Genomic DNA, 144179 nt, shown 5'->3' on the forward strand with positions numbered 1-144179 from the left:
CTTTACTGTTTTCTTCTAATAGCTGGGAGAGAGAGGGAGAGAGAGAGAGAGAGAGAGAGAGAGAGAGAGAGAGAGAGAGAGAGAGAGAGAGAGAGAGAGAGAGAGAGAGAGAGTATGTGTGTGCGCACTTGAACTCAGGGTCTGGGAACAGTCCCTTCAGTTTTTCACTCAAGGCGGGTGCTCTACCAAGTGAGTAGTACTTCCAGCTTTTTGGTGGCTAGTCTTTTGGATCTGTCCACCCAGGCTGACTTCAAACCTTGATCCTCAGACCTCACTATCCTGAGGATCTGGAATTACAGGTATGGTACTGGGGCCTGGCATGTATCTTTCTCCCCCCTTCTGGTTGACAAGGTACATGACACAGCCAGGTTTTCCAAGGAAATACTTGTAAGGTTGGCAAGCATCTTGTGTAGTGCAAGGCGGGCAGCTGGGTAAAGGGGGGAGGGGGGAGGCCCTTGGGAGAAGAGCTGAGCACCTTGTTTTTTTGCACCTTGGTCCTTTTGGGCCATGCCACTAATTGGAATTTGCTGCCCCATTAATGAGTTTTCTCTCTAGAGATTCCTATGACCACATTACCTCTAAATCCCTGCCTAATGGACTACTGAACAACAGAGAGCCCACATTGCTTTGTCTCAGAGGCGCCCCAATTAACCCAAGGTTTCAAAACAGAGTGGCACCTGACTCTCAGGCTTGCCCTGGAGAGAGGGCTAAATTGGTCTGAGGTCACTGCTCACTCCTCCCTGGAAAAGGCCAGCATGGCCACCATCTGAGCAGTGGACGCCAGGCCTTCCGGTGGCCAAGAATCAATTTCCACCCTTACAATGTCACAGCGCCACTGAAAGGAGCTTGTGAGCCCCGTGGGCAAGACCCATGCAACCAAGTCTTCCAAGGACTTCTAGGCTGCCTGAAGAATGGGTCTGTGGTAAGTTAAATCCGTTTAAAACAAACAAACAAACAAACGAACAAACCAACGAGAAGGCCCGTCTCTGGGGATGGGTAAGGGGGAAGACAGTAATAGAGCTCTTCCTGGGGAAGTGCAGCCTGCTAGGCTTCACACCACCACTCAGTCTAACTAAAAAGCAACTCTCATGGCGGCCCTTCCCCGTTCCCTCTGGCCCCTTGTGGGTAAATGAAGCGCTCGGGGCCTGAGCCCGCATCTCCAACCTCCCTCGCCATGTGACTTCCCAGACATGGGCTCGGGGAAGGCAGGTCACCAGCAGCACCCATGCGCGGGGGCCCATTCGCGCCATTGGCCAGCCAGGCCCTGCTGTGTCCTCCGGCTCGCTCCCGTCCTCCTCCACAGTCCTCCCTGTCCCTTCCCGGACTCTCCACCCTCAGGCTCGGGTCGGAGCACCGGCTGCATTTCCCGTCGCCTGTGCTGACCACGAACGCCACACTGACTCTCCAATGTGGAGTCTTCCCAGCCACCCTCCGGCGCCGATCGGCAGCCCTGTGCGGGAAGGTAGGCTCAGAAAATGGCCACCGGACCGAGGTCAGCACGGCAGAAACAACAACCACCCGCGCAGCACTGAACAGCTCTCGTCCCCCATCAAGTTCCAAAACTCCCACACCAGCGCTCTAGGAAGGTGGAGACAGAAGGCGGAAGTGGGCGGGCACTTCCACCCACACTCAGGCAGGGATCCAATCAGAATCCCCTCTGCAGTTGGGCTCCCTGGTGAGAGGATCCAATGAGAAAATGTTGTGAGAAAGCAAACCCGCCCACTTCCCCCCATAGGGCGACCCAATCAGAAAGGCTTCTCATGACACGTGACCACCGCGTAACCAATCAAACGCAAGGTGCCCTCCCTCCAGAAGAAGGGACTGGTATATCTGGTAGGCCCAGACTAAGGGACTGCTGATACCCAAGGCTGGGCCTCCGGTCTCCTTGGAGCATCCTCCCACCACTCTTCACTCTTCCCTTTTGCTTTTAAACCAACTACCTCTCTTTGTTCTAAACACTTGCCTGCCCCTTTAACACCATAATTGGCAGAGACCTCTGGGCTGAATGGATGCACCGTGCGGGCAGCAAGCAGGAAGGCAGGGCCAAGGCCAGCTGCCCCTCCGGGCCGCAGTGTCCTCGCCTGTCGCGTGGGCAGCCGTCAGGCTGCAGGGGTGGGCTGCAGGGGTGGACTGCAGGTTGATGTTGGCAGTGGTCCCGGTCCTGCTTTAATAGAAAGTCGAGTGTGAGGTTGAGCGTCCCTGATCGTTATTGGACCAGGCTCCTTCTCATGTGCCATCCACTCTGTTCCTGTCGCTGCTGTCCACCGTTTACAGGCAAGATTCTGAGGCCCGCACACCAGCAGACTCTAAGCCCAAAGTCGTGGACCGGCTCCAGAACCCGGAGAGGGCTCCCCTCACACTGCCTTATTGCTGACCGCTGACCCTACCCAGCAGACTGCAGCCTGATGCCAGTTCCTGCCCCCCAACACCTGCTCCCATGAGAACCCACCCATCCACAAGCAGGAACACCTGCCTGGATACTGGCTGGGCAATGTCCCTCACACTGTAGTTAGGGAGCAGATGAGCAGGCAGATGGATGGATGGAGAGATAGTTGGATGAATGGATGGATGGTTGGACGGATGACAAAGAATCAGAGAAGGCAGGTCAGACTGGCCACTAACCAGGAACATGGCAGCCTGTGGGCCACAGACAGGCTCCTTAGCTCCCAGGTGGATATTGTCCTCTTCTGAGGACCATGCCTCTTTATAACAAAGCAAGTGCACTATCTCAGGGGATAAACACTGCATTTTGGGGGTGTGGCCCTTGTCCATGGATGTACAGGAGAGCAGAAACTGAGGCCCACAGGAGCTGCTGGTGATCAGGTGATCAGCCACCAAGGAGTATGTCAGATTTGTGGAAGTGCAGCTTTGCCTGAGCACGTGGGCCTCTGGATATCTCCAGTTCCTCTAGTCTCGTGGATTCTGAGCACCTAGCCTCACCTCCTGCTGTTCCAACTCCCCAAACTCACCAGACCACTGCTATCAGGTTGGCCTGGCTTGAAGCCTTCCCCCTAGGTGTGGTTCTTGGAACACGGTCTGACCAGGTGCCCACCATGTCTGTATGCCTCTGGCATCTATCACCTGTGAATGCACTACCTGCAGTGACCAGCAATTCTAACCTCTGTCCCTGCAATGTCTCCACGGTGTCCAGAGTCCAGCACACAGCAGGTGCTAGCTCAGTAAAGGTGTTCACATTTGGGCTGTGGTATCCTGATGCCACTAAATACTGAATTTCTGTATCTGCTTGCTTGGGTCCCCAGTGATACCAAGGCACATCTCTGTCTCTCAGATGACCTACCCAGGGGTGAGAGATCTCGGCCAGTCTGAGAAATTCAGAATAACCCACCTCTTCCTAACCTTCCTACAAAGGAACACATTGGGTTTGGGCTCCATGAAAGGAAAGCCAAGTCCTCCTGGCTCCCTTGCAGAAACTGTCTACATAGATTTGCCCAAATCTATCCTCTCTCTCAGGACAAACATGGAATTGTGGGGTTTTTTTTCCTTTGTCTCCTCTCTTCCCCCAAGAAAGGCAATGGAAAGAGATGAGAGAAAAAGTACAGGAACCTTGCTCTTCAGTCTCATCCCTTCACAAAAAAAAAGCAATGTTTACTGAAAAATATTGTACCAAAGAATCTCTTCCCATAGGGGATAAAAATATAATCATCTCTTTAGTGGAGAAAAAAATGAAGTTCCTTGAAAATACAGCCATACCCTGCATATGGTCTGTTTAAATGCATTTTATTAAGATTTATACCACTTAATGATGGCTTAAAGAATCGCTACATAAACAATACCATTTTCACGCAAGAGGGCTGGAACATTCCTCTCTGGAGCCAGTAAAAACTCACTCCTCCGTGGTTTATGAAACTTGGGTACACTGATGTAGCAGTGTTCAATTAATGTCAGGCCTTATGGATTTCAATCTGGCTTGAAATATATTTAAACAAATGAAGTAGATACAAATGTTGGCTCTTTGGCCAGCCAGAGCTAAAAAACCCATTTTCTATCCCATTTATAATAAGAAGTAATTTAAATGTAATTTATCTAAAGCACAATGTTTCCTAATTTTTTACATTCAACCATTACTTATAGTTTAAGTAATAGTTCTATCCATGGATTTTAGTGCACTTAATTGAAAATGCATGTTATTAAAATGCAAAACTTAATCTTTCAAAAATAAAAGCATTATCCTAAAGAATAATTGAATACTTAGGCTCGGAAGAAGAGAGAATATTGGGGGGGGGGGTTGCGGGGGAGTGAGGAGCCATTTTTTTTTTTAGGGAAAAAATTTTCCTTTAAATACTGCACTTCTCTCTCTTTACGTGATATTAGAATTATGTCAGAGTGAAATTAGCCACTCTCAACCCGCTATTTCAATTCAGATTACGGCTGCCTCTCATCCGAGTGTCAGACTTGGCACAGGAGTCAAATCCGTCTGCCTAGGAGTGACATGTCAAGGGTGACAGTGACAAATTGTCACTAAGTGAGAATAACACATGACAGGGCATGTGTCCGTAATGAGGCATATGCATGCCAGCCAGCCTGGGGACGCGCGGGGCTGAGGGCGAATGCTGGAAGCACTTCGGAGCCCCGCTCTCATTAGAGCTACGTGCTTCCTCGGATGGAGCGCCATCACCGAGATAAATAAATAATAAAGAAGCTCCTAAATGAACAACACACGGACAAAGACCTGTTCTGAATTTACAAAAAAGAAAAAAAACAGAAAAGGAAAATTCAAATGTTTCTGATTTTTGGTGTTGCTGTGGTTGAGGGTTTAAAAATAAACTAAAAGCTTTCTTTGTGGTCTCTTCTAGCCTCATGATTGGTTTCTACGTTTATTCCATAAATTTTACCACAATGGAGAAAATGCCACCCCAGAATGAAATGGTTGTCCCTGTGATGTTTGCACAAATATTTCCACGAGCCGTTTGAGAGAAATGGAAGCTGCAAGAGACATTCCACAAAGGCTCAGAGAGTGGACTTCCCCTAGTCCCTTGGGAAAATAACTGGAATTTCTACCTCAAGCAGAAAGCAAATCTGTGTGTGTGTGTGTGTGTGTGTGTGTGTGTGAGTGCGTGCGCACACGCGCGTGCATGCATGGGAGGGTGGAGGGGGGGTTGTAGGCAGAAAAGAGATAAATTAGAAAAATTAACTCAAGAGACCAAATAGGAAACATTAGAAATGGGAGATCAAGTCTTTATTGTTTTGTTTTGTTTTCTTTCATTCTGCTTGTCATTAATGTCCCAGATGAGGAATCTGGAATTACAAACCATCTCCATAAAAACAGTAATGATTTATGCCCAAGCCACATGGATGCATGAAAATGTATGGTTGGATTTTACTAAATGAATGGGAGATGGATGAGTGGATGGACAGATGATGGGAACAGAGATGGATGGGGGATGGAAAGACTGACAGATTGAATATGGACAGGTGGACAGATGGGGGATGAAAAGGTGGACAGATTGAATGTGGGCCGGTGGACAGATGGAGGATGGAGAGGTGGGTAGATGGCAATGGGTAGGTATTTGGGAAAATAGTTAAGCAGAGGTGAGTCATGGGTTGATGGCTCCCAGGTCTGGCGGGGGTAGATCTGAGGAAGTCAGGGGTCCCACTGGGAGCTGAGGGTGTGACGCGGGAGTGTCAAGGCCTGAGTTGCGTGGTCACCTGTCTTCAGTCACTGGCTTCACCACATACAGTGTACGAGGCAGACAGATGGGAGCAGCGCACCCAGGAAGGAGTGCAGTGCGAACGTCAGATGACATAATGATCCCGAGACAAAGTGCTGACAGACAGGGAGAGATGTAGGCAGACTGCATGGGTGTCAGACAGAAGCAGCGACAGGGCTGGCTGGTCAGTTAGTGCACTGGATTCATCAAGTAGAAAGAAGTTCTGGATGACTACAGGTTTGTCAGCCACAGGCTGAGACAACAAAGCAGAGGAGCCAGGAGCTTGGAAGGGGGTGATGCACTAATCACGTGAACATGAGGAAGTCTTAGAAAGAAATCCAAGTTGGGAGCCCTCAGCCCACAGGCAGGAAATGAAACTGAAAGAGGAGAAGACAGAACTCTAACTGTAGACTCTGTGTGTGTGTGTGCGTGTGCGTGTGTACGTGCACGCGCGTGCGCGTGTGCACGCATGAACTGGGGCTTGAATTCAAGACCTGGTGCTCTCCCTCCACTTTCTCACTCAAGACTGGCACTCCATCACTTGAAACACGCTTCCTATTCTGACTTTTTACCAGCTAACTGGAGATAAGAATCTCTCCAATTTGTTTGCCTGGCTGGCTTCAAACTATGACTCTCAGATCTCAGCCTCTGAGCAGCCAGGATTAAGAGGTAAGAGCAAGCCTATGGATCTATCTGTTCTCATGGGATCATACTTTTAACATTAGTTTGTAATCACCTTTACTTTCTTCCTAAACATGAACATTTTCTTTGATCTTTGATATCACTTTATAGGCATCCTTTATGAATGACTCATAGATTATTGAATCCCTTATTGTTGAACATCAAGATTATGTCTGAGTTTCTGTCACTTCCCTGTGACTCTGATTGTAGGACTGGATTTTCAGGGCGTTCCTTCAGGACTGAGAGAGAGAGGGTGAAGAGAGATGCCAAGCCTAGCTGCTCCAGCCAGCATGTGGGGACAGCAAGTCTGGGGGAACTCTGGGCCACACACCATCTGGACCCAGCAGTGGCTCTGCTAAGAATTCCTGTCTGTATCACAATGCCACAGCCTGTAGATGCTCCCAATCCATCCATTTAGAAGTCACATATTAAACTCAGTGCCACAAACATCCCATGGTGATTCTTGCCGTGTTTGGGGTAGGTCTCTTAAGGAAGCATTCCCAATTCCTAGTGGCTGAGCAAAGCCAGTTTGCTTTTTTGCACATGTCCACTGTGGGTCTGCCTGGGACTCAGCTCTACACAGGCCCTCGGGGACCCAGGCTGACAGAGGCACACCAGCTGGCACTTTCACCACCTAGAACGTTCTATCTCTTCAGCTGGCATGGTAGAAGATAAGAGACTGGAGAATCCCACAGCCCTCCTCTTGATCTTTCTCCTGTTTAAACTAGTCACGTGACCCTGTTCGACTGCCAGGAAGTGTGGGGAGACAGTGAAGGAGTAAGGAACTCCCTGTGTCTGCCACAATGTCAAGAGCAGACCCAAGCTGCCCCAAACTGGATGACAAAAAGCAAGGTGAGCCTTCCAGGAAATGTAGCATCAAGACATCAGGAAAAACCTAAATGCCCATCAATGGGGATGTAGTTAATTAACTCTGTTACACCCATCAATAGTTAATTAACTCTGTTATACCCATCAATAGTTAACTATGTTACAGCCATCAATAGCATACATTGCAGTCATAAAGCAAATGTACTTTTGTGTCAGTGTGACATAACTTCAAAACACTCTAAAGAGAGGAAAGCATAGCACAAAACAAAGGTACAGAATATTGGGGGTGAGGTGCAGGACATATACACATTGTGTGTTTGTAAAAATGGGTCAAACACACAGGACAATGAAAGCTGCACCACTGGGTATTTCAGGAAGGGAATGAATGGCTGAGACACAGGGTGGGGCAGGGAAATTTTCACTGCTACTCTTTCCTGTCTTTGGATCGTCGAACTACAATCTATTCAAAAGATAATGCATGATCTATTTAAAAATAAATTTGGCTCAGTGGTGCATGCCTATAATCCAAGCATTCAGGCATGTGGAGGTAGAAGAGTTGAAAGTTTAAGATAAACCAGGGTTACGTATGGGGACCCTGTTTCAAAAGCATTTGAATGTCACAGAGATCTTTGCATACTCGTGTGGGAAATCACACACACACACACACACACACACACATGCAGGCACATACACACACACACACACACATACCCCACACATCATACCATGCACCCCACCATGAGCATGCCCCACCAAGTCAGAGAGGCTTGGGGCTACTTCCACATGCAGAACCACCACCTGCAGAGGGGCAGGCCTCTCCACCAGGTATCTGATGGTGGCACTAGCCACTCCGTGTGTGTGGCCCTGCCCTCTCCACTCTGTGGGACCAGAGCTCCATGGTCCAGCCTCGGCACACTTGGAAGGTGTGCAAAGATGACACACAGGCTTGTGTGGGCGTGCTGTCCACCAGCACAGGCAGGAGCCGGCCGATGTACCCAGCAGGCCAGGGCGGGTGAGAGATGCCCGTGCCAAACCTAGCTCTGGCAGGGGCGAGACTCCAGCTAAGAACAAGACCCACAGAGGCTCCAGTCCACCTAATTAATTTCAAGTGTTTGGGGAAATCATGGCAAATGTGCTGAAAACAAACCCCAGACCTCCAGTTGGACAACTGCTCCCCGCGCTCATGTCCCCCTCAAGTGCAGTTCTCACGCAAACGTGTCCCCAGCCAGCCCCTCTCCTCCTGTCAGCCCCGCCCTGACACCAGCCCGCCCCAGAGAAGGGAGGCTGCCAGATCCAGGGAGGCCTCTGACTTCAGAAGCCTCGAGCTCCCCCTCGCTCTCCTAGGCAACAAGGGAGGCCCTGGGGCTTACAGAGCTCCATGCGTGCCTGGTCACTGCTCCGGCCACTGAGACACGGGAGGGGCAAGTGTGAACTGCATCCCCTAAAAAGGTTTCTCTGGACATGGTCTTCCTGTCCTGGAGCTCCCAGAGATCCGCCTCATAAAACCAGCCAACAGCCAGGATGAAAATGATGACAAACCACAGTGGGTACAACCCTCGCGTGGCCATGGGCGCGGGTGGCGGCCGTGTGGTCGCTGCTGAGAGGCAGTGTCGAGAGTCCAGGGAGAAGAGGAAGAGGAAAAGATGGAGAAGACCGTGGGCACCCAGGCAAAGGAGTGCTGAGTTTTATGAGCCAGAGAGGAAAATGCACTGGATGCCTGCCCTACCCTAGAAAAAGAAAGACACGAAACCCCAAATTCAAAGTGAGCCGGCAGGAGGCCGGAGCCTGTGCAGGGCAAAGCAAAAAGCTGGGATGTCGGGGAGGCCGGGTGGCCTCCCCCAAACCCACCCAACCCCCTCACCCCCCCACCTCCAGGCAGAAGGAAGCCGCCCCAGGAGGGCTGGCACAAAGACAACTCTGCCATGGGGCAAGGGCACGAAGCAAAGCCCCAACCTGCATCCAAATCTGAAACTGCCATTTGTCAGTGAAAACACGGTTACCCCTCCACATCTGTGGGCCCCACCAACCAGGGGTCAAAAATACTCCGGTGGGGGGACAGGGTGCTGGCTACAGTGGCTTACACCTGCAGTCCTAGCTACTGGAGAGGCAGAAACTGGGGAATTAGGATACAAGCCCAGCCCAGGCCAAAACAGCTCACAAGACTCCATCTCAAGCAATAGCTGGATGTGCTGGCAGCCATCTGCCACGCCCCGCGTCCAGGGGAAGCACAAGGAGGGAGATCACAGTCCCGGCTGGCCTGGGCATGAAGCGAGACCCTAAAACAAAACTAACCTACCCAGATTGGGGGGGGGGCGGTCGGGGAAGTGGCTCAAATGCTAGCACACCTGCCTAGAAAGTCAGAGGCCCTGAATCCAAACCACCTCCCCAAACGCCTCTCTACTGAACATGCAGACTTTCCCCTGTAATTATACACCAAGGAATACAGAATAGCAACTATTTGCACCAAATTGACATTATCTTAGGCATTACAAGTCATATTTTAAAGTGTGTGGAAGGATGTGTGAGGTTTACACACCACCACCACTGTGTGCTCTGTATGGGACAGAAGCATCAGAGGATTTGGTGGCTGTATAACTAGCAAAAGAAGAGGATATTCGTAAATAGCATCTAGGAATCAATAAGAAAGATACAAAAACAACTCAAGAAGAAAGACTTGGAATGTCCATAGCCCACAAACATTTTTTTTAAGGTCAACCTCAAAGGTAAATTGAGAAGCTGGGGTGTGGCTCAGCGGTAGAGTGCATGTTTAGCTCATTCAAGGCCTTGGGTCTCAGCACTGCCTGTGCAGTCAGTCCTCAAAAAGCAGTAACTTGTCACAGCCTCTCCGTCCCCAGATCCTGACACACTGGGCTTTCAACTCATGGGTGGCGGGTCAGCGCGAGAAGGGGGAGGGGCGTCAGGCGGCAAGCCCAGGAGGCGGCCTTCGTTCTGCAGGTCACGGTAAAGCTCACACGCTTGCCTCTGGATAGCAACCATTCCCAGCCTCTTGCCAAGATGGCGGGTGCCTTTCCCAACAGCGACTCCTCTGTGGGAGAAGGTGGGTTTCCGGTGCTCCCATAGTCGACTGGCAAATGTTTTATACTTATTTATAAGGCAGAGCAATTATGTATAATTATTCCATAATGCAAACACATTACAAACACGTATAGCACCGTGTCTCCTCCTCCTAAGGAATCTGGCTGAACTCGGTGTTAAAGATATTTTGTGTAATTGAAAAGTGGAGGGGAACAGGTGTAGGAAGAGAAAAAGGAGCCTTTCTGACCCAGGTGAAGGAAACTGCTAGAAGCTTTCTTGTTAAACAGGAAAGCGATTCAGGAATAGAACTGGATTCTTCAAGGACCCCACAGGAGAGGTCCCCATGTCTAGCTCTCACTCCTGTTCTTTTTTTTATATACTAGCTACCATTTTTCTTTCCAGGCATGGGCGCAGTCCCTGAGCTCTTCAGCTCAAGGCGAGCACTCTACTACTGCTTGAGCCACAGCACCATTTCTGGTTTTCTGGTGGTTTATTGGAGATTAGAGTCTCATGGACTTTCCCGACCTGACTGGCTTTGAATCTCGATCCTCAGATCTCCTGAGTAGCTAGGATACAGGCATGAGCCACCAGTGCCTAGTTTAGCTACCATTTTTCTTTGCCTCTCCCACTCAAGGAGATAATTGTCAGTCCCCTTCATCTGTGTGTTCTAAAAGACACAGCACCCAGAAGAAAGCTTGAGTATATAGTAGGCACTCAATAAGTGCCCTGTTGAATGGGGGAAGAAATGGGGTAAGGGAGAGAGTTGGTACAAAATGAGCACTTGCTGTTGGCACGTAAACCATCCAGGTACAAAACTGTGTGGATGAGATTCTGGCCCAGTCCTCTGGCGTCCCTCCCTGTAGGAAGTGGAACAGAGGTAGCACTTTGTACCGGCAGCCAGCTCAACACCTCTCCCCCACCACCCTCACCATCATCAAAAAGAAGCCATCAGATACAAAAGCTGTTTGCAAAATGGGCAAGGAGCATGAGTGACAGGGGAGCCCATTTGTCGAGGGGCTCATTTTCCTGACAGCTGGCTGGAAACTTGAACTGCAGCCTCGAAACCTGAACTTGGCCTTGGCCTAATTCCGGATCAAGTGACGGCAGTCTGCCATCTGTCCTGGGCCAGGCCCTCTGAGGACCTTAAGGGCAGATGTAATCTCCCCTCCGGGGCCTCACACACATGCCAGGTCTGTTCTTATTTAAGACACAATAGCAGCCAGTGTTCTGCCACTCTACCTAGAGTCACAGCAAGGCCGTCCTCTCCCCGAGGACGAAGCTGATGAGCCCTGGTGGGCAGGCGTGGGCTGTGATGCGTGAGGCTCATCTTCCTTTGCCCTGTTGACCCTCAGGAAACAGGTCTGGAAGCAAGCTACATGGGCTATGGCGTGAAGCCCAGCCATCCTACAACACCAGCTGTCACCTTGGGCAAGTCATTTTCCTTCTCTGTTCAAACGTCTCAGCTATAAAATTCACTCCTACAGACCCGACACACCTGTGGTTCACTCCTGTAACCCTAGCTACATGGGAAACTGAGATCAGGAGTGTCCTGGTTCCAAGCCAGCCCTGGCAGAAAAGTTTACAAGAGCCCCAGCTCAGGCAGTAGCTGGTCACAGTGTGTACGCCTGCCACCCCAGCTTCCCAGGAGGCTCGTCCTTCAGGCCAGTTCAGACAAAGTAAGTTCATGAGACCCCAACCCAACTGGAAAAACTGGGCATGGTAGCACATGCCTCTCACCTAATTAATGCAAGAAGCATTAATTAGGAGGATGGCCATCTAGGTCAGTCCCAGCAAAAAGTGAGACCCTGTCTCACAATCAGAACCAAAAGATTCAGGGGCGGGGGGTGGCGAAAGTCCGGCTCAAGAAGTGGCAAGACTAGAAGTACAACCCTAAACTTCCTAGTGCTAGACAATCTGTATCAGTAGTTCATGCCGCATAACAAGCATTTCTACAATAGAATGGCTCCAGACAATCTGGTGATGATCTGTGCTAGCTTGCTAGGGCTGCTGTACAGAAAAACACAAACCCAGTGGCTTTAAGGATGGAGACGCATTTATTCCTGGTTCTGGAGCTGTAAGGCCAAGGCACCGGCAGGGCTGCTTCTCCCACCCCTCCCTCAGGACGATGGCACCCGGCCTCAGCCTCCCGAGGCTGTGTTCTTTAATAAGGACACCATCCTATCACCTTAGGATCACCCGGTGATCAGGGCTTCCAGCCCAGGATTCCCAACCCTGCTCCAGGAAGTCCTGCTGTAGAAGTGAAAGTTCTAGAAGCCACCGCTGAAGCGAACATCACAGGGTCACAGCCACTCCACACTGTTCCTTAGGAGAAGGGCCAGGCCAGAGATGCGGTACTTGGTGGTGTGTGGTCACCGCACCTGCTCTGTGGTTCCCTCAAAGTGACAGCCAGGAGCGTGGAGGCAGAGGCCCGAGCGCAGTCCAGCCTCGGCTGTACCCGCTCCTGCCATTTTCCTTCCGAATTCTCCACCCCGGCCCGCACTGCCATTGATAAAACAGCACAATCCTCATTCCTAGAAAGGACAGCTATCTTAGCGGTCTTACAAGCACCCTCTATTTGCACTCAACTCAGAACCATAGCTGAAGACTATTTTGCTTTAAGTCACTATTATGTGGATGCTATTCCTGATTTTCTTTTTCTACGCCCATGTTTTCTATCCATGTGTATCTTTGATAACTCTTTTCCTTTCTGAAATGTGAATGAATTTCTCTGTAGAACACTACCCAAGCAGACAGCAGGTACGCCAGACTCTAGCAAAACACTGGCTTCTTGGGGAAGCAAAATGGAAATGAATGGATGCTTTCTCCTGGGCCTGTGTCCCCCCCCCACCCCCACCCCATGCCCCATCCCCCAGGACCTGCAGACACTGGACTTCCTCCTCCTGGCCCCATCCCTTGCCTGCCTAGCGGGAAGGAGACCTCACAGGGCCCACAGGTTGGGTCTCAAGGGCATTCCCAGCTTGGGGCTCTGGGGTCTGAGATGGAGGGGGTTGATGATGCTGGCACGGCACCGCAATGAGCCCTGGTGAGGCTCTGACATGACCTTGTGTTCACCAGGGTTCACCAGTGAGAAGCCAGTCCTCAAGGCAATGGTGGTCCCTTTAAGGGGTGGAGCCTGGAGCAAAGTGATGGGAGGGATTGCTATGGTCCTTGTAGGACCCTGTGTTAGCTCTTTTTAGTTATCTGCTAATTTTTTAAAATTACATGTAAGTAGTCGTACAAAGGGGTTTCGATTCAACCTATAGATTTGAGTCGAATGCGTACCGATCAATGTCACCACTTCCAGTGTTTCCAGATCTCCCACACATACACTAATCCCCTGCAGCTACCGGCTTCCTTTCTCACGCAGGTACACCGAATATGCCAACTGCATCCGCCCACCCTTCCTCCCCCCATTCGCCTGCCCCGCCCCCTCCCCTGACCTTCCACTCCACGGTTCTGCTTCCTGGTATTTGGCTGTTTGAAGGGTTCATTCCTGCCACAGTGAGTTGCTGCAAGTCACTGCATCTGTCTACCTCACCCTGCGGCGTCCTGTCTTACCCACCGGTCCCTGCTCCTCCCCCCCTCCCCCGCCAGCACCGTGACACTCTCTGCCATGCGCTCTGAGGTCCTCACTAGAGATGAGATCAACAGGGCCATCGATCTTGGACTTACAGGTCCTGAAGCTGTAAGTGAAATCCCCTTCTTTTCTTTCTGAGTTACCCAGCCTCACGTCCTTTATGATAGTCACAGAGAACGGACAGGTGTACCGGTTCTGAGGGGAAGGCCTGCTCGTGCCAAAGAGGCAGCTACCGCAGCCTGGAGTCCGGTGGGGTGTCCATCTCCACATCCTATCAGTGGCCTCAGAGAAGCTGCTTCCTCCTCAGCAAGCCTGCAGGGTTCTGGAGCGCCCAAGGCCCATCTCTGCAGTGGGGACAGGCCTGCAAGGTCTGGTGAGGGCTGTGGTTTCCTAAGCATCCCCTCGATGCTTAGGAAACACAAGCTATGACTGAGACACCAGGGCACAGAAAGGACCACTCCTAAAACACAGCAGGCAGTTCACCAACATCTGCCTCGTGTATGGCGACTGTGCGGCAGAAACAAGGTCCCGGGACCCAGTGTGACACACAGCTCTGTGAAGGACTGCTGGACTGCCAGTGAGCAGGCCAGGCCCCACCCACCCAGCCTTCCTTCTGACCACCCAGGAATGGAGCCCTGCTGCGATGCTCAGAGGGCCGTGTGGCTGGTGTCTACTTATGTGCAAGCTGGAAGTCGGGGTGGCACTGCAGAAGCACCGATCTTCTACACAAGCACCAGTGTGGCACGGTGGAAGGACGCTTGTGGCAAACACAGAAATCAGGTTCCTCGTCATTCCGATCAGTACAGGACTGAAGTCCTAGGCAGAGCACTTAAGCAAGAGAAAGAACGAGAGGCAATTGGACAGGAAGAAGTTAAACTGTCCATTGCTGACAACACAAACCTATCTAGAGAGAACCCCCTAAAGCCCTCAGCACAAAGCTGTTAGAACTGATGAATGAATCCAGTAAAGCTGTGAGATGCAAAATCAATGCACATAAGTAAGTAGTATTTCTATATACTAACAATGAACTACCTGAAAAAGAAATCAAGAAAACAATCCCATTTACAGTAGCTACAAGAAAATTAAACACAGGAATAAATTCAACTGAGGGGGTGAAAGAGCCTATGTACCGAGAACTATAAACTGTGGATGAAAGAAGACACAAATAAATGAGCAGGCATCCCAAGTTCATGGACCAGAAGAAGTAACACGCCTGTAATCCCAGCTACTCCACGGGCCAAGACCCAGAGGATGGAGGTTTGAAGTCAGGCTGGGCAGAAAAGTCAAGGGGCCTCTTATTTCCAGGTATCCAGTAAAATGCCAGATTGGAGGTATGGCCCAAGTGGTAGAGCACCAGATACGAGCAAGAAAGCTGAGAGCACAAGGCTCTGAGTACTGGCATGGATTAATTAATTTAACATATATTTTTAAAAATGTGAACCAAAAAAAAAAGGAATGAAATTGTGTCATTTGCAACATGGATAGAATTGGAGAACATGTTAAATGACATGGGTGAGACAAAGAAAGACAAATTCCTCATGGTCTTGCTTACACGGGGCTTGGAGCTAGTCGAGCTCAGAGCAGAGGTTAGAAGGGAGAACAAGGAGGTGCCAGCTTCAGATAGATACCCCAGGACCCCAGTAGTGCATACGGTTAAGAGTGGAGTATTTGCACATTTCAAAATGGCTGGGAGAATAAATTCACAATATTCAACCTAACAAAGAAATGTTAACAATTTCAAGTAGTGGACATACTGACTAGTTTTCATTATTCCAGGTTGTACTCATAAATCATAGCATCATGCCAGGTTCTAATGGCTGGTGTGTGGAATCCTAGCTACTCAGAAGGTGATCAAGAGACTGAAGGCCAGCCAGGCAGGTTGGGATAGGTCAGGACACCTAGGCATAATGGCAGGCACTTGCCATTGCAGCTACCTGAGAGGAGGCTGCCAGTGGGAGAGGATCATGATTTCAGGCCAGCCCCAGACCAAAAAAAAAGTTTGCAAGACCCCATCTTAAGAAGGCTGGGTATAGTGGGCTGGGAAGGTGGCTCAGTGGTAGAGCGCTTGCCTTGCATGCTTGAGGCCCTGGGTTCGATTCCTCAGCACCACATAAGCAGAAAAAAAAAGCCGGAAGTGGCATTGTTGCTCAAGTGGTAGAGTGCTAGCTAGCCTTGAGCTGAAGAGCTGAGGGACAGCGCCCAGGCCCAGAGTTCAGGCCCCACGACCTGACCCCCCCCCCCAAAAAAAGAAGGCTGGGTTTGGTGGGACATGCCTGTCACCTGTCATCACAACTACAGAAGGAAGAACAGGAGGACTGTGATCCAGACCTGCCTGGGCAAAAAGAAAGCAAGAACCAATGTCAAAACTAACCCGAGCAAAACCAAGTTCAAACATCAACACTGAAAAATAAAATAACCGTCACCTCAATTAAATATATACAACTTTAAGTCACTGTTTTATAACTTTAAAAAATGTAAATCTAGCATGAATCAGCCAACCAGATTGGACAACTACTACTCTTAATAGGAGATCTAGGAGATTTGTGTGGGCATGTACGTACACACACACACACACACACACACACACACACACACACACACACACACACACACACACACACACACACACACACACACACACACACACACACACACACACACACACACACACGAGGGGGGGGAGTTATCTTTACTGTCCCTATTATTTAAGAAATTCTTAAGGCATCTAAAGAGAACACAGAAAGTCTCTGCCAGTGGCCAGTATGATGGAAGCTTGGGATTCCAGTGGGTGTGAAAAAATCCCATTTCTTACCCTCTAGGGTAAGTATTTTACATGGGAAGAAGACCAATGCTAGGAAGAGGTTTCTGTCTCAAATGGCCCTGAAAGTTTTTTGTTGTTGTCATTTGTTTTTGTTTTGCCAGGCCTAAGGCTTGAACTCAGGGCCTGGGCACCATCCCTGAGCTCCACAACTCCACCTCCAGCTTTTTGGTAGTTAACTGGAAGTAAGAATCTCACAGCCATCTCCTGCCCAGGCTGGCTTTGAACTGTGATGCTCAGATCCCGGCCTTCTGAGTAGATTACAGGCATGAGGCACCCGTGCTTAGCTTGGCCCTGCAAGTTCTGAGGATCCAGGATAGAGCACAGACTAGAAGTGGGCCTTCCTATAGAGGATGGTCAGAGGCCCCTGCACGAGGCTCCCACCAGGGTGCCTACCAGCACCCCAAGCCAGGGAAGCCCGGATTCACTTAGCCCCTTCTCAGACACTCACCGAGAATCAACGCGTCCCACTCTGCCAGCCCTTCCTCCTCCCTCCTTATTACAGAGGAAAAGGCAGCTCTCCAAGCCCTCCAAGAGCAGTTACGATTATTGCATAATTGTGGCCATCAGAAGCAACAGTGCTGCAGGCTGCCAGGCCACGCTCCCCTCCGATGACGCCGGGTTCCGCTGCTAGAAGATGAGGAAGTGCAGCTAATTGAGACGAAAGACTGTTCAACACAGCTTTCTAATTTTCCACACTTAGTTCCCTTTTATTCTGCAGTGGTCTCCTTTTGGTAATTGACTTTCAAATACTGCTTGTTACACATCACACTTAAGCAGGAGTTATTCCTGGCAGAACTGAGCTACACCAAGGATCCAGAAGGAAACCTGGCCTGCAGGCCTGAGGCTCCCTCACAGGCCCAGCCCCACACAGATGTACAAGGAACACAAGCCCACGTAATGCGGTCCCGCAGGTACCACTGGACAGGATTCGCGGTGCTGTCTGTGTGGACATTGTACAGCTGTGTGACTGCTCGGTCTCCACCCGTTCTCCCATTTTACACAACCTTGTGGGTTTAGGACAAGTGATCAGTGGGAAACTGAAGGTCATCAAATGTTGGATCTATTATTCCCAGAATTCATACCTCAGCGTACTTCCACAGCTCTCACACATTGGGAAATAGACATAAATAAGGTGCCCCTGCCTTCAAGATCTCAGGATATGGTGGGGATGATTGAGGGGAGATAAAGAGCAAATTATGACAATTCAGTGGGGAAATCCACGTAATAGAGATTTACTCACACACAAAAATGGGGCAGAGAGGATGGCAACTCTCCTCTCCATAGGGACAGAGGAGATGAAAGTCAATTTGGGGTTCTTGAAGGATGCCTAGAAGTCCACCCATGGTTGGGGCATGCAGCCAAGCTGGTCCCATTAGAGCAATGAGCAAGAGTGCCCCCCACAGGTTTTCAGGCCTCACATGCCAAGGGCATGGCTGAATTGGAACTGACCCCCATCCACGTGACCTTCACATGACATCCATGGCTCTGTGCTGTGGTTGTCCAACTCAGTAACACACATTATGTCCTTCTGGGAAACCACACAGCCATTTCACTGGGGCTGTCAGTGCTCCAACCTCGTTTGGATTCTTGTTAGAATTGCCACTGGAGTCCATTTGAAAGCTATATAATGGCTTTGCTTTTATAGCAATACATTGCTTTTGATCCCAAGTGCTACATTCCTCAGCACGACTATCCATTTGGTGGCTAGATTTGGCTCCAAAGAATTGGAACTATTTCCAAGCATTAGCTACCCTTGAAGGTTGATGATGGCCACTGTACTGTGTATGCGCAAGCAATGTGCTCTTGCGGGAAGAGAGTATACCTCACCCCTGCCTCCCTCACTCCTGTCTACCCCTCCCCTGCCTTCCACTATCTTTGTGTCCCCAGCCCTGATTGGGGAAGGAATTCACAACTCACGAAGGCAGCTGCTGGTGCCAACGGGGTCACTCTGGGCAGGTGTCAGGTGCCACCATGAAGGTGGGATTTGAAGCTGGCCCTGTCTCCACCCCTGCATCTAAACATGCTTAATTCAGTATCAAGTTCCCACAGTACTAGGCCAGAGAGAGGAGCCCAAAATTTGGCTTAGGGACAAGGAAGAGTAGGAGAAGCTTTGGTTACTTTGGCAGACAAATACACTGTTAAGATAGGAAGCAGAACATGTCTTCGAAAGTCTGATTATCAGTTAAAAGCCATACTACATACATAATCACAGAGCATTTCCCATTTTAAAGGTTCACAAAATGCTTTTTAAGAAGGAGCATGATTCTGATTCTGGACAGGTAACAAGAACAAAGGGCAGCTGCAAGGCCGGCGCGTGAGTCACAAGCCACCCCCCCTTCCACGCAGGCAGGGGCCTTGTCCACCCACCATCCCCTCCTGAGACTGCATGCACCCCCAGCCCAGCAGCATCACCCCAAGAAGGAAATGGCAGCTCTCTCCGATGCCCACCTCAGCTCCCACAATTACATGCTGTGAACTATTGAAAGCGAAACCCCAGAGCCGCCAGGGCATCGGAGGGAAGGACTGGCATTTCTAGGCTGGGAATTATAGACAGAGGTACCACAGCGAGGTCTGGGGTCCTGCTCCCAGGGCCCACCAGGGCACCATGCTTTCCATGGGAACTGTCACTCACCAAGAAAAGTCACTTCCCAAAATACCACATGCTGCAGGTAAGTGAAGGAAAGGTCAGAATGACGGAGGTGTGGTGTTATAAAGCACTTCGTACATAAAAATTGCCTAATTACCGAGATGCTATGGAAGGGCGTGTGCTACTCCTCTGGGCAGCAAAAACTCGGGCTGGATATGAGGACACATCTCAGAGCAGCTCAGGCCCATCAAACTGCAGGCTGACTCCAACCATAGAGAAAACACCTCAATTCCATACGCCCTCCCCGCCCCTCCACTGCCCCCTTACTTCATATCAAGCAGTCTCTAAAAAGAGCATGAAAACATCAAGATTTGAATCTCTGTATTCATTTCATACTTAAGTAATGTGACAAACCACTGTTTCTTATCCTTTGTCATTGAATTTCCATTATGAAGACTCAAAAAGTATAAATTAGGTTTGAAGCATACATAGTGCGTTATTTGAATGAATTAAATTCTATTGACTTCCGTCTATTCAGTCAGATTTTGAAATAAGATAGGCAACGACCACGTTCTCTACCATCTCTCTTCATTTTGCTTGGGATCTAATCTCTATGGCCCCAACTCTGCAAATATGGGTTCCTTATCATTTCAAGATCAAATCTCTTTTGAAGTAATATAAGTCTTCTTTAAAAATCATTTCATAGGGCTGGGAAGGTAGCTCAGTCATAGAGCGCTTGCCTTGCATGCATGAGGCCCTGGGTTCCATTCTCAGCACCACATAAGCAGGGGGGGAAAAAAAGCCAGAAGTGGCGCTGTGGCTCAGGTGGTAGAGCGCTAGCCTTGAGCTGAAGAGCTGAGGGACAGCACCCAGGCCCAGAGTTCAGGCCCCATGACCAACCAAAAAAACAACAACAACAAAAATCATTTCATAACTGTAGATGTAGCTCAGTGAGAGAGCACAGGTTAGGATGTCTAGGGCCTGGGTTTGATCTACAGCACCACAAAAGAAAAATAAATAAATACTCTAGAAAAATAAGACTCACTTCATAATTCATTTATTCCATTGTCCTCAGAAAATCATTTGTGAGCCGGGTATTGGTGTCTCACGCCTATAATCCTGGGTACTCAGGGGGCCGAGATCTGAGGATCACAGCTCAAAGCCAGCCCGGGCAGGAAAGTCCATGAGATTCTTATCTCCAATAAACCACCAGAAAACTGGAAGTGGCACTGTAGTTCAAGTGGTAGAGTGCTGGCTTTGAGATGAAGAGCTGAGGGACAGCGCCCAGGCCCAGAGTTCAAGACCCATGACTGACAAAAAAAAAAAAAAAATCATTTATGAAGTGACCCTTATAGGCTGGTCTAGGCACTGAGCATCAAGAACCAAGATGGAAGACTATAACTATCCCAGGGTTTCTATGTGCTTGGGGGGAAAACCACAACACACACACAGTTCTAAAAGCAGTAGCTTGTACACAGGAAGCAGGAAGCAAATGGAAGGGTTATTCTAAGTCAGACTGAGGAGGTCAGGACTGGCTTCCAAGAAGTGATGCCTGGTCCTGGTTCTTGAGTGGTCGATTCAGTTCAGTACTGGTAGTGCCATGTGCAAAGACATGGGCAGCCAGACAGAGCAGTTCATCTGAAGAGCAGCCAGCAGCTCAGGATATAGTGTGTCATGGGCAGACCAGAGAGAACTTCCTTGAATCTCTTTCCACAGTCCCAGGGTGCACTGGGAATCAGTCACTGAGCCTATGCCTTTGTTCTAGAAGTTAGGTGACGTTAGAGAGATCCCTCAAGCCAAGGTAATAAGCTTCCAAGGAGGCAGAGGGAGTCAATAGGCGTTCTGAATAGCAAAATGAGGGTCTTGGGGTCACAGGAAGGAACGCTTACAGAAGACACAAAATCAACCACTTGAAGAGACTGTAGAAATTCCATCTCTGCACTCCAATGCACACACACACACTAGAAGATATCTAGGGTCACTTATTCAGGTAGACAGGGTTTATTAAACCAGTACCAATTATTTTCTGATCTGGGAAGAAGTCCCCAAATAAGAGCTGCATCACCAAAAGGGCAGCAGAGCAGAGCAGACAGCTACTCAACAACTGGACGCCGGTCACCGGAGCAAGGGCCTCTGCCAGGCGCACTCCCTTACCTGCTCAGGAAGGAGCCATCTGTGACTACGGAGGAGCAAAACGTTTTGACTCTTGAGGCCTTGCAAGAAGGTTGCTTACTTCAGCTCGCTCATCCACGGGTAAGGCAAATCTCATCCAGTATTTTGCATTCATTGGAATTTCTTAGCCTTGTGGTAACTTGATACTGTTTTCCTAATTTCTAATACTCCCATTTCCCCAGAGAGGGAAATCTAACAGCCAGAACTCTTCCCAAAAAAGCACATTATCCAAGAGAAGTTTCTTATGAGAGCCATCGGGTAAGCTATGACACTGGTTTCCATTTGACTAATCTCCTAAGACAATAAACTTCTGGCCCCAGAAAGGAAAAGATTTCACAAAGGGAATAATGTTAGACAACATAAAGCAGCCAAGGGCCTAAGACAGACACAGGTGTGGAAATAAAGATCTATTCACTGGACCTTTGCTAAACTTTCATCCTTCTCTTTGCTATCCACTTACCAGGCCTCTTTGAGGTGCTGGTAACCTTAGTGTTTCCCAGGGTGAAATGGAAGCAAGGAAGAGCAAGCCATAGGGACCAGACGGCAGGGTAGGTCTGGAGTTGAAAGGGCTATGGAGCGTGTAAGAGGAAGGGCATGACCCACGTTCACTGTCAAGGCACCACTGGTAGGATTCAGGGAGTGAGCCTCCCACCCAGACTGTACGGGAAGGGAGGAGAGGCACACACCTCTGATTCTCAGGATGAGTCTGGGAATCTCACCTATCCCCACTCTAGACACGTGATCGTAACTCACCTTCACACTGGGAACTTGCAGGACAGATCCAGCATACCTGGGCATCTGTGGCCATCCTTGAGGTGAGAAGAGCCTCAGACTTGCTGAGATGGAGCTCAGAGGGATTTCTAATGTCACTGGTAAGCTGCCCAGTCACTGCAGGACTGGGCACCAACCATACACAGTTACCCTCCAAGACCTGCTCTCAGCAAGAGAATGGCCTTGTCCAGCAGCCCAACAATGACAGGCCCACAAGGTGCTCAGCATGCACTCAGGACTGGGCCAGAAGGTCATACTAGCTCCAGCACTTCAGAAATTGGCTGAGGCCTTTTTTTTTTTCTTACAACTTCAGCGGACTTGAACTTGGCCCATGGTCCTGCTTCCTGGATAGTTGGTTCTGTGGGCCCTTTCCTGGACACAAGGCTCCTTTCCACTGCAAGCCCCAGGGACCCAACCTAAGACCAGGTGGCTTCCGGTGAGGCACACTTGCAAGCTAGCCTAGGACGACTTCACTAACTCTCTGCCTTATACCTAGTCACTTGGCCTGTTTCCTCATCTCAAAATGAGAGCTTGGCCCAGATCTACCAGTTTTGGCTATTACTTCATTGCCACCATATACAGAAGCCAACTGGAGAATTCCAGGAGAGGTCTGTAATGATCAAGCCATTCTTTATTTTTAAAAATTTTTTTGGGGGGGGTTCCGTCGTGGGGCCTGAACTCTGGGCCTGGGCGCTGTCCCTCAGCTCTTCAGCTCAAGGCTAGTGCTCTACCACTTTAGCCACAGCACCACTTCCGGCTTTTTTTTCTTTTTGCTTATGTGGTGCTGAGGAATTGAACCCAGGTCCTCAGGCATGCAAAGCAAGTGCTCTACCATTGAGCCACCTTCCCAGCCCCCAAAATTAGGTTTATGTTTTTTTGTTTTTTCCTTTTTGTCAGTCCTGGGGCTTGAATTCAGGGCCTGGGCACTGTCCTGAGCTTTTGCTCAAGGATACCACTCCTACCCCTTGAGTCACAGCACCACCTCTGGCCTTTTCTGTTTATGTGGTAGAAAGGAATTGAACCCAGGGCTTCATGCATGCTAGGCAAGCACTCTACCACTAAGCCACATTCCCAGCCTGGTCAAACCATTCTTTACAAGTACATATTTAGCCTTTCACCGTTAGGCTGTGGCCAGTGCCAGGAAAAGGTAATGCCTGGGTTCTGACACTGCTGTCTTGCTTCTGATCCCATCATCCTTCATCCAGCAATACTTGAGGCAACATGCTAAGTGGGTAGAGGGGGGAAGAGAGAGGGAGGGGGTAGGGAGGGAGAGAGGGAGAGAAGGTGTGTGTGTGTGTGTGTGTGTGTGTGTGTGTGTGTGTGTGTGTGTGTGTGTGTGTGTGTGTGTGTGTGTGTGTGTGTGTGTGTGTGTGTGTTCTCCACTCTCCTCAGTGTGTGTGTGTGTGTGTGTGTGTGTGTGTGTGTGTGTGTGTGTGTGTGTGTGTGTGTGTGTGTGTGTGTGTGTGTGTGTGTGTGTGTGTGTGTGTGTGTGTGTTCTCCACTCTCCTCATAGAAGCCTGCAAAGAGGATTTCTGGTAACACAGGACAGAAATGCCCCTCCTTGCAAGCAGATGAAAACTACTTGTCCCTAGCATTGTGCTGTGTGTCCTACTGACATATAATACATAACATTGTATTTTAGTATAATAAATATATCAACCCTTGTGAGTTCTTGGCATTGTTTTACTTCTGGAGCAGTTTTAGGGTCACAGCAAAATTGAAAGGCTGATACAGAAATTTCCCATCTACTCCCAGGAGCCTCAACCTTACAAGGCTCTAGCCTTCTTGCCATCAATACCCTAACAATGTTACAATTACTAATGCTCCGTTGACATTATTATCACCCAAAGTCTATGGTTAACGTTAGGGTTCACCCTTGGTGTTATGTTCACTATGTATGACATATATCTACCATGACAGCATCATCTTTGTGATTTTCAAGCCCCTGAGGAATGGGGGCTCACTTGTCACAGTATGACTTAGCCCATGCTGACAGAATCGAGGTTGAAGATATTTGGGATATGCAAGAGCTGAGCATGGTATCAAGCTGCCCAGTGACTGTGGCTGCCGGGTAAGAGTAAGGAGGGTTAGCTTGGATGCTGCTGTACAGGAGCTCATTAACTGGGCGGCCTGGGAAAATCACATGATCTCTTTCGGCCCAAGATTCCAGGAAAATCACAGTACCTTATTTTGCCTGGGTTGTTATGAAGATAAAATGAAACAACACACAAAAACACCACAGCAGCTAGAATACAGAAAGATGTTGTTCTAATATAAGAATTTCACCCCCATGAATTTAGCACTCTCCACTCGAAGTTCCCAGGAGCCTCGCGGGTCTGCTGGATCCGTTTGGAATGAAAGTGCTATCAGTCACTTCTCCATGTTGGGCCATCTGCTTTTACCTTCTACACCTCACTGGGCCTTCTACCCTACTTCTGCCTTCTCTAGCGACTCAGAAACGTCGTGTTCTCCTTTCACATGACAGACTTCCAGACACATACACTGATCTCCCTGCTCTGGGGATCACCTCCTCCCCTCTAGACTACACCATCCGCTTGTTATTTCCTCTGTAATGGTTTCTCCTCCTCCTCCACGCTGACCTCATTCCCAAGCATGTCCATCCTGCCAGATTTGTGCAAATGAGGGCACCGGGATGTGGGGGGCCATGGGTGCTGAGCACAATGAGCAAGCCGGCCAGCCTCCACCTGGCCATCACCCCCAGGCAGGCTGAGCTCCAGCCTGCTGCGCTTCTCGAAGCCATCTGCTGCCAGGCCAATGTCTCCTGCCGATTCTCAGGTAATTGATGGTTCTCCCTTCACATGGATGCCTAGCAGATTCATTTCATTTCCTGTTTTCCTCATCTTGACACGGTGCCTGGTTCAAGACTACAAAGAACAGGATGAAAGATTCCTTGCCAGATTGCTAAGGGACACTGACTGGCCAACAGAAAAACCATCGACTCCGCTGCCTCGACAACCTGACTGCAAAAGCACGCAAAGCCTGCCTCACATGCCTCCTCATACACCAAAGGGCGGAGGGGACAGAGAGGCACAGAGGGCAGTCGGTGACCCTCTGAGGCCCACTTGGCATGGCGTGCAGTGTCTATACTTGCCCCAGGGCCAAGGCCTTGTTTAAACAGAGGTGCCCTGTGTTTATTCTCCAAAGAACTAGCAAAGTAAATGTGCAAGAGAGGGAGGGAAAAGAAACACATGGCTTGAAGAAAAGGCAAGACTGGGCTTGGCGTCATCTCGTTAAATGATTCCACGACCTGGAAGGGCAATGACACTTGAAGACATGCATCATCTTGTCCGTTTCAGGTCTCTGGCGCTTCTCATTTGTTCAATGGCCATTCACAAGTCCTGGCAATGTGTCTGCTGCCAACACCAGTAGTTCTAGCAGTCCCTGGTGTGTGGAGGTCAGTGCCTGGACACTTGCAGCTTGTGGAGCATCTGACTAATCCTCCCCATACTACACGTCTCATGAGCGTCGAACTTGCCTACAGGAAGTCTCTGTTGTTAGGAAAACTAAAATAAACAGGTAAACATTTCTGGAATCCTCCCATCTGCCAACATATCTAATAAGCGTGGCGCATTTTTCTTGTTTGTTTTTAAAGATCGAAGGATGGACGAGCTAAACCTACCTACATAGCAAAGGAGATGGTGAGGACAGCCCCCTGCCCCTCCCCTCAGCAGCTCAGGACTCCTTTCCTCTAGAAAGGCAGGAGAGGAACACTGGACCCAGCATGACTCAACTGCCTCAGAGTTGTTTTTTTTTTTTGTTTTTTTTTTTTTGTATTTTTGCTTTTAAATGCCTATGAAAAATTTGAAGGGTAGAATGAATAAAAACACCCTCTAAAAATAAAGCTCAGTGGTAGAGCGCTTGTCTCTCATGTGTAGGAGGAGAAGGGTCAGAGGTCCAACACGTAACTGCTAAGAGCTCTAGGAACACACAGCAGAGCCTCTGGAGGGAGGAAGTAACTCAGCCTCCCAGAACTGAAAGCACAGGGTTCTGGTCCACACACTACGAAGAACCCCTCCTGGGTGGCCCCTGCCACCTGGCAGCCCATCCTGCAGAGTAGCTAGGGGATCTCTGAAAAGTGCACAATGGGGCCTATCACTCTGAGGACTGTATTCCAAGGGCCTCTGGTCCCTTTCTGTAGCCCCAGTAACACAGCTTCTAGGCTCTCTCACACCCCCTTTCTAGCCACTCCATCCTCAGTCACCACACTCAACTATGGTTCTCTCCAGTCCTCCTGCAGGCTGAGCTCAGACTTCCCATTTGCCCCTGACTGTCTGGCGCTGTCATTCTCTGCCCACCCACCCCTGCCCCAGTGGCTATGTCTCCCCACACCTGCCTTTCAGCCTCGGCTCTCCTGATCTTCCCTGGGTATCTAAATATAGCACCAATAGCCCAAGAACTCCTCATTTTTTTAAATTTTCTATTCATGTGTTTGTCACAGCCAGAAATTACTGTAATCATACATTTCTAGTCCTTGCTCCTCTACTGGATCCTAAGCCCTCTAAATAAAAATCTGTTCTTTATTTTTCGAGAAAGGGTCTTACTATGAATACCTATCTTTTATGATTTAACAAATAATTTGGTTTCTGAAACTACAAATGATAGGCCTCACCAAAGGACACCGATAGGAAATACTACGGTATCAGAATACAAAGCAGTGCCTACAAGCTTCAGAACAAGAGGAAACTAGAATGCATTAGACTTTCCCTTGGCAACATTAAATGCCAGAAAACAGGGAGTGGCACCATACCTTAAAAAAACCTGAAAAGTAATTTCCGTCCTTGGTTTCTATACCCAGCCAAGCTATCTAATAAACATAAAACAATAAATCAAAGATGGTTTTTCAAACAATAAGATTTACAAAAAACAATTTCAGGGCTGGGAAGGTGGCTCAGAGGTAGAGTGCTTGCCTTGCATGCATGAGGCCCTGGGTTCAATTCCTCAGTACCACATAAGCAAAAAAAAAAAAAAAAAAAAAAAAAAGCTGGAAGTGGCGCTGTGGCTCAAGTGGTAGAGCGCTAGCCTTGAGCTGAAGAGCTGAGGAACAGTGCCCAGGCCCAGAGTTCAGACCCCACAACTGGACCCAAAAAAAAAAAAAAAAAAAAAAACAATTTCAACTCATACCTATAATCTTAGGTACTTGGAAGGTTGAGATGGTAACTCAAAAATCTAGACTAGAGGTATGGCTCAAAGGGTAGAGCACCAGCCAAGCAAGTAACTCAAACAAAGTTAAGGCCCTCAGCTTAAACCCTAGTACCACCAAAATCACAATGACCACAACAACAACAACAACAACAAAACCCACAATTGTACTACCCACAATTGTACTGAATGGTGGAGGAGGGACAGTGTTTACAGAGCTAAGATCTCATCTACCCAACAAGGATTCAACTCATGAGCTTACAATTTGATAATGAATGAATGCATGAGTATCATGGAATGCAAGATCGACACACATACAACTCAGCTGCCTTTCTTCTTACTGACAACAAATCTAAGGAAACAAAAATAAAACCCACAAAACAACAATTAACAGTTGCTATGAGGAAAATTACTTAAGCATATAGCGGAAAAGTAAATACAGGCTTGCATACTGAAACTTACAAAATCCAAGTGAAAGAAATCCAAGCTCCAAATAAAGGCACAGGTATATTTTGTGTTCATAGGTCAGAAGACTCGACCTGGTAAAGATGTCAACTCTCTCTAAAGCTTTAATGTCATTTCTACCAAAATTCTTACATGGTTTTTATAGACACAAACAAGCTTATTCTAAACTTTATGTCAAATGCAAAGGCTTTCAAGCGGCTAAAATAATCTTTAAAAAAAAAAAAAAGGAATTAAAAAAAATTTGTTAACAAGAAAAAAAAAGGAATAAAGTGGGAGTACTCAGTGTAATCTTAAGGCTTAATATTTAGAAAACTTAAAAAATTGTGATTTTGGCACAAGGATGGCTGCACAGAATGGAAATCCCAGAAAGATTCATTTATAAGTATGTCCAAGTAATTTTTGACAAAACCAATGCAATGGGAGAAGGGTCTCTAAAAAAAAAAAACAACCAAAAACACCCTGCTGGGGCTGGGAAGATGGTTCAGTGGTAGAGTGCTTGCCTTGCAAGCATGAGGCCCTGAGCTCGATTCATCAGCACCACATAAGCAGAAAAAAAGCCAGAAGCGGTGCTATGGCTCAAATGGGAGAGCACTAACCTTGAGCTAAAAAGCTGAGGGACAGCGCCCAAGCCCAGAATTCAGGCCCCACAACTGAACAAAAAAAAACAAAAAAAACACTCTGCTTTACCAGTATATTCCTGCACAAACTGAACCTCCACTGGGCAGCAAGAGACAGGAAGAATGAGCTGACCATGCAAGAGGAAAGATAACTAAGGAAGTGCATGCATGGAAGAGCTCCTGTCCCTCACTTCAAATCTTCACAACAGCTCAGTGGCACAGACTTCCTCTGCCTTTCTGAGCTCAGAATAAAAACCCACTCTGTCTTCTCCAGGGGGATGCATACAATGCCTGCCAGGAACAGTGGGCACTCCACAGATGTAACTTCAAGTGTAGGGGTGCCAATACCCAAACACAGGTTGTATGTTTCACAGGCTCAGCAGAGGCCCCACAGTTTTCAAGTGCCAGGAGCTCCTGTGGCTAGTTTCATGACTGTCCTTTCCTGTTCTCAAACCCTGTCCTTTCTTCTGAGACTACACTCACAAGTCATTGGCACTTGTCACAGATTAGCTTGATTCTTCTAACAATGGCCCACCCATCAAGTGGAAGACAATGACAGCCCCAAACACAAGCCCTACCCGTCACCTGCCTAAACACTCAGTCTTACATGCTAACAGCCAGGCACCAAACCCTAGATGCTGAGAAAACCATTTACAATTAAATACAAAGCCAAAATAAATGGCATAATTTCTATGGAGGAACAAGGGCACTTTGACATATTACAATTAAAATCCTTAAAGCTATAAGAAGAATCTGTATCCGTGAACCAAGACCAGGATGATTTAAGGAAAAAAAAAATTATACACATGACTTTCAAACAGTCCATTATGTAAATCTCATTGTTGTTTGGAAATTCAGGAAAAAACAGAGAAAGGGTGCATAATGGGTCTGAGAGAGAAAGAAAAGGAAAGGGGAAAACAAAGGGAAAAACAGGAAGGGGAGAGATAGTCAAGACTTTCACAAAATCCCCAGGTCCTGTTTTCTGATTAATAAGAGACATAGAAAATAGAAACCCAGAGCTGGGTAGTTGGCTCAGTGGTAGAGCGCTTGCCTTGCATGCATGAGGCCCTGGGTTTGATTCCTCAGCACCACATAAGCAGAAAAAAAAAAAAGCTGGAAGTGGCGCTGTGGCTCAAGTGGTAGAGCGCTAGCCTTGAGCTGAAGAGCTGAGGGATAGCACCCAGGCCCAGAGTTCAGGCCCCATGACCGGACCCCCCAAAAAAGAAAATAGAAACCCAGCAGCCTATCTTTATGAGATTGAGGACATTAGAGGAAAAAAAATACAGCCCATGTGCAGAAAGCCCAGAAATTATGATTTCAAGTTGGCTCAGCAGCAATGATAGAACCAGAAGACAGTAATACAATGCCTTCAAAACTCTTAAGGAAACCCACTTTCAAGCTATACATACATAACTCTACTTCAGTTAATCAGACAAGTAGACAAGGTAGAAGGTAGAACAAAGACATTTTCATTACTTTCTTTCCCTTAGGATGTGTCACCAGATAGGCAAACTCGGAAAGATCCGGAAGTGAGGGAATCTAACAATAGTAGAACAAGCTGGAGGGGGGGGGGGGGGGGGGGAGGTTTACTGGCTGGAACCCTGCATATGCCCAGGCCCGTGTGGGCTGCAGTCTATCCCGTCCCAAGCCCCTCCTACCGACCCTAGTGATTCAGAGGACTTCATGGTGAAGATGAGCAAGCAAGCAAGCCTGCAGATGGGACAGGAGGCCTCACACTGAGGGAAGAAACGTCTGCTGTTTTCAGCCTGTTTCCCTGGAAGTTAAATAGGACAATAGGAACTTACTCCTATCGGAAACTGACACATACATAAAATGTTCATTTGTCTTTTTCAATTACTTTTTGAGCTGGGTGCAGGAGGCTCACACCTATAATCCTAGCTACTCAAGAGTCTGACATCTAACATCACAGTTCAAAGCCAGCCTGGGCAGGAAAGTCCGTGAGACTCTTCTCTCCAGTCAACCACCAGAAAACTGGAAGTGGTGCTGTGGCTCAAGTGGTAGAGTGCTCACCTAGAGGTAAGGAGCTCAAGGACAGCACCCAGGCCCAGAGGTCAAGACCCATAACTGACCCCCCCAAAAAAAAAAATTACTTCTTGAGGTTGGGGGATTGTCAAGGTTGGGGGATAGTTATTTTTCCCTTTTTAAAAAAAATGTTGCTAGGGAATTAAATCCATGCTAGGCAAGTACACCACCACTGAACTACATCCCCAGCTCCTTTTGGCTCTTAATGCACAAAATATAGTGTTATTTTCTATCCAGACTCCTTGAGGGAGTTATGGTCTTCAGTTTTAAGACATTTCAACACTTACCTTAATGCCACACATACAATTATCACCTGAGAGAACAAGTTTCCTTAAACAAATGGATGAAATGGAGGCGAGGATTGACTACCGCACTCTACATCCATCACCAGCTGTAGGAGCTTCGGAAGAAGTCAAGAAAGGGCCTTTCCTGCCTTCAGTCTTGTACCAAAGCTATCAAGCTGACCTCTTAAAAGAGTTTATGACCTGATTTTGAAAGCCAATTCTACTTTAATCAAAGGCCAATTAGTTATACATACATTTTTAATGTGTACTAATTTTACTGCACAGAATCTAAATGGGTAAAATAACCTCTTTTGCACTTTTCCCTCAGCTTCCAGTACCAAACAAAGAGCCTCTCCAGCACATCTGGTCCTCTACCTTTTCACCCCCTCACCACTGCATGGCCCTCAGGAGAGGCCAGTGAAGGAAATGAGGTGAATGATGGCATAGAACTGTGAGGCCACTAAATCTGTTTACCATGGAATATAATGATCCAGACACCACAGAAAGACGTAAATACAGCAATGCACCAGTGGGCTTCTCTACGTGGACCTCAATAGATAACACAGAGCCATCAGAGGCAGCTCTAGAGCAAGAAAGAAGCTACCTATAAGGGGCTAAGTGCAGAGGAGCAGGAAGCACCCAAACGCACTCTCACGCCTCACATTACATGACGATAGATCTAGTATCTTCTGAATGGAGAAACAAAAGGTCATTATTGAGATGGGATTTTTTTTTCTATTTCTGAAAAACTATTCATTTCAAAATGGCCCTGGCAACGTAGGGAGTGGGAACTGCTTCGCAACACTCCCAAGAGTGAAGATGGCCTTCTAGATTCTCGGCACATTTTCATTTTCAGGGTTCTAACAACTGAGATGAAATGAGCCTGAACTTATCCAGTACCACTCTAAATTTCTTTTGACAACCTGTATCACCAATTCTTTATTTAAAAAAAAAAAAAAAAGGTGAAACTGAGTTTCTCTGAAAATGGGAAAAACAACTTCATATCCCCTTTGGAGGATGGAGGTCTCCGCGACAGGGGCTAGGCCAACCAACCTGCCAAGGGTGGGGAATGCCAGTAAAGGTCTAAGTTGAACCATAGTTCTAATGGAGCCATCCAGTGGGCAAGAGGTGCTCTGAGCCTATCTATGTGCTGGCTCAGCTACAATTTTTCTTTTCTTTAATGTCTGGCAGAATGTGTTACAGACTGAACCCACAAGACTACAATCCTACCAGAAGGTGCCTCAGATGGTTTTGCTAATAATTTTGATCAACTAAAATGAAAAAAAAAATCATTTCAATTATTCACTTTTCAAAAAACTGTCCATTTTAATCTAGAATATTAAATGCCTATTTCTTCCTCCCTCCATTACCATGAATCAAAGAAATGGGGGAGGGTAGGCTAGGGTGTTAATGTTGGCATCCACAATGCTTTGTGAGCCTCCGCTCCTTGACACAGGGAAGTTGGATCCAACCCTGCCGACTTCACTGGAGACAAAGTTCTTTTAGGAACTCGGGGTGGCTGCCACGGCTACTATGGTGAAGATGCATGTGTGAGCCACCATATATTGGCTTTCGTTTTAATAGCCTTTTAACCAACTTTGTTAATGGACTGAATGCAATTTAGATATGGAACTTGGCTAAAACGTAGCTTCAATTGGCTATTAAAATTTAAGAGCCAACTAAGATAGCTAATTACAAAAAAAAAAAAAGCTCCAGTGATAATGGTAAGCAGAATTAGTAATAGCAAATGGCAGTCTGTCTAGTCTTATTCCCATAGGGAAAGAAACTCTTAAGTGAGAAGTCAACCAGACAATGTGCAGCAAACCTAATTGCATTACCAATATTACGGCATACAAATCTGGCAGCTCACTGGCATAAAATAGGGAAGCAAGTCTGTCCAACTGGAGTCAGGAAGCAACCGACCCTCTTTCACACAGCAGATTAGGGCAGATTCCAGAGAAATTCATATCTTTATTCCAAGTTGATAGGTAAATGCTCTTTTACTGAGAAACATTCCTGCAAGATCCAAATGGGGACTAAGGAACAAGAATAGTGGGAGAAAGAGCCTCCAAAAAGCACATCGCCTCAGGAAAATCCTTCGCTTTAGTCGCATTCTTCTTTAGAGAGGTCTGAATAATACCTGACTGCTAAAAAGCTGAGCTTCGAGGGACAATGTTCTGCTCCTTTGCTTCATTACAGATGCCCTCATTACAGCATCAGCTGAGGGCAGCCCAGCCCTCGGCTCTCCTGTGAAGATTTATCGCGTGTGGTGGCCACTTTGAATCGGAGGGACTGGAGTCTTTAACATTCCCTAGTCAAGTGTATCCCTGCTGTGCCTGTAAATGTCAGTCCAGTTTTTTCACGGCTGTGCGCACAGATTAGAAACAGCAGGAGAGCTGGGTAGTATGACTACAGTACCAGTAAGGACACTTGTCTTCGTGGCACTGCTCAAGTGATTCTTGGAATGCAGGACCCCGCTGTTTTCTAATATTTACACACAACTGGAGTCATCGCAAGCAGTAAATGCAGTCTAAAGGCGGCATGCTTCTTTTGTGTAAGGGACTTTACATTCAAATAGGGATATCAACAATAACACCCAAAAAAAAAAAAAGAAAAAGAAAAAAAAACACCCATTTTAAAGTTTGCTATTTCCCCTCAATTTTGTCACTAAAAGACCAACCAGAGATGATCAGGGCTGGATTCCCAACATTTTCCATGTGCATCATACAGTGCACTGGGAACAGCAGGTGTCTGGGATCCCTGACCTCCCAGTTGTGTTTTTGCAGGCTGTGGTTCTCTGACCTCTACCACAACAGACCAGCCTGGGAAACCATTCTGATCTCTCGTTAGGAACACTTTGCATGCCACAGCAGTGAAGACATACCTTCAGAACAGCAGCACCTGGAATACAACTGCTTTTCAAATGCTTAGTTAAACCTTTGGAAAAGGAAAAAAGGAAAAACAGTAACGTTTGCAGTGGCTGTAAGCACATCTTAAGAAACATCTTAACAATCCTTTCTCAATTGCAACAGTAGGGTAAATTACAATTGTATTTATTTAGTCATGGGGCTTGGACTCAGGGCCTGGGCACTGCCCCTAGCAATATTTGCTCAAGGCTAGTGCCCTATCACTTTGAACAACTCCTCCCATTTCTGACTTTCTGGTAGTTAACTGGAGATGAGTCTCACTGGACTTTCCTGCCCGGTCTGGCTTTAACCACAATCCTCAGCTCTCAGTCTCCTGAGTAGCTGTAGGTGTGGTCTACCAGTGCTCAGCTTACTGGCCCCCTCCCACACCAGAAAACTTTGCTATAAGCTTTTACATATCTGTGAGGGATGACTGTATTTGAAACTTGGGGGCAGGCACAATTTGCAACCACATTATGTTAAGCATATTATGATGAGCATGCTTCTCTGGCTGAACTGACTCATGTTAGCAACACAACCTGGAAGTTAAATAAAAGATGCCAGGAGAATAAAGTCGAGGTGTTTCACAGCTGTTACAGAGGATGAGGAGGCATGTAAATTGTCTAGAACATGGAGTCTTAAGATTCCTGAATACACCTGTCTGCATGCCAACCGTCCTAGGTATCTCTGCCACTTCTCAAACACTGCCTAGGGACATAGCTCCACAGCCAGCTCCAAAATGCAAAGGAGGCTCTAGTCAGCTCTCTGGTATCTGTGCCAGTGCCAGAGGCCAGTAGCCCCTACACAAGTCCAACTAGTAAACTACCACTCTCCTCTCATCATGGGCACCTAAGAGAATTCCCTGTGACATTTTTGTCCCAGGACCTCCCTCAGGATGTCTGCATGATCTGCGCTTTTCAGTCCTAACTCATGTTGGTCCCTTACAGGAAAAGCCTGAGAATTTTCTTAAAAAAAAAAAAAAAAACACACACACACACACACACACAAAAAAAAAACAGTAGCCCAGTTTTACCAAATACTCACTTGACCTGATAGGATCACTCTGAAACAGATTTCAGAATATAGAGGTACCTCCTCCCATCCCTGCATTCTGGATGTACTCCTCCAACTTCCTGCCCCTGTACCTCTAGATTTCCTTAAGCATCACCTCTACTCATACTCCCCACAAATATAGAACTACCAAACTTAAGAAGGTCTTGATAGAAGTTATACATAGTGCTTCATGACAAAAGAGAAGGAAGTTCAGTGAAGAAGTTTAACTTCCCAGTGAGCCAAATTCAGGAATGTGATCCAAAAGTTGCAAAGTAGTAGTAATAATAACAATAACATACCATTATGTGGACAGTAACTTCCTTAGTATAGTGGAGGTAGTGAGCATTTTATTTGTGTAACTTTGCGCAAGTGATAAAGCTGTCAATACCATCTAGCCAAGGGCAGACTTTCAAGATTATGCACACAGTTTAGAGGTGTACTCATATAATGATCCCTTTTCCATCAAGGATCCTCCAGTCTGTCTTGTTCCTCCCATGGCACTGAGAACAATGAATGAAGAACTCACAGAATAACCAGTGGACTTGGTACTGTCATGACTGTGGGAGTGTAGCATGGAGTAACATTGCCAAAGGACAGTCTGACTTTGGTAGTGGTGGTGGTGAGATAGGTGAGTTTTTCCTTGCCTTGATTTCTTTTAATGTTAATTGGAAAATAAATTTTAAAAATAAGTAAATGACATTAGTTAAATCAGTGCTGATAGCTTTAAGGACAGATCAATGAAATCAAACAGCAAGAAACAGACCTGGTACAAGAACTCTAGGAATAAAGAAACAGCACAAACCAGGGTGGAGGAAGATTGAGGAGATCAATTTATTTTAACAAATGGTACTAGAATACTGTCAACTGTGTGAAGGGGGAAAAAAAGTGATCCTCTCCTCAACATATACATTCATCTAAGCTAATTGCCAGTTCAGAAGCATTGAAACGATAGCCTAAAAATAGTCACGGTAAATATTTCTGATTTCTGGTTAGAAAATATTTTAAAACAGTGGCAGAAATCACAATGAAAAGACTAAACAGACTAAAGACACAAAAACTAAACTTTTTACGAAAATTAAAAAGTATTCAACAACATATAATCAGGAAAAAGTCAGCCAAACACAATACAGGATTTCAGTCATTAGTCCATAAACAGAACCAATACACCAAAAAGAAAAGAGAATGCTTAGTTTACAAACAAAGAGTTGACCAAGTTTACTAGAATTTTTTTTTAATTACCCTAGTACCAAATAACAAAATTAACAATGTTTTATTTGGGCTTTGTAACAAAAATACAGCAACCAGACTCATTTAAATGCTCCCAGTTCTCAAGTCCAAGGTCACAGCAGGGCAGGTGCCACTCCTGTGAGGGCCTTTGCCTGAATTGCCAAGGGCTATGCATTAGAGCTCTGACAAAATCCCATTCACCAGGACTCCACCCTCAAGTCCTAATACCTCCCCCCTTCCTAGGTCCATCTTCTAATCCATCACATAGACCTGGGTAAGAAAGCATAGAGGATGATAGGAGGCAAGCAAGGGACTTCCACTGATTGGGCAAGGTGTGAATCGGTAAAGCTTCAGCAAAATAATCTCATAATATGAATCTATCTGGCAACTTTCCACTTCACAGTCTTGGACCCAGGGATTTCCTTTTTGTTTTAGAATAGTATTAAAATTATGCTATGACTGAAAACAAGGAAACAGGAAAATACCCTAAATCCATAAGAAAAAAAAACATGAAAACAAAATTATATTCAACATTATTTGTAATAATATGAGAAATACTGTTAGCTTTAAAATGCAGAATATAAAGTTTTACTAAATAATAAAAAGACTAAATCTATAGAGAAAAAAAGAAGAAAATATGAAAAGGTTAGCAGTGGCTGCCTGTGGCTTGTATGACTTATGCATTCTAAATTTTCCATAATGACCATACATTATCAAATTTGTTAATCAGAATACGGTAAAGCCTGCTTTGTTGATTTATTCTTAGCTTGGACCAAGCTTGGGGGGGTGGGGGGGGGCGCGGGAGGGAGATATCAGGGAGATGAAATAGTGTGTGTGTGTGTGTGTGTGCGTGTGTGTGTGCGTGCGTGCGTGCGCGCGCACGCGCGCGCTTCTCACTGATCCTGGGGCTTAAACTCAGGGCCTAAACACTGTCCCTCACCTTTTTCTGCTCAAGACTAATGCTCTACCACTGGAGCCACAACTCCATTTACAGTTTTTTTGCTGGTTAACTGGAGAGCAGAGTCTCACAGTCTTTCCTGGCCAGGTTGGGTTCAAATTGCGATGCTCAGATCTCAGCTTCCTTCCTGAGTAGTTAAGATTATAGGCCTGAGCCACTGGCACCTGGCTTGAATGAATTTTTAGAACAAAAATTTTAACTCCCAAGACACATTACACAGCTTGGTTGATGAGAGATTCTGTGAGGTCCTGCAAAGTCATCAGTTGTGTTAAAATCATTTTGTGTTCTGCTGAATTCCCTACCTTTAATTTTGTGGAAATCTGCCTGCCAAAGAGCAAACAGTGCCTTCAAAGCAAGGTAGAAGTGAATGCGATTAATTACAGAGATAAAGTGAAAATCTGAGATTTGCTGTCAAGGGCAGAAGTGTTAACGGGAAATTCACAGAGCTCCGACAATACGGTGAGCAGTTCCAGGGACTGGAACTGTATGCCTGTGGACACCAAGGGTCTACTACAATAATAATGGAACTCTAAAGACTAAACATCAAAATGCTCAGTAATACATAGGCAGACAGAAATTACTTCTATTTTCCCCACTAATTTCTTGCTATGTAATTTGGATCTTTATGTGCACCTTTAATTTAGTAATTGAAAGTCAGTTTTAAAATAGTAAAACTCAGGGTTTTATCTCAACAAGCCACCGTTAAAAGAACACTGAGAAGCTATTTTACTTTGGGGCTTGGTGGGGACCAAAGATTTATCAGCTGCTTTGCAGAAAATGGAGAACACACTGGAATGTTCTTGAGGGAAGGACAAAAGGGCACTATGGGTGCTGACCCTCAACAGACAATAAAGCCCCCACAAAATCCTCAACAGAATGGCAACAAAGGACAGGACTAATGGCACCTAAGACACCACAGAGCCAGGAAGCTGGACTCAAGGGGAAATGAAGATGGCAAATCCACTCCACTCAAGACTGGAAAGAAAATAAAAAATAAGGCAAGATAAAAATAAGAAATATGAAACTAAAAGGGCAAAACATCTCGAATGACAAGGAGGCTGCTTAACCATGTCTTAAAAATAAAGGCTGTTGCCGCAGGAAGGAAAGCACACAGAATGAGGGGCAGAGCTGGTAAATCAAATGGGCTACTTCTGGCTAGTAGTTTTTCATTAATTTCTGTAGCCTTGCCAATATAGTAACATTTGAGAAAATGTCAGCACTTGTTTAAAACAATATGTGAGGAAATATTTGTTTCCTTAATATTTAACCAACAGGTTTTGCTATATTTTGTGTTTTGAAAACTAAAAAAAGCTAAGGCATATATACAAAACACACCACACACATTGTATCCTATTTTAAGCACCAATGTATTTAAAACAGAACTCCAGAGTTGATTTAGGTGTGAAAAATAAACTTAGGACACAACACTGATGAGTATGAAAATCCAAATCTTCAAGAATCAGGGGTCTCTGGCCCAAACCTAATTCTCTGTTCTGTAAATGCAAAGCTCGCAGGTCTTCAGGAGGCCTGCAGATCTGAGTCTGCAGATCTGAGTTGCGTTTTTACTGTATGACCATTACAGTGCTAAAATATTTCACATGACAACTAAATATTCCCACCAGAGAGCCAAAAATTCATTACTGGTGCTATCTTCACCATTTCTCAAAACCTTGGACATGTCTATGTCCATGGCCCACTTACATGATTATTTACTCGGTATGTTCTCCAATCAATTTGTCTTATAAAACTGAAATACTTTGGGAGGGTCGGGTGAGAATGTTGAAAGGGGTACCACTGATCAAGGCACACTGCATTCATAAATTGCTTTGTTGAATGGCAGCTCCTTTCTACAACTACTTAAGGACAACAAAAATTAAAAAAAAAAAAACACTGAAATACCTACTTCAGGTTTGCCCTAAGCACCACACACATACACACATACACACACACACTCTCTCTCTCTCTTTCTCTCTCACTCTCTTTCTTACACACACACACACACACACACACACACACACACACACACACACACACACACACACACACACACACACACACACACACACACACACACACACACACACACACACACACACACAAATTTCTCCCCCCAGGTCGTGGGACCTAAACTCTGGGCCTGAGCACTGTCCCTCAGCTCTTCAGCTCAAGGCTAGCACTCTACTGCTTGAGCCACAGCGCCACTTCCGGCTTTTTTCTGCTATGTGGTGCTGAGGAATCGAACCCAGGGCCTTATGCATACAAGGCTACCACTCTACCACTTCCCAGCCCCACATAATTATTTTTTAATAGTGTTAAGGACTGAACTCAAGGCCTCACATACTAGGAAAGCACTCTACCTCTAAGCTACATCCCCAACTCTGTTGGGGATCTTAAAATTCCTAAACATCTAAATACCACTCCAAGTGAAAAGGTGTCCAATGCCAACTTGTTTGTTGGTGGTGGTGGTGGTTGTAGGACCTGAACTCTGGGCCTTGGCACTGTCCCTCAATTCTTCTGCTCAAGGGTAGCACTCTACCACTTGAGCCACAGTGCCACTTCTGGCTTTTCCTGCTTATGTGGTACTGAGGAATCGAACCCAGGTCCTCATGCATGCAAGGCAAACACTCTACCACTAAGACACCTTCCCAGCCCTCAATGACAAGTTTTTTAACAAAGTAAACTTTGAGAAATATACCTTGCCCATAAATGTTAAAATTTTCTAATCACTAAAACTCAACAGTGTTTGTTTTGCTATACAAATACCATTTGCTACAACAACAAAACTTGTAAGCAAATAATCGGTGAACAAGAGCTGTACAAATCTAGCTCATGGACACAACTTCCTTAACAGAAGCCAGGCTTGGCACAGTCTGTGACTGCACTTGACAATTTCTCACCCATCTTGTTGTAGAACTGGTACACTTTCTTGATCCCGTGTCCTCTAACTTTTCTCCACACAGATGTGTATTCTGGCCCTTTTTTGAAGCTTCTGTCTCATCAGTGAATGTTCAACAAATGCTGTGGTGAAGAACAAAATCAATACAAACCAAACTTCATTGCCACAACAAATTATGTATTTGTATTGAGCCAAGGAGACCTTAAAGTGTTGCATATCCTTAACAGTGAAGACTTGTCAAACATTTCTACCCACTCTGAGAAACGCACAATGATTAGGAAAATCTTGTACATACTTCAAATCTCAGCCATGTACATACTGGGATAAGGTAAAGAATAGCAATCTAAGACTTTGCAATTTCATAAATTAGTCCTCAATAAATTGTACAAAATATCCATTTTAATAAAAGAATTTGTTTTCAAAAAAACAGGTATTTAATTATTACTCCCACCCCACAAGAACTCACATGAAATAAAACAAAATAGAAAAAGAGAAAAAGTCAAACAAGCAGAAAAGTCGATTTCCAGCATTTGAGTTACTTCTGGACTCTCTTTCTGGTTCTTGAACCTTGAAAAATCAAAGAAATTTAAATAACCAATCATTTAATTGATAAAAGCAAGATAACAGCAATACAAACACTGTTAGACAGTTATTAATATTTTAAGACACTAATTGACTGATGGGAACATGTTACAATCCTAAAACTGTTAGCAAACTGTGTCTATTATTCTAATACACAAAAGTATAAACTAACAAACTCTACTCCTAACCTTAACTGCTAGCTCTTCCACTGGTAAAAACACCAATATACACTGCTACTGAACTACTTCCCTCAATTTCATTACTACAAAAATTTCAATCATTAGCGCCAAATATCAACTGTGGCTACAAGCATTTATTCTTTGGGAGATACTGAGGTCACACTTGGTATGAAAAGCAAGTACTTTTATTCTAAAATGAGCTGCTTTTTAAAAGCCTATTTCTTTTTTTTCTAGAATTTTTTTTTATTGTGAAAATACCATACAGAGGGGTTATATGGGCAAGATAATGAGTACATTTCTTATCAAGCATTGTTGCCTCCTCCTTTGCTTCCCCTTCCCATCCCTTCCCATCTCCCCCCACCCTGCCCACCACCCCGCCCCCGCTAAAGTTGTGAAGTTCATTTTTCAACATAACGACTTGTACATCTCATTGTTGCAATGGGTCCTAGGCATCAGAGCACCGAGGTATGTTAAAAAGGAAGTCTCTTTCACTAGAAAATCACAGCTGGTCCTGGTCTAAGGCTACTATAAATAGCTCCTATCCAACTTTTCCAGGGTTGGAATTATTAAGGGATTCTCAGTGTGGGGGTGGGGAGATGTTTCTTCCTCACCAAAGAGGCTACTCAACTCCCCCCCCCCCAACCTATACATCTCCGCCTGACCACACTGCCTAGTGCAGGCCCACCAATGTGGCCATTTTGCTCCCTTGAGCTGTGGCTGTGAGCTGGGTTCTCTCTCCAGGAAGGAGCTGGGCACCACAGCAATGGGCATCCTGGCCGGCTGTTAAGTGACAAACACAAGAACAACAAAGAGCCAGCATTTCTCCTGTGAAAGTCACATACCACGTCACACAACTGACATATGTATAATACTAAATACTTTTTAGTTGCTTTCTGATAGTGGGTTTAAATTGTTACTTAATTGGATGATCAGTTTTAAAATGAACATTTCTTTTTATTTTTCCAAGTTATAGTTTCAATTTAATTGTGAAACAGTTCAAATTTTAAATTCCTGCCATTCAAAACATATGCTATGGATGACGTAACAATCAGGTTTCTCTTTAATTTCTGTGATACAGCTATTAAAAATAAGCATAGTGGATTTTTAGCATTTTATCTGGAGAATTTTGAAGTTAATTCTGCACAGAAAATTTTGTAAATGGTGTTTTAGATTGGTGTCATGGGATATCACAAACCAAGGTCAAGAAGAGATCTTCTTACTGTATCAGCCTTTCAAATACCGAGGCTATCCACACATGACACAGAGCACTAATTCAAATAGCACCATAATCCCCTCACTTGGCATTTTGCTCTTAAATACTGCTGTTTATTCCCAAATCTAGACTGAATGTTTCCCACTGTAATTCCAAGTGCTGAAAACACGTGGACCTAGGACATACTCAGGGATAAGTACCCTAAAAACTGCACTGCCTGCATCAATCCAACATTCTCCCAATATCAATGCCAGTTGCTTCCAGAAAAACTACTGTCTTGTCTCTTTAGATTAAAATAGCCATGTTCATAAAATACTACGACTGCTGATGAGTCCAATCATAAAACTAGTGCAGAAGATTTGATGGCTGAAAAATAAGCTACACAAGGCTGTGACATTCCTCTCTGATTTTTAAAATGCGAGAAGTGGGAGTGGGAGATTTCCTGGTGCAGTGCCTTAATGTGTGTGTCACACAGAATGCAGAAGATGTCCAAACCCACAGGACTTCAAAATGAACTCCAACAAGAAGTCTCCATTTCAGGAACCAGAGTATACCAGCCATAAATATCATGACTACACTAACTAATTTTTAGTACAATTCTGAAATATTGGGATGGTTTCAAGTGCCAGAATATGCATGATTTTTTTTAAGACTAATCATTTTCTGAGGGAGAAAAATTACTTGCAGCAAATAACCAAATTTTCTCAATTGGTAAAAATTATGCCTTGCATAAAAATAAAAGGATTAGAGGCCTCTGTTCTTCCCGAACACCCCCCCATCACCCCTCTCTTTCTCTGAGAAAACCTACACAATACACATGGGGAAAGCTTTCAGAATATGTTCCCACACAATAGACCCCCAGCTATTCAAAATGAGTTTAGGTGTATCAAGAAAATTATACACGTTTTTACAATGGTCTAAATAGATATTAAAGGAAAGTTGCTCCATCTTGCTAGGCACAGCATTCTGAAAGATCACACAGTGAGAAAAATCTCTCACCATATTGTAAACCATAAACTGTGTTTGAAAATAAAATTGTTAATGAAGAAACTGACATTTCTAAAGCTGTTGTTAGAGGTAACCATTCTTGAAATACATTTATGACATGAAATCTTAGAGCTCTCAACCACAAAATGCACTAAATTGCATTACATATGTCGTAAAAATTAAAAACTCCAAATGTAGTACCAAGCCTGCTCCTTCAAATTACTTTAAGCTGCTGAATCTATAAAATATATATGGATTTGTATTTTAAAATATATATAATTATATACTTTTTCATGCAAATCCTTTTTTCCCTTTTTTTTTGCTAGAAACAATAACATTTTACCATTTGGGGAAATATTTCCCTTTTATGAATGTTTTGATGTCAGATATCTTAACTGGCTTGTACTTTAGGGGGACCAAAAGAACTACAACGGAAATTTTTGTTTTTTTTTCTGTCATGGGGCTTGAACTCGGGGCCTGGGTGCTGTCCCTAAGCTCTTTTGCTCAAGGCTAGTGCTCTACCACCTTGAACCACAGCGTCACTTCCAGTTTTCTGGTGGTTAACTGAAGACGAGTGTCACAGGGAACTTTCCTGTCCAGGCTGGCTTTGAACCACGATCTGAGGATCTCAGCCTCCTGAGAAGCTAGGATTACAGGTGTGAGCCACCAGGGCCTGGCTAGGGAAATATTTTTTTAATCTAAACAAAGAAACTCAGATTCTATATGAATAACGAGAAATTGATTTACTTATCTTAAAAATGCAGTATCAAAAATCTGAATTGTTCTCCTTCAGTTATGTCTAGTCTCTTTCCTCATTAATAAAATAACAAAAATCCTATTCTGACATGAGGAACTATTAGCAAGAAGAATTCATGTTAAAATTTTAGGCACTAGAAACATTTCCCATAGTTAAAACTAGATTTAAGCTCACTCATCGATCTGAAGCTCTGGTGCTCATTAAGCAAAGTTCAGATAGCACGTGACCTGCAGTCACTGAAGAGAGCATAAGACTTCCCGGTTCAAAGCTTGAGACCTGTCTTTAAGAGCTAGGGCCCAACATCAGCCTAACAATTCAGGGCCTTTCCTAAACTGAAACTGCTACTTGTAAAATTCAAGGGACTTCTTTTAAAGCAAGATATCACTCTAATAGATGCTCCTGCATTTTTCCCCCTTTTTGGTGCTGGTACCAGTGACTGCACTCAGGGCCATGAGCTCTAACTCAGCCTTCTTGCACAGGCTGGTACTCTACTACTTGAACCATACCCTGCAGTCTGACACGGCTGGTTAATTGGAGATGGGAGTCTCAGATTGTTCTGACCAGCTGGCTTTGAACCATGATCTTCCAAATCTCAGCCTCCTAAAGTGACTAGGATTACAGGAGTGAGCTCCTTAATTTGTCCCCACTCACTGTCATAGCTGCTGCTGCTAGCCTCTGGCTGAGACATGCTTCCATGTATTGCTCCTCGGGAGTCCTCACTTCCTAGTAACAAAATGAACAAGACAGGGGAGGAGGAAATAAAAAACCAAAACAGTAGCAAATGGATTGACAGCAGCAGAAAAAAACGGGGGGACGACTTCAAAACTTTGGACCTCCAGAGGAAAGGCCTCTGCGGGCATCCTAAGGATTCTAAGCAAATGAACATAAACATAATGATGTCCTATCCATAATAGATAATGTAGAAAATGTTCTTCAGCTCAGGACAAAGATCACTCCTTTGAAATTCCAGTACTTCGCTTTCCTCACACACACATCAGGCCACTGTCAAAAAGGAAGGGCATGCAGCGTTGGCCTGGCTCACAAAGGCATTCACGCTATACTAAAATTTTTACCAAAACTTAAGTCTCCTCACTGAAAATCAAAAACTGTATCAGGACCAACAAAAGACATGGAGGTATGGAGGAGAGGTCTTAAAAAAAGGGAAAACAAAGGAAGGGGTGACATTGTCCAAAAACAGAAATGTATCTGACTTGGTAACTCCCTCTGTACAACACCTTAATAATAATAAAAAATTATATTAAAAAAAAAGATGATGTGGGCAGAACTACATCTCTCCATGGAGTGGAGTGAAGGAAAACATCTCATTGGACTGGTACACACTGACTAATTGTGCCACTTGCTGACATGTGTGGTCTTTGCTACATCCATTTCTACAACTACTACTCCATAGGAAGTACCTTCTGCACCTGCTGATAAGCCACCTAAGAAACAACTTCACTTCAAGAGTTTTGAGAAGTGTCCAAGCTTTACCCCCTTTCCTCCTGACTTGTGAAGAGAAGAGCTGTTAGATAGACTTTACGGGGAAATATCAGGCAATTCAGGCAAGCGGAAGCTCACAGGTACTAACTTCACTACATCCTTCAAGTTAGGTGGACAAATGTGAGGGAGTGCAGAGCTACTGCCTAACAGTGAAGAATTCTCTACCTCTCTCCCTGTCACAATGGCACTGACATTTAAGTAGTCACAGTGAGGGCAGCTCCCCATCCCCAACTTCATGACTGCTGTGAAAAGGAAACCATAGAGTATTTACAGAAGATATCCCAGCACATACTATGCAGATATAAGCTCTATTTGTGATATTTATAGTAAACTCAAAGTACTATGAACCCAAAGGTTACCTCCTCATCTAGTGGGAGAAAATGCAAATCTGTACCAACATGCGGAAGAAGTTAGGCAAAAGTGCTCAACTTACGGGTCTGGATGGCCTCCTCTGTCTGTGTGCTTGAGCATTCCATATCTTCAACACTGGAAGCTGTGCTTTCATCTTTCTTTCGCTTCTTATGGATAAAAATTTAAAAGACAGAGAGAGAGAGAGAGAGAGAGAGAGGAGATATGGTCTGATAGTCAAAGAAATAAATACACAAACAACATACACTGGTATACATATGTCTAAATAGGGCTGTGACAAAACATAGGAAGAATATTCCCAACTTCAATATCATGATTTGTGAGGAAGAAATGGGAGTGGAACAAAACAGAAGAGAACTTCTAGCTACATACGTAGTCAGTCTGAATTCTGAGTGTTTTACTGATGATCAAGTCTAACTTCATCACTAAAAGCTATGTCAGCTGTTGCTGATCACATTGCTGATCAGAGCAACTATCCACAATTGGGGAGGGGGTGGGGGAAAGGAGAGGGGACAGGAGAACTACCTGAGAAATAACACATGCTCTGCCTCACATACACAACCTAACAGTGGTTGGTAAAGTCCTCCTCAATAATAAGCAAGGACACATTTCTAACCAATGTTTCTCTTCTACATTACATTTTACTAAATGTTTAAGTAAGAGGGCCACAAACTTTACAGTAAATGAATAACCATCAAAGTATAACACGCTCCTAAAACCTTAAAAAGCATGTGGATTTCCCACCATCTCTTCGGCCACTCCTCTTCCTATTTATCTTCCCAGCTAGGTATTTTGGGAGACAGTGATGATATCCTGTCACTTTTCCTTCTTCCCAAAGGTGCATGAATCTGTTTTTTATTAAATCCTGTCGCTATAACATACACTACCGAATCCAGTCCAAAGTCAAATTATGTAATGTTTGTCTAAGCACAGAAGGACACTCATAACAAACGTAAAACTTCTGTATTTGTCATAACTTTATCCCATGTTGTTTCAAATTTCAATGTGCAAAAATCCAAAGTTTAATTTATAACTTATCTCATTTTGCTAAAGTAAGTAGAGATCATTTAGGAAACAATCTGTCTCAAATTTCACAGGATCACAATGCAGCAAGGATGTCCCATTTGTATTTCCTAACAATGGACACATTAGACTTCATATGAGAATACTGCTTGCTGTGACCATTCTGTGATAGCTCTGAAGGAAGATGAACGTGCTGACAACTGCTATGGTCCCTGACGGCGGACATGGGCCCTGTGCCTCAGAGAACTGTACAAGAAGGCTGTAAAGTCTGTGCAAGCGCCATTATCTTAAAGCCTTCAAATGGTCAGAACTATTATTATCTATACATCACAATCCTAAATGCCTGAGGTGACTGTGGAAAGATCAGGACTCAGAGAAACCCACCATGCTCCGAAAGAAAAGGTTTCACATATTCAAAACTTAATAACCCTAAGTAACTTTAAAAGGGATTCATTTAACGGATTTGTGTATGAAGGTATTGTTTCTCAATCATAGCTATAAGAGTCACTACAACTTCACATAACTGATAGGAGAGGGGAAAGTGCCTTCCATCTTTCTTTTCCAAAGTGTTGCTTCATGATTACCATCTAAACCCTGCTGGGCTGAACAGATTGGTTCGATAATTACATACAATAACTGCAGTGGGCAGGTAACCCTCAGCTGGCACAGGGCAGCTCCCCTGTGAGAACTTCCATATGCAAACTGCACTGATGGAGTGCATTAGGTACATCTTTCCTGCCGGTGCGCAGGCCTGATTAACGCCAGCCAAGACTCCAAGGTTAGCATGTCAGCAGATTTGTGATGCATTAGGCAGGAATAAACACAGACACTTTTGTTCGTTCAGACCAAAATTAAGGAGGAATATTTCAGTCCTGTATCGCTTTCCATACAGGAGAGAATGCATTTTCTAGGTTTTGGAGGGCAAGTTTTTAAATGCTCATTATAAAAGGAGCTATCCAATATTTTGTACCAAGGAACCTAGTGCATTCATCTTGTTTTCAAGCTTATTTAATAAGAAGGAGCTTTCTTAATCTTCATGCAGGTAAATTACACGGTAATGAAAATCAGACAGTATTCAGCCAACAAAGAAACACCTGTGCTTTAAACAGCATGTATTAGAGAAAAGCAGCGATTACATTAATCCACACTACAACCAGGTAGCTCAGGCCCAACTTTTCTGACAACATATGTAGTTTGGATAGAAAGGGCCAATATTTCTAAAGATCGCCAATTAAAAAACAAAGCAAAACCCTTGAAGTTTAATAGAATCTAAGTATGGCATTCATTTTGTAAGGTAATGAGGAAAATTCCAAACAGTGTGTTACAAGCTTCCATCCAGCATCTCCAAATGCTTCCTTTTAATTAGCAGTGTCCTTAGGTTTCAGATAGTTCATGTGTCCTTCCCTTTTAACTGAAAATGGCTTCACAAAGTGACTATGCCAATCTCTGATTTTGTCACATTCTCTCCTAGTGCGCACAGGAGCCTTTATCTGCACTTATAAACAAAAGCAAAATATTGCATGACAAAAAAATAACATAAAATACACTTAGAATCGGCTCTCCTTTCAACTGAGAACAACTAAATTACCTTCCAAAATTAGGTTTATTTCAAAGGGCATTAGTATACATTTTACACTTTGTACTTTTAAAGTGTGCAGATCTGCTAGATTAAAATTTAATTAGCAGCTTCTCACTTCCAATTTAGGAACAGGAAGACATATCAGCTAGATGAATATGGACTGATAATTTACTTATATTGTCAACACTGACTGGAGACCAGTAAAGCCGTTTCAATGCAGAAAACGAGTAAAAATATTCAGAGGTAAAACCGAAGACTGATTTTCAGTTTCCCAAGTCCAGCCTCCAAATATTACCTTTAAGAAACACCAGTCCGATGCATGGTCTCCAAATTGAGCACTCGTAGGGTTTCCTCCCCCTTATTACAAAAGGCATTCATAGAATATCCAACCTAACTTTCAAATGTATGGTGTCACATATGTGCCAAAGAACCTTGAGTAGAAATGCCTGACTGCCCCATCAGTGACCTTAGTTACCTGATTAGACATCACCATACAAATAAATGTATATTATTTTCAAAGTAATTGTACTCTAACTAAAAACAATGCATTGTTACATGAATCACATGGGACAAAAGAAAAGACCAACACATCTTCTTTGAAGGGAAAATACAATATTTAAAAATTTTGGCGGGAACGCAGAAGGCCAGTGAGAATGAGCTCAGCATTTCTCACTTAGCTATGAAGGCAAAGCTCCTTGTTCTCCACAGCCTTCCTTCCCCACACACTTGTGCTGCCTCCCCTTTAGTAGGACCATCATTTCCCAGGTGTATTTCTATTCTGACGTGCTCTCTAAGTGGTGTGTAGTGCACAGGTGTGTATAGTACACTCAGAGGTGTGTACTTCCTAGAGACTAGTTTCATTCCCTCCTTACTGTGCATGTTCTTCAGGGCAAGGACAAGTGGTTGTCCTTTTTCTAACCTCTGAGGAACATAACAGAATAACATGAAATTATCTGTGGATCTGCACCCACAGAGCAATTATCCCAGTACAGTTATAATAGTGCAGAGCGGTTTTGATATCTTTCCTTCAAGTGACTCAAAAACTGTGTAGTATTTGAATGGGTACTAAATAATTACAGATATATTTAAGAAAATGTAGGAACAGTGAGAGGAAGGAGAAAAGGATGGAAATGGGCAAGGAGATGAGTGATATGTTCTGCTACAATGCACTAAAGCACTTGCATTCTTTCAAATGAGCTCAGTGATGAAGACTGCAATGAGAATAAGGGATGCTGGAAAGAACGTCCTTCCACCGTGGGGCAGCTCTGGCCTCTGCCCAAACAGGCACAGGAAGACTGCCACATGCTTTACTAAGCATGTACTATGTGCCCAGCACTGAGACAGACTTCATCCCCAACCATGACACACACAGTGAAGCTTCTATAAAAATTAAACATATATGCTCGATTTCTACACCTGTTTGTCCTTTTGTAAAAGCTGTGAAAGAAATTCTTTCAGTGCCCTTAAGAACTCTTAGGTAAATACAATATATACATGGCTTTAATCAATACTTAATTTTATTATTTGTTTTAATTTAATTTAGATCTTTCACTTGTCAATATTTTTAAGTTATCTACTCTGGAGATAGGAAGATGAAGAGAAAGTATTACTAAAGTAATTCTGCTAAGTATTAACAATTCTGGGGGGAAAGTTTAGCAAAATGTTTAAATACCAAGTCTGGAATGCCAATTCTTTACTAGATTAATTTGTTCCAGTATTACAATATCTTGAAGAATTACTAATTCACTCTAAGAATCTCATCTATGTGTACCAAAAATTAACATTAATCCATACAAGTATGCCAAGAATTATGAAGGCACTTGTCATGTCACAATATACAAACAGAAGAGCCCTGGTTGAGTGGCTATCAGAATAAAAGCACTGTTTTCATAAAAGTAGCAGAATGTGTGGACACACTTGTTTAAGAACGCATCCGTGTCCTCCAGTTTGGCCCTGCTAAGGAATCAGAAGAAGAGCTACACAGGAGCCTTCCTGTCACTCATCCTCTTCCTAAGAAAACAGCTAATGGGCAGATGACCTGAGAAACAAGGTAGGCCCTGGTCACACATCTACAGGAAGACTACTCCCATGGGAACTTAATCTCATCAACCTTTCAGAGACTAATAACTATTGCACTTCTGAAACAACACATCCAATTTCTTGTCATCCATAGCCTGTTGTGATTCTATCATTCACATCACACAAGTGAACTAGCAGTCATTTACCAAGCTGAAAGACTTCCAGAGATCCAATGCATTAATATCTAGAAGACTAGTATGTCAGGGTATTCTCTACGATGTCAGAATAAGTATGACATCTCTCATTCATGCTTTCCTCAGAGGGCTTTAGTACTGGCACCATTAGTGTCAAAAACTTTTAGCAACGCTAACATGTTTTAAGGACAATTGGTGGGGAGATGCAAACGGGTAGCTAGCTATGCCTTAATTGCCATTAAATTTATCCCTAAAATCACTAGATTTTTTTTTAAGTATCTTTAATTTCTCTGAGAAAAACCATTATTTGAATGTGTATTGAGCTGCATGATCCTGGAACATTTCCACCTTGTATCATGTATGAATGACTCAAAGCATGCACAAAGTCATCTTAAAGTCCTCACAAAATTCCAAGTACTACATACATGTTTAATAATAACCTAAAGTTGGGCTGGGAAGGTGGCTCAGTGGTAGAGTGCTTGCCTTGCATGCCTGAGGCCCTGGGTTCGATTCCTCAGCACCACATAAGCAAAAAGAAAAAAGCCGGAAGTGTTGCTGTGGCTCAAGAGGTAGAGCACTAGCCTTGAGCTGAAGAGCTGAGGGACAGTGCCCAGGCCCAGAGTTCAGGCCCCACAACTGGACCAAAAAAATAATAATAATAATAATAATAATAACCTAAAGTTAGCCGGGCACTAGTGACTCACGTCTGTAATCCTAGCTACTCAGGAGACTGAGATCTGAGGATCATGGTTCAAAGCCAGCCCAGGCAGAAAAGTCCGTAAGATCTTATCGCCAATAAACCACTAGAAAACTGGAAGTGGCACTGTGGCTCAAGCAGTAGAGCGCTTGCCTTGAGCTGAAGAATGCAGGGACAGCGCCCAAGCCCAGAGTTCAAGCCCAACAACAGACCAAATAATAATAATAATAACAACAACAACAACCACCACCACCTAAAGTGTAAAATGCCGGTATCTTACCACCAGAACAAAAGTCTTCTAAAGAACTTTCAAAGAAAAATGAGAAATATAGACTTTTTGAAAGCTGTAACACTGGAAACTAAGGCAGATAAACAGGTCAATGAAAACAAACCCTTCTAGTCTTGCAGGTTTGGACTCAAGCCACACATGAGCAAGTTTCTTATAAAACATAGCAGACTATGTTAGAATTACTGCTAACAACAGAGGGACAGATTTTCATTCAGAATATCTATATCCACAAAACACCTTATTAGTTAGCACAAAGGCAAAAAAGAGCAGCCACAAATTTAGTGGTCAGGGGCCTTCTGCTTTATGTTACGTGTTATACTTTATCAATGGGCAGTTTCCGAGGTAAAAGTACAAATTCATGATGCTACATCTGGAGCTTTTATTCCACAGGAGTCGCTATCCTGACATCCATTAGGAAATTAGCTTCCAATTATTCACAATCCTTTACTACTAAAAACATATATGTTCACCAAGCAGAACACAAGCCAGGCAGTATTCACATCTGCCTGGCTGGATTTAAAGAATATACTATCTTACTTCTAAAGAAAGTAGTAAGAGATTCAAATAAAAACATTGTATATCTTATTTTCTTGTATCAAACCCCAGGAAGATGAGAAAACCTAAGTCATGGCTGAAATAATAGCACCAGTAATAATGCTGTAGTTGCCATTTATTTACTACTCACATGCTATACGTCTGCCACTGCTTCAAGCACCTTGTACTTCCCTTTTAGCCCGCCAAGCAATCTTAAAAGCAAGGTAGGTTACATTATTATTTCCATACAAAGTCTTTATATTCGTGTCCTATTAAAAATAAAGGTACAGAAATATTTAACCTTCTCTAAGTCAGAACTGTGATAGCACAGAAAGCTGTACTCATCTAATTGTGAGTACCTTATAAACATGGCCTTTCATTACTTTACCAAATCAATTTCTCTAGGTATCATTCAAGGCATTTATACCATACCATATCTCCTCCTCCTACAGGCAAGGTACTTACAAAGATCCAAATAGGATATGTGTGCACCACTGCCCACACACAAAAATTGGTCTTAGGTTGCTAAATGTTACCATTCAAAGTCTAAAATGCCCAGTATCTTCTATGCCTCTTTGAAAAGACTATTTTCTACTTACAAGTTAGAATTCAGATGCTCATATTTTGATTGGCTCTGTTTGCCAACTATGTCTGCATGATGGCCTTAGCTAGGAAATTTTAAAACCTCCTGGGGCCTGCCCACTCCCCCACACCTCCTCCACATGGCCTTTTATTGTCCATAGTTGGAAATCAACTGGGGTCTGCTAGCATGTACCTCTGAGCTTTCTCTCCAGCTTGTGCTTTATTTCTATGAGTAGTGCAGTACAGGTGGTGGGAGGTCGGAAAGCTCCTAGAGGGCCCTCATACGCAGGCCTTGTCACAGGATACTGACAGGCTCCCAAGTGCAGTTTTGCTTTACCAACCAGCCTGCTTTCAGTTACACAGATGGTAAAAAAACTTCCCTTTCCCCTTGTTCTATCTCCCTCCTGACCCCCCCCCCCCATTCCTCTATGTGAAGGAACTCAAGAATGTCTTCACTGCTCCAGGCAAGGTCATCCCGCTCTCTCCTATTCTCTCAGACCCTGAAAGTAAAGGAACATTTAGGACAGCAAGGAAGGCAACCCTGGAGCCTGACACCTCCACATCAGGGAAAGAGAGGGGACAGGAGATCACCATCCTCCCGAAGACTGGAAGCCCAGGCTCCTGGGAGCCACGACTGCAGCTTTTCAGATAGTAGTTCATGTTTTTCAAAGCGATGGTCTTCATTTTGCCTGGCAAGAGTCATAAACTCTTCCTTTTTTCTCCAAATCCTTATTCTTATTATTTGTGAACTGTCATTGAGTTCAACAGATGGAACTTCCCCACATCAGGATGACATCTAGTCTTATAAAAATCTGCATTAGAATGACCTGACGGATTGTGTTAAAAGCACCTCACAGACTAGACAAAAGAACAGAAGAATCAGGGAGTCCTGACATCCAGAAAAGAAATCCAGCCATCTGGCCACAAGTCTCTCTCATCCACTAAAATCACTGGCAGGAGGCATCTGTAGTGCAAACATCAACCAATGGTAACAGGCGTTCCATCTTGGGCTAAAGTACAAAGACTGGCAAATTCTAAAGGAAGTTACAGAATCAAAAAACAAAAAACAACCCCAATACACACCAAAATAGTCATTCTTTAAAAAAAATCATAATTATCATTCTCTGGGCTGGGATGTAGCTCAGTGGCAAAGTGCCTGCCTAACAAGTGCAACGTCCTGGGTTCGATCCCCAGTACCAAAAAAAAGAAAAGACAAAAAAAAATACAGTTAAAAAAAATCATAATTATCATTCTCAAAGAAAATTAAGAGGCTGTCATACCAGTGAAACAAGAAAAAGCTAATGTATCAAGAAAATAATCAATCCCTTAAACTATGACTGAAAAGTAGAATATAGTGATCCCTCACCTATCACAGGAATTACCTTCCAGAGACTCCTACAAGAGGAGAAAGTCCATCAAGTAGCAGCATTAATCATCCCTCGCTATACTGTGGTTCACTTATTGCTACTTCACAGATTTTCACCTGTCATAGAGGTCTCTGGAATATAAATCCTATGATTGGTGAGGAATCGCTATTTTCATTGTTTTTTTGTTTTTTTAAACTACCATGCGGTGAGGCCGCAGTAAGTGAACCATGGTATAATGAGGGACAACTGTAGATGAAAGCCGATGAACCAGAATCCACGTTATAACCAGAACCATGCTAAGGTTGGAAAACTCAAGTTCACAGAAAACCTAGAAGCTGTGAGGAAGAGAAGTCGGCTTTCAGAGTTCAGAGAGCATTGCAGGAGTTCCAGAGGAAGAGAATGTAGATGGGGGGGGGGGGGGGGGAGGGGGGAGAAGGACTCACGAATAGGAAGATGAAGTTTTCAAGGGTTGAAGACAGGCATTAAATGTTTACACATGGAGTGACCATTGAGTACCAGGAAGGATGAATGAGGGTCACGAGCAAAGTAAAATAAATCACTGTGAAATGGGAATACCAGGATAAAGGGGAAAGCAAGAAGCTTCAAGAATGGAAAAGACACAAATCTAGTTGTTTTTTTTAAAAAAAAGGACACCCTGTTGATTTTGACTGGATATTCATATAAACTTTTTAAAGAGATGAGTGATAGAGCTAACCCTTATCTGTAAGTTTTGAATTTATATTGTTTCATCCCATGTACAAAACCATTTTTTTCCTACCAAAAAAAAAAAAAAAAAAAAGAACAAAACACAATAGGGCTGGGGACATGGGTCAAGTAGTAAAGCACTTGTCTAAAAAAGCACAAGGTCCTAGGTTCAATCCCCAGCACCAGAAATGGAAATACAATAAAGGTGGATGCTAGAAGATGACTTGGCTGTTAAGAACAGGAACTGTTACAGTTAATAACCCTATATTTCTCTTTAGTAGAACAAAAGATAGCCTACTTCAAATTTCCAGGACTCAGAAAGTTTACCATTCCCAGTTCTCTTTAAAAAAAAAAAAAAAAAAGTTACTTGAACTTATACTCTTAAAATTTAATCCAGTAAAAAGGAAAGATAACAAGAATAGTAACAAAATATCAGTTTCTCATTAAGTATAAGTAATTGATATAGTACATAAAACAAAAACAAAAACAACTAGAATTGAAGTCTTACTGACTGTAACATGAGATGCTCTGGGTGTTGCTGAGCTGTTGTCTCTTGTGGGAAAAGATACAAGGGCCTAATTAGCTCAAAATGTTCACACACAAACAAGTTAAAATAAAAAAAATAAAAAAGAGGAGCACTTAGGGTATAAGATTTCACCATTTCACACTCTACTCCCCCAGCCCACCAAAACCTTTAGAAACGAGTGGCAAATAAGCATGAAAAGCCAGCTTGGTGTGGCTCCACACCACCAGCCTCCATGGTGTTGGCCAATAAGGCTGGAAGCCATTTCCAGGAAAGACCATGGCTGCCATTTGCCACCAAACCACAATGGGAAGAAGGCTGTAAGGAAACACTGCTCAGAAATTTTTTACAGTTATCCCAATTAGAAGGTATAAACAAGGTAGCTTGGAAAATTAAGGTCTGAAAAGTCCTTGGAACAGGAGGCCCCTCAAGATCCCCACAGAAATCCACCAAGAGCAAGACCTGACATTTTGTCTCTTCCTGCAGAGAATAAGCCTAAACAGAGGGGGCAGAATAATGGAACCCATTCAGGATTAGGTATTTTCAACAATCAGAAGGGAATTACCAGAACAGATGACAAAAAAGAAAATAAATAAGAAACACATAAAAGAGCTAAAACTATGTGAAAGAAAACAATGAAGCCTTTCTTTCGCTGTGGATTAACTAACAATACCTCAAATCAATCACTCAAATTTCTGACTCTTCTAGTTTGGAAGAGAAGGGAAATGAGAAAAAACATCTTCTGCCCTATTGCTCACCAGATCCTCTGCTAATACTCACACCTTTAGGCAACTACAATCAACAGACAGTATCAAGCCCACAAGTCCAAATTATGAGGAAATCAGAACAGTTCATAGGATGTGGAAGCCCAATATTCACGTGTAGATAAAGCTCAGCATGAATGAGAATAAGAGGAAAAGTATGTCAACAAGTTAAAATACAAAAAGACAAAAAGAGAAAACAAAAGGAATATTAATAGCATAAAAAGCTGGGTGTGGTGATACATATTTATAACGACAGCAATTGGCAACAGCCTGGGCCAAAAAGCCAGTTCAAGACCAGCCTAGACAAGGCTTGTCTCAAAACAAAAAAAAAGTGTGTACATACATATATACATCTAAAAGAAAGAAAATATGGTTCTTCAGAAAGAAAGGTGAGGGGGAGAAGGTGAAGTAAGGAGGTCAAGTCTGGCCAGCGCCATATTGGCCACGTGGTGGATGGCAGGGTCTGGCATCTTGTCTTCATGCGGGGGGGGGGGGGGGGGGGTAGAAAGGAGGGGAGGGGAGGAACCCCTCCCACTGCCATCACCTGCCTCCCAGGTAATGGGCATGCCTGGACCTGGAGGCAGGTGCCGCCTCTGTCAGCCTAGTGCCTAGGACTGGGAATTTCCTGAGGATATGCCCCTGCTCCCACCTATTTAGGCTCGGACCGCCTAGCTGCCAGGACTCCATGCCACCTGTGTCTCTGTGGTCGTGTCCTGTGTCCTGTCTCCTGGCTCATCTCCAGTCATCATGGCGTCCCAATTCAGCTCTCCATTGGAGCTAAATTGGCTTATTGGTATTGTTCTTATTATTTCTTTTCTTTTTAGTATGTTATATGTACTTGCATGCTGCAGGCCTTTGTAACAACTGGCAGCCTGCAGCCTGTTAACTATATAATAAAGACTCCAATATTCTATATTTTAAAATGTGGCTTCTGGGATGATTTACCTTACAACAAAGGAAAAAGAAAGGTAACTTTGGGGTAATCACAGATAAAGAAAAGAGAAGAAAAGAAAGGAAACAAGAAACAAGAGGACCAATTACACCATTTTACCAACACAAAAAGCACCGCTACAACTGAACTAAGTGGAAGAACATGGAAATGGAGAGAGGAGTAGACCATGTTTATGGAAAAGGATATTACAAAGGTGTTGCTTCCTCCCAAAGTGGTCTACTGAACCAACAAAATCTCAAGAATACTTCTGTGGAAATTAATAGTCTTGCTTTAAGATTTAAATGTAAACTCAAAGGAGCCAAGAAGGGCAAAGACAATCTTAAAGCAATGTTGGAGGACTTACATGGGTCAGAGAGAACGATGAAGCCCAGTGGCATTAGTGCAAGGATTGATGCATACCAGGCTGATGGACAGAACAATGTGTCAGGGAACAAACATATTTACCCTGTAATCCTCTGGGTACATTATGGTCTTCTCAACATATGGCCCAGATTAACCAGATACCCAACATAGCTACACCATGCATAATTTATCTACTTCTGTGAAATAATGTGAAGGTCTTCATGATCTTGATCTTGAGGCTGGCAAAATTTGCCTAAATACAATATAAAAGCATTAGCCATAAACTGTAAGACTGACCAATTCAGCTCCACTAAAAGAACTTCTATCAATAGACACTATATTAAAAGATTTATCACAGACTGGAAGGTGGAATGTGCAGCACACATACTCAAACTCTGGCAAATCAAAAGGAAGGTGATAACATTAGGAAGAGAGAGAAAGAGAAAAGAGAGAGAGAGAGAGAGAGAGACTCATGTGTATGTGTGTGTATGTGTTGTATGTGTTGTGTATGTATATGTGAGAGAGAGAGAAAGAGAGAGAAAGTGAGCACGTGAGCATTATTATTGGAGCTTGAACTTGAGGCCTTGTGAGTGATTAATTGGAGGTAAGGGTTTGACAAACTTGTCTGGCCAGGTTGGCTTCAAACCACAATCCTCACATGTCAGCCACATGAGTAGCTAGGATTACAGGGATGAACCACCAGCACCTGGCTCCACAAATTATATCAAATGGGCAAAAAAACTGAAATGCAAAAATATAAAGTAATAAATATAAAAAATATAAAGTAATAAAACTCAATAAGGCCACTAGGCATACAAAAAGGTCCCTCACAACAATATTCTTCAATGAAATCAAATCACTGGCTCACGCCGATGATCCTAACTACTCAGGAGGCTGAGATCTCAGGTTCTCAGTTGGAAGCCAGCCCAGGCAGCAAACTCCAAGACTTCCATCTCCAATTAACCAGTAAAAAGCTAGACTAGAGGTATGGCTAAAGTAGTAGAGTACAAACCAGGAGCTAAAAAGCCCAGTGAGAGCATAAGGTCCTGAGTTCAATCCCCACTACTGGCAACACACACACAAAAAAAAATCAGTGCACATACACTAAAATAGGTAAAATAAAACATAATGTAATGTCTAGTATCCATGATTGGCAGTAACTGCTGGTGGGTTGGATATAAACTGAGAGGGCAGCTTTGGAGACGTGTTCAGAAGCTGAATATAACCATAGCAATGCAACCTAGTCTGAAATGAACATGCTTCCTGACAGAGATTCCAATAATATTCTTCAGAGCTGTAACAAGCAATAAGATTGAAGAAGTAATAAAAAGTCTCCCAACAAAGAAAAGCCCAGAGCCAAATGGATTCATGGCTGAATACTACCAGACCTTCAGAGAACACCAATCGCCACAAACTCTCCCTGAAACAGAAAAAGAAGGAACGCTGCCGAGATTGTTCAGTAAAGCCAGTATTACCCTCATTCCAAGACCAGAAGCCAGAAAAAGAGAATAGATTAATCTCATGAGGAATACCAATGCAAAAATTTACAATAAATTTCTTGCAAATGGCTGGGTACCAGGAACTCACACCTGTCATCCTAGCTACTCAGGAGGCTGAGATCTGAGAAATGCAGTTCAAAGCCAGCCCAGGCAGAAAGTCCTCATTACTCTTATCTCCAATCAACTCCCAAGAAGCCAGAAGTAGAGCTGTGGCTCAAGTGGTAGAGAGCCAGCCTTAAGCAAAACAGCTCAGGGTCAATGTCCAGGCCCCACGCTGGCACACGTGCATGCATGCACACATACACACAAACACACACAATCATTGAAATAGAATTCAACATTAAAAAAATTAATCATAGGCCATGATCAAGTCAGTTTCATCCTTGGGATGAGTTCAGACGTCCCCTCCAGGCCACATGGTATGTCATAAACCGTGTGCAATGCCATCCCCTGGGAGACAGGAGGAAGCTGCCCACCAGAACAGCCACAGTCTCTCATTCAATTCTGTGCCCGGTTCCAGGCTCAGTGCCAGCAGACAATTATTTAACTATGGGAAGTAATTTTGTTCAGGAAAACGTTGGCAAGTCCAGTCAGCAAATATAACTGAGATAGATAGATAGATAGATAGATAGATAGATAGATAGATAGATAGATAGATAGATAGATAGATAGATAGATAGATAGATAGAGACAGATATACATACATCATTTTATAGTAGGGGTAAAAAATAGAGAAGCAAAGAAGAGTATATGCACATTACTGACAGGGCTAATACATAATAGGAAACTGCAAGGTACCCATAAAAACCACAGGACCACGCTCTAGAAAACCAAGACTTTCTATGGAGTTATACAGGCAACTTAGTCAACACCCTAAAAGAAGATGGCTAATAGCAGTATCCGTGTCCTTCTTACTTGGTGAGCTTCTTCCAGTAAACTAAGCTATTTTTAGCCAACATTACAGGGAAGAATTTTTTTTTCCTGGTACTGGGGCTTGAACTCTGGACCTAGGCTCTGTCTCTGAACTTCTTTTGCTCAAGGCTAGCACACTACTATTTGAGCCACAGAACCAGTTTTAGCTTTTTCAGAGTAGTTTATTAGAGGTAAGAGTCAGACTTTCCTGCCCTGACTGGCTTCGAATTGCAGTCCTCAGATCTCAGCCTCTTGAGTAGCTAGGATTATAGGCGTGAGCCACCAGCACCCAGCTAGGGAAGAATTGTAGTTCCAGAGACCTAGCTCAGACTAGTTACATAAATTAGAACTTCTGCATATAACTATGCAATTTTAGTACACACTAAATCTATTGCATTGTAATGTCAAGATGGGAAGGTCAGGTATTGTGAGTTTTTCCCTTTGGTGGTACTGGAATTTGAACTTAGGGAGGCCCTCACACTTGCTAAGCAGCCACCATATCACTTGAAATAGCCACCCAAACCCAGCAACCCTTTGCTCTTTAGCTACTTTTCAAATATGGTGTCATGTTTTTTGCCCAGGCTAAGACCATGATCTTATCTGTGCTGACACTCACACCCAGCTTGCTGGTGAAGGTGAGTATAACTAACTTTTTGCCTGAGCTGGCCTCTAATTGCAATCCTCCTCATTTCTGCCTACCAGTTAAGTATTACAGGCTAAGCCGCCAGGATCTGGCTAACCCTGTACTTTTTTTTTTTTTTTTTTTGGGGGGGGGTTCTGGTCGTGGGGCCTGAACTCTGGGCCTGGGTGCTGTCCCTCAGCTCTTCAGCTCAAGGCTAGCGCTCTACCACTTGAGCTACAGCACCACTTCCGGCTTTTTTCTTTTTGCTTATGTGGTGCTGAGGAATCGAACCCAGTGCTTCATGCATGCAAGGCAAGTGCTCTACCACTGAGCCACCTTCCCAGCCCTAACCCTGTACTTTTTAAAGCAAGATTTATACTTAGTCTCTTTCTTCTCCAGCTTAAACATTTCCAAGGTTCTGTGCATTAAATAAAACTCTTTGGCTATTGAGCTAACAATATTTCCAAGGGGGTATATTCCTATTTCACTTTAGTTTCCAAATAAACAGCACCATAATGAAGCATGGTTGCAAACAATGGATAAAACTCTGCTTCTCTACTTTTGACCAATTCTTATAAATTCTACTATAAAGGATACCTCTTAGGAACATAAAAATATACATTGAGTTTATTAAACCTATCCCTTTCCAGAAAAGACTTCAGCCTAGTAACTATACAGTTTGTAACTTAAGACTTCAAAAGGAGAAAAGGAACAGGGAGAAAATGCAGCTTCCTGGTAACCAGAGGAGGGGAAAGCTATTATAAACTTTGCTCTTTTAAAAACATAGGTACACTTAGTGGAAGAATTCAGTTATAACACCACTGAACAACTAATATACTATTATCAAAACAAGTATCAGTAAGTGGAAACAATTTGGGGGGGCAGTGAGCAAAGGGGCAGTACACAATGGACAGCAGAATGATGAGCAAATGCAGTCATCATATTCAATGGAAATAATGTAAACACTGAACTACTACTTGAGGGCAGGGATGGGAAAAAGGTGTAGGAGAAAAATGAATGATATGACATTAACCAAGAAACACTATACTTATGGAATTGTAGCCCCTTTGTACAACTACTTTAAAATAATACCAGGGAAAAAAAGGCAGAATACTAGTTTCTCAAAGAGCAAAAGTCTTTTCCTTAAAGCTATATCATCAGCAGAGCCCTGCTTTAAAAGTTAGTCTGGCCCAATTACTTTACATTGCAAACAAAAGAAAGAAAAATTAACAATATTCATCTCACTTCAGTTGTAGAGCTATCAAGAAGTTTGATGGCCTTACCACAACCTAATCTGAATTTTAATTAACTTCTTTTTACTACAAAGTTTAGCCTTGTGTCAGCAGTGAGTATACAAAAAAAAGTCAACTAATCAACTGAGCCTCCCAACGTTGCAACCTTTTCTTTCGCTTTAAGTGAAGCTGTATCCAGATGACCCCACAGGATATTCCCAGCTTCAGGAGCCATCAGGACGGATAGAAGTCCAGGGCCACAGAGGGAAGCTCTGCGGCAGCTTGAACTCTGGTGTCATGTAAGCCAGCCTGCAGAAGCCAGGCTCACCCCAGTGTTGTAGGGACAAAGACAGGGATTTCCAGAGAGTGGGGTACTTTGGACAAGCTCCTTCTGCAGGAGAAATCTTGACTCCACAGTCAGTAAACTTCAGAGGAAACTAGCTGAAAATATTAATGCCAAGGAATCTGACAGAGCAGAAAGTGCATGCTGTCTGCTTCAGCCTGCGTGCGAACAATAGGTTCGCTGCACACGGGCTCCACTTTCTCTTCCCTTCAGTCCTGGATCTGGTTCCCAGCACACTTGCAGATGGCAAAAATGAACAGGTGCAATTGAGGACAAAACTTTAAAAAAACAATGTCTATGCAGCTGTGAGTGTCTAGATGACATTGTATAATGACATTACCATGAGACCAGATTTTCCTGATCCAATTTTGTGATACTAATCACCTTTGTCAGTTAAAGACAGGAATCTCTCTTAATAGGCTGCTCCTGATTTTAAAGATAAAATCTGTTTTCCAGTCTTTTTCTCATAGTTTAAAATTATGAGAGATCCGATGAAACCTACTGAAATTTGAAGTTAATAGCAGAGTTAATAATATGAAAAAGGTTTTTCATTAACAAGATTTCCTGTCCCATATAAAACCGTCAGCTTATTTAGATGATAGCCAAGCAACTCACACCTGTAACCGAGCAGTCAGGAGGCAAGGGCAGGAAGATTGAAAGCTTGAGGCTAGCCTGGCTACAATAATGAGACCTTGTCTTAAAAAATGAAAAACAAAGAAAAGTCATTTTAGTTAAGAAAAGAAACCAGTAAATATAACTAATTATTTAAAAAATAATCAATAGTGCATGTAGAAGTTAATGCAGACCTCTATAATCTAAATTCTAAGGTGCTCTCAGGAGTCCTAAACACTCTGAAACACTTCTAGCATTAAGGTCATCATTTTGATGACCTTGATGATCTTTGAGCTCTCCAACATTCACTTAAACAGCAAAATAATGTTCAAATGACAGAACAGACCAACAAAAAGACCAATTACATCTGCCCAGTTTAAAGAGGTCAAATATTACCACACCATCAACACAGAAAAACTGAGCTAAGATTGAGCCCAAGATATGACTGAGGGGGAAGATGCAGATAATCAGTTGGGTCAGGGTCAGCAAAATTCTTCTGCAGGCTTATCAGCATTACAAGGTACCATCCTAACACATATGCAGCTATGTATGTCCAGTAGTAGCCTATATAGTTATTTTCCACAATCCTCTATACTTTGGCTACACTGTAAAAGGAGTTTGTCCTTGCAAGTGATAAATATTTCATTGTCAAACAATCTATTATTTTCATCACAGAGTTATTCTTGTACTTCACTATTAGCACAGGTTGACTTGTAAGAAGCGCGAGGAGGATGTGAGAGTTCACCTTTGTCACTGCTTTGGATTTCAGACCGCCATTCTCCACAGCACTCAGGTCCAGTTTACCATCATCCTTACTTCCTATGGCCTTTAGCCCTTGCAGAAGAATGTCACGTAAATTCTGATACAGAGGCTTCTCAGTGTAGTTCAGTAATTTCACAGTTTCCAAGTATTTAGCAATTTCACCTGAAAAATAACACCATCCTTTTCTAAACTATAATCAAAATTTGATCTAGTTCTCCTACCTGTACGAACATAATTTATGACTACCATAAAATGAGAATGTGTGTGTGTACATCTTGTCAAGAAGAGTCTTTTGTTGCAATCACTTGTCCAATGAAAAGTATGTTTTTAATTTGGGAATTGACAGGTAAGCAAAATAAAAATAAATTTTAAAAAATTTTAGATAGACTGTAAAAACAAATGGTAATTGTGAAAGACAAAAAATATTTACTTAAGACTTAAATGTCAAAAAGCACAAAAAGAACTAGAGTAGACTGGGAATAGGATATACTACTCTTGTTTTTCTTTTTATTTTGTGCCAGTACTGAGGGCCGAGTCTCAGTCCCTTGAGCCCAAGCGCTATCCTGTAGTTTTTCCACTCAAGGTTGGTGATCTATCATCACTTGAGGCACAGCTCTACTTCCCACTACTGAGTTTTGAACTCAGGGCCTCACACTTGCCAAGCAGGTGCTATGCAGAACCCTAGCCCTTTGGGCTTTTTTCATTTTTTTAAATATAGCCTCTCATTTATGCCCTAGCCAGCTTGGATGCTCTTATTGATATGTCCTACATAGTGGAGATGACAGGCATCTGTCACCATATGCAGCCTTTTCATTGGTTGAAATGAGGGAGGAGGGAGAATCTTTCAAACGTATTACCTGAGCTGGCCTCAAACCATGATCTTCCTGATCTTTGCTTCCCATGTTGTTAGGATTATAAGTGTGAGCCACCACACTGGGCTTAAAATAAAGATTATTAAAATTAAATGTCCTTAAGTACAATGAACTGAACAACTGAATGAGTCTCACACAGCCACCCAACTGTGGAGTGGGAAGTGCCTCTTTGAGATACCCCAGTACAAAGTCTACATCTAACACCACCAGAACTTGTGCATGAGACATATTTCATGGGCATCACACTTTTCTCCTCCCTACCCACATCTCAGTCTTTTCCTACCTGGCTTGTTTTTCTCAGGAAAACATTTATCCATCAAGCCTGCAATATCTTCTCTGTATCTGTTAAAAATGAAACAATCAAACATGGTATCATAGATTATCTATCTAGTAACAGTAAATTGCACACTAAGTAGCATTGTATTACATCCCAAATAGGATTTCAGATAGTCTTCTAAAATAAACCGAACCAACTCCAAAGAACCTTCCTGTTTAACATGTAGTTTCTAATTTCTACACTGGTGTCAGTTAAAGCTACTGTTCTTAGCTGGATATGGTGGTGCATACCTATAATTCTAGCACTTGGGAGGCTGAGGCGAAAGGATCTCAAGTTCCAGGAAAGCCTGGACTACAAAGCAGGACCCTTTCTCAAAACAAAAAACACATACAAATTTTAAAACAAAACATAAAAACACTATAGTTCCTGTCCAGAAATTCTGACTAAAACCATTTTCCCTAGCATAACTTATCCCCCTCCCCCACCAAAGTTTTAAGTTGTCCTTACCTAATTTTGGAATCTCTAACATAGTTTGGATCTTTCAAATTATCCTCCCAAGGAAGATGGCCGCTAAGCCACTGGATCATGCAATAACCAAGTATTTCCAAATCACCACGTCGTGAAGGCGCTACAAATACAAAAGAAGATTAAGCACACTAAAAATCATTTTCAAGGTCCAGGTTAGGGTGTATATAAAGCAGTCAGTGAAGTGAAGCAGGCTACTCCAGGCTCTTTCCATCATCGTGTCAGCTCTTACACTGAAAGAACTGAGCATTAGGCCTCATTACAACAAACTTATCTCTCACTAACGAATATCCAAACTCATAAACTTTAGGATCACAAACTCAGACTATTAATCTAGGAAAACAAAATTATGAAACTATGACACATGTAATATTGTGTTTGGAAAGTATAAATCCAACCAGCCTGCAATCATACATAAAAGTAATTGGACATCCTGAGTACAGGTGGATGAACCTGCTCAGTCATCTTCAAGCATGGTGGGAGACACCCTGTTCCACAAAAGTGGGAGAATAGGCGGACACTGGTGGCTCACACCTGTCATCCCAGCTACTCAGAAGACTGAGATCTGAGGATCATGGTTCAAAGCCAGCCCAGGCAGGAAAGTCCGTGAGACTCTTATCTCCAATTAACCACAAGAAAACCGGAAGTGGTGCTATGGCTCAAGTGGTAGAGCACTAGCCTTGAGCTGAGGGACAGCACCCAGGCCCAGAGTTCAAGCCCCACAAACCACCAAAAAAAAAAAAAAGGAGAATAACCTCTATCCCCTTTCCCATCCCCACTTTGTCTCTTCCAACCCTTATCTATCTGCATCCATCAAGAATTGTGTAAGAACTCAGTTGAAAACATTAGTAGGGTTTCTCATTCAAAAACTGTGGACATACCCACGCCATTGTGAGCATCGATGCTGGTGAATTCAATAGTGCCATCATGACATCTTTTGGGGTCTTCTTTGTATTCTTTATGAACTCCTTCTGGGCAGTAGCGATAAGCAAGGCCATAATCCACCAAGTACACCTATAAATTTCCAATAATCAAGAGAATTTAAAGGCAAAGCCATTGTACGTGCTTCTTTAAAATATAGAATTAAGGGCTGGGAAGGTGGCTCAGTGGTAGAGCGCTTGCCTTGCATGCCTGAGGCCCTGGGTTCAATTCCTCAGCACCACATAAGCAAAAAGAAAAAAGCTGGAAGTGGCGTTGTGGCTCAAGTGGTAGAGCGCTAGCCTTGAGCTGAAGAGCTGACGAACAGCGCCCAGGCCTAGAGTTCAGGCCCCACAACCAGACCCAAAATAAATAAATAAATAAATAAAAGATAGAATTAAATATTATTTGGGGGTCAATTCACCTACAAAGGCAAACACTCCAAATGAGTGAAATGCAAAATGCACACAGTAATTTTTTTTAAAAATCATTTCATTTACTTAAGGAGATCTAAGTCAGAAACTTGCACATGCTTGATCTACAATTCTACTGATCTACAAAACCAGCCCAGGAATCTGTTTTGACTAAAAATATTAAATGATCATGTGACTATATTCTGGATAATACCATTTGATACTCTTGATATACTTTTTTTAGAGAAGTATATGATAAACTTATAATTAATCTTGTCTTGTTGAGCAAGGCTCATAGAGCTTACACTTTCTCACAAAGTCTAATACAAAAGTGAACACAAAAGTAAACCATCAATACATATTGAAATACAAACAATCTCCATGAAAAGAAGCACACAGTACAAGATGCTAAATTAATTAACACATGATGCAACAGTTATCTTCTATTCCTATTTCTTCAGTTATAAAATGGTCAAATATCAATTTACTACATACAAATACTTCAAGCTTTCAAATAATGATCTGAAGGCTGAACATGGTGGTGTAGACCTGTAATCACAGTTATATATCAGGTACAGATAGAGGACGGCAGCTTGAGACTAGCCCGGACAAAAAAGTTAGCAAGACTTTACCTCAACAAACAAGGTGGTGCCACAACACACAGCTGTAAGGCCAATTTTGCAGAATGTAGAGATAGGAGGATCAAAGCCCCCTAAGGCCAGGCTTGGGCAAAATCATAAAAATCTATCTGAAAGGAAACTGAAAGCAAAAATGACTAGGGATATGGCTCAAGTAGTAAAATGATTACCTAGCAAAGGTAGGGCCCTGAGTCCAACCCAATACTATCAAAATAAAGAGAAAAGAAAAAAACAGAACTTTTAGATGAGACTCTTATCTATATTAAATTTCTTTATTTTTATGTCTGTACTGGAGCTTGAATGCTGGGCCTCAAGTCTCTCACTTGGCTTCTCCTTGTAGGCTGGTGCTCTACCTCTTGAGCACAGCTCCACTTCTGGCATTTTGCTAGTTAATTGGAGAAAAGACTCTGGCCCCACTAACTTTATACCGAGATCCTCAGATTTTAGCCTCCTGCACAGATAGAGTACAAGGATACACCACCAGCACCCAGCTTCTTATCTACATTTAAATACTACAAATTAATAATTAAATATTAATCACTTCATAATTAACCTATCTTTGCACAGTGTATCTACACATCTGTATGGCACATATATGTGGTTTTGATTAGCCTATTTCCTGATTTCCTGTTTCCCATAGCCCCTGTTACAGTTCTCCTTTGGGTAACTAAGTACAAGGATAAGGTAAAACTAAAATCAAGTATAAGGATGGATCAAACACTAAAAAAGTAATCCTATCCAAAGCACATGCCTGCAAATTGATGAGTTAAACTTCTGTACTATACAAATGCAGCCTACTTCAATTAATGGGATCCTTACAACTTACTTTCTTAGCTATGTTTGGTTTGTTATTTTGTTTTTGCTATTTGAGATAGCATCTCACCATGTAGTGTAGGGCTACCTGGGACTCTTGAATATTTCCTGCTTCAGCCTCTCAAGTGCTAGGAATACAGGTATACACCACCACACCCAACTCTGTTTTTATCAGAGACGTATTCAACACATTTAAAATGCTTTAAAATGCTTTAAAGTCTTCCTATTACATACAAGACCAAAAAGTGAATACAGGTTAAGTACCATGACCCCACTATGAATGACAACTGAACTTGACAAATTCCATGAATAACAGGCACAAGAAAACTGTGCAGATTCCTCCCTCCATTCCAAGTAAACTGACCCAAATGAAGGGCCAGTAGTAGCTTTTCTCCACTTAAACAATACAAAGTAGAAAGGCATGTAACAAACTTTTAAAAATGCACATCTGAATTCCAAACACTAAGGGTATACAAATTTAGACAGCTCAGATATTTCTGTAAACCAATTGATTTGAATAATCAACATGTTAAAGACCAAATTTTCCAAGTAACAGAACACTTACATTTGATGGATTTCTTGAACAAAGGAAATAAAAAAAGTGACAACGCAGACAGGCAAACATAATTCATTGGTGTACTATGTAATTTTAAGCTTCCACCCCCAAACAGCTATTTGAAATTCATTTTGTATCACAAGCACTTCTTCTGAATATTATTTAGGGTAAAATAGCCAACTTGATAAAGTGCCAGCAAATTGCATCAAAAATGTAGAATGTTAACTAGATAAAAGTGTCAAAAAGAAATATTATTACCCGATCTACTTCATAAAGTAAAACTTCTGCTTGGGTTCAAGAGTTCAGAACAACCATATTTGTTTTCAAACAACATGTTTTAAATAGTAGAAACTAAAGTTATAAAACTACCTGGTCAGGATTCTTGTAGTTCAGAAGAAGATTTGAGGCCTTAATATCTCCATGTACATACTCATGCTCGTGAATATATTCCAGAATTTCCAGCTATGAAAATATCACATACAATAAAATTAATGCAGTACCCAATAGCAGCCAGCAGAGGACCAAGCTTCAAGAGAAACTTGCCTTCACTGTATTAAAAACAATTGTTTTCAAAACAAGAATATAGCTCACATACAATTCTTAAGCTTAGCTGCAACACAGTTTTCCGAGAAAATCTTCTAGCATTGGCTTCATATATTTTCTGAAGGTCACTCCCAAAGCGATCCATTATCATAAACCTGTAACTGAAGACCAACAAAAAAAAAAAAAAAAAAGGAAGGGGCAATGAAGAAAATATAACTGAGGAGAATATCCCAACATTTCACAGACATTATTCTCCTTTCAAAATGATTTTTTTAAGTCAATGTTTAATAAGACAGTATTCTTTAAAATCAAAACAGGAGAAAATACGTAGAAGCTTTGAACATTTCTACTAATTAGAAATCAGGAATTCCTATTTCCTGCCCGGTCTTTTACTCAGAGGGCTTCTTCCAAGTCTGTTATGCTGAGGAGGTAACATTCTACTTACAATAACACTCATGCAGACTGTCTAACACACTCACCTACAATAAAACTAAGATTATCTAAATGAGAATGAGAACCCTGCACTGGTCCCTCTCCTGAGTCCAGTCTGTTTCTAGACAGCCCCACTCCTTCCTGGGGCTGCTCCTCTACTTCCTGGGTACATTTCAGCAGCCCCAACTTTCTGTTATGACCAAGTTTGTCAGAGAAGCTGTAACAACCAAATTCAATAAAAATCCTTTAAATGATGAGAAAGAATAGTTAGAACATTAAACACTCAATGGCCAAGATGTAGAAAATAAATATGCTGGCAAGTTGCAAAGGTTTTTGGTTTTACCACCAAACAGCTGTCACGTCGACCAAGTAACATTACTTCACTTCCTTGGCTGCAATGGTGACAAAAGTAAAATGAAGTAGGGACTCATCTCACTAATGGCTTTTCTAACCCTCAAATTTCAAGACTTGGTATAGACTAAAAAGCCTTACTGGCTTGCAGTAACACTATTTAGCTTTTCCTCTGAAGATCACTCGTGTCTTCAACAGTTTTCCAAATTCCAACTTGTCTGGTTAATCCTTCCAAGCTATCAATAAAAACCAAGACCACACTCAAAATGTGTCAGAATGTCTTCCAACAGGGATGGCATAACGAGACATGCATGCTAAGAGGCAGCTTTGGCCAAACACTTGGTATGAGCATAACACTGTTCAAAGCACAGGAACCTCACTGCATGGATACTAGGGGGCGCTCCTGTAACCTCTAGTTCAAAACAAGAAAACTAACAAGTCTGTCTTCTAGGAAGTGGTGGGCCCACACTTCTAACCACACCAAGTTTCTAAGTCAGGAGAACACAAAATCCCACTTACTAAGAGGTTTATGACAACAATACAGTATGCTTATTTTAACAGGGAAGGAAGAACCAACTCATATATGTATTTAAAAAAAAAAAACATGATAATACAAAATTCAGGATTCTTTACATTTTTGAATTGGAAGAAAAGAGATCTTGTCTGCACATTTTAAATAAATAATGTGGACAATGTGAAGTGTTTTGTCCAAAGTCAAACAGTGGTGTGAAAAAAAGTGTCTTTTCTGTCAAAGTAGTCTGCTTCCTTTCTGTTTAATATTGAAAGAATTTTCTAAAGGGTTCCTGCCTGGGCAGGTGGCTTGACCTTTGTTAATTACGTTGTAGTTATATAGATCCTTTTCCTGAGCACTTTAATTACTACATCCTGTTAGATGCTCCTTGAATTTTACTTGCATTGTTAATTAAGCCACATCCCTTTGTAGATTGTGAACCTGAGCTCAGCCAATCTGAGCAGAGGGGTGGGGCCTGCTCGGTTAGGGATTAAAAAAGGAGCAGCCTGCCTGCTGTGTGTGCTTGCTTGCTGGTTTTTTAGCTGATGGTACACTCTCTCTGCACAGGTAAACTTTGCCTTGCCAAGTTCCTTTCGAGTTGGTGTCCTTATTCCTATGTGACACCCCAACATCCCAAGCTATTTCTAACAGTGGCAGAAAAAAATCACTCATGTAATATTTCCTCTTACCAGGACCTCTAAAGTAAAAAAGGAACAGTAATTTTATCCTGGTTTTCCTTTATAGCAGGCTTTGAAAGGTTCAGAGATGAGACCATAACAAATATTTTTACAAATAAGATTTTACAAATAAGTGATATGTGTAATTACAATAACACATGTTATTACTCCCTCTGTGATAGTCTAAAAGAGGGCTCAAACACTATTGCTCACTTCAGCATAAGGTCTGCTAACAAACTATATTAAACAGGTCTTTGTTTTTATGCACATGGCACATCACTCCTCTAAACAATCTCTTCATCTCACCATGGCTAAATAACAAATATCAACCAAAGCTTCTGCAAATTACATAGAAATTGTCACCACACTCTTCTGGAAAGTCAGCTCCATCACATCACCGAGTACTGTGATATAAGTTACCTCTGAGTAACTCCACCAACATAAAACCTTTGATGCATACTTTTCTAGGGAGTTGGATAAAACAATTCAAGTAACAGGAAAACAAAAACCAGATTAACTTATTTCATAATGGTAACAGCTAACAGGACTTCTGGTGAGGAAGGGTGATTGGAGAACAATCTTACTTTCTATTTCTTCCCACTTCAAAGACGTTTACTCATTATTTTAAAAGAGCCTCAACCAGAAAAGGAAATCAGTACATCATATGTAACTCTAATGTGTCACCTACTCCTTTGAAGGAGACAACTATGCAAACTCAATCTGCAGAAACAGCAGGTGTGAGATCACCACAGGTAAGCGGTGATTAAGATTAAGGATGGAGCCCATGAAGCTCTAGTCAGCACTCTGGCCCCTCTGAGGTTCTCTGGGACAGTGCCCTCATGGGACTGCCTACCATCAGCCTTGACTGTCTCTCTCAGGCTCTGGTCACCTCACAGCAAATTTATTTCTGCAAAACTCTAAGTGACAATGTGGCACACATGGTACAAGCAAACCCACACTCTGTGAGAGATGGTCACATCTCAAATAAGATACTAGCTACCAGCTACCAACACTTACCCTACCTCTCAAGGCTTTCCTAAAAGAACACCAATTTAGTTTCAGGCATTCTATCCTCTCCCACACAACTCATGTTTTACCAGAACAATCACTGTGGCCACTTGGCCTTTGCAGTAACTGACTTAAGAATCAGCATTGACAAAATTTGGACTGAAAAAAACATTAAGGGTTAGCCTGCCACAGGACTGGGAAAGTCTTCCAAATCTGCCTCTAGGAACTTTGCATGAAATCTAGAAATAGGACAGCTACCCTGAGAATATACAAGGAAGAATATACAATAGAGAGGAAAGCCAAGATGAAGGCAAACAAGCAAGTCAGGCCAGGTATGATGGCATACACCTCCTAATCCCAGAACTCAAGACTGAAGATGGACGCCTGACTGCCCAAAGCCAGCCTGAGCTGCACAGAGCAACCCTTCCTGTGTCTTGCCAGTACAAGACAAGGAACCAGGGCCCTTGGTCTTCCTTTACTTGGAACTGAGAGCATTTTAACCAATACACCCCTATTTTCAAACTAAATCTATTCCTGAGGTCTCAGTACCAGCCCAGCCATGAAGCTCCAATCATCCATTCAAATATTTAAATTCTGCCAATTGTGCATTGAAATAATAAAGAGGTTTTCTCCAACTTAGCTATGTGAACAACATTCTTACTTTCTCAAGGCCTAAGACATTTGAGTCAAAAAATTTACCTAAGTTAGCACATAGTTGTTCTCTAAATGTTTTAAAAATGTTTATATTTCCTCCCTAGCTAGATTAGTTTTGATAAAAAAAAAACAGGATTCTGATTTTTTTTCCATAGCCAGATTATGTATCCAACATGAAATACCAAGTAGAATCCTAAGAGTTCTCCCTTGTGTAAAGGACATGAAGAGGCGTTTCACGAACATACATACACACACCAAAAAAAGCCAGGCCCCTTAGCTTAGGCTTTCTGTCTGTCAGTGGGTTACACTCAGAAGGCCTCCAGAGCAGTGATCTGCTGCTATAGGAAGAAGGCCATCCTAACAGAGCAGTGATCTGCTGCTATAGGAAGAAGGCCGAGATAGTATCTTACTCATCTATTTCCAACCACATTTGGTCCACACAGCCCAGGTAAAAGTCTATGGACAGGTGGATGCTCAATAAGTAACGCTGACTAAAGATAGGAAATGTCCAAAAAGAAATGGGAAAAAATCCCATGCAGTTTTTACCTTTTTCCATTTTTATCATGTAGACCAGATCCCCAATACTTAGGAACACCAAGGTACTTCAGTTTATGGGTGTGAATCCATTTCTGAACTGCAAGTTAAAATGGATACTTGATTTCAATTACTATATGTAAATGATCATTTCTAAATAAAACATTAAGAGCAGAATACAGTTATAAACATAAGACTTCACCTTTATTAACAAATAGAGTATGGTATAACATGAAGTATTTTATAAACAAAGCATTTTATTAATGCTTGTTACCCTGTCTTTAACACTCTTTAAAATAAAAAAAAAGATTGCAATAACTATTAGTATACATCTAGGATAATCCTACCAGAGAAGCAGAAAAGGTCAAATACTATGTACATACAACCATATAAGATGATGATAAGCAACCCCAAGATAGGGACACAGAGGTTTTACCTTTGTTGCTGTTGTTTTTAATGTATTTATAATGTACTATGTGATTTTCTGTTTCTTTTGTTTGGGGTCTCCCCAAGGTATAACCTCTGTTGTCACTGTATTTGATTCCAGTGTCCTGCATCTTGTATATACATTTCTCTAATTTGGGGAGGGGAAGGGAAATAACAAAATGTTGAAACAAGAACACAGACTGACCCACTGTAACAATGAGATGTACAAGACACTATGCTGAAAACAAACTTTAAAACTGGGGGGAGGGAGGTGGAAGGAAAGGAGGGACAGTAGGAAAAAACAAAGGAGGGGGTATCAATTCTCAATAGGAAATGTACTCATTACCTTACTCATGTAACTGTAACTCCTCTGTACAGTATCTTTACAATAAAAAATACATATAAAAATAAATAAAAAATAAAATATGCAAGCAGCATTTGTTGTTGTTTCTTATGTATGTGTGTGTGTGCACATGCACACCAGTGCTGGCACTTTGGGCTCATGTGCTGTTCCTTAGCTTTTTCATTCAAGGCTGGAGTTTTACCACTTCAGCCACAGCTCCACTAAGATTCGTGACTTTCCTACCTGCCTGGCTTCATACCAAGATCCTCAGGTCTCAGCCTCCCAAGTGGCTAGAATTACAAGGCATGAGCTATTAGCACCTGGTTCAAAAGCATTTTTTTAAGTTTTTATTTGGTTTTGTTTTGCCAGGCCTGGGGCTTGAACTCAGGGCCTGGGCACTGTCCCTGAGCTTCTTTTGCTCAAGACTAGCACCCAACTTAAGCCACAGCTACATCTCCAGCTTTTTCTGTTTATATGGTACTGAGGAAACGAACCCAGGACTTCATGTGTGCTAGGAAAGTACTCTACCACTACGCCACATTCCCAGACCTCAAATATTATTAAAAAAAAAAAAAAAAACAAACAAAAGCTGGGAATTGGTGGCTTACACCTGTAATCCTAGCTACTCAGGAGGCTGAGATCTCGAATTGCAGTTCAAAGCCAGCCCCACTGAGACTCTTATCTCCATTAGCCATTCAAAAACTGGAAGTGGGGTTGTTGTGACTGAAAGTATTAGAGTGCTAGCCTTGAGCAAAAGTGCTCACAGACAGGGCCCAGGCCCTTAGTTCAAGACACACACACACACACAGGGCCCAGGCCCTTAGTTCAATAGTTCAAGACACACACACACACACCCAACCAGGCCCTTAGTTCGAGACACACACACACACACACACACACACTCAAAAACTGGAAGTGGGGTTGTTGTGACTGAAAGTATTAGAGTGCTAGCCTTGAGCAAAAGTGCTCACAGACAGGGCCCAGGCCCTTAGTTCAAGACACACACACACACACAGGGCCCAGGCCCTTAGTTCAATAGTTCAAGACACACACACACACACCCAACCAGGCCCTTAGTTCAAGACACACACACAACACACACACACACACACACACACACACACACACACACACACACACACACACACACACACACACACACACACACACACACACACACACACACACACACACACACACACACACACACACAAACCAGGAACTCAGACCTATTAAGCCTAGCTACTCAGAAAGTTGAGATCAGAGGCTCAAAGTTAGAAGCCAGACAAATCAAATCTAAGAGAACTCTCTCCTCCGATTAATCACCAAAAAGCTGGAAATTGAACTGTGACTCACGTGGTAGAGTGCCAGCTACGAGGAAAAAAGCCAAGCAAGAGAGAATTTGAGGCTGGAGTTCAAGTCTCAGTACTGGCACAAGACAAAAAAAAAAAAAAAAGTAAAACCATACTACTAGGTACAGTAATTTTCTTTCTCTATGCAAATATTTATTTGCTTCCATAGGAAGACATTTTTACTCTACAAGTTGGGGATTTGCTCTATAATTTGTATATCTTTTCTTCAATCAGCATCAAAATGTAGGGAAGATGGAAGGAAGCTTTTCTCCCACTCTAACATAGGTCTGGAGTTCTTAAGAGGGAAAAGAAAGGAACTCAGTTGGAATCTAAAGAGGATGAGAGCAGCTATCAAACTCAAGGACTAAGGCTACTTTCAATACAGAACAATATTTTCTAAGTCATATGTCACTCTTTATATCAATATAAGTGAAATATAATTGAAAAAACTATTAAGACATCAAGATCACCTCACAGAAATGTCATTTAAACAAATTTAATTGTTTGGGAGTTTTTTGGTGCAAGAATGGGACTCAAATTCCATACCTGACACTTTTGCTCCTTGGCTAGTGCTCTACCAAGTGAACCATCCCTCCAATCCCAAATTTACATTTTTTTTTGGGGGGGGGGTCCGGTCGTGAGGCCTGAACTCTGGGCCTGGGCGCTGTCCCTCAGCTCTTCAGCTCAAGGCTAGCGCTCTACCACTTGAGCCACAGCGCCACTTCCGGATTTTTTCTTTTTGCTTATGTGGTGCTGAGGAATCGAATCCAGGGCCTCATGCATGCAGGGCAAGCATTCTACCACTGAGCCACCTTCCCAGCCCCCCAAATTTACATTTTTTTATAAGGGAAAAAAAATAACAAGGAGCCATAAGATGGAATGCTCTAGTCTTGGCCTATACAAGCAAAACAACATGAAAAACAGTGTTTTAAATGTGAACACATATATTATATTGCTTACTTTGCTCTGGTTTAGCAGCTCGCTGGTAAAACTTTAATTCAGTAAAAAGAGGTCCATTGTCACTGGGTTCCTTAAAATATAAGAGTGTGTTAGTACTAATGCTAGTTAAACTACTAAGTTATTTTCAGTGAAACTTCAAAACGCACTAATCAATTTTCCTTTCAAAAGATTGCAATTTGATAAATTTAAAACTATGCATTAAGTTCAACTCCTTAGAATTATTTCAGATATTCTCAGAATAGCCTCTAAGCCCTAAATTTCTCTCAAACTCCATTTTTATAAGTGATAAATTATACAACATCAAATATACAGCTCAGTCTTCACAGAAGTTTAAGAAAAGTGCTTGAACTAATTTTATCTTTATTAAGCTTTCCCTTAAGCAAAGACCAGCAACCATGTTAACTCTATCACCAAAGGGCTACAAGATATTGCCGAGATTTAATAAAATGCCAATACCCAACTTAACCAATTAATGGCAAAATCCTATTCCTTTGCTCTTTCTTGCTTACTGCTTGCTCTATCCGGTGTGCCAGGACTGGTAGAAACAGGCCTCATTCATTCTGATCTCCAGAGCAAGCCCTGTTCACTGAACTCACTCTTTTTTTTTTTTTCCTCACATGAATTCCCATGGTTTTCATGTACACGTGATAATTTGAAGTTAAAATAACTGTTTTCCACAAATTTTACTGAGCTACATTCCTTTCCCAGCTTGAGAACTATTAACAATTTAAAGTATCTGCAAAGAAACAAACATTTGTAAAAAGTTTCTGCCTATAAAGAATTTATCTCATTAAATAAAGAAGAGAAAGGTCTTTTAATTCTGTGGGTTTTTTAGTAAGCATATTTTGTATGGTTAATAAAGGTTTTTTTATGTTTGATATTGTTATTACCATCTTTATTAAAGGCAAAAAAAATTGAAATTAAGGATCTAAAAAATTTTTTGAAAACTTCAAATGAAGCAAACATTTTAAGCTAAGAATTGCTTTTCTTTTAGAAGGTATGAGAAGAAAATGATTCTGGACAGCAAACCTGTATAGTTGGTATTGAAATTTATTAGAGTATTAAAGGAACTGATAATTGAGGTTGATTGTCTTAACATGCACTCTTTGGGTACTAGATCCTTTGCAAATACTTAAAATATATTCACTTTCTTTTTTATTCAATCAGCTTAACTACTAATCAATTTTACTCCTGGAGATTTAGATAAAACCACACAGTTCTATTACCTCAGATTTATTGTAATTCAAAAATTATTTAAGTGATCGATTCGTGCTTACAGGTAGGCACTGCCAATTTTCAGTGAAGCAGCACCCAGTTATGGATGATGAGCCCTTCACAGCATGTTGGTCAACCTGTACACGCTTGTATCAGAACCTAAACATAAGCTTTTCTCCTGACAGCTACACGTGCAGCCTGGTTTTAGAACACCCCGTATTGTAAGATACCAGCCTTGGCATACACGGGCTCAGCAAGTCACTAACTCCTCAAAACAGAACCAAGCCACACACTCAAGTCTCCATATCCTGTGGTTTCTCCCTGTCAACAAGGGTAGCCAAAGACATCAGAGAATGTATAAAACAAACAAATGAACATGAATCACAGAATCAAGGCAAGGGAAATCAAAGAGAAGGAACTTTGGTTAATTTTTGGAATAGCTCGTTAATAAAACTAAGCCTGGAAAAGGGTTTTCATAAGACAACTCCTAGCTTATTACCATCAATATGAAATTTTGATTTATTCAGTTCCAAACTCTGTCATATCAACTTTAATTTTTAAGTTTCCTTCAAGCAATAATTTATTAACTTAAAATAATGAGAGTCAACCATACCCATTAGGCCATTATAATGAAAGCCTTACTACAATGAAGGCCTTTTGAGCTCATTTCATACTTTTACTAATCCAATAAGCTTCCATTATCAGAAAATAAAGGAGCTACTCCTTGGCACTGCACGCTAGCCAAAGCTAGCTATTTCTGTTGAAGAAAATACCTTAACTCATAACTAAAGTTTTATTAACATATTTCAAATCTAAAATACTTTGCCAGCTCTGTAATAGCCAAGATTTAGAAAAGAAATTGGGACTGACATTTTAACTAGAATATCACTAAACGTTTCCTTAAGACTTCTAAGTGTCAAAATGAAGATGACAACAGAAAAAAAATAAAATGTGATACATTTCAATGGCACCATCTAAAAGCAACTGGCTGCCATTTAAAAATGAAGATGTACAAAGTTTCTCCTTCCTACAAAAAAAATTACTATATCTGAATTGAAAATTCAGGTCACTTCTCATAACATCAGCAGGTAAAATTAAACATCAGTCAGCAAACTTCTTTGCCAGGAGCTTTAGAATACAATTTTCTACCAGTTGGCACTTAGTTTATACAAGCCAAAAATAACCCAACCTCCATCTCCAGGTCTGCTCCTGACATGACTACAAAGGGTGATTGCAGCTGGGGAATATAGGTATAGATATAGATATAGAAAGACAGAGACAGAGACAAGAAAGAGATAGAGACCAGAGGAGAGAGGCAGAGGCAAGAGAGACTCCACATGCATTATCTATTACCAATTTCCCGCTTAAAAATGAATAAATAATCACAGTATCTCCACTATCTAGAATCTAAGTACTGTGAACCAGGATGACCCAGCATCACAGCTCCACAGCTGCTTACATGAGCCAGGACTAAAGACCCAAAACGCAGACTATCACTGGGTATGGGGAGAATATTCATAGTAAGTGCCTAAACACCCATCTTGAGTATGTCTGTCTTAACTTCACGCCAAAGCCAAATAGAAGATTTTATGGGTTAACCATTTAGAGCTTTTCATACAACAGATATATCAGCAATAACCCAATTCTTTGACAAGTCTTCCATATGAAAATAAAAGCTCATACCAGAAGCAATCCCTAGGAAAAGGATCTCAGAACAAGAATTAAAAAGTGAATAGACATAACTCCATATAAAATACCTAAAGTGCCCTCAACACCAGTTTCTTCCATAGTTCTCAGCCTTGATGTACAAAGGAAATCACCTGGTGAATGTTACTAAAATACCAATAACTAGGTCCTACCCCTGAGGTTATGATTCTACAGCACAACTAGGATTGCAAATCACTGCTTCATATGCCAACAAGTCAGTTTCACATATATTTGAGGTTTTTAATCTAAAAACACATGCTCATTCTTGAAAAACTGTAAACATTCTGACATATTTTCTTCATATACAGGCATTTTATAAAAACAATCTTCATACCTTACACAGGGCTTTGGATCCCCGTGGGTAGGTACTACATGTTCTCTGACACTATGATCTTTGGGTACAAGGTGTAGCTCAACAGTAAAGCACTTGCTTAACAGACATGAGGCTCAAGGCTCATCCCCAGTACCACTAAAACAAGAAAACCAGAAGCATAACCTTCAATAGCCCTTAATGTTCAACAAACAGTTCTGATATTGGAAAGATGTGACACTTATTTTCCATGGTTGTAACTGATGATCCATTTAACTTTGCACATGATAAAGCTATCAGAAGGGAAAATGGGGTCTGTCCTAGGAATGAAAAGGGCATCAAGAAGATTAGAGTAAATGAACAGAAAGAGAAATAAAAGGTGGTGGAAATTATGGATGAAAAATACTTAAGAAACTAAATAGGCATTTAAGGACTATAAAAGGAAAACAAAGTTTAAAATAAGGTCATTACTAGATAATTTCACATCTAGTTGGAGATAAAAGATAAAACCTAGAGGCATGAGGCTATTAGATGGGATCTGTACTATTAGAGCTATTACAATAACTTTGCAAGGAACAAAGGGAAAGTCAATAATACTGCCTCAGTGTGTTATCCTTTATAAATTTTAGTATTTTAATTTGTTGTATACATCAGATGTGGAAATATTCTCTAAAATTCCATGCAAATGATACAATTTTATAGTAAGAACTTTAGTTCCTCTGCCTTAGCAGCAAGCTGAATAGTTCAAAGAAGGCTACTGCACAGTGAAAAGAAATCTAAAGCAATAGGACATCAAGGAAGGAGAATGGCAGGAGACACAGTCTGGACACTAAACTTGGATCACTATGTATTACCTTCTGAATACATATCGAAGGAGAAAAAAATAAGAAAGTACTATTTTCACAAATCAGACAACAGGTAGTTCAGAACCTGAAAAGCCCTGGCTTTTCTAGACGCTTAAAGAGTGAGAAGACACAGGGTACAAAGAAGACCAATCATCTACCAACATGACCCTGACACCAAAACCAAGCCACCAGCTTAAAAATTCTAAACATAGAAATACTAAGGGGGGAGGGGAGGGCTAAAGCCAACACTCCTTATGAATAAAACCAAGAAAATCCTTCACAAAATATTAGCAAAGCAATTTCAGTATTGGTTAAAAGCATATACAATTTGACTACGAGGTCTATGTATTAGAATTGCAAATTTGACTCAAGTATCAACTTAACTACCAAGTGACAGAATAAAAATAAAACCTTGGTCCAGCTCAAAAGATGAACTCAAAGTATTCAGAACACACAAAACTATAAGCTGGAGGAATATATTACCAACACATATCTGATAAAAGGACTTGTATTCAGAATAACTCTTAATTACACATTATAAAAAGCAACAATTCAGTTATTTTTAAAAAACTGTTTCAAAGAGATTGGGCAAAAGAGTAAAGAGGCAGGTGCCTCACAGATACAAATAAAGATGAATAGCCAGTTAGTACAATGAGGATGTACTCAAACTGGTCATCAAAAAAAAAATGCAGACTGGAACTATAATACCACAATGTTCTATGCCCATTGAAGTGCTAGAAAACAAAGAAACTAACCCAGAAAACAGAGGAGAAAACAGACAATGACAACTTCCATTATTCTTGGGGACATGAAAAATGGACTGCTTTGGAAATCTTTCCAGTACTTTCTATAAGTTTAATTCATTTTTTGCCACTAAACCAACAATTCAAACTCCCAGATAAGTTATTTAAAATTTAAAAAAAAAAACAAAACAGCTGTAACCATTCCTCTATAAGCGTTTTTGTAGGTACACCTACAAAAACGCTTATAGAGGAATGGTTACAGCTGGGCTCCAGTGGCTCACACCTGTCATCCTAGCTACTCAGGAGGCTGAGATCTGAGGATCGAGGTTCAAGGCCAGCTCAGGCAGGAAAATCTGTGATTCTTATCTCCAATTAACCACCAGAAAACTGGAAGTGGTGCTGTGGCTCAAGTGGCAGAGAGCTTGCCTTGAGCTGAAGAGTTCAAAGGCCCAGAGGTCAAGGCCCACAACTGACAAAAAAAAAAAAAAATGTTTATAGAAGTTGTATTTGTAATAGCCCGAATGGAAAACAGAAGTTCTACTGCAAAGGACACAAAAAAATCTTTTTGGGTGATGGAAATGTTCTGTGTCTTAGTGAGGGTTAAACAGTTACATGCATGTGTCAGAAGTCTTCAAACTGTTTTTATGTATGTCCATGTAAAAAATATGCCTCTTAGCAAAAAAAGAAAGATTATAAAAAGCTTAAAAAAATAAATCACTAAAACAATTCTACATCAAGAAAGCTAGTGTGTAGGGGTCAAGCATACTTGCGTTTGAAAAGAGCCCACAACATAACAATGAGATAATTCTTGAGTTTTGTCAACTGTGAGGATAAAAGAGGAACAGGACTTAATTTGTTAATTTCCCCAAGTAAGACATTTGGCTCGTTCTTCTAATTTTTTATAGAAAAATAAAAAACAAACATGTTCTTTACACGTATCCAAGAACTAAGATCAAAGATCAAATGGTAGTAAGCAAAAAAATAGATAATGGATGAAAAAGTTAATCAAGATGTCCACTAACTAGTAGATCTATAAACGGGCCTGGCTATTGAAAGTGCATTCATGACAGATAGGGTGCTACTAATCTTTACTCATCATGAGCTAATTTCAACTTGAATATAGTAAATTCAACAATCACAACTAACTAATTAAATGACAAATAAGCAATTAAATATACTAAAGGAAAAAACTGGGAATAAACAGAAAATTGACCAACAGAAAGTCTAGAAGCAAATGCAAAACAAACTACACCAAATTAGCATAGTACTGAGGGATAATACAATACTTCATCTCACCTACTGCACAGCTGGAAGAACAGATCAGTTGGTGTCTTATTCCACATCTACATCCTGGACACTTTTTTTTTTAAAACTCAGGATCTCATGCTTATTCAGCATGCTCGCTCAGTGGTACTCTACCACTCCAGCCTAGCTTTTTGCTAGATAATTTGGAGATCGTCTTGTTTGTGGACTTTTCTTCCCTGAGTGGCTTGATCCTCCCTCCCTACCACCAGAGTAGCTAAGATAACAGGCAGGAACCACAACTGCTCAGTTCCTCTACACTCCACTGACTTTGCCCCAAACCTTAATGCCACTCCAAGGCAAAAGAACACAGGGACTTTTTGAGCTTTTTTATTTAGTTACCTAAAACTAAATAAAAGCTACTTTTATGTCTCATTAACCATTTATGAAACATTATTAAAAAATAATACCTTATGGCTTAATTAAGTCTAGTTACCAAAGGATGATTTACAAAATAAATACTATATAAACTTTTGTTAAAAAAAAAAAGACAAAGTAAGCTGAAATATTGTCTTACCACTTTTACAACACAGGGTGCATCGCTGCCAACTGATTTTGAAGAATTTGCATCAGCTGTTTAAAGAAGAAAAGTACATAACATCAGAATAACATTATTATGAATATTGTATGCATATTTACCTGTATGTCTGTAATACCTTTATAAATTCCAGTTCCCAAATACATTTCAGAATATTGTTACAGTGTATTTCATCAATTTTCATTCTTTTCTCGTGGTTTAATACTGAAGATGGAAGCCATCTTGTGTTTTGTTTTTTCCCATTAGTTCATCAGTGATAAACAGAAAGCCCCAAGTTGAACAAGTTAAATGTTTCTTTAACCCAAAAGTACTCATGGGCCTTGATATGTAGATAGATAGATAGATTAGATAGATAGATAGAGAGAGAGAGAGAGAGAGAGAGAGAGAGAGAGATACATATAGTGAATGATAAACAGATATAGATAGATACATATGGTGAATCCAAAAAAATGATGACTAATATCATTTCTTAAATTTTGAAAACTATACAATCTAAAAAGGAACATCTAGAGCCAAAGTTCTCAAAAAATACCATTGTAGGAGAAAATTCATCAATACTTCAGATTGCATTTCAGGCAGACTAGACCACAGGTTTTGAGGTAGGGGCAGGTTAGAAATGCCTTCAGTCAGGAGGCCAAAGGCGCTGGAAGAGAAAAGGTGAGATGAGAAGTGGCAGCGAGCAGATCAGAAAAGCAGCAAAGAAGAGACATGAGGGGCTCACCAGGTGACACATACTATGATTCTGGCTGGTTCTATAAAGGAGATGAGAAGCCACCAGAAGGTTTTGAGAAGGGGAAGGGCCAAAACAAAACCTTTCAGAAGACTTCCTAAGGATAATGGCATAGAGGGGCAAGAGCAGAGCAGGCAGGTAAATATTACACCAGGTAAGCAAAGGTGCTTAGCCAAGCCAACCTGGAAGCAGACAAGAAGTGCTAGTCAGATGATGGGAAGTGGCGCTGTGGCTCAAGTGGTAGAGTGCTCGTCTTAAGCTGAAGAGTTCAGGAACAGTGCCTAGGCCCAGAGCTCAAGTGCCACAGACAACAACAACAACAAAAAAAAAGATTATGAATCAGTCAGACCCTCAAAGAACAGACGACAGAATTTTTTGATGGAGTCAACAGAGTGAGAATTTCGCCTTGATGAGGTATGGATGGCTCCTATGCAACTAGAAAGAGGAAGCTGCTACTGACAGGAGAACTGTATGTGGATCCAGTTTGAGAGTATCTGAAGTTTGAAATGCATATGATGATGACACAAGGAAGCTCAGTGAACGCTGATAACAATCAGAGAGTGAGGGAGGAAGGGGAAAGAGGAATGTGTGTATATGTGTATATGTGTACATGTATGTATACACACATTTACATGTATGTGAAAATAACCATATATACAGAGAGAGAGAGAGAGAGAGACAGAGAGAGAGAGAGAGAGAAAGTTGTCTACACAGAAAGCTATTTACTGGACTAGAGGCATAGTTCAAGTGGTAGAGCACTTGCTTAAGGAGTTCCTGAGTTCAATACCCGGTACAGCAACAAAGGAGAAGAAAGAAAAGTAGGAAGGAAACGAGGGGGGAGGGAGGGAAGGAAGCTATTTTTGAGAGCTGGAAATATAACTCAGCAGTTGGGAGTGCATACTTTTCACATGCGAGATATTGGTTCAATCCCCGAAACTGCCAAAAAATAAAATCTAAAAAGCTTACATATTTAAAGCCTCGAGAGTGAGAGAGATCCTTGGAGAATAAAGGCAGACAAAGAAAAGAAGAAGCCCCAAAGCACTCTCCCACAGAAGCAGAAGGGCAGCAATGGACACCAAGATAAGATATTGCCTACCAATCAGCTGGGAAGCACCAGAGTCTGGGAGGGCTGCAGTTAAAGTACTTCAGACTAAAGAAGAAAGGTCTCCCATAAAAATGGCTAATTTGGGAAACAGAGAAACAGTCTCAAGGAACATCACTTAAGTTACTGAATTAGTAATAAAGCAGTTGAGTTTTTTTAACAAAATATTAAATTGAAGATAGCATTCCAGTAATACTGCATGTTCAAATGAGAACAGGAGGAGGGAAAGGAAGCTTAATAATTCATTCAAACAGTATTTACTGCAAAATATGCTAGCCACAAAGAAAACAAGAAGAGTTGTCCCATTGTCAAAAAACACATTTAATATAGAATTAAGAAAAGTAATTTCAGTGCAGTATGAAAAGTATCAGAGAAAGTAAACATGAAGGGAATATAGTATCTGCCCTAAACTTGGTTTGGGGAAAGGAAAAAAGTGTGTGTGTTGGGGATGGGGGGGCAGGAGAAAGCTGGGAACTCACCTTGAGCTGAAGAGCTCAGGGACAGTGCCCAGGACCAGAGCTCAAGCACATGACCAACCAAAAAAAAAAAAGAGGATACTTTTTAGACGTAACAGTATGTTTACTAGGTGCATTATGGTAACAGGGTCACAGATGTTTACTTATGCCTAAAGTCACTGAACTATAGAGAGTGATCTATATGGAAATTATATCTCAAGTAGAACAATAGCGTTTTCAAGACATAAAAATAACATAAAATGTCTTAATTATGTTGCATACATTGTTTAAACAAAGGATATCATTGAGGTTTTTTTTATTACTGTGCCCATTACTTGAGGACAAGAAATTTATTAGTTTTTAACTTTATTTCTCCCAAGCTGAAAAAGTGAATCATATTGTACAAATACATTAAATCCTGAAAACAGAAAACAGCAGGGCCAGCTGCTGGTGATTCACACCTATAATCCTAACTACTCAGGAGGCTGAGAGCTGAGGATAGCAGTTCATAGCCTGCCCAGGCAGTCAAGTCCCTAAGACTCTTATTTCCAATTAACCACCAGAAAACCAGAAGTAGAGCTGTGGCTCCAAGTAGTAAGAGTTCTAGTGTTGAGCAAAAGAGCTCAGAGACAGCACCCAGGCCATGAGTTCAAGCCCCACAACCAACCAACAACAAAAACGTAGGGATAAAAGACTCCATAGTCTATAAACTCTAATAAGTTCAAAGAATGATTTTTGTTTATGTTAGATTATGAATAATATTATTTCTGATGCTAAGCTTTAATTCTTTTAACAATAGCAAAGAAGGTCACATTCATAAAAATATTCAAGTTCATTTTGAAGTGATAAGAAAGAGAAAATTGGGTCATTAAGAAAGCAGGGCCCTGCATTCAAAGGAACGTTACTCTAAAAGGTATTTGTGCTTGGAAGCAGCCGAGCTCAATTTTCTTTGGGAAATATAGGCAGTGAAGTTTGCAATAATAACTATTTTTAAGAACTGTAATAATTTAGAGGCATAACTCAAATAGTATAGCCCAACCTAGCAAGCATGAGGCCCTGAGGTCAAACCCTAGTGCCATCAAAAAAATAAAAAAGGAACAGCAGCCTATACACAGATCAAGGCAAGGGGACAGCATAATGGCTGCAAAAAAGAAAACTGAACTTACATATGAAAAGTTGTATACATGATTCTTAATTGACTTTTGAGGAACTGAGGAACCACTGAATGGGTAAATAGGATGGTCTCATTAGCATGCTAGATCACTTAGGCCCACACGATGACCAGGGAGATCCAAAGGGCAGAAACTGGCAAAGAAGATTGACTGATACAATGCAAGTCCAGACAAGACATCGTAAGACTACCCTGACCCAGGTTAGTGGTAGGAGAGAAATGGATGGATTTGAGACATCAGTGAAAGCAATAGGACTACATAAGGTGCTGGGACCATTAAAGAATTTTCAGAAACAATTTCCTAATTTCTAGCTTAACAAGTATCACTCACATAGATAATCTTCTAATCATGAAAGGATCACAAAATGAAAAAGAAAATGCCTAAAGACATCCAAAAAGAGATCTGCTGGAAGCCCTGGACAAGGATGGAAGAGATCAAGTCTTCATTGCAGACAAAAGATAATGGAAGTCAACAATACAAAGAGTGACAGAAAGCTGTGAAAATCAGTGAGATCACTAAGAAAGAATACCAGGAAGAAAAAGCAGGCCAAGGAAGGAAAGTTGAAGAATACAGAGGTAACCTACAAAGAAGACTAAATGCAGCAGAGAAGAAAAGCATGGGGGAGGAATGGTTAACCATGGAAGGTAAGATAATGGGAGCAATTTTCTATGAGAAAGAAAGATACTGAGTATCAAATGCTCGACAATAAATAAAGTCAAAGTAAAATTTTAGCTCGCTAACAGAAGTTGCTGGTGATTTTGAAAATGGCCATTTGAATACCTGTGGACAGAGAGATAAAGTGTGGGCAGCAAGACCTAAGCAAATCTCTTCTTCTCTGGACTAAACAATCCAAGTTTACAGAAGAATTTGCAAAGTTGTTAATGAACAACTGTCAAACCATAGGATACTAAAAACACTATCAGCCGACACTTCTTAGTAAAAACCACTATCAGATGACACTTCTTAGTAAAAAAATTCAAAACACCACACTTACATGGTAAGTTCCTGTTTGAGGAAGGCTACAAAAGCAAATTAAGTTGTGTTACTTAGATACAAGTGCCCACTAATATGTCACAAATTCAAACATTCCACAATAGAGGCAACAATCAAAAATACACACATCTAGTACAGCTACTACTCTTTGACAATTTGAGGATTTTCCCCTGGAGTGACAGCCTAGCTCATTGGTTTGGCTCCAAACCACAGAGAGAATCAACAGCTAGTTTCCACAAAGGCAAGTGACAAAAACATATAAGCAAAGCCCTGTGTTTTAAGCTATTCTTCATGAAGACAAGCCCAAGGAGAGCAGCAGACCAATTGTACCTCACAGATGATGAGGTACATGAGAACCCTTGAGGAAAAGCAGCTGCTTTTTCAGCTAATGGTTCTCAAACCTGAACGTGTACCAGGCTCACCTGAAGGGCTTTGTCAATCACACTGGTGGGCCTCTTCCTAAGGCATCCATTTGTTTTGATCATTCAGTACTAGAGTTTGAACTCAGGGCTTTGTGTTTGCTAGGCAGGCACACTCTACCACTTCAGCCATGCTTCCAACCCTTTTTCTCTGGTTACTTTTTAGATAGGGTCTCATTCTGTGCCAGGACTCACCGGGACAAGATCCTATTCATGTTTCCCACCAAAGCTGGCATGACAGGTATGTGCCATCACACCTAGCCTTTTCTGTTGCGATGAGAACCTCCTGAACTTCTTGCCTCTGCTGTCATGGAACCTCAATCCTCCCGATCACAACCTCTTATATAGCCAGAAGAGCAGGTGAGTGCCACTGGTAAGTTTTGGAAGTCCAGGTTTGCGATGGGGTCCAGGAATGTGCGGGTCTAACAAACTGCCAGGTAGCACTAATCTATACTACAGTCTTAGTATTCTGAGTTAAGATTACTCCCTGAACAAAAAAAGTTCCACTCAGAGCTAAAAATAAAATGCTATATAAACTTCCATGAGAGAAATTGAACAGTTTACTAATTAAATTGAGATGAGAAGTGGAATAAGAACAGAAACTAGAAAAGTTAGAAGGAAAGTAAATGCCAATTGCACTGCATCCTCACTGACTCTCTTAGAGAAGCAGGAGCTGATTCTCTGGGAGAAGCAGGCAGCTTTAAGAAGCAATCAGGCAAAGTACTTTTAAAATCAACAATTTAGTTAGCTTTCTGATTTCATGGCTCTACACGGGTCTCCAAAAATTTCGAGGTAAGTATGCTAATGAATGGTGCATTTGGCTGGCCTAGAATGCAGTTTCTAGGCCATTCTCCTAAATCCAGTATAGAAAAAGGAAATCTACATCTATAGAAAATCTATTAAAGTAGTCAAAAACAGTCAAAGTGTATTCTAATTGGGTGGAAGTAGAGAAGAAAAGATGTGTGCATCTTCTACTGCATCTCAAAAGACATTAAGCTTATAAATACATTAAAAATCTATAGTTGTAGTACTCAGCAGTGACAATATTACATGTAATTCAATCTCTATTATAATTAAATGAACACTTCTCTACTCCTCTATGTCAGATGAATTTTTGTGCAATCATATACATTAGGTGACTATAGGTCATGAGAAACAAAACAGCTAACAAAGGAGGAATCATTCTTGCTAAGAAAGCATGAAAGCCAGGATGGGAAGGTGGCTCAGTGGTAGAGCACTTGCCTTGCATGCTTGAGGCCCTGGGTTTGATTCCTCAGCACCACATAAGCAATAAGAAAAAAGCCAGAAGTGGTGCTGTGGCTCAAGTGGTAGAGCACTAGCCTTGAGCTGAAGAGCTGAGGGACAGCGCCCAGGCCCAGAGTTCAGGCCCCATGACGGGACCCAAAAAAAAAAAAAAAAGAAAGCATGAAAGCCTTTGGAGTGATAATGATAATGACAGAAGCAGTCAGGAACTCACCAAGATATATACAGCCAAAGCCGCCTTGGCCAACCGGCAGTCCCAGTTTCCACTCCTTTTTTGACATGTCCGTCACTATCTCCCCAGCTGCAAACTGTTCTGCAAGGCGTCTCTTCGCAGGGCCCTGTCTTCCAGCCTGAGCTGCTTTTGCACGAGGCATTTTCACTATGATACAAAACAAAGCAATACTCGAAGTTATCATCCCGTAAGTCTTCCAACCGATTTCCTTAAGTAAAACTAATGTGTGTGTTCAAATTCCTACTTATCCCAAAACTTACATGAAGGGTACTAGCCAATTCTGATTTATAATGGCTCAAGTATTATTTGATTATCTCTTGGTTTTGCAAAAGTAAGACAATCTCGGCAATTGCTTTCCAGATATTATTTAGTTTTAAGTTCCAGTGGCATATCATCTATGGCTGAGGGCTATTAAAAAAAAAAAATTGTGTGAGGTCAGGAGCAAAGTGTGTGCATGAGATCACACTCCTCAGTGCTGCAGTGAGGCCCTCACCAAGCTCAGCCCTCTAATGCTCAGTACACGGTACAAAGCCTGCAGACACACTCACAGAGGAATGCAGGAGAGGGCAGGGCATTAAGGGCAGGAGAGCAGCACCCTGTCAGCCTCAGGACTGTGTGAAGATTGCATTACCATCCACACATGCATGGACATTACCTTCCAGGAATGATGAGGAGAACCTGTGACTGTTCAGATCCACAGAAAAGGCAGAGCTGGTGACATTCCTAATGAGTATTCCTATGCTCATTTCCCACTATCAATTCAACAAGAGATGCAAGAGATGCATCTCAACCCACTTTCTTACAAGCTTAAGTATACCATAACATTCTGGAAAAGCAATGCTTACTGGGGGCAAAAAAAAAAAAAGCCTGGACCGGAATCAAAAAACATATCCCAAATACGTTACTGGTTCGCTGGGAAATCCTGTTCAAGTTACTTCAAGTCACTTCTAAGCTTCAAGTACCCTCAGGTCAACTCACTCTACTCTGCAAAGGAGTAGCGTGAGTACACACATGCATGTGTTGTGTGACTTTAAACACGGGTCAAAACCTGTGAGGGATAGCACCCAAAGTGAGGATCCTAAGGACAACACAAATGGAAGTGAATCTGTGAGTTAACCTCCAGATTTTGGAACACAACACAAAACCAAATGAAGAGCGAGTAACAGCCAATGATATGAAGTCAACCTGAACAATGCCATCTAAAAATAAGCCTACATACTGGGTAACAGTTGCGTATGAATCACAGGAACTGAAAGTAACCACAGCCTTATCCCACAAACTATCAGATGATTATTATGGGGGGAAGGGGGAGGGAAGTACCCTCAGAAAAACATTTCCTCTGAAAAGTTAAGTTGTATATATTTAAAAATAAGGCAAAACTTCACATATAAAGATAAAAAAGAATCAGAATTTATAAAAACTCATAAATTAAGTGATAGAAAATAACCAAAAACAACAAAAAGGATTTAGATTGTGGCTTAGTGGCAAGAGCACATGTTCATTTAGCGTGCTATACTTAATGCCTGGGTTGGAGCGAGCCCCAGTACAAATCAATAAATAAGAAGTGATATGCACAAAAACTTTTAAATGAAAAGTCATTGCAAATAAAAAAAGAAGCCAGGTGTGGTGGTACAAGTCTGTAATCCCAGCCTAGAGTCTACAGCAGGATAATCATGAACTCCTGGCTGCCATGGGCTACCAGAGCAAGACCATCTCTCAAAATCCCAGCTACACAGAGGCAAAGACTGGGAAAAATCTAAGTTTGATGCCAGCCTTAGCAAAAAAAAAAAAAAAAAAAAAGTTAGCAAGACCCTATATCTCAACAAAGCTGAGCTTGAATGTTTGCACACTTGGAGACATAGCTAATCAGGACCTCAATTTGGAGCCCTTCAGAGACAAAAACAAGAGACACTATCTGAAAAATTAAAGCAAGAAAAGGGCTGGGGACATGGCTCAAGTAGTAAAGCATCTGCCTGGAAAGCCCAAGGACCTGTGTTCAAACCCAACCACCACCAAAATAAAAAGGAGGGAGTCAAAAAGATAACCATATTCCAAAAGCAAACAAAGAATAAGAAAAGGCAATCTCCATATAACAAAACTCAAGTTATGTATTGTGGACGTAGAAAGAGTAAGACCCTACTAGAGAACAAGCAGGGATACTAAGGAGGCATCAGTGCCCCTGCAAAGTAAACACACACACTTGCTTGTAGACCTGAGACTGGAAAAGAGTTAGAAAGGAGAGTATTCATAAAGCCCTTGTTCTGGCAATATGAACACAGAACAACTATAAAAAATGGGAGAACTGGGCGCCGGTGGCTCACACCTGTAATCCTAGCTACTCAGGAGGCTGAGATCTGAGGACCGAGGTTCAAAGCCAGCCCGGGCAGGAAAGTCCGTGAAACTCTTATCTCCAATAAACCACCAGAAAACCAGAAGTGGCGCTGTGGCTCAAGTGGTAGAGCACTAGCCTTGAGCTGAAGAGCTGAGAGACAGCGCTCAGGCACAGAGTTCAAGCCCCATGACCAACAAAAAAAAAACAAAAAACTGGGAGAACATCTGTCCCAAAAGCAACTTCCAGGACTCAGACTGTGGTGGTACATGCTGTGTTAACTTGGGTACTATGTGCATAAATATGGAATAATGCAAATAATGGCAATAATGCAAGTCATGATCTTTAGTTAGCCAAAATCAAACGAGGCCCTAAAACACTTAGTGGGAAATTCTAGAAATAAATCGTAAGTTTAAAACTGAAAGCCTCTGTGTACAACATGATGAAATCTTGAGTTGTTTCACTCAGCCCCATCCTAGACAAGATTCATCCCTTTGCCCAGTACATACATGCTATATAAGCTACCCACCCACTGGTGACAGCAGCCATCTTGGCTACCAGACTGAATGTCAAATCACAATGCTTGTGTTCCAGGAAGAAATTCAATAGCAGCCTAACAACACCACCATACCTCAGTGACTGGCCTCACTTCCTCTCACTAGGGAAGCCCTTACCATCTCTTATCAACACAAGAAAGAAAGTACAGTACAGGAAGATACTTTGAGACAGAAGTAACACATCAACATAACTTACCACAGTATACTGTTGTAACTGTTTTATATCATTATCTCTTATGATGCCTAGTTTATGGATTAGACCTGTATATACTGTGCACAGTATATACAGGATTCATCTGTCTGTTCCTGGTTATCTCAGAATGATTCTGTGTGGGCAAGGAAGGACTGCCATCATCAGCTGACATTCTTATTCTATTTATCTCCTGTGTACTCAAAAATCACAATTCAAATATGGATGATAGGAGGGAGAAATAAGAGAAAGGATTGGTCCAGTTAAAAATCCTGTATTCAGGGGCTGGGTAGGTGGCTCAGTGGTAGAACACTTGCCTTGCATGCATGAGGCCCTAGGTTCGATTCCTCAGCACCAAATAAGCAAAAAGAAAAAAAAGGCAGAAGTGGTGCTGTGGCTCAAGTGGTAGAGCACTAGCCTTGAGCTGAAGGGCTGAGGGACAGCACCCAAGCCCAGAGTTCAGGCCCCATGACCGGACTCCAAAAAAAAAAAAAAAAAAAAAAAAAAAACCTGTGTTCAGCTGGGTACTAATGCCTATTTAAGAGGCTGAGATCTGAAGATCAGGGTTTGAAGCCAGCCTGGGCAGGACAGTCTATGAGACTCCTTATCTCCCATTAGCCACCAAAAAGCCAGAAATGGAGCTGTAGCTCAAGTGGTAGAATGCTAGCCTTCAGCAAAAATAAATAAAAAATTCAGGGATAGCTCCCAGGTCCTGAGATCAAACCCCTGTACCAGCACAAGAAAGAAAGAAAAAAGAGAGAGGAAAAAAAGAAAAGGAAAAGAGGAGAAGAGAAGGAAGGAGACAGAGAAAAAGAAAGAAAGAGAAAGAGAGAAAGGAAGGAAGGAAAAAAGAAGGGGTGGGAGGGAGAGAAGAAAAGCAAGCAAGCAAGCAAGCTGTATTGTTAACCGGACACAGTGGTACATGCCTGCAATCCAAGCATTCGGAAGGCTGATACAGGAGACCAGGAGTTCAAGGCTAGCCTAGGTTACATAGTTAAACACTTATCTCAGGAGAAACAAAAAATCCTTAAATACATCTAAAACAGAACAAAAGCAGGCAACTCTAAACCACAGGAAAGTGGTTACCACCACAAGGCTATAAGTGACTTGGGAAAGCAGGTGAGTTGTGCTGCGAAGTCCTGGCAAGAGATGAGAAAGAAAACACCCACCATAAGCATCACCTTCATGAGAGAAAAATGCGATCGTTAAGTGTTTAAACATTTTTCTGTATTGTGTCATATTTAAACACTAAAAACATACTGCTCCTATAATTAACATTCCCCAAAGGGATCAGAACTGATCAATGGTGATAAAGTCAAAGGCAGCCAGCATCTGGGGCAGAAATGCCGAGAGCTGGAAGAAGGTGCAGGTGCCAACAGGCATGGCCCTGGGAATCAGGCAGTATTCTACATCCCCATCCTGGTGATACTTAAACGGAGCATTCACTTTGTTAAAACCAAGTTGTCTGCTTATGATTTATTTCCTTCTATTTTATATAAAATTAACACAGTAAATCACACAAGTCCTGTGTTGAACAAGATTCACTTGGATTACAAAAAATATATATATACAAAGACTTTAAACAGGAGAATTATAAAAATTAATTTCTAAGTGATCAACGACTCAAAGGTATAAGACAACTCCAAGGAATATGAGACTAGCAAATATTAGGTGCAGCCGCTATCTTTGAGGCTGAGGGAGAGTACCAAAAGAGGAACCCTTTGCTGGACAAGCTGTGGTGACAGTCCACTGGATGCCAATAAGTTCCTTGGAGTCTAGGCCAGTGGAGCTGGACTACTGCTATCTGCCCACTGCAATATTGGTTGAAGAATCTGCCTTTTACAATGCTGATGAAACTCACAAGAGAGTGAGTACGGTATAGCCAGCAGTTTGACTGCAGTCAAACCTTGAGATAAAAAATATATATATATATATATATATTAAAAAAGAAAAAGACACTATAATGGCAGGAGAAGTTACTTCCTCAATGATATATTTATTCCTCACCTTCTACTGACAGAACCTAACATTATTCCAGAAAGGCAAAAAAGTACAAGGTTTACAAGGTTTAGTTCAAGTATAACAGAGCAAAGAAAGGTTAAGCTCAGAGCTGAGAAGCAATAAACTAGTACTTACATGCCAGTATTGTAATCATGTATGAATTTGTTTACATACCATACACACTTGCCCCACAACATATAAAACTTCTTCATGACACTTAAGACCCTTTACTCTCATTTCACTCCCATTTTCCTAAACTAAGGCTACTGGTGTGGCCCTCAGGAGGTGAACTTGGGAGAATATCATTTTGCCAACTTTGAGAAGTGTCAATACCTGAGTATTTTAACTTTTAACATGATAGCATGATACTCTGGTCTCAGGATACATCTGCACTGGAGGCAACTTGTTTTCTGGGTAAGGGTTATAAGAAATCTATTTTTCCAGAATTTGAAACTGTTTCTCAATCTTGTTGCTTTTCAGGCAGTTTCTGAAAAGGGGGACTATTCAAAACCAGAAGCCCATGGCTGCAACAGTAACGTAACCACAAGTATTTGACTTAATAAGCTAGTGAGTGTTCTAAAGAACTTAAAATACTAATTTGAATTAACAATTGCTTTAGTATATTATAGGTTTCTTCTAATAATGCCACCAATCCCTGCACAAGGGTTTCTATTAAAGAATACACTGGAGAGTACAACATGTAACCAAATAAAATCTTCCTGCATATAACTTTGGCCCAGGTGGCTCAAATATACTCCAGTAGCCAATGCACCAGAGAAGTTTCAAACACAAAGATCACTGATCATCACATAACCCACTACATAACCTGATCACTTCTTTTCCCTGTGATACTAAATGAAATGCAGATGGAACTGAAAAGTACATCAAGATGCAGATCAATACTGCCCTTTGCTGGAATTACTCACTACTATAATCTGTATTAGCATATTCACCAAAATTTAATTGTAAACAAGAGTAATTATGGTACTAAAGTTATTAAATACACAAAGCAAGCTTGGGTCTATACATATTCAAATAGAATTTCAGTGGCAGATCAACTTTTATATCTGAAACAATACCCTAATTAATAGTCAGCTCTGATGATAAAATGGTCTTGTTTTTCAGATAACATTCCAAAAAAGTTCTGCTATGAATATTAAAATAAAGTTTTGTGAATAGATTTTTAAATTTTTCAATAGCTATATTTATCACACTATGGTACTGTATTTAGACAACTGGCATTTTTTCAAGTCCTGGATTCAAATTTGGAATTTTTTTTAATTTTCTGCTAAAGAAAAGACAAAAAGCTTGAATGAATCACAACAATGACATGTACACTTAATGAGCTCAATGAATTCATCACACTCATACTGGGAAATGACAATGCCAGAAACCACTTATTACACACTGGTTGATAACTGCTCAGAAACTATCCTAAAACAGGCATGCATGTAAGCTCCTTTGTAAGGAGGTCATGTAGTTTTCTAAAGTCATAACTTCTCTGATATGCCTCATACTGCACAGAAACACATCTAACTCAAGGATAACTGAGGACAAGGTGGCTACTGACCATCGATCTCTTTAGTACATTCCCTTACATATGCTTATGGAACCTCTCCCATACCCAAACAGCTATCTAACAGTCAGACACCTCTCAAGTATGGTTTCCATCTCTCACTGCACCTAATTTTATAAACACCTTAGATGTAAGAATGGCCTTATTTACAATACACTATACTTTTTAGGTACTCAGTATTTCCTAAAACTACACAGTAAAATGATTGTTTTGGTTTGGTTTTTGTCTGTCTTGTTTGTAAATCCAAGTACCTGATGTCCAACATCACCCACTGCCACTCTTATTAAAAGCTCAGCAGACACTCTCCCCATATGGACAATGGTGGACCAGGATTATTTTTCCTCAAAACTGCAATTCCCCTTCCTTTCTCAACAGATGCCTAATACAAAACTAAGAGAAAACTGATTTTTCAAAAAAATAAATTCCCATGTAAACTCACTGAAAACCCAGTGTAGCATGGAACAGTAGCTTTCTTTCTCTTTCTCTTACACCAAGGAAGTTACCAAACAGCAAGACCATCACTTTCACATCACTCTCCACCCACCACCTGAAGACTTACACTACCAATCTCTCGTGGTGTCCTTCCCATCAGCTTTTACATTTGCTCAAAGTTCTTCATTAAAAGAAAAATGTTAGCTGAGCATAGTGGCTCATACCTATAATCCTAGAGATTTGACGATCACAGTTCAAAGCCAGCCTGGGCAGAAAAGTCCCAGTGAGATCTCCAAAAACTAGGAGAGGTGCAGTGGCTCAAAGTGGTAGAATGCTAGCTTTGAGCAAAAGAGCTAAGGGATGACACCCTGAGTTCAAGCTTGCCCTGAGTTCAAGCCCCACAACTGACCCCCTCCCCCCAAAAAAGATGTATTTTACTCCACCCCCCTACTCACTGCATCTGGCTCCTCCCTTGAGATCCACCACCACAGTTCTTGCTAAGATCATCAATGGCCCCACATTACAAAACACAGCTAATATTGAGTGTGTATGTGTGTGCATGCGTGCACATGTGCATATGCACACACACCAATACTGAGACTTGAACTTAGGGCCTCACATTCTTGCTTATCTTTTTCACTCAATATTGGCGATTTACCACTTGGACCACACTCCACTTCTGACTTTTGGAAGAAGTTAATTGGATATGAGTCTCACGAGTTTCCTGCCCAGGCTGGCTTTGAACCATAATCCTTCGATCTCAGCCTCTTGCCTAGCTAGGAATACAGGCTTGAGCCATCAGCACATAGCAGACACAGTGTGATTCCACTCATGCATGGAATCTAAATAAGCCAAACTCACAGAAACTGAAAACACATAGATGGTTGTCAGGGGCTGGAGGAAGGGCAAAAAGGTAGAATATTCAATGGCATAGTTTCAAACTTCTAAACACCTGCTTCATAATGATGTGAGCCCACTTAACACTACTGAACTGAAAACATAAACAAGGTACATGGTCAACATCATTTTTTATCACAATGCAAAACAAAGCGAAGTTTCTCGATACAATAGCTATAACAGAGATGGAAGTTAGTTGAATCAAAATAATACAAATCGGCCTTTGGTGACCACAATCACTTCCCTCCCTCCACACACTGAGAACGCACTACAGTGCTATTTTCCAAAATGCTAATTACAAAATCCTACCAGTCACCACAGTAATAAATTTACTGTGAAATACGATATGGTTTACACTACAAATATTTACTGATAACCCAACATGTGCTCAAAATATATTCAACTATAAAATGAACTACATAATCTTGAGTCCAAAATTCAAAATGACTCTTCTACGATGTCTTTGTCACAAAAGCCACTTCAAGTTAGGAATAGAATTACAGTGGATCAAATTCCATCCCTGAAAAATAGAATAGGAAGAGGCCCTATTCTCCTTCAACTTCAGTATCAGGAATTGAGTAGCACTGGTCGAATGAATTGTTTACAAGTGTTTGACAAAAAACAAACACTTTTAAACTTTTGTTTTCAATTTTAAAAAACAGCAATGAGGGGCTAAGAAGGTGGCTCAGTGGTAGAATGCTTGCCTCGCATGCATGAGGCCATGGGTTCTATTCCTCTAGCACCACATAAGCAGAAAAAGCTGGAAGTGGTGCTGTGGCTCAAGTGGTAGAGCACTTGCCTTGAGCTGAAGAGCTGAGGGACAGTGCCCAGGCCCAGAGTTCAAGCCCCACGACCAACAAAAACAAAAAGAAAAAAAAAATAGCATTGATTCCCACAGAATTATTTATTACTATGATATATACTGTCACCATTTATCATTTGATCAACAAGTATATATGGGCAGCATTCTGTGAAACAAACTGTTCTAGAACACAAGGATAAAGCACCAAGCTAAAGAAACAAAATGTCCTCCTGAAGTTTATATTTCACTCAGAAAACATATACACAAACACACACACACACACACACACACACACACACACACACATTTTAAATTAAGACGTTATATGTCTAAGGGGTAAAATGAGCTAAGGAGGGGGAGCAAATATAGAAGTTGAAGGAGTAAACAGTGGAATTTAAAACATGGCTTCCTAAATCGCACAAGAAAAGTGACATTTAGGCAGAGACAATGAAAGGAGCTAGCCATGCAGATGCTCTGAAGAAAAAGCATCACTCATTGAGACAGGAACAAATGCTCAGGTGCACAGGTAGGAATGTGCCAGGCTAGCTCTACAAACAGCAAGGTGGCCATGCATCCAGAAAAGTAGCCAAGGGAAAACAGGCACTGGGGCCACACACCAGGATACTGAGGTAAAAAGAATGGCTACACTTGGACCACTGATGGACCTTAAGTCTGGATAAGAAGGGAAATTACTGGAAGGGGATGTGCCCTGCTCTCACTTGCATTAAAAGAGGGCAAGCCAGAAACCCCTGTTCCAATGGCACTGCTATTGGAAAAAGAAATGACTATATTCATGCTTACTGAATAAGAAAGTCACTGAGAAATAACTGCACTGAGTTTTAGCCACTCACAGAGGGGTACAGAATAACTTCAGAGAGCTGTTTTAACTGTAGACAAGCTGCCTTTCCCCTCAAAAAACAAGCCTACAGTGCCAAGCAGAAACAATTGATATTAGTGACAGATGGTCTAGGAAGCATGCTAATCATCTCTTACTCTAGATTTGCTAAGCTCTCTTTATAGCAAATCAGTTCACCAGGAAATTCAACACTTGAACCATTTACTCCAAAGATATAATTCCTCCAAAAGTATGTGCAAGAAACAGCAAGCAAATGGAAATTCAAAGATGATAAAATGGAACCTTGGGCCTCAAGAAGCTGTAGCTAGCTCCACTCAAGACCACCTTCATGCCACAGTTATGATTTAATAATATTCCATTCTTCAAACAAAGATCACAACAAAGCCTTTCAGGTAAAGAATATTTCTGAATCCTTAGACAAACTATTTATGAAAGACAGTGAACAGTTTTACACATTATAAAATCAAAGCCTATCAGACCCAAGAGAAATAAAGTACTACTTCCCTGGGGACAGGTCTCTACATTATCAAGAGCCTGAAAACTCCCCTCTCTCCATTACAATGACTTCTAGGGCGTTCAGAGCACAATTATAAAGTGGATTATATCACTGCTGTTATCTAAGTCAGGAACCGTCCGTCCTGGAGCCACCACAAGCACAGCAGCATTTCAAAAAAACAAAGGTCCCAGTCCACAACCACCCTAAGACCTGTACATTCTAGAACTGAACTATATACAAGGGTAGGGTGCATAAGCTGGTCTACTGGGCCAGACACTCTGGCACAACTTCCTTTCTCCACTAAGTCACTTTCGGTGTGACCACTCTGTTAACTACTCTACTGGAAGATTTTAATAAAAGCTCCTTGTAGTTCATCTCAGAAGTAGAGCAAAAACTATAACTTGCTGAATGGATGACTCAGGAAAAGTCAAAAACAAAGCTTTTTTCCCTATCCTATCATACTCCCAGGCTAAAATAACTCATTTGTATTTCAAATTTACTTTGGATAAAAAAGAAATTACATATTTTGGTGTAAATGGCTTCCTGCCAAACTACGGTAAAAGAACAAAATTAAATTATATAATTGGTCAACAATTGCCTCTTTTCTAAATTATACCAAGAACAATCTCAAAGCCATGCATCTAAAGACAAGCGCCCCCAAAATGAGCTAGCTAATATGAAGTTGATTAATGCATTTGATTAACACTAAGAAATCATCTGAAAAGTAAAACACAAAATTCTGAATTTACATAGCCAATTCCCAGTAAGAGCTTTCATATATGTTCTTGATTTGTCCCTATAAATCCTACCACTGAGAGAGAACTACAAGACTATTCAGTAAAGATAGATAGATAGATAGATAGATAGATAGATAGATAGATAGATCTCACTAATACATTTAACACAAAAATTTGAGGCACCAGGAAGTTAAACCAAAGTCTCTAGGTTCCTGTTAAGGCCTCCTAACCAGCCCCTGGTTTCACTCAGAGGAGCATGTAAATCAATAAAAGTACAAGTATTCATAGCTAGATGGTTCCTTTTATAACATTAACTAAGGAAGTATCAAAATACAACACAACAAAAACCCTGAGAATACAGAGATAATGAGCCTATAAATTCATAGATTTATTCCTTTAAAAAAAATTAGGCTAAACTCAAACTGTGACATAATCTTTAGCAGCAATTGTCACACTAGTCATGTTTTCACACCTAAGCTGGAAAGAACTAGGTGAAGACTCACGATTCAAACTGAAAAAGAAGGTGGGTATCTTCAGACAAGAAGTCTTTTTTCCTAGTCACAGTTTTTTCACGTATATTAGAAAAGTAATTATCATTAGACCATAAAATTTCTGGAAGAGAAAAATGTTTGATATGGCAGATAATTCCTCAACTTGTGTTTTTCTTAAATGATGTCTAAAGTTCTACAAGGGGCACATAACAGGGCATATAACAGAGCACATTACAGAGCACACACACGAGCCCTAGCCACCTCAAAGTCACCCTTGCCTGCACAGAGGACCCTGGCATCTCCGAGGACTCAAGATTCTTCCTGACCTAATGCAGTGGGAAGACGACCCATCCACATGTTCTAATGGTGAAGAAGGTGCTGGAGTAACTAGACACCAAATGCACTGTACTTACTGCTCTGCCTGTGCGACAGAGGCCACTGAGGAAAGCCAGCTGAAGAAGCTGGCTTTCAAGGGAGGGGACTCGGGATCCTGCCACACATCAAGACAAGAATTATGTCGAGCAACACTGAAACATCTCTGAAATAAGAAACTGAGCTGTATTATTATTTTTGCAAATAATTTCCCAAACTGTCCACCAACCTTTGTTCATGTTCTGCATGCTCACTATTTAATCTATCAACATACTGGACATTTTTCCAGATATGTTCCTGGGGCAAAGCTCTAGAGAATATTCCTAAGTATGTTGAAAACAGTAGGATGATCAAATAATGAAAGTATATCAACACCAAACTATAGTCAATAAAATGTGCATAAAAACAACTTTTCAGAATCTCAGAGAAAACCTTTTTCTAACAACACACAAAACATTTAAATTATAAAGAAAACTGGTAGCTAGGTGTTGTTAGTAGCTCACACCTGTAATCCTAGCTACACAGGATTACAAAGATCTGAGCATTGTGGTTCAAAGCCAACCCTGAAAGTCTGTGTGAGACTCTTATCTCCAATTAACCACCAAAAAGTTACAAGTGGAGCTGTAATTCAAGTGGGAGAGAACTAGTCTTGAGCACAAAAGCTCAGGGACTGCACCCACGCCCTGAGTTCAAGCCCTCGGATCCACAAAAAAGGAAACAAAGAGAAGAAAAGAAAAAGAAAAAGAAAGAGGAAAGGAGGGAGTGAGGAAAAAAGAGGAAGGGAGAGAATAAAAAGAAGGAAGAGAAAAAAAGAGGGAGGGGGGAAGGGAACAAAGGAGGGATAAAGAGAAGACAAAATAAAAATGGAAATTAGTCCATAGATTAAGGGAAAAAAAGCACCATGAACTCAAAAGATAAATAAAAAATATTGTCAGGGAAAAAAAGGCTAATTTTTATACTTACAATCCTTTCAAAGTATTAAAAAAAAAAAAGGACAGTTCAACCAAACAACTGGAAAAAAATAGGGACAAATTCACAGAAAAAGGAACACGTGCTTTTAAGAACAGCTTCTAATTATAGGAATCTTCAATACAAACAAGCAGCAAAATGACATAGTGAACACTGGCATGCATATCAACCTGTGCCAACACCTATCAATACCTGGCCAGCTTGTCCCCCTGTCCCATTCTACCAGTCCCTGCTACAATTATCTTAAGCAAATCTCATATGTCTTATCATTTCCTGTCAATACTTTTATATCACTGCCTGACAAAATTAACAATACCTCCTTCATACTCTCTAGAGTAAGTGTTCAAATCTCCCCAGCTGTCTCAATGTCCTTTTACACGTTGACTTATACTCATGATTAGTCGCTGCATCTGGCTGGTGTGTTTTCAGATCTCTTTAGGAGTGTCATCTCCCTATTATTTTCTCTTCCTCTTCACATCTGTCCAGAAAAATTCCTCACATCTGTGTGTGTTGTGTGTGTGTGTGTGAATGTGTGTGTGTGTGTGTGTGTGTGTGTGTGTGTGTGTGTGTGTGTGTCGGTCGTGGGGCTTGAACTCTGGGCTTGGGCTCTGTCCTTGTGCTCTTCTCTTCAGCTCAAGGCAAGCGCTCTACCGCTTGAGCCACAGCACCACTTCCGGTTTTCTAGTGGTTTATTGGAGATAAGAGTCTCACGGACTTTCCTGCCCAGGCTGGCTTTGAGTAGCTAGGATTACAGGCGTGAGCCACCGGCACCCAGCTAACATTTTGAATTTTGCTAATTGTGACCTTAAATGTCAGGTCACTTGTTTCCTATTTTTTGTTTAACTGCTGCTCAGATTATCCTAATCCTGCCTCAGCCAAAAACTACCAGAAACACACCTGTAGTTGGACAAGAAGAGTTTAATAGTCCTTGAGAATAAAGCCTTAGACAAGATTTTTTAAAAGTTTAGACTAATGCAAGCTAATTTCTCAATGTCAGGGCCACTCCTTTCTTTCATGCTAGTTCACAGTAGCCTGTTTGAACTAGCCACTGTGTCCTTTCAAAAGGTTCACAACAGCCAGGTGTCGGTGGCTCACGCCTGTAATCCTAGCTATTCAGAAGGCTGAGGTCTGAGGATCACAGTTCAAAACCAGCCCGGGCAGGAAAGTCCATGAGATTCTTATCTCCAATAAACCACTAGAAAACCGGAAGTGGCACTGTAGCGCAAGCGGCATCACCCTCTCCTTGAGCTGAAGACCGGAGGGATAGCGCCCAAGCCCGGAGGTTCAAGCCCCATGACCGCAAAAAAAAAAAAAAAAAAAGGGTTCACAACAGTCTTGGAGATTTTTCTCTTGCTTTCTAGTAAAAGAGGGTTTGAGTTCCTCCCATACATCTGGGCATGTGTTCTATCCTTAGATATACTCCCAACTAAAACATATGTGCACCAAAAGATATAAACAAAATTACAGCAGTATTCACAATTACCCCAAAGTATACACTATTTCCAAATGTACTTATAATAAAATGGATCGATGTTGGTATATAATTTGTGCCAGGTGAAAAGAAAGGGCTTCCATAAGGATGAAGGGTCTATTATCCCTTCCTGTGCATCCAGGCAGGCTAGTGTCTATTCCAACCAACAGAGAAGGGTGGATGTAATGCGTGACTTCTGAAGCATGTTGTGAAAAGCCAAGGCCTCATGACCGCACATGGAGGCTAGGCTGCACCAACCAACAGTTGTAGATGATTCTGGCCTTCCACTTTAAAGCCCAACCACTGTAGATTTGCTATTACCATGAGAAGCCATCCCCACCAAATTCCCAACCCAGAGAATTCAAAATCATGATAAAATGCATGCTATTTTGCATTACTGACTTTGAACCAGTGTGTGAAGCCATATTTAATGGCCAAAACTAGTGCATTTTCCAGTAATGGGTAGCTAGAACCAGTTACTTAAAAACAAAAGTCATGCAACAACATAGGGAAACCTCATACACAATGATGAATAGGAGACTGGAAGAAAGGTAGAACAGGACATTACCCATGTACATGCAAGTTCAGTTCCAGAACTCATAACAGTGGCTACTTTCAGTGGGAGTAATTAACAGAGTTTCTGGAGTGCTAAAAAAGCATCTACATCTGCCTGGTAGGTACTACTATGCTTTAAAAAAAAAAATCACTGAGCTAGGTAAGATTTGTGCATATTTCTGTTATACTTAAAAAGAAAACCTGCTAGATGAGTGTCCATGGCTCACGCCTTTAATCTTAGCTACTTAGGAGCCTAATGGGAGGATCAAAGCTTGAGGCCAACTTATGTAGAAAGTTCACAAAACTCTTTTTCAACTCATATCTGGGCTCAGTGGTGTGCACCTGTCATCCCAAGCCGAGTCAGAGGCTGAGACTGGAAGAATCAAGCATGGTGCCAGGCCAGCTGGGACAGAAAGTCCAAGAGACTCCATTTTCATGCAAAAAAGCTGGACACAGTGATTCATGCCTGTGATCTCAGCAACAGTAAGAAGTCTACAGCAGTTCAGGCACAAGCCTCAGCAGAAAGAAAGAACCAATTCTAAAATTAACCAGTAGAAACAGGGCTGAAGGTGTAGCTCAGCGGTTACCACACCAGCCCTCCAAGTACAAGGTCCTGAGTTCAAACCTCAGTACCATTGATTAAGTCAATAGATCTAATTTGGTAACCAAATAGATCCAAGTGCATGGGGAGAAATAAAGGATGCCTCCAAGTCTTCAGGCACACAACTAAGGACTGCCACTGATTCAATCATGGGTCAAATAAAAACCAAAGCAGAAAGCAGTCACCATGCCTTGCTCACTTTGCAGTCAAACACCTATTCCAGTTCTGGACCATCTTTGCGGCTTACAACAGTACTCTTGTTTCCTTTATATCCACATGGCTACACCACCTTCTTGACGTCCCATATTTCTGACCTGCCACATCTCAAACCTGGGTGCTCTGCAGGTTTTCATCTTCAATCCTCCTCTCACTCTGCACATCACCTTTTTCGTTCTGTATTTCCGATCTCAGCTGATGGAATCACCACTTTTGTTCTTTTAAACTAGTAACTTGCAATCTGACCAAGAATAAGGTTTCCAGTGTATCTTAAAAAGTTAGCCAATAACAAGCTATCTTGAAGCTAGCCAATAACAAGAAATCTAGCAAGGTAAAATGCAAGTTCTATCCATGACTGCTACCCAAAATTATTGCAGAGCAACAACATGAAAAGATGACAAGAGTTTTATTCACCTCTAGCATGATGTGATCAATAGAAAGTAGCCATTATTAATAAAAATACAGTATGTATAAAAAGGCAAGATTCTTCAGTACACTAACAGAAGGGTGCTATGTCCACAAGTGTCTATTTTTTACTTATCAAGCCATGATTTTTAAACTACAGTTTAAAAATGGAAATTTCAATGCTTTTCACACAAGAATTTGCCTTTCTCTCTCTCTCTTTCTCTTCTTTTTTCATTTTTGAGGTACTGGAATTTGAACTCAGAGCCTCATTCTTCCTAGGGAGACACTCTACCACTTAAGCAACCTTACCATTCTTTTTTGCATTGCTTTTTTTTTCCTCTGAACCTTTAATGTAAAGAAGTATATCGATAAAAATAATATAAAGAAAAAAATGGAAATTTCAAGAGAAAAGCCACCAGTGTGATGACCTGACATGGAACTATGGCATATGAGGAATAGGTAATGAACTGGAGATGTTTCCACTCAACAGGGCTGACAATACTTGATACTGGTTTTACATATCTGAAAGGACGCTTTGTAGAAAATGAAGTTGGCTTGTTCTATAGGACTCCAAACGACAGAGTAAAAGAGTAACAAAGTAGATTTCCACTCACAATAAGAAAGTTCTTACGGGACTCTAGGCATTCACACACAGTGAGACCAAAGGAGGAGTTTTAGGAGAGGAACACAAAGGTGCAAAGCCTATGTATATCTGATCATATAAAATAATATTTATCAAAATGAACGCCAGGAAATTTTTTTGTCTTGTGTATTCATTTATCTGTCTTTGGAAGGGTAAGGGACACAGAAATAGAGGGACAAAGGGTGAACAAATGCAGCAGTGGTATTCTCTCGACACTATGTTGAAAATGAACTATACACTTTGTGGATGGGGATGGGAGGGAAAAATAGAGCAAGGGAAGGGGAACACCGTCCAAAAAAAAAAAAAAAAAAAAGTTCTTTACCTGACTTATGTAACTGTAAGCCATGCACACCTTTATGCTAACAATTAAAAAAAAATTCTTTAAAAAGAAAGAACTTTCTAACAGCCCTAGACAAAGTGAGTTTCCCATCATTGGAATACCCTACCATTATTTTCCATAAAACACCTGCATAAGGTCCACTAAGTGACTTTCAAGAACTGAAAGGAGGGCTGGGAAGGTGGCTCAGTGGTAAAGTGCTTGCCTTGCATGCATGAGGCCCTGGGTTCGATTCCTCAACACCACATAAGCAAAAAGAAAAAAGCCGGAAGTGGTGCTGTGGCTCAAGTGGTAGAGCACTAGCCTTGAGCTGAAGATCTGAGGGACAGTGCCCAGGCCCAGAGTTCAGGCCCCACAACCGGACACCCCCCCCAAAAAAAAAGAACTGAAAGGAGCTAAAATATATATATATGTATACTGCTTCAAATAGCTCAATAGAAAAACTACCTTCAGGTGTGCTAACGTGATATCAAAGTAATGATGACACATTAACATTTACTGTGGGCCAGATCTTATATAAGTGATTAATATGCATAATCCATATTTAGTTCTCACAACAATCCTGTATCACAGGAAGGAAGTGATCTGATGCTAAATTAGGCTGCCCTAGTGTTGTACAGCAGTCAATATTTGAACTCAGATCTACTTGACTCCAATTATATTTCTCTGTACAAAGGATAAATATTAAATGACTAGCAAAGCTTTCAAGCTCTAGAAGACACATAAAGAAACACACAATTCAGATGTGTCAGGACAATGCATAAACTGGGTTATATTCCTTACAAATCTAGTTGGCTAGAAGAAAGAGGAAAGGATTATTTGAAGTAGTACTGTGAAGGGGAGAACAATTATCCTGATTGTCCCCAATTGCCTACTTCTGTAAGTGCCAAGAAGCCCTTATATACCCATGGAATCTCAGTCAGAGCTGGGATTAATGATGACATCCCTTATACCACAGGAGTGAAAGCTCAAGATGGACAGACGTTTGAACGTCCCTGACTGGGAATCCTGCCCTTAACAAATACACTAGATGCAGATACATGGTTTCTTGGCTGCCTCTACTCACACCCATCTGTCACGATGGCAGTGTGCCTGCTCACATGTTGGTCAAACTGTCACTAGGGCATAGGTGCCAAGCAATGATAGTTTTAAGTGGGCAGCTTGCATAGCACTGTAAGAGCCCGCTCTTCTGTAGGAAAAAAAAATTCCTCTGTGCTAAGACTGAAGGGCTGCAATCACAAGTGCATTACAGGCTTGATCCATCTCCACGTTTAGTCAGGGGGAAAAAACAAACCTTCACTAGTGGCAAAGAATCAAACTAAGGAGTTAAATCAAACAGAAAGTATTTTGAGAACAAGTGAGTCATCACAGTGGAGCTTTCACACGGCCAGTCCTCAACTTCTGCGTATCATCATAAAACCCCCTGCTCAACAAGTCACCTCTGATGTTTTTAAATGGGATGCTCTGTTTTCCATGGTCCCAAGTAAGTGTAAAAATGCACTGATTTCTAGCAGTTCACCTCACAGTGTGTAGGTTCGTATTAGCTGAGGTTTTTTGTTTTGTTTTGTTTTTGGCCAGTTGTGGGGGTTGAACTCTGGGCCTGGGCGCTGTCCCTGAGCTCTTTTGTTAAAGGCTAGTGCTCTATCACTGAGCCACAGCACCACTTCTGATTTTCTGGTGGTTAATTGGAGACAAGGGTCTTTGACTTCTCCTGCCCAGCTGGCTTTGTACCTCAATCTTCAGATCTCAGTCTCCTGAGGAGCTAGCTAGGATTACCGGCTAGCTGGTTATTTTATAAACAGCATAAGTGCATTCTACATCCAATGAACTCCATATATATCCATTTTAAATGTTGTCTTTTAAATGCAGAAAATAAATGAGACTCTCATGCGAAATGGGTTAAAAATTAATTTGTATAGAAAAATCAAAAACTGAAATGGGTAATGAGAAAACAATATTTTAAACTGGGTGCTGGTAGTTCACACCTATAATCCTATCTACTCAGGAAGCTGAGATCTGAGGATCACGGTTCAAAGCCAGCACAGGCAGCGAAGTCCCCGTGAGATTCTTTCCTTTTTTTTTTTTTTTTTTGGTCGGTCGTGGGGCTTGAACTCTGGGCCTGGGAGCTGTCCCTCAGCTCTTCAGCTCAAGGCTAGCACTCTACCACTTGAGCCACAGCACCACTTCCCCGTGAGATTCTTTTATCTCCAATTTACCACTCAAATACTGGAAGTGGAGCTGTGACTCAAAATGGTAGAGCTCTAGCCTTGAGCAAAAGAGCTCAGGGACAGCGCCCAGTCCCTGAGTTCAAACTCCAAAAAAAAAAAAAAGAAAGAAAGATAAAAAGAAAAAGGAAGAAAGTGTATCCAAATCCAAAAACAATAAGTTCCAAGGGCAGATCTGTACCACAGTTACCTATCATACCCCTGACTATAGACAAAATGTTCCTAAACTACCAGGTTACTACTCTGCCCTTAAAAATCTCTTGGATTACTGGCATGAATGACTGCTATCTGGAAATTCTTTCCCAAGACTAAAACCCTAACACTGCAATTTGAGCCATTCACTGTCAGTTGTTTTACAGAGAAGCAGGTCCTCTATCATCCTCTGCACAGTTCCTAAGTATGGGTGTACAAAGAATACCCTGTTTACTATGATCAATGAGTCTGCTAACTTTTCCTCACTGGACCAGTTTATCAACTCTTTGGTTTTTGTTTTGTTTTTTTTACTCACTTTCATTGTTCAACTCTAAGACATTTTCCAGGCTTGATTTTTTAAAAAAAGAAAAAAATATATATCTATACCATCCATATTAACAATGGGCCAAAAAAAACTACACTTTCTTCCACAAGAGCAGCTTGCTGAAAGTAGCATTACTCTGAAGGAGTTTGATAGTCCGACAGAATTCTCAGTATCTATACCTGAAGAGTAACAAAGTCTGAAATGTACCATACCCATTGCTACGGTTTGGTAAAGGGACCCTCAAAAGCCTGGGGCACTCCTAGTAAAGCCTTTAGGAGGTGAGACCTGATAAAAGCAAGTTAGGCTTCTGGTGGGCCCTACCCTTGAAGGGTGTAGGGAACTCCATTCTTGTCTCTCTGCTTCCTAGATGCCATGAGGTGAACAGCTTCCCCATCGTAACTCTCACCATGAGATTCTCCCTTGCCACAGTGCCAACTAACCATGGACTGAAACCCCAGTAACCGGAGCCAAAATAAACCTCTCCCCTTACAGGTTGATCATCTCAGACAGCATGCCAGTGACAGGAAGCTGAACACACACATTCAACTTAGAACATTGTGAAATGACATCACTTTCTGGCAGACCTGTGAAATACAAAGTGATAGACCCACCTCTACACCTAAAACAACTTCTCTTAAATACCATTTGTTTCCTGCTCAAAACCAGCCATTTTAACAGTCTTAAACTAAATAGCCTTAAGTTCCATATCCCCTTTGCTCACATGATTCCCCAAAGCATCCAGTTCTTACTTGCCTAGGACATGACTTTGCTCATGTTATTCTCTAAAATGTTTTCCCTCTTGTCCCAAACTCAAACCGCATCATGCCTTGTATTAACATTTACTTAACTGTTCATTTATTTCTTCCTGTGGCACTGTTTACAGTAAATGGCCAAACAATATTTTGGTAAAGGTGTAAAAAACCATTATATGGAAAAAGAGTAGTATTTTCAACAGATGGTTTTGGAATAATTGGATGTTCACAGACAAAGGGAGAAGAAAAATAATCAATATCTAAACCTCACATCTTGTGTAAAAATCAACTCCCAAGGGATTACAGATACAAATGTAAGACATAATACTAGAAAACATAAGGCCATCTTCCTGATAAAGGACTGAGCATTGAATTCTAAGATGTGCATGCCTTCAAAGCACATCCATAAGCTGACAACCCAGGATTTATCAGATGTTTGTACGGTGAACCACAGTGTAGGAATGAAAAGACAAGCCAGAGACTGAGTGAATGTACTAACAAATCATATAGTTGGCAAAGGACTATCCAGAACATATTTTTTTAAGCTCCAAACTCAGCAATAAGAAAACAAACAATTCACTGACAAAATGGGCAAGAGATTTGAGCAGACAAGTCATCGAAGAAGACACAATGTCAATAAGTACATGGAAAAATTAGCTATTAGGAAGGTACACATTAAAGTGACCTCTACCCACAAAAATAAAACCAGTACCAAATGGTGGCAACACAGAGAAACTGGATCTCTCATAGAGTGATGATGGGACTGTAAAATGTCGCTACACTGGAAGTTTGGCAGTTTCCTAAGTTAAACATATACTTACCACACAACCCAACAGTTACACTCCTAGGCATTTATCCTAGAAGAAATAGAAACATACATTCACACAAAAACCTGAAAATGAATACTCAGAGCAGCTTTGTTTGTAATCACCAAAAACTAGAAACAACCCCCATGTCCTTCAATGGGTGAATGATTACATAAAATGTTATACAGCCATACACTAGGCAAGCGTAGTACAACTGTTATAACTAGGAAATGGACAATTACAAGGGGTTGTTTTGTTTTTGCTTTGTTTTTGTCGGTCGTGGGGCTTGAACTCTAGGCCTGGGTGCTGTCCCTGAGCTTTTCAGCTCAAGGCAAGCACTCTACCACTTGAGCCACAGCGCCACTTCCGGTTTTCTATTGGTTTATTGAAGAGAAGAGTCTCACGGACTTTCCTGCCCAAACTGGCCTTGAACTGCAACCTAGAGCCTCAGATCTCAGCCTCCTGAGTAGCTAGCATTACAGGCGGAGCCACTGGCGCCTGGCACAATGTCAGTTTTGAGAGAGAGAGAAAGAGAGAGAGAGAGAGAGAGAGAGAGTGTCTGCATGTACTCCATCTTCTGTCCCACATACACACACTGTATCCATCAGCACAATCAGGACATAAGACTGCTCCATTACCAAAGAAACTCAGCCCTAACCCAACCAGACACTGCTCTAAAGTCATCCTCAGAATATAACTGAAACCATTACACAGCCAACTTTTTTGCATGTGTGCTGGACAGGGTCTGGGCACTGCCCCTGAGATTTCTTGCTCCAGGGTAGCACTTTACCACTTGAGCCACAACCCCCTTCCAGCTTTTTGGTGGTTAACTGGAGATAAATCTCACAGACTTTCCTGCCCACACTCACTTGCCTCCTGAGTAGCCACAATTCTAGGTGTGAGCCAGTTGTAGGGAGAGCTCTTACACTTTTGGCAGATGGGGTCTGACCCCCTGTAAGACTGTCACTGACTTCAGCTGTGTTTTTTCTTCTGGTTTCATCTCAAGCTCACTAGAGAAATGTACAAGAAACCAACCAAAATCACAGACTCAAATCACTTTTTAATGACGTGGAATCAATTTTGCTCATGATAAAACTAAATTCTCTGCTCGGAGCTGTTCCTGGGTGGCGTATTTTTTGAACACTGTAATTATGACCTCAAACTGAGCATGCCACGAATGTGCCCTCTCCACAAGTGAGTCTTCCCTATACGAACATGGGGGACCTTCCCCCAGTAAAAGCCCCTTGTTTCTGTTGCTCCTGGAGAAGTTTGGCAAACTCAAATTGGTGCTCACCTTGTTGGAAGTTTAAAAAACAAAAGCAAAAACACCTTTCTCCACCCCTTTATCACCTGATTTACCAAAAGGTAAACCCACTACATGCAGTTACAGATCCTACAATGACACAACCTTTGTGTCTGGCCTCTTAACTTGGTAGGAAGTTCTTAAGCTCAATCAAAGCGCTACATCAACAGCTGATTCTTTTTTGTTATGAGTGCCCTTCCATGTATCAAATCCAATTTAACCCTTGACAAACTGAAGGACATGGATGGCTTCTGGCTTGGACTTATAAATAAAGCTACTACAAGCATCCACGTATATGTTCGTACATTAGTGAATTAGTTTATTTCTCTAAAATAAATTCCCAAGTGTGAAACAGCTAGGCCATATGTTCGGCATAGGTTTAACTTTTTCAAAACTGTTAAACTAATTTTCAAAGTGGCTGTACTTGTGTATTTCATATTCCCATCAGAAGCATAAAGTAATACAAATATAGTAGTTATTATTTCTAAAGCATTTTCTACAAGCCTATAAAAAAGAAACTAAGTATATTATAACCTGGACTATTTTCATAAAAAAAATTTTTAATTCCTCATACCAAGAATTATGTCATTCACAGGGAAACTGATGAACCTGGGAAAAAGTCAAGTGAAGTAAACTATGCCCAGAAAGACAAAGGATACATGTTTTCTCTTATGTAGATCTTACACCCAAAATACAACTTCCAATGTAAACACACAGAAGCATATGCATACGTACATAACCAAGCTGACTAAAGTATCATATATTCAGAAGTGAAACTCCAACTTGTAAACCCTTTGAACAGCAAACATGGTTTAACAAAATGAATATCAGGAAGCTGAAACATGTTATGAAGGGGGAGGTTAGAGGGAGAAGGCAGATGAATGGAAGAGAATGGTAGGTAAATGAAGTTAAAATACTTGATGTACATATGTGGGAAAGGAAGTGGAAAATGACATGACTGATGGAAAGGGGAAATCGGAGTGGGCAAGAGGGAAGGGTGACTCTGATCAAGATGCACTACACACAAAAATGGATATATTAAATTCTGTAAGCCCTTGTACAACCATTTGTAGATAAAAATGTAAAAATGTCCTGATTTCAAATTGCCTTTTTTTAACTGCTTATAAGAATTCATAATTATTTGTAACCTGTATGCTGGTGATTATTATCATATTACACAATAAACAACATGCTTTGAGTAGCAACATTAAGTGTGATTTTTTTTCCAGTCTATAAAGACTAGAGGTTTAATATTACTTAGTAGTTGTGTTGTGAAATGTGATCACAATTCACTAATACACAGTATCAGAAGATGACATATTCAGCTGATACTTGGTAAGAATAATTTGAGACCAACAGCCTGAGAACAGGAAAAGAAAAACAGGCTCTGTCAAGAGAGGATCCTAGCAGGAGGGGTTGCGCTAGCAAGGAGGATAGGCAAAATAAATGGTTGACAACTATGAAAGTAGAACACTGAAACCTGTTGAAATTGTTTTAAAGAGGGAGAGTGATAGAGGGGGTAATACAGACTGAAATATATTGTAAATGTATGGAAATGTAAGTATGCCTCCCCCCACCATAACTCATGCCACCTAATAAGGGGCATAAGGAAGAACAAAAATAAAAATAAAAAGTGAAATAAAGCTATAATTATCTTGGCTGTAAGATTTTTTTACTTCATGCTTTTAAAAAAATCTTAAGAGAAAACTGACAATTATATGATGTAGTCTCTTTTGGGTTCTTAAAACCAGGAACTAAGTGTAAAATAGATAAATCTGCTGGCATGGAAACAGCAGCTAGACAGCCAATCCACAAAGAGAAAACTAACGCAGATTCTACAACCTCCTAAATTTGTCAGTCTTCCATTCCTGTTAAAATTCCCTATTTCCTACACTTCATCAATAGTGAAGGTTTGCAATGCATGTGCTTTAACACATACACTGACTGCTTGCATGCTGAACATACGTGGTCAAGAAGAATAGTCTAAATTAATTTAAAACAAAGGAAACAAGAAAATAGCAAGCATAGACCTTGAACCTAGCGCGATTCCTGGTCAACAGTAGGCAGAAGGACTTCTGTTTAATGAATGAGTCCATTTCTTCTCACCTGAGCAAGCAGGTAAGGAAAAATAATAATAATAACCTCTACAAAATATTCTCCTGTGCTATTGTTACCAATGAGTCTCAGAACCCATCAAGACCAATTTTCTGAAAGCCTCACTCACTTACTCTTCCTCACACAAAGCAGCAGCATTTAATCCCCATTAGGCTGGCTGCCTGATACATGGGATGAGAGCATTTGCACATTTGCATAAATCCAGGACTCATCCTGCTCCATTCCACTTACAGTAAATTTCAAAGCTTTGTTTCACTTCCAAGTTTCACTTTTCAAATAAAAATTATTTTTCAAGTTTTATCTTTCAAATCAAACTTCTATTCATAGTATATACATATATACTAAGGGACTCCTTTAGGGGAAAAAATTTAATTGTCAAAATTAAAACCCTGCTTTTTTTTTCCTTTTCTAGACATCTGGGACATGCATTTATTTACTATTTCACATTAGTTCTCAAACTTTAAGGAAAAAAAAGGCTGGCCTATTTCCTTTAAGCAATTTAATTTTAGGGTCTATCAACATCTTGAATTGCATTACTGTTATTTTTAAAATATACATTTGCATACTGGAATAAAACTTAGCACAAACGTTCCATATAACCATTTCCTGGGCACTTAACTAACTTCCTATATGCCAGGCTTTATGTTTAACACATCCCTCCATTAATCTCATTTGTTTAACAAATACACTCATAATTTTTGCAGCATTGAGCCCAAAAAGAATTCATCACACTATAGGACTGGACTGGACACTAGCACTGCACTAAGTCAGTAATGCCTATCACAAACTTATTACTAAATTCAACCTGCATTACAGTAGCAACATGGAACAGGATGGGCAATGGAAAGATAAGCAGAGAACCATCTGCAAACATATCAACACAGAAAGCTTCAATTGTCTACAGTGCTTACGTTGCATTCCCTACTGTAAGAAGAGGAACATTATCTTATCTAACCAGAAACTTAATTCCAACTGTAGATTCATTTCTTCCACAAAGTACAATGCTCAGCCTTGTCAAGTTACAAGAAGTAACTTGTTAGCTGGGTGCTCACACCTGTAATCCTGGCTACTCAGGAGGCTGAAATCTGAGGATCACGGTTCAAAGCCAGCCTGGGCAGGAAAGGCATGCAAGACTCTTATCCTCAATTAGCCACCAAAAAAACTGGAAGTGGAGCTGTGGTTCAATTGGTAGATGGCCAGCCTTGAGCTAAAAAGCTCAGGGACAGCACCCAGACCAATTTCAAGACCCAAAACGTGTGCGCGTATGCACGCGCGCGCGCGCACACACACACACACACACACTCACAAATGCCTTTATTCTGAAATCTCAAAATTAAATGTTGGTCTACTTTTTTTTTTAACTTTTTTCCATATTCTTTGTAAAAGAACAAACGTGGGGCCGGGAAGGTGGCTCAGTGGTAGAGTGCTTGCCTTGCATGCATGAAGCCCTGGGTTCGATTCCTCGGCACCACATAACACAGAAAGAGCCGGAAGTGGCGCTATGGTAGTGTGCTAGCCTTGAATGGAAGCGCTCAGGGACAGAGCCCAGGCCTTGAGTTCAAGCCCCAGGACTGATTAAAAAAAAAAAAAAAAAAAAAAAAAAAAGCATTAACGAGACTCTTCAGTTTGCCTAAATGTAACCACCACCTTCCTAAGAACAAAGCAGGCATCAAGACTGGGAGACTGATGGGGACGGGAGTGAGAAATGGGGTGGGCTCCATGGGCGTGAGCCCCTCGGTCTCCCCCGGACGGCGGAGCTAAGTGGTTACATCGGCTGGAAGGTTTTCGGAGGGAAACTAAACTCCTCGGGCGCCAGGAAGCCGCCGGCGTCGCCCCTGACGACGGGGTGGGAGCCGCGGCCGGCTGTCACCGGAGAGGGCCGGAGGAAGCGCGGAACCTCGGCACGCGGCCCCAAGCGCGCCCCGCGAGCCTCACCGGGCGGGTGGGGGGAGGCCGGTGAGGGGAGGTCGGTGGGGGGAGGCCGGCCGGTGCCGCTCCGCGCTGGAGCAGGTCCGGGCCACGGCCGCCTCCTCCGTCGGGTCCTCCGGGACCAACTGGCCGCTGCCTGGCTCGCATTCAACAAGTAAAGGCTCATCTTCCGGGAATGGCTTCCAGAACCGAGGCCGCCCGAGGCAGCGCGGCCCCGGCGGCCCTGCTCACACCCGGGCCCCGGCCCCGGCCCCGGCCCCGGCCCCGGCCCCAACCCCCGCCCCGGATGGCGGTGCGGGCCAGAAGGCCGGCCTAACCCTGGGGGCGGACCGGGAGACCAGGGCGACGCGGAGGACCCGCGGCTGCTGCGTGGCCCTGCACGGTCTGTGGGGCCACCCCTGGGCATCGCGGTGCGTCCCGGAAAGCCGCATGACGCTGCGGGGCCGCTTGACCCTGCGGGGCCGCCTGGTCATGCGGGGCCTCATGACCCTGCGGGGCCGCCTGACCCTGCAGACACCGCTGCAACGGTCCTGGACGCCGTGGCGCCCGGTGAAACCGGCCCGGGCGTGCCGGACGACGACGCGGAGGAGGAGCGGTCAGCCGAGACGCCGAGGCTCACGCCGCCAGCCCCAGATGCTCGTCCCCGCGCCCGGCCCGGCGAACCAACCCCGGGACCGCGCGGCCAGGGTCCCGCCAGCCCAAGCTGCACAAGCCCCTCAGCCTCCCACCCAGGAGCTTCGTCAGGCCAGCGCCCCGCCTACCCCGGCTGCAGCCCCGCCTACCCCGGCTGCCAAAGACCGGCCGCCTTCAGCCCAAAACCAACTCCGCGAAGCCAGCGCCCCGCCCACCCAGGCCGCAGCCCCGCCCACCCAGGCTGCCAAAGACCGGTCGTCTCCGGTCCACCACCAACCTAGTGCGTCCCGCGTCCCGCCCACCCAGGCTGCCAAAGACCGGTCGCCTCCGGTCCACCACCAACCTAGTGCGTCCCGCGTCCCGCCCGCCCAGGCTGCCAAAGACCGGTCGCCTCCGGCCCACCACCAACCTAGTGCGTCCCGCGTCCCGCCCGCCCAGGCTGCCAAAGACCGGTCGCCTCCGGCCCACCACCAACCTAGTGCGTCCCGCGTCCCGCCCGCCCAGGCAGCAAAAGACCGGTCGCGGTCGCCTCCGTCCCACAGCACACCTAGCGCGTCCCGCGTCCAGTCCAGCCAGTCTGCAGCCCCGCCTGCAGAACGCCAGTCGCCCCAGGCCCACCACGAACCGCGTGAGGCCAGCGTCCTGCCTACCACTACTGCATTAGGCCCGTCGCCTTCCACTCAGGTCGGACATCGTGAGGACAGCGTCCAGCTTACCCAGGCTGCTTCTGACCCGTCACCTTCCGCCCAGTACGAACTTCGTGAGACCAGCGTCCTACCGAGCAAAGCTGCATCAGACCCGTCACCTTCCGCCCAGTGCGAGCCTGGCGCGGACAGAGTCTCGCCGACCCACGCCGCAGACCCGTCACCTTCCGCCCAGTACAACTTTGACGAGGACAGAGTCCTGTTTACCCAACCTGCAGCAGGTCCGTCGCCTTCCGCCCAGTACGAACTTCCCGCCGCTTTCTCCGACTCGCAAGTCCGCAGCTACGCCCGCTGCTCGGCACCCTCCAATACGGGGTCTTCCCATTGGCTCCGAGACACAGGGAAGGCGGGACGAATGGAAAGCGACTAGGCGGGACTGTGCTTTCCCGCAGCCTCCCAAGGCATGCCGGGAACTGCGGCCCTCGCGCCCGCTGCATGCTAGGACATGGAGTCTTTGAGCGGCCAAGTAAGTTGCCATCCCCTTTGGCCCCGATGGCTTCTGGGAAATGTAGTTTTACAGCCTCCGTCAGCACTTCAGACCACATCCGTGCCATAGAAACTGAAGTGAATATTGCTCGTGTGTTCACTGGCTTGATCCGTTAAAATGTTCCCATGTTCAAAGCAGACCTAACCCCCTGTAGTGTTTTAGCTGTACTTCTCTTATACCAGTTTGCTTTGTATTTATTATCACTTGTGAATTTCTATCACCCATGAGACTGTAAGCTTACTGTGGATTGGGACGCTGTTCTAGATTAAAAATCATAAAGCTCTTGAAATCAAACTCTAGGTTATAAGTTAAATCACCTACACTGATGCTCTTAAATCACACCTTCTGAAGTCCTGGAACAAGCCTTAACTAGATGTTTGAGGAGACTTTAGGGGTTTCTGCTTACCAAGGCAAGATATTTTGTGTGATTTTCCTAAAGTGAATTCCCCCAAAATTGTGCATATTTCAGTCCCCATAAAAACCTCAATCTCCCTGTCCATTTGACAGTGCTGTTTTCTGTCCAGTGTCTCACACTGTCCCTACAGACACCCTTCCTGCTCCCTCAGCCAGGAGACTGACATCTATGATCCTTACTCCATAACTTCTGTTGGGGAGGGAGGGAAGACGAACTACAAAGAAAAAAGGTCACCTGCAGGTCAATAGGTCCTTCACCAGAAGCTCACCATTTTCTGGGCCTCCTTTGGGTTTGCAGTGAGTGACATCAGCCCCTTCTTTGTACATAAGGTCAGGAGATGAAAACACACTGCCTCCAGTTTCTGCTCCATTCCTAGTGGCTCCCCACATACACCTTTGTGAACAGTTGCCTTGCAATTCAACCTTCATCAAATTAACCTATTTCTCCTGTGTCATCTGTTTCCTGTTAAGACCCTGATGAATTCACAGCCCAAGGTGCGTACTTGATGAATAGTTGTCAACCAAGAGATCTCAAGATTCACACATGCCATAAGTGTAGAATTCCCAGACTCTGCAGCCAGAATCTATTGAGAGAGAGAGAGAGAGAGAGAGAGAGAGAGAGAGAGAGAGAGAGAGAGAGAGAGAGAGAGAGAGAGAGATGCAGAGATGCACATGTGCAGACACACTAAGAAGACTTGGAATGGGATTTATCTGCTACAATGTGACCATGTCCCCTGACCCCACTAGAGACATGCAGAAGAAAAGTCACTGCTTCCATGCTGGGTTGACAATTGGCTGACCTTAAGGCACAGTTAAATCATCAACAGAGCATGGAGTGTTCTGAGGTGAGAAGAGAATGTATTTATTCCAGAGCTCGTAGCTCTGGCACCCTCCTAGATGGCTTACAGTGACATGCTGCTTAAATACAGCTATGTTCCCAAGCAATTGCCAACACCTCCAACACCACCCACACGTGCTGTGATGTCCTACCAGTGCAGAGCGTTGCAGGACACCAGCCCAGGCTGCCGTCATGGAGACCACACGTCTGAGTGCTGAAGGTGGAGAAACGACACTGGGACTTAGGACAGCCTCAGCAAAGTTTTACCAGTTAACAGCTTAGTATCAAGACCAGGGTGTGCAAAAGATTGATTGGTCAGGAACAAAATGGAAAAGTGGATGTCACAATATAATCCTGCCATGTATTAAGAGAGACCAATCCAGTCCAAACAAGTGTTTACCAAGCACTTCCCATAAGCCAGAGACTAGACTAAATAGACTACAGAGATTCTAGTTTAACTGTTATTTAGGGAGACCTTAACTGGGCATTGTGTTTTTTGCATACATATTATCTCCCCAGTTCTGACAGGAAAGAAAACAGATCAAATAATGTAAGTGATTCTGGTCCCCTGGATCTATTTCTAAATCTTGTTTAAATACAGGACATCATTAGATGAGGACAATTTTTGTAAAGAAAGTTTCAGCATAGAGACAGAGACTTGTACAGGATACTGTCCTGGCCAAGTACTGGGATTCCTGGGTAAGGGATAAGATGGCCAAAGCAGAGTGACTTTACAGATGGTTAGATATTATAAATACTCTTCTAAATGCCTCAGCAAGGGAAGACCAACCAAAACTCCCTAGATGTGGAAGCAGCATTGGCTTTGCCCCATTGAGGCCCTGCAGCACCATTTTTCTTTCTGGAAGCCTCTTCAACACTTTATTCTAGCATAAAGGCCTGGAGAAACAACAGAGTAAAGGCATGTGGGAAATGTGGGGAGATTGACATGGTCTCCAGTGTGGCAGAACCTCCAGCTGTGAAGTTCAAATAAACAGTCATTAGGAAGCCTGAGAGGCCAATATGAGTCAGGTGATGAATCACCGCCCTCGTTTCCATTTGTGCAATGGGAACAATTACCCGGGGTCCAACCAGCAATTTGTCTCGTCAGATGCATAGGGAACCATCTTGGTGTCCCAAGGAAATGCCACCTCCAGAGAAGAGAGGAGAAGGAGGTGTGGAACAGGATGTATTCAGAGGTCTCCCGAATGCCTGTCCCTGGGGTGTACCCCACAGTCATTTTACTTTTATGCATCTACCATGTGTAGGCACCATGTCCTCAATACAGTGTTTTTCTTTTTTATTGTTTCTATAAAGGTGATGTACACAGAGATGACAGTTTCAGAAGTCATGGAATGAGTACATTTCTTTTTGGACAAGGTCACCCCTTCCCTTGCTCTCTCCCAGTTTTTCCCTCCCACCCCCACCCACAAGTTGTATAGTTCATTTTCAACATAGTGTCTAGTGAGTACCACTGCTGCATTTGTTCACCGTTAGCCTCAATACATTTCTCACCTGGTGGAGATCCAGGCAGTGGGGAAATCATTTCACACAACCCTGCAGGTAGGTAATAGCTCAGTGACCAGGTAGATTCATGACCATCTATCTGCTAAGGTCACTCTTAGTAACCAACAGAGCTAGCTGCTCCAGATCCACTGCTGCCAATCACAGCTGCTGTTGTTGAGAAATGTGATGAGGTTAGAGCTAACAGGAGGCCCACAGACTTCCAGTGCTTCTGCAGTGTTCTAGCAAATGCCTGCTAGCTCAGGCCTTGAGTGATTTCACAGACAACCAATTCTCTGTATTGTCTCTCCGTGCAGGAAGACCTAGAGTAATTATGGTGTTCCACGGTAAACTTTGATACAGGAGAGAGGCTGGCCCAAATAAATGCAATTTCTCATCAGATCTAAAAATGCAAGCTTCTGGGAGCTCGTATCTCATACTATCATCCTAGCTAGTTCTCAGGAGGCTGAGAACTGAAGATCACAGTTTGAAGCCTGACTGGGCAGGAAAGTCCAGGAGACTCATATCTCTAACCAGAAAAAAGCCAAAAGTAGAGATGTGGTACAAGTGGTAGAGTACCAGACTTGAGAAAAAAGCCAAGCAGGACCGTGAATTCAAGCACCAGCACTTTTGCACACATGTACACACACACGTACACACACACACAACTAAAATACAGGTTCTTCACATTTTAATACTTCTGAAATCTGGTTACATCTTGCAATCCACACTTCTTGTAACTGGCAGTAGACTTACTGTCTTTCTAGTGATAACACATAAAATAAGAGGACTTTGTACTCTCCATGAAGTCTTAGACTGATGAAATTCTAGGTTTTCTTTTTTTTTTTTTTTCTTTTTGCTTATGTGGTGCTGAGGAATTCGGGCCTCAGGCATGCAAGGCAAGCGCTCTACCACTGAGCCACTTTCCCAGCCCCTCTAGGTTTTCATTGTTAGAAATTCTCTTCAGATTTTCTGTCATCTTCATTCTACTCCCCATGTTGTACCCCAAACCTGACACTCCCAAACCCCCGTGACATGAATCTTGCTTCCTTTCTCTTGTTTCATATCTTTTCTTGCAAGGGACCACAAACACCCTTAGAGAAAGAGACTCTGTGTGATCATGTGACAGGCCGTAGTTTTATGAGTAAACTAGAACTCAGTCAGGAACCTCCCTCTGCCCCTTCATTGCTGTGTAGCCTTGTATAATTACTAACTTTGACAATCCCCACCCCCTCATCCATAAATGGGAACAGCTCCTGGGATTAGGTGTTAAATTCTTTTTAAATTATACATTTATTATCATTAAGTTGTTGTACAAAGGTGTTACCATTCAACAAACGTAAAATTCTTGGTCCTGAAGAGATGGTACAGATTTATTCCTCTCCTACTACATGCCCCTCTCTTCCAGTCCTCATTCTGAACAGCATGGCATAGCAACCAAGCTGCAAACAGCTGTCATGATTTATTGTCAGTGGCTGGACCCAGACTCAGGTCAAATATACCTACGTGTTCAAGCCCAGCTGCCAAGTTGCAAAGGGAAAGGAAGAAGAGCTTGTTCAACAACAAAAGCAAATTGTCACTTTTATTTTTGCAACCTTCCAATGCTTGTCATGTTTTGATTTCAGGGCTGCTCCAAGATTCTGCGACAAAAGGCACTATATATAAGCAGTATTATGAAACTCAAAGGGACTCTAGCAAAACAAAGTCCTTTTCTTACAAGAGAATTAGACTTGTCGCTAAATATAGCTTTTGCCTGGAAAAGACATTGTTTTTCCTTTTTATTTTTTTTTCACACATCCCCATCACCATGCTGAAGCTAAACCAACTGCTACCAATAACATACGAGAAAATATTTTCCAGTGATTAGATTTGACGCAGTGTGTGTGTGTGTGCGCACACACACGCACGCGCACGTTCGCACACATGCATGAGCAGATACCATGTGACTGGCATGGTCCTAAGTAATTAATAACTGGTATCTCATTACATCTTTCTAGCAACTCTGTAAAGTACCACAATTGGCCCAACTTACAGATGAGGAAATTGAGCTTTGAAGGACCACAGCAAACTTTCCAAACCCATACAGCTAAAGAGGACTGAGGCTGGATTTGAACTCAGTGCTGTGAAATCAATGATCATGGTCTTCCTCTGGGTCAAAGGCAACATAAGATTACATAACCAACAAGGCCTTATGATCTTTGGAAATCCATCGTCCTGCCACCAGGGCAAATGATAAACTAAATGTCCCAACGATGAGCACTGCCACCGATTAGGGGTGGAAAATATCAGTGAAGCAGGGTTTGCTGGGAAATTCAGGGCTTAGGGCTTTGCTCTGCTCCTGTGATGTATCATGTCTCTGTCCTAGCTCCCCAGCAGTTGCACTGACCCTGTGGCTTCCTCCCACCCTGCCACGAGAGAGGGGACAAGGATGGCAACTCTTGGTTTAGACTTTTTTCTTTTGGTAGCACTGGGGCTCACACTCAAGGACCTGTACTTACTAGGCAGGCTTTCTGCCACATCAGCCATGCCGCCCAGCTCTCCTCACCTTTAGACTTTGAAAATGCACTTTTGAAACTCATGGAAGAAACAATGGAAACCCAAGATTCTCCTGATTTGGAAGTTTGTATATTAGAGGCCAAAGGGGAAGGCTTCGGAGGAAAGGCCAGAATGGAGCAAAACTTTCAGGAGATCACTGTCCATTCAACAGTGGATGTTTCCTGGGGTGGGAAACAGCACGAAGAGGAGAAAGAAAGGGTGGAACACTGAATTGCCCAAGAATATGTCTGGGTGTATTCTGGTATATCTGCCCCACGGCAAGAGCAAGCCCCGGACAGTGGTGTAGCTAGAACCCCATGTGGAACACACTGGTTATATCTCAGAGTATGAGGCCTTATCTTGTCTCTACACACTGAGCCACTTACTGTCCCTCAGACACTGATTTTGTAGTGTTATGAGCTGAATTGTAACACACCACCCAAAATTTACATGCTGAAGTACTGACCCTGTGTCTCCTATGTCTTACTTTATGCACACACACACACACACACACACATACACACACACACACCACGTTTATTCACTTTGGGGCTGGGAATGGTGTCTAATGCCTATAATCCAAGCTATGCAGCATGAGTAGGTAGGAAGATCATGGCCCCCAAGCCTAGCAAATCAAAAAAGTGAGACCCCCCATCTGAAAATAAAGTAACTGAAGCAAAAAGGGCTGAAGTATGGCTTAAACGGTAGAGCACTAGCCTCACAAGTGCAAAGTCCTGAGTTCAAATCCCAATGCTGAAGCAAACAAACAAATGAGAGGTGAGATCTTTAAGAGGTGGGATTTGGAGAGGGATTCTTACTCACTGGGACCATTGCTCTTGAAAAGAACTGATACAGGACAAGACCCTGAGTTCTCGCGAGAGGGTTGTTGTGGGGAAGTATGGCTGCCCCCTCTCTACTCTGAGACTTCTTGTCTTAGAATTCTTCTTGTCCTTTTCTCCATGCCATCACTTTTTGGTGATGGTACCTTTCTCGATGCTGTCTGGAGGCAATGCAGCCACAGGGCCCCTGCTAGCATCATTTGCTTTTTCAGCCTCCAAGACTCTGAGCTAATAAACCTCTCTTCTTCGTACAATATCCAGCCTCAGGTATTGTGCAATAGTAACATAAGACAGACTTAAAGAGCTAGTTAGTGACCGAGTGAGGATTTATAGCTGAGACAGCATGACTCCAAGGTCATGATAATTCCACGTTGCCTACTAAAACTGGATAAGTGGGCATTTTTCTCTCCTTCTGTCTGCACAAATGTCTCTGGCTAATGCCTAGAGAGAGAAGAAGAATCAGCAGGTTGGTGAATTATACTCATTTCAGGCAAACAAGCGTATTGTTATTTTGCCTCTCACAGGTGTGGCTTGATTGCAGACTATTAGTGACCATTAATAAAAAGAAACCCAGGTTGCAACTCACAATTAGGTTTGGATTTCCCAGGACTTGCATTCCACACCAGGGAGCTGAGCTAAGCCAATACTTTCCTACATGAACACCTGTGTCAGAGGCATAAAGTCTGATTTACCCAGGTATCATTTATCTTTGGGAATTTAAATATAAACCGAAGGATCATTCTTTCCCATGGCTGTAATTAGTCCTCCTTAACATCAAGATAAACCCCACATAGGTTGAAAATCAATGAAGCCACTTTAATTAGGGGGTTCGAGATACATTTCAGAGCCTTGTGATGCTCATATTAGTTTAATTGGAAGTTTGTCCATTTATAATTAAGCAATATTTTCTACATTTACTACACCCTAGGACTGTGCCAGACTCTCCAGCCTGGATGGATAAGATAGAATTGTGTCCTTAAAAGGCCACACCACCATCAGCAGGGGCCGGTGGCTCACACCTGCACTCCTACCTACTCAGGAGACTGAGATCTGAGGATCACTGTTCAAAGCCAGCTCAGGCCAGTCTGTAAGACAATTTTCTTCAATTAACCAGTAAGAACATTTGAAAAAAAAGCTCAAAATTAAGCTGTAGGTCAAGTAGTAGAACACCAGTCATGAACAAAAAAGCTAAAGGACAATGCCTAGCCCCTGAGTTCACACACACACACACACACACACACACACACACACACACACACACACACACACACACACACACACACGGCACATGGTGACATCGTGAAGGGATCGCTGCCCCTACCTTCTAGTTTCCAAGAGCACAATTCCAATCCCTACCATAGCCAAAGATACCAGGAAGGAATTTCAACCCCTTTTTCCATCCACTCTCCCCCCTCCCAAATAAGGAGAGGTGACTCAGATTGATAAGACTAAAAGAAAGCACTAGGCATGGGGCTGAATATCCCCCCACCCCGCCCCCTCCTTCCCAGACTCACTTCTTGTGATGATGAATAAAGAGCTGAAATAAAGTAAAGTGAATGGCCCGGGCATGGTGACCGTGTCAGGTGACCATGGATCTTCAACATCATCAGCTTCAGGTGATGCTGGATCACCTGCCTTAGCACCGTCCAGCAGGTATCATATAACAAACGGATGGTTCGTGAACTAAGTGGGACAGTGCCAGATGGCCAGCGACGTCATTGCCATACACAGACCAGCCTGTGATTTAAGCCCTATGAGTTGTTTATTTCTGAAACTTTTCATGTAATGTTTTCAGACAGTGTCTGGCTAGGGGAGGAGCTGGAACTTCCAGAAGCTGAAGGGCTGAAAAGAGGAACTACTGTATCTGTGTGGGCATGGGCATGTACCTGTGCGTGCACGTGCAGGTGTGTGCATGTGCACTTTCTCAGGCCCGGTGACACTCTGCCCCTCCTCTACTCAAGTCTGCCCCCTTCACACACACCAGATCTGTTGTCATAGTCTGCAGCTGGTAGGTCACTCCCCAACTCCTCCTCCTCTCCCCCACCCCCTCCTCCCTGCCTCAGCTCTGGCTTCTTCTCAGAAAGCTCCTCCACAGCATCAGGCGCTCAGCTTCCAAGTCTTCAAGGTTCTTTATGTGTGGATCTTACTGTTCCAACCCACACAGATCTCAGAGGTGGAAGCAGAGATGGGAGGCTATCAGCGCCAGGCTGGCATGCAGGATGTGGGAATGACACCTTGAGAATGGGGGCACTCTCCGAGAAGGGGGTGCAGAGGAAGAAGGATCTGGACTGCTCCAGGGAGGCTCAGACAACCCCACGCAGGACACAAGCACACATCAACAATAGCAACAGGCTTGTCATGGTCGGATGGCAGAAAATTGGAAGTAAACAAAACTCTTGAAAGAAGCCAGAAGAAAAAAAAGTCATGCTTTTAGAGAAGAAAATGAAAGAAAGATGTCCAACTTCTCAGAGGCCTCACAGCAGAGAGAGGATGGAGAAGCATCTTAAGAAATAGTCCAGCAGCCATGATGTTGGTGTCCTGTGAACTTCAAAAGTAAAGGAGAAATAAAAACTGGAAAGAGAGAAGGGAGGGAGGAAGGGAGAGAGGAGAAAGGAATGGGAGAGAAGAAGGAAGGAGAGGAAAGAAGAGGTAAGATGGGAAAGAAGGGAAGGAGAGTGGGAAGGAGGGAGAAAGAAAGGAGTAAAAGTAGGAAAGAAGGAGGGAGGAAGGGAAAGACAAAGGAGGGAGGGAAACAAGGGAGGAAAGAAGGGAAGGAAGAAGGAAGGGGAGAAGAGCTAGAATGGGAAAGAAGGGAAGGAGAAAGGAAGGAAGCAGGAAGGTGAAGAAGGAAGGGAAGAAGGGAGAGAGGAAGGGAAGGAAGGAAGGAGGGAGGGAGGGGAGAGGAGAAAGGAATGGGAGAGAAGAAGGTAGGATGGAAAAAAGAGGGGGTGGAAAGGAAGAGGGAGAAAGTGAAACAAAGGAGGGAAAGAGGAAGGAAAGAAGGAAGGAAGGAAGGAAGGAAGGAAGGGAAAAAATGAAGGGAGGAAGGAGGTTGGAGTGTTCTAGTGGCAGTGGCAGAGTGGGTTATATCATACTACCTGGCACTGGCAGCAGCCACCAGCAGGCAGAAACAAGGGGGAACTGACCCTGAGCAAGAGCCCCCCTTAAGGGCCCCTCACCCATGGTTACTGTGGTGTTACAGGCCAGTCTTCAGTCTGCAGGGAGGAAATCTGAGTCAGAGGATGGAGCGCTGAACACTGCTAGAGCAGCTAGAAATGGCGGAATGAAGTTGACGTCCCAGATGGAAAGAGCCACAAGGGGCAACCCAAGATCCTCCATAAAGACAGCCCCCCGCAATCTGTGGCTGATTAATGAATTCCATGTGCAGAAGTAAGATTTCCAGAATCCCTGGGGTCATGGGGCAGAGGGGGAGTAGGAATGGAAGGCTGAACAAACCCACCACCAGGAAGACTGAGTCTGTAGGGAATTTAGAAGACATGTCCACATTCTCATTCCAGTTTTTGTTGTTGTTGTTGTTGTTGTTGTGTTGTATTGTTGGTTGTGGGGCTTGAACTCTGGGCCTGGGCTCTTCAGCTCAAGGTGAACGCTCTACCTCTTGAGCCACAGCGCCACTTCTGGATTTCTGAGTGGTTAATTGGAGATAAGAGTCTCACAGACTTTCCTGCCCGGGCTGGCTTTGAACCATGATCCTCACATCTCAGCCTTCTGAGTAGCTAGCATGACAGGCATGAGCCACGGGCTCCAAGTTTTTGTGAATGTGACCTTCTTGGAAAATAAGACGGTTACCAATGTAATTACATTAGGGATCTTGACACATATGCTCTTGTAAGAGGAACTGAATACACATGTCTGGCTATCCCTTGAAACTCAAAAAAAAAAAAAAAAAGGCCATGACCCAAGGGAAGCACCCACATCCGGGTTCTAAGAAGCAAAAGCAAAGACTCAGTTGGTCCAGTGGTTCATCCAGTGCTGGATTCCAGCCCAACCAGTATAGCCCAGCCTAGACCTGCAACCTTGGCACTCAGCTGACTCTCTGTCAGCACCTGTGTCCTCCTACCAATACCCTACTTACCAAATTCAGTGTCTGATTGTCACTGCATCATCAGTTATTTATCCTCTGCCCTGGACTGAAGACTTCAGGAAAGAGCCCACACACAGTTCCTGGCACACACTTCCTAACCATTTGTTGAATGAATAAATGAAGAGGTTGGTACGGCTCACTTACCAGAGCTCAAGTGTGTATAATGTATATTGTCTTTTCTATTAGTAAAAACATATCATTAAAAACACATTCTTGCCATATGATTTCACATCCCCCCACACACACACACACATACACTCCTCTTGGGATCCTGGAGTGAATTAAATCACCAATAATCACTCTGGCTTGGAGCTGGGTTTATTTGTACATATCAGTTACCAACTATTTTTAAACACGATCAGGAATTTCTAAATGTGATATGAATGAGTCAGTATTTTGATTAATCAGCTCAGTAGGGGAAATTTCCACGGGTAATCAAGACAGGGCACATGCTGAGAGTGAATGGAGGGAGGGGAAAGAGGGAGAGGGGGAGAGAGAGAAAGAGAGAGAGAGAGGGAGAGAGGGAGAGAGACAGATGATTCCTTTGTAGTTAGAAAGGCAGTTTGAGTGAAAACTACGGATCTTGTAAAGTTTCCCTTAGACTCTGAATCCAGGTCAGTGGTTGTAAGAAATTCCAAGAGAGGTAAATCACCCAAACTTTGTGACCTACAACACAGGTTCGGCCTCAGCCCCTAGAGGAATTAAGGTTGCAGCAAAGCTGTTCTTCCTCCAGAGGCTCTAAGAGACTTCCGGCCTCTTCTAGCTTCCGGTGATTCCCATATCTAGGCTTGTGGCCTCTCTCATTTCTGCCCCTGTCTTCACATGGTTTTCCTGGCTGGGTGTCTAAAATCTCCTGTTCCTCATGCCTATAATCCCAGCTACCTAGCAGGTAGAATTGCAGTTCAAAGCCAGCCCAAGCAGGAAAGTCTATGAGACTCTTTTCTCCATTGAACCACCAGAAAACCGGAAGTGGTACAGTGGCTCAAAGTGGTAGAGCACTAGCCTTGAGTACAAAACCTCACGAACAGCACCCAAGCCCTGAGTTCAAGCCCCATCACCAAAAATAAATAAAAAATTCTCTTGTTCCTTTCTTTTTTTAGAAAACACACTCTAAATCTAGGTTGAGCTCATGTCAAGACCTTTATTTCCCAATGTGCAAAAACATGGAATTACAACATGGACATGTCTTTTTGGAGACATAACCCACCCGGAGCCATGGTGGATATTGCAGAGAAGAGACAGTACTAACTTCCTGGCGCTCACATGGTGATGGCCCATCTCCTGCTGCTCCCTGTCCATAAAATTGAAGCTGCTCTGACCCAAGCTTGCTGTTGAGTCTCCTCACAACCACCCTGGAAGGCCCCTACTTTCCACAGAGGTCCAAGAAGGTCAAATCAGCTGCTTAAGGTCATGCCACATGTTGTAGTCAAGGTTAAAATGCAGGCCAAAAAGTTGGGACATCGTACTACCCTGCCTGAAACACTTCCACTATTTTAATAGAGCCACTGGGTTCTCTAAATTCCATTGCTAAAATGCAAATACTAGCCAGGCACTGGTGGCTCACACCTGTAACCTAGCTACTCAGCAGGCTGAGATCTGAGAATCACAATTCAAAGTCAGCCCAGGCAGGAAAGTCTGTGAGACTCTAATCTCTAATTGACCACCAAAAACCAGAAGTGGAGCTGTGGCTCAAGTGAGAGAGTGCTAGCCTTGAGCAGAATTACTCAGGGACAGCAGCCAGGCCCTGAGTCCAAGCCCCATAACTGATGATGATGATGATAATAATAATAATATGCAAACATTGCTGACACCAGTAACTAATACCTGACCTATAATTTTATCAACTCAGGAGGCTGAGATCTGAGGATCAGGATTCAAAGCCAGCCTAGTCAAGAACATCCATTAAGCTCCTATTTCCAAATAATGACCAAAAAGCCAGAAGTGGAAATATGGCTCAAATGGTAAATCATCAACCTGTAGTGAAAAAAACTAAAGGACAGCATCCAGGCCCTGAGTTCAAGCTCCAGTACTGGCGCGCACACACACACACACACACACACACACACACACACACACACACATATACACACACACACACACACACACACACACACACAGACAAATGCACACAACCTGAGAGAGGTTACCTGGGTTGGAGACACAAATCATATAAAAGTATATTGAATCATCTTCTAGAACAAAAGAGACATTTGGGGAATGTACATTTGGAGAAGAGCAAAAGGGAAGTGCTTTGATCCGAACATAGATTTACAAATTGCAATACTGATGTCCAGAAAAGTTGACCAAATGTACACCGCAAATCAGAGTCCCACTCAAAAAGCAGATCTGGGAGTTCTGACAGCACCCAGAATATTCAAGTTCCTGAGATTAGTTGTATGAACCATTAGACTCATGGACACACACATACATCTGCCTTCATTTAAGTCATATTAAGTTCAGTTTATCTGAGTTTTCTAGTTGATATAAAAGCCCAGTTTTAAGGATGAACAAGTGAAAACAGCTTTTCCACATGATCTGACAGCAAGCAACCCCCAAACCCATCAGATCCCATTCCCCTACTTACAAAAACACATGAGGTCGCATGTGACAAGTGGCTTGTTACATGTACCCAACATCCTCACACACACACACACACACACACACATACACACAATACTTGCACATGCACACACTGAGCAGTGTGAATAGTCTTATTACAATATTGAGAAACTCTGTTTATCATCAAACATTTCATACACCCTATTACATGTGAGAGAATTATTATGCAGGCTGGTACCATGAAATGCTTTTTCCCATAATGGAATTTTACTCTGGAAGTGTATTTTGGTATTAAAAGGTTCCACTGTATAATGTCAGTGGTTCAATCTGTGATCTAAAAGGCACTTAAATGCTTTGAACAAGTGGCATAAAAAGCCTTGCTGGCTCTACCAATTTTGCCATTGATCCTTCCCGCTCCTCCCTCCCGCTCCCCCCCCCCCTCGCCCCAAGGCTGCTCTAGAAGTAGCCTATATGGTAGTGAGTCCCATAGCAAGGCTGTACTGGCTGCATAAGATGGCTTTCAAGGGGCTGAACTTTCTAGGTGCCCATGTGCAAATATCAAAACCTTCTGAACAGACTGTAAGATACTTCTTCAAGCATACCACTTTGAGCAAAAAAAACAAAAAAAAAAAACAAAAAAACAAACATGTGAGCCATCCACAGCAAGTTCATGATACCTGAGCCTAACTCACCTGATCACTTCCAATGTGTATCTTTACTTAGATCGATAAAATAGCTCAGTAACACCAGCTCCTGGTGTTCTGTCGAGGGGTCATTTAATTTCATGGCCAAGAACCCTGATGCAGATGGGTACTCAATGAATCTGGGCTCTCTGATTCTGACTGGTGGACTTCTTCACTGGCTGAGTAGTTCAGGCCCCATTGAAGCAGTGGTACAATGAAAAGAATCCACATTTAGAGCCAGGAGACCACTCTCCCCCAGCTTTACCCTGGGCAGCTCATTCTCCTCTTCAAACCTTCATTTCCTCCTTCAAAGGTGATATCTGAATACACCACAGAACAGGCATTGTCAGTCACATGGCTCCTGGACCAAAATGGCGGCCTGTCATTTACATGGTACCTGAATCAACATGGTGGCCTATCAGTCATGTGGTGACTGGACCGACATGGAGGCCTGTCACTCATGCTGTGTCCAGACCAACATGGCTACCTGCAATTTCAATTCCATGTGACCTCTCAGCTCAGTCACCTATATGACAAAGAGAATATGACTAGCATCTCTTGTTCATAGACGCTGCTATTCTTCAATAGCTGACCGCCAGGGACATTTGGCAAACTGGGGCCCTAGTCACCAGGGCCTAGAGACAAGAATATCCTATCCTATCCTATCCTATCCTATTCTAAGATTTGTGAAGCTGGAGAGATCAAACAACATTCCCCAAAGATTGTACTAAGGACCAGTGGTCCAGTCAGCATTTCCAAGTGGAATAAGGAGGGGACACATTACCCCCTGTAATTCCTGCAAGATCTCCAACACTCATAGACGGATTTAACTACTACAGTGAAAGAGAGAACATCAATATCTTGCTTAACCGTAGACCTTCCCAACACATTCCACCACAGGACATCCTTCTCCCAAGGGACACCTACCACCATTTCCACAGCACTAACAGCTGGCAGAGGACAGGTGAAAGAGGGGAGCCACAAGATTCCAGAGATTAGATGCAATTTCTGAGCCATTTCCTACCTTTGTTGTTCCCACCAATACTTCCTACACTTCTACTTGGATATTCCAATAGAATATCCAAAACCAATAGACTATCCGAAACCATTCTTTAGGCCATACCATTCATTATTCTTCAATTGTTCATTCATGCATACATGCAGTTCACGATGATCACATCACTCTATTGCCATGCAAGGAGAAAGAACCCTTGAAAATATATGGCTCTTGCCTGCAAGGGATTACCTGTCTAAAGGAGAAGATACATATACAACACACACATCTAGAGAGGAAGATACACACATGAACACGCACGTCTAAGGGGTTGATAGACATATAAACACACACAGGAAAAAAGGGCTTGTAAGGTAAGTATGCACCTTGCAGGACTGGGGTGCAATAGGGTAGAGAGAAATCTCTGAAAGCAAGACTGCTGTCCTAGAAAACAGTTAGAAGGCAAAAGACAGCAGAAAGCAGCCTGTGTAAAGACCCAGGAAGAAGATAGCAGGGATTTGTGGATTTATAAGTAATTAAATTGGAATCAAGAATAGAGGACAAAGGATAGAAAAGTAAGTGAATCCCAGGCCATGAAGCATTTCCTGAGCCATGCATGCCAAAGAGCTTGCTTGGGGATCCTTCAATGGGGTTGGGAATGTGGCAGAGTGCTTGCCTAGCATGCATGAGGCCCTGAGTTCAATTCCTCAGTACCACACAAACAAAAAATTAACAATAAAAAAATAAAAGAATAACAAAGATGGGAGTGGAAGAGTTAGAACATGTATACCCCGTGTGGTGGGGTGAGATACAGGTGCTACCATTAAATTTGGGGTTAAGAGCAGCATTTCTATAACCCTGGGGATTGAGCTTGGACCAACAATTTAGAATGGCTGGTCATAGTTAATAGCACCATGTGCTTTAAGGACTCGTGAATTCCTTGGCAATTTCCTCATTAAGAGATGAAGTTTAGGACTGGGAATGTGGTTTAGTGGAAGAGAGCATTCATGAAGCCCTGGGTTCAATTCCTCAGTACCACATCAGCAGAAAAAAAACAGAAGTAGCACTGTGGCTCTTAAGTATAGAGTGCTAAAAGATGAAGTCTAGCCAGGCATTGGTGGCTCACACCTGTAATGCTAGCTACTCAAGAGGATGAGATCTGAGGATTAAAGTTGAAAGCCAGCCCAGACAGAAAAGTCCATGAGATTCTTATCTCCAATTAATCACCAAAAAGCTGGAAATGAAGCTGTGGCTCAAGTGGTAGAGCATCAGCGTTGAGAGAAAAAAAAAAGCTAAGGGAGAGAACCTAGGCTGTGAGTTCAAGCCCCAGTACTGGCAGAAGAAAAAAAAAAGACAGAATTTATTTCTCTTTGACCTGGGTTAGCCTTAGTGATTTCCTTGGCCAGTAGACTATGGGAGAAGGGACTATAACTTTTAAGCCTAGCTCCCAAGCCCTTGTGCTTTGTACCTACGTCCTCAGAATGTTCACTCTAGGAAAAGGCCGCTGGCCCATTCCCCTGAGCCCATCCTGAGTAAGGAAACCCCAGCTAGCTATGTGGAGAAGCATGGATCAGGAGGCCTCTGTCCAGGTGTCACAGCCATTGGTACACATACCATCCTGGTTGATCTAGCCCTAAATGAACACCGGAGAATCAAGGCACCCAGCAGCCGGGATTAGGCTGAGTCACAAAGCCCCGATTAAGATTCCAGGCTTCTCTAGTTCTTCATGCAGTTCTTGCTGAGGTTTAGCCACTGGGAGAAAGAGACTGGCTGACCTGCAAACCCTGCCACAATCAATGCCCCCACGGAACCACGAGGATCACTGTTTTATGCCCCTCACTTCGGGGTATACGCTGGGAGATAAAGAGAACCCTGGACAAGCCCAGGGCACCAAGCCTAGTGACCATATGCATTCTTGTATGATGGCTGCAGAGTTTCATTCTTGGGAAGAAGGGAAGCGTTCTGGCATTGGGTGCAGGAGACAGTCCCGCATCCGAGGGAAGGGTCTCAATGTCACTGAACGGAACTTGGAAATGATCCAAGTAACAGTGTGGTGTCAGGTCATGTATATGTCATACGATGAATTACTTATTCCTGTGAAAACACAGGTCATGCACACACATGTGCACGGGCACACTTCTCAGACACCCATCGTCACCTTGTCCTCTGTCCCAGCAGCTACTCCTTCCTGGCTGGAAGCTTAGGGGCAGTGGCCCTGGAGAAGAAATGCAGTATCAATACCGAGAACCACATTATCGGGTGGACTTCGCTAAGGATGGACATTTAATACCACTCCAGGAGCCAAGCACTGACCCGGTGTCTGCCAGTGTTCCGTTCCCACGGCAGGCCCACCTAAACAGTGGTTTCTCATAGTCCTCGGTCAAACCCAAGCCCTTGGTGCTAAGCCAGCCAAAGCCTCCCTTCCAGGAAGGCTCCATTTCTTCCCAGAGCTCAAAGTCAGCCTTGAATAGACAAAGGCAAAGCACAGCCCTGCCTCTGCCTTTGGTATTAGAAAGCAGAGGGGGTGGGGGGCAGGGCTCACAGCGAGCATCCTCACCAGGCCACTGCCAGCCAGCCTGAGCCTGTTCTGTGATGAGAGGACCTGGCTTTGAATTCTGAACACAACAGTCTGGGTTACATGACACAGTTTGTCTGTTGCAGACAGAGTCTGGGGCCCTGCAAGCTCTGTCCTGTCTGGGAGAGGCCAACCTAGAGGTCTGTTATGGACTGAATGGCACACACTGAAGTCTTAACTCACAGTACCTTATTTGGATGTAGCAAGACTAGGGATAGAATAGGATTAGATAAGGTCACACTGGAGTAGAGTGAGCCTCTAATCCGATATAAAAAAGTAGGTACTAAGCCGAGTGCCAGTGGCTCACACCTGTAATCCTAGCTACTCAGGAGGTTGAGATCTGAGGATCATGGTTCAGAGCCAGCCCGGGCAGGATACTCCATGAAACTCTTATCTCCAATAAGCCACTAGAAAACCGGAAGTGGTGCTGTGGTTCAAGCAGTACAGTGCTCGCCTTGAACTGAAGAGCTGAGGGACAGCGCCCAGGCCTAGAGTTCAAGCCCCACAACCAACAACAACAACAACAAAAAAAAGTAGGTACTTTAAAAAAAAATTAAAAGTAGGTACTTGAGCATATAAGCACAACACACACACACACACACACACACACACACACACACACACACACACACACACACACACACACACACACACACACACACACACACACACACACACACACACACACACACACACACACACACACACACACACACACACACACACACACACACACACACACACACACACACCCCGAGGAAGGACACCACATAAAAATTGGTATTCTACTGATTTAAGACAAGAAACTACCAGAAGCATGGCGAGAAGTCCGGAAGAGACACTTTCTTATACCTGCAGGGAGCTCACAGGCCAGCATTCTTGATCTCAGACTTCTAACATCCTGCCTAGAGACCACTGGTTTTTGTTGTTGAGCCCCCAGCCCTGGGAACCAGCATGTGGCTCCGCTGTTTGCCAAGCATGTCATCATGACACTCAACACACCGCTGAGTCAGGAAGAGTCCCTCTTGTGCCCCAGGGCCTTCCTGCCAAGGAACTGGCTCAATGAATTGTACCACTGCCACCCACCTAACCCTTGGCGCTTAGAATCTGGCTATATATGGGCAGGGTGCTGGTGGCTAATTCCTGAAATCCTAGCTACTCGAGAGACTGAAATCTGAGGATTGCAGTTCAAAGCCAGCCTAGGCAAGAAAATCTATGAGACTCTTACCTGCCAAAAGCCAGAAGTGAAGGGGTGGCTCAAGTAGCGGAGTGCTAGCCTTGCGCCTAAAAGCACCATTTCGAGGCACTGAGTTCAAAGACCATGGCTATCTTTGGAGTAAGGTCTTTATACAGGTAGTTAGCTTCCGATAAGGCCATGAGATGGGCTCTGTGTGCCTGTTATCCTTCTAAGAAGATGATATGGACTCACACAGAATGGCCGTGGGAAGACACTGCAAGAGAAGGCCACCTATAAGCCAAAGAGAGGCCTCCATGGAAACCAGCCAGGCCTGCCAGCTACTTACCAGATGTCCAGCCTCCAGAGCTGTGTGAGAACACCCCTATTGTCTTTCAAGCCCTGCTCTGCACTGCTTTGCTACCAGCCCAAGTAAGACAATGCACAAAGCAAGAGATGCTATTCACATCAACATGTCATGCAACGAAGGGGAGGCAAGGAGGGTTCTGAGAAGGGATGTCTGAGGTTTAGTCAGCCAGGACTGAAGGACAAGGTACCTCTTCCATAATCCCCTTCAGCATGTTCAATCTTGGGCAGCTCTAGCTCTCTCTTCTACAGAGGAGGAGTTCAGATAGGACTAGTGTCATTCTCCAGTATTTGGAATTTGACAATCGTTTAACAACCTCATGGGGCAGGTGGGGTCTCCATTTCAGTCACTAAAGTGGGAAAGCATGGGTGTTGGACTGTTAGGAGATCCTTTGAAATTGGTCATGAGCTGAAATGAGATAGAACTAGTCATCTGGGTGTAGACCTACTGCTCACTTAACCTGTCTGTGGCCACTGTATGAGCCAGCAATGAGAGGCATTCCCATAGAGGCCAACAAGGAATTCAACCCACAGCACTGAGAGGCATTCCCATAGAGGCCAACAAGGAATTCAACCCACATGGAGCAAATAAGGTCCTTCTACGGAAGAGAACGCAGCAGACGCAGGCTCTAAGTCAGCTATGAGCCAGGCACCAGTGACTCACACTTGTAATCCTAGCTACTCAGGAGGCTGAGATCTGAGGATCACAGCTCAAAGCCAGACCAGGCAAGAAACTCCATGAAACTCTTATCTCCAATTAAACAGCAAAAAGTTGGAAGTGGAGCTGTGGCTCAAATGGCAGAGTGACAACCTTGAGTGGAAACACTAAGGGACAATGCTCAGGTCCTGAGTTCAAGCCTTATTACGAACACAAGAAAGGAAGTAAGAAAGAAAAGAAAGAGAGAGAAAGAAAAAAGAAAGAGAGAAATAAGGAAAAGAAGAGAAGAAAGAGAAAGAAAAGAGAGAAAGAAAGAAAGAAAGAAAGAAAGAAAGAAAGAAAGAAAGAAAGAAAGAAAGAAAGAAAGAAAGAAAGAAAGAAAGAAAGAAAGAAAGAGGAGGAGGGAGGGAGGGAAGGAAGGAAGAAAGGAAGGAAGGAAGGAAGGAAGGAAGGAAGGAAGGAAGGAAGGAAGGAAGGAAAGAAGGAAGGGAGGGAGGGAGGGTGGGTCTGAGAAGGAATGACATCCACACACACACAATACACACGTGTACAAATGCACATACCATCCTGCACATACCATACATAGAGGTGTACATAAAGAAGCACACATGCTCACGGATGCACACACAGACTTCCACTCACATGCACACCGGCGCACACATGTTCACACACACAAACACAGACACAAAAACACAACAGCCTTTGTACCTGGTTTAAGCTGGTAAAGTTCGCTTGGCACTTGAATATCGTTCTCCCCCACCTCTCCATCTCCCCCCACTCACTCTCCCCCCTCCCCCCACCCCCCACCCCCATCACAGCTCTTCCAAGGGAGAGTACTAAGGCTGCCCGCTGCAGGTGCCTCGGTGGGCTATTTTACAACACAATGAAAACTAAGAGAAATCTTGGCAAACTTTAAAGAAAACACAGTTAATTGTCACTGACATTCTCTCTGGTTGCACAAGCAAGCCCTGGGCTTAATCACATGCATTACTGTAATCAGCCTGCCAATCACATTTTGAAATATTTCGTTGTGTGTTTTTTTTAACATAATTACAGTAGAATACCCACAACCCATCAGTAATATGGATAAGGCAAGATTGATATTGTGTTTCCAAATGGGACATGAGGCTTTTGTTGGGGAAGAAAGGCAGGAGGGGCAAGCGAGGCCCCCTCCCTCGGAGATGGGTGAGCCAGACTGTCTGGAACGTCACTCACAAAAGGCGGGAACCCCACGCATCGGCCATAATTGGGAATTTTCAATTATTCCAGCCTCATATAGGTTATTCTTATAGAGTCACAAATTCAGAATGAAAGCTATAACCTGGGGCCTTTGTACTTCTTCTGTATTGTGGAATAGAGGCCTATTGTGAATTGCTCTTTTATGTTAATTTACCTCATTTTACTTATTAGTTCCTTGCTGTAGATCTGTTTATTCGCGTGAACTAGTCTCAGAAGTAAAACATGCCAGGGCTAAATGGCACAATTTGGACTCTCAACTTTCTCCAGGTGTTTCAGCTCTGACTCCCTCCCCCCGCTCCCCGGTTCCCTGCATCTTTTTGTTTCTAAGTTGGATAATCTCCAAAGTCCCGGCAGCAGAGTTAGAAGCTGCTGATGAATCTTCAGGCAGGTTGTTCAAATAGGTACTTTTCCTTTCTTTTCTTTTTTGTGCCCATACCGGGGCTTGAACTCAAGGTCTCACACACTCACTTGGCTTTTCCACTCAAGGCTGGTGCTCTATCACTTGAGCCCCACCTTCACTTCCAGTTTCTTTCTTTTTTTTTTTTTTAAGCTGGTTACTTGGCAATAGGAGTCTCACAGACTTTCCTGCCCAGGCTAGCTTTGAACTGTGATCCTCAGATCTTAGCCTCCTGAGTAGCTAGGATAGCAGGTGTGAGCCACTGCAGCGTTGCTGAGTTCTGTCAGTTTTGTAGAAACCCACACTCCCCCTCCCCGACCTACTTGGTTGGTGCTGAAGGTCAGAGGCAGAGAGGAGGAGTGGGGGCCGGGCCAGGAGTGGCAGTGTGGAGGATGCGACCAGCCCTGCGAGGGCCCACACAGAGTCCATCCCCTGCCCTGGACGCTGGGAGCTGACTTTCCCACAAGGCAAGGTTACCTGCGAGCTGTCGCAGGCACACAGAGCAGATGTGGCTGATGTGCACAGCAGTTGCAGAGCCAGGCCCAGGATCCTGTCCAGAGCCCACAGAAAATGTGCCAATACTTTAAAATACTACATATGTAAGTCAAGCACCTGTGCTCACGACTTTAATCTTAGATACACAGGAGGCTGTGTTCTAAGGATCATAGTTCAAAGCCAGCCTGGATAGACACATCCAAGAGACTTTTATCTCCAGTTAATCAGCCAAGTGCCAGGAGTGGAGGTATGGCTCAAATGGTACAGCACCAGCCTTGAGTGAAAAAGCTAAGCAAGAGTACAAATCTCTGAGTTCAAGCCCAAAATAGTATATATGTGTATCTTTTCTTCTTAGGGTGAACTCAGGACTCTGTTCACCAGGAAGGTGATCTACCACTTGAGCCACACCTCTAGCTCACACATTTGTGTATATACTAATACTATAGATCAACCTATTGACACCAGAAAAAAGAAGGAAGGAAGCAAGGAAGGAAGCAAGGAAGCAAGGAAGAGACTGAAAGGGACAGTGAAGATCTCAGCTTAGTGACAGAAGCAACAGCACATGGAAAGTCAAGGGGAAAGCAGTATATGTGTCTTGGGAACTTCGCATGGTGCTCAGTTGATCTCTAGGAGAAGCCACTGGAACCAAGTGCTGGTGACTCACACCTGTTATCTCAGCTACTCAGGAGGCTGAGATCTGAGGATCACTGTTCAAAGTGGGCCTCTGCAGGCAGAAAAGTCCATGAGACTCTTACCTCCAATTAACCACAGAAAACCAGAAGGGGCGCTGTAGTTCAAGCAGTAGAGTACTAACCCTGAGCAAAAGAGCTCAAGCCCCCCACCCACAAAAAAGAAAACTGAAACCCACTGGAGGTGACCTGGAAGGTGCCTTTCAGAGTGGATGAGAGCGGAGGGAGAGAGCTGAACAGAGGAAGGCAGAGCGCACAAGTCAGCCTGGACCACGGGGAGGCACCCCTCCCCCCTCTCCCAGGCTGTGGGCTGAGGCAGTGCCCACCCTTGGGGGGGGGGGTGACAGCCCACTGGATGCCCAGGGCTGCAGACCACTGACAGTGCCCCAGCTACACTGCACACTCATTCACGGAGAAGGAATGGGGCCAAGTAGCTTTCCCAAAGTGCCAGTCACCCCTGGGCACCTACTCACCACGAGCAACAGAGGAGGACAGGAAAGCCCTCCAGGCTGCAGTGGATACAGGCATGAGAGAGGAGGGAGGCCAGCAGGACCAGACCCGACTCTCATGACCCTGAGGCCCTCTGGTCTCCATGGACCTCTTCCTTTTTGCAAAAATTATTTTAAAATCCCATCACCACCCCTTAGAATGGCTACCTAAAACAAACCCAAATGAAACCAGATCAAACCAGAAGAGAGCAAGGGCTGGTGAGGATGCCAAGAACTTTGAATATCTGTGTTCTAATGATGCATCGTGACTTTTACACAAATACAAATACCGGTTCTGGCTGGCCTTGGACCACAATCCTCTGATTCCCAGCCTCCCAGCTAGCTAGGATCAGAAGTGTAAAGTGCCCAGCTGGGAAAAAAAAATCACAAGAAAATAGAGAAACCACATTTTGAGAGATTGAATGTGGAGTCTTTATTAGAAAGCTAGCGTCTACAGGTGAATTCCTGTCTCAAAAACCTGCGGCTGCTTGACTATACTTAACACTGTCAGAAGGCTGAGGCATGACAGCAGGAGAGGAAAGCAGGAGCAGAAAAACAATACCCAGCAACCAGATCAACCCCAATGGAGAGCCGAAGTGGGATGCCATGGTGGCCAGAGGAGAGCCAGGAACGTGGGAACACGAGGCTTGGAGAAATGGTACCTGAGCTGGTCTAGGCCTAAATAGCATCAGGGTCAGGTGGCAGACCCATCTAGGAATTCTGTGCCAGGTAGGGCAAGGCATGGGTGTATATCACGTATCAGAAAGGCTCCGAAAGAATCCACACAAGCCGGACAACGGTTCCATCTGAAGAATGAGATACTCCTTCTACTCCAGGCTGGAAAGGTAGGCTTAACTCTTATGTAGTCACAGTGAAAGGACAAAAGTGAATGAATATGCATGAGATGTGGAACTTCTGAGTGCCAAGAAAAGAAAAAGCAATAACAGGCTTTCCAATTAAAGGCTGGAGGGGTTACCACAAAATATGATTGCTAGAATACACATAATTCCATTAGTAGAGAAATAAATGTGAAGGCATTAAATTCTTATATTAAAATTCAGGGGTTTAGAGGGAGTTCTTTCTAAATCCACACATACATCACTTATTGGAGGCACATATGGAAGAAGAGAGGAAAAGACTGAAAAAAAAAGACAAGAGAAAGATGTAATAGTCAGGAAAGGAACAAACCTGTGGTAGTTACAATAAAGACAGATAGGAAGCAAGAAAAATGAAGGTTTCATCCTGATTTTTTTTTAGTATAATGTATAAGAGGTGATTATTATGAATTTTTTGCACATGACATTATTTGAAAATTTGGAACTAAAAGCAAGAAACCCACTATTACAAAATCATACTAGAAGTTTTTAATACCCTTCTCTCAAAGATTACTGGAGAGAGAAAGAAAGAATATGGGGAAGAATTAAATAGCACAATTAACAAGTTTGATATACTAGAAAAGCATAATCGAGCTTAGAAATCAAAGAATATGTCTTTTTTGAAAAGTATGTATATTCTTGTCATGATGGTCAGATTTTATAAAACTCTTATTATAAACAAAAACCAAGACATAATACCATGTTTCTGACAGAAGCCAATAAAACTAAGAACATACAGCAGCCAACATGAAGACAGATTGATAAGGCCTGTTTACCTTGAAATAGCAAAATACCTTTCTAAAGACCTCATAGAGAGAAGAGTAAACTGAAATGAAAAAAACTATTTTGACATGAACAGTAGAGTACTATATAATGGAAGCTCATGGTTTGTAGCCAAAACAATACTTAAAAGGAAAAGCAATAGCCATAATCTTTCTATTTGGAATAAGAAATATAGAAATTAAGTGAGCTAAATACTTAGGAACCTGGAGAGGGGGGAGGATAATAAAATAAACCTAAAGATGGTCAAAGGAAGAAATGAACAAACATAAAAGCAAAACTGGATTACACAGGGGAAAAAAATAAAAGCAGATGAGCAGTAAAAATGAAAGCTTACACCCAAAGAGATTGATAACCCAGATCTACTTCTGTCAGGTAAGTGTCAAGTGGATTCAAGGAAGACTTCAGGAACAGCCACACTCTTCCGTCCTCTGACGGGCACTCTGTGTGGGGAGGAAATAACTCAGTACACAGAAAACCCAAACATGTCTGAAGACATTGAGCACTGTCCTGAGGAACACAGCACTGGAGACCAGTACAGAGCCCGGAGCTGGGGCTGGTGTGCAATTACCCAAATACCTCACCAAGAGGGAGCCCATGGAGAAAGCCCAGAAGCCATGCAGACATCAGGAAGAGTGAGCAACAAGGGCAAATATCCCCCAGAAGAGCAAGCCATGTGTTTGCAAAAGAGGCAGGGAAGAAATACGGAGGGGGGAGGGAGAAGGAACAAATGTATTAACGGGATGAGAAAGAGGTCTAACTAAAATTATAGCCACTTCTTCAAATATATCCTAATAAATTTGAAAATCTAGATGAAATATATTTTCTCCTAACTGAATATGGTGGCACACAGCTATAATCCAAGCTACTTGGCAAATAGAAGCAGAAGATTAAAAAATAAATATAAATAAATATAAATATAAATATAAATAAGTAAAAAAAAAAAAAGCTGGGTGCTAAGGACTCACACTTGTGATTGTAGCTACTCAGGAGATCAAGACCTGAGGACTGAGGTTTGAAACCAGCCTAGGCAGAAAAGTCCATGGGACTCTTATCTCCAATTAAGCACAAAAAAAAAACCAAAAAACAAAAAAAAACAAAAAAAAACCTCAGAAGTGGAGCTGTGGCTCCAGTGGTAGAATGCTAGCCTTGAGCAAAAATGCTCAGGGACAGCACCTGGGCCCTGAGTTCAAGCCCCAGGGCTGGTGCATGTGCACACACACAAAGACAAGCAAAAAGGCTGGTGGGGAGGGGTGGCTCAAGTTGCAGAGCACTTGACTAGCATGCATAAGAACTTGAATTCTATCCCCAGGATCATAAGTGTGTGTGTGTGTGTGTGTGTGTGTGTGTGTGTGTGTGTGTGTGTGTGTGTGTGTGTGTGTGTGTGTGTGTGTGTGTGTGTGTGTGTGTGTGTGTGTGTGTGTGTGTGTGTGTGTGTGTGTGTGTGTGTGTGTGTGTGTGTGTGTGTGTGTGTGTGTGTGTGTGTGTGTGTGTGTGTGTGTGTGTGTGTGTGTGTGTGTCCGTCCCAGAAAATCATAGGCTGACATAGGTATTATTAACATGGATTACATTAACTACAGGTAGCTTCAGGCTTCAGGGGGCAGAACACACCACAGAACAAATAACTCACAAGAAAGAGGAGACAGTAACTGCCCAGGAGCCAGCACGGTGGACAGGGTGTTAAGTACCCAGGCTTCTTCTGCTTTGGGATCTGCCTTCCCAGTCTGTGGTCAGCTGAGCTTACCTGTAAGCCCTCCTCCTGGGAACAAATGGAGAAAAGGATAGAGAGAGGGAAGGGACCATATCCATATTTAAATGCCTGGCCAGGCCGGGAGCTGGTGGCTCATGTCTATAATCCTAGCTACTTAGAAGGCTGAGATCTGAGGATTATGGTTCAAAGCCAGCCCTGGCAGGAACATCCATGAGACTCTTATCTTCAATGAACCACCAGACAACCAGAAGTGGTGTTGTGGCTCAAAAGGGTAGAGTGCTCACCTTGAGCAAAAGAGCTTAGGGTCAGCACCCAGGTCCTGAGTTCAAGGACCATGAACAAAAGAAAATAAAGAAAAGAAAAGAAGAGAGGGAGGGAGGGAGAGAAGGAAGGAGAGAGGGAGGAAGGAAAGCAGGCAGGCAGGCCTGGCCAGGAGTCACATGTAAACCTCCCTTTTCCTTAACAGCCAAAATTCCAAATTTAGCAAATCTAGAACCTTGGCCTCTGCTAGCCACAAGAAAAGTCAGGAAAATTGTCTCATTACAGGCATGTGTATACTACAAATCTAGGAATATCTTATCTCAGAAAAGGGAAGGGGCTGATATTGAGTACAATTAGCAGTCTCTGCCATAGTAGCCAAAGATCTGCCCCTAAATAAAACCACCATACCAGATGGTTTTAATAGCAAATTCTCCCCAACTTTCAAAAAATAGTTTCTGACATGTCAACTATTGTAGAACATAGAAGAGGTCAGAAAGTTTTCCAGTTTATCCTTCCAGGTTGACATAACCCTGATACTAAAAACAATAATAAAGAAAACTACAGATAAATATCACTTATAAACATAGAAGCAACTTTAATATAATCAATGGTTCACCACAAAAACCATGGAACTTGGAGTAGTGTCTAACCCTGGAAGTAGAAATGTGACTCATACTAGAAAATTCACCTCACTTACAAATTAAAGGAGAAAAACCCTATGCCTACCCCAGAGAATGCTGGAAATATTCTGGCAAAATCAAGCACCTAATCTCAGATTAGACTAAACGAAAACAGACTGCCTATTAACTAGGAAGAGAAGGAAATTAAGTTGATAGAAGGTGGTGAGAGATTGTTTAGTCTCCTTATCCTTTCTCCCTTTGGTC

General features: G+C 42.9%; 1 protein-coding gene across 9 annotated transcripts; it reads right to left on the reverse strand.

Annotated features, from left to right (window-relative positions):
• Window positions 1-38919: 38919 nt before the first annotated feature.
• On the reverse strand, window positions 38920-116929 carry Vrk1 (VRK serine/threonine kinase 1). Of its 9 annotated transcripts, none has more exons than XM_069997619.1 (15): window positions 116849-116929; window positions 88702-88866; window positions 82333-82388; window positions 75694-75763; window positions 74738-74809; window positions 72625-72712; window positions 68498-68606; window positions 68272-68364; window positions 65446-65578; window positions 64547-64667; window positions 64046-64104; window positions 62874-63052; window positions 45403-45487; window positions 44121-44192; window positions 39908-40318 (listed from the first exon to the last, which is right to left on the reverse strand). In XM_069997619.1, the coding sequence occupies exons 2-15, from the start codon at window positions 88859-88861 to the stop codon at window positions 40287-40289; spliced, it is 1329 nt and encodes a 442-aa protein (XP_069853720.1). In that variant the 5' UTR covers window positions 88862-88866; window positions 116849-116929; the 3' UTR covers window positions 39908-40286. The 9 variants fall into 9 exon arrangements, with proteins under 9 accessions (XP_069853715.1, XP_069853720.1, XP_069853721.1 ...); XM_069997620.1 differs by lacking the exon at window positions 116849-116929 and adding an exon at window positions 116649-116735; XM_069997615.1 differs by lacking the exon at window positions 116849-116929 and adding an exon at window positions 109968-110022.
• Window positions 116930-144179: the final 27250 nt, after the last annotated feature.

The sequence above is a fragment of the Dipodomys merriami genome, unplaced genomic scaffold, assembly GCF_024711535.1.
Source record: "Dipodomys merriami isolate MVZ:Mamm:240054 unplaced genomic scaffold, mDipMer1.0.p SCAF_50, whole genome shotgun sequence".
NCBI lineage: Eukaryota > Metazoa > Chordata > Mammalia > Rodentia > Heteromyidae > Dipodomys > Dipodomys merriami.

Bases quoted from the DNA above. Each gene is read 5' to 3' on its own strand.
- Vrk1 (XM_069997615.1), bottom strand. From the start codon at position 109,998: ATGCCTAGGAGTGTAACTGTTGGGTTGTGTG. The intron at 74,810-75,693 runs GTAAGCAATATA...GTCTTGTGCCAG, and splicing joins AGCTGCTAAACCAGAGCAAA to TACTGAGACTTGAACTCCAG. The intron at 64,105-64,546 runs GTAAGGACAACT...CATTTTTAACAG, and splicing joins GTTAGAGATTCCAAAATTAG to ATACAGAGAAGATATTGCAG.